Here is a 128,289-nt window from a genome sequence, read left to right as displayed (position 1 = left end):
GTAAGGCGGGTCACCTGTCTCAAAATCTGAAAACGATGTGAAACTTTTTGCTACGGTTTCCGTGTTGAATGACATGTTTCCTCAAAATGGTGTACAATGGACTCTGAGCTATGATTTCTCTTTTTAGTTTCTCTTGTTCGTTAGGAGGTGTTACACATAGTTAGCAGTGAAATGTATATTAACCTCTCAAAAAAGGACATACACAACAGGGTGTTCAATAAACCACTGTTTCTGTTTAAATAAACGTTTTGTCAGACTGAATGCGCAGAGTTTTGGATGGGTATGGAGTTATGGAGATGATATGCCATCCTGTCTTGTTGCAAATCTTTGAATTTGGCTTTACATGAGAAGATCGTCTGCATACAGTGGCTGCAACAGTGGCTACAACTCTCTGTACAATCTTTTAGCTTTCCAGGCGCAAGTAATGACTTAAAGAGAACCATTACATTGTTTCTTCAAATATATTTGTGAGACATGTCCCCATACAGCCAGCAGCAGCAATCGACCGTCCAACACGACACATCAAGAGGACAGAGACTGACAGCAGCTACAGGGATGTAAGAGACCGACTTGTGCTTGGCGAGGAAAGAGGGCTGTTGTCAGAGAAAACTGCAGGGAGTGAACACGCTGTCTGCTCACAGTCCGTATCAGTTTTGTAGCAGAAAGCTTTCAGTCTTTGAGACAGGTTATGTGCCTTACTTTCCAAAACCAGCCACTTGACGAATTAAGTTGGAGGCAACATCACTAGCCGGGTCACAGCACTGCAACTTTTCCCTGTGACATTTATAAACAGATTCATCTCTTCACCAAATCTTGGTCTGAACTTGGTTTTGACTGAGTGATAACAATCTTATCAGATAATTCTCAGCAAGAAAATGAAAACACATGATTCCCAAAATATTGAGCTGTTGCTTAGAAAGGGAGCCTTGCAACATTATTGCAACATGGAATTGATTTTCCCCTTATTTAAATTAAAATAATCCACCTCCACACTGTAAATCTCGCACACCTGCAACTTTCCTCAACTCTTCCTCTTCCTCGATCCATCAAGAGCTGAGCTGCCACAGTCAGCGCTCGCCTGAAAAGAAAAACAGCACAAAACAAACCTTTCACGAAGCTGTCACTGACACGTCTTAATACCCACTACAGCCTTGATTTAATGACATGTCATAAGTGCGGCCTGAGTCACTCCTCTTGGCGGAGACGAGGCTCTTACAATCACACTGGAGAGCTGATAGAAATCTGTCAAAAGGATGCGCCTCTTTCCTCACCACTCATACAGAGAGGCTCTTGTTTTGGAGCTGGAGCCGGATATGTGTCATGTGCACGTTTTAGCCATTGTGTGAAGGGCTTATTCTTCACATTTAAATAGGTTAAAGTTTACAACTGCCACTTGCTCAATTCACAGGTTAAAGTGAGATGGGTCTGTGTTGCCCTGGTACAAAGATGCATCAGCCAAATTATGTGACACCTGGATCCTCCAAATGTGCATGAGACGTCTGCATTCAGGCCTAAACTAATATCTTAAGAGCGCTTTTTGTTGGAGTGTATTTGCAAGCGAGAGTCTTAAAGCCTTCCAGGATTATGGCTTTAGACAGTGGCATTTCTGTGGGATTATGCAGCATGTACTGCTTGTACTCCTCTTGATGCCAATTCACGTAGAGCTCAAGCCAAGTTAATGAACCTGCTGACATTAGATAAGACAGGAGATGTGAGCAAAAGTGGCAATTTAACCTCGCACGTTTCAGGCTTTATTAGATCAAGATTGTTGGAAGAGTATCCTTTTGCAGAGCCCAGAGAACTTTATATTTTACTTTGCATCTTCAGACTAAAGCATTCTTCATAGCTGCAGGAACTTGGAAACTTAACGTCCGTTTTGTAAAGAGGAGAGTTGGCTTCAAAGGATGACTGAAAAATGAGTTTGGGAATTCTTCTCCCTCCTTTTCTGCAGGTAAGTGGGCTGGCATAGATTCATCCTCTTGCACATGGGCACACCAGCAGGGCCATTCCTGAACCTGAATTTTCTTGGTTGAGGGACGCTCTCCATCCAGCTGATCCAGCTCAACCATGGCAGGCAAGGAAGCAAAGTTTCCGTCCTCTCTTTCTTCGCAAACCAACTTCCTTCCACTAGCCAAAAGACCGAACAGGCTGCTATTAATTACAAAGAAATATTATCCTCTTGCGGGAGGTTCGCAGCAACACCAGTATCCAAAGCAAACAGATACGGTGTGCTTGGAAGCTTGGTGCCTTGTACAGCTGCCATGCCAAATCCAGGCACACAGATCCTCTTACAGCAGATCAGAGAGAGAGGGAGGAGGGGAGATTTGTTATCATGCATGCTGCAGCATCATAATTCCTGCTCCATCTTCACTTCTTGACTACAAAACTGATTTTAAAGCATGCAGAAGTGATTTTATTGTATCTGCAGCGAGAAAAGTTATCTGAGCTAACTTCTGCAGGATGAGAGGAATCTGATTGCATGAGTGCTTGATAAATACTTTCCAACACGCGGCGTGATAGCAGATGGTTGTGTGGGAGGTTGTGAGTTTTTAAACATGCATAACACCATATCAACTCTGCATAACAGCGCCGGAGGAAGAGGGAAGAATTCATTGCTCTCAAGATGTTACATCTTGTTGTAAGAAGCCTTTCCAAGGTCAAGAACTGCTGAGATGTGCCGATAAAACTTGATTTTTCCATCAGGTGGTCCTTGACTTAAAACACGATGCATTCATGGTACTTGAAGTATATTTTTACACCCTAAAGCTTTTCTGAACCATCAAAAGAAGTCACCCTCATTTAGCTGGAAAGGGATTTAGTTACTAAAACACTTCAAACTGTTAATTTACAGTCTAAATCTCCAAAGCTAGGGGCCCCCCAACAACGTCCCGCAGTGCTGCCCATAAAGACATCGTAAATAACCATTATTCCTTTGACATTACCTGCAAACTGTGAGGACAGGACATCCTGTGCAGTCAAAGGGGGAACACTCAATGTCAGGATGATGGATGAGGCTAGACGATGTTGTTTTGATGGAAAGATGTGGAGGGAGATCTGTGCTGTTTGAGTGACAGCAGAGGTGCTGCACACTGCTACAGGCTTGTGTGTGATGTGTTGGTCCCTGAAGGGTTTCAGGATTGTCCCTGAGTGGAGAAACTCTCATAGGTGAACAGCACTGGTGGATGTGTTGGGGTATGGGGTATGATGACGACTCCAGCTCAGTTTATGCATGTTTACGTATTCAGATAATTGTCTGCAGGAATGTTTTAAGCTACTTTGCTATTACACAGAACTTTTAAAATAGTTAGAATTGCATGTAACACATTTGGAAACACTTTATTTTACAGGCGTCATTATATTCTAATGATTTCCAAAAAAAGTACCTGGGAAGAAAGTTTCCTGGAAAGAGCTATATGTATGTAATCTGGAACTAATTACATGGAAAATCAGACAGTGTTCATTCGTGTCTAATTAATAACTTCAAATTAAAGGTCCAGGGTGTAGGATTTAGGGGCATTTATTGGCAGAAATGGAATATAACATTCATAACTATTTTTTCATTAGTTCATAAAAAAATAAATGTGTTTCTATCCTACAAATCCTACATACAAGACCTTTAAAGTCTTTGGCTCAGAGAAACAGAACATGAAAAAAACCCCATATAATTTAGGTAATGTTGAGGATGAACATTCAGAAAATAGAAAAATATTTACATGGCATATCAACGTTATGATTGTTTGCTATGTGAACCGGTTGCAAAAAGGTCAGACGGTTTGAGTTTCATGCAACTATCATATGTTAAATTCATGCAGATCAACTGTTGCATGAAGTTCTTCCACCAGTTGCTCCACCTTCTATTAAGAGGGTGTTTTTTTTCCCCTTTTCTTCCTCCAAGGACTGACTATCAAAGCCACAGAGACCACACTGACTATATCAGCAAATTATCATCAAATCTCCTCATATATTTGCAATGAAAAACCCAGACCACATACATAAAGACTATCTTAAAATGTGGCTATAAATTATCATTTTCTATGCAGATGATAAAATAATCTGATCCTGTCCCTGCAGGGATTTAAATGACTTTGTTACCATCCTGGCTAAAAGAAGGGCCTCCCAAAGTGTGTGCGTGTGTGTACGCATGGTCTGCAACACTGTCATCAAAGTCTCTATCATCAGTTTCTTTCTACAAGAGGCTCAGGGGAAGACAAAACAGCCGCAGCATGCTCCCATCGTCTGGAGGTAGTGGTGCCAAGGCCTGTGATTTTCTGCTTCCTTTCACCTCACACGATGTTCGCTAGAAATTAAGTGAATTTCTGACATTCTTCTGCAGTTTTTTTTAAATACTTTTGATGTATAAACAATAACAATTCAGTTAAAAATAGCTTAAGCCTACTGGCAACAATTATACTCGATGGAATTATCTCCACTGACATTTGGACTATGTGATGCTTCACTCTGACTTTTTTCACCCTTGTCTAATTGTGGTGACCTCCTGTTTATGCCAGCTTTTTTATGTGACCCATATCTGATTCCCGTATTTACACCGGAACTCTTTTGTTGATGTTAAATACAGCCTGCATATATTAGTGACATTGTAAACAACTACATAACTAGGGAGGACAGACTGGACAGCAGACAGAAACAAGGAATACAAGCTTCTGTTTTTTGAAACATCAGCAATTGTCCATTAATTGTAATATGATAAAGTGAGAGACCTCTCAGGTGTGAACTACTTTAAACTTGTTCTGCAGCAGAAGAAAAAACAAACTGCACTACAAAGCCCCTACAAAGTCCCTTCATTTGCCTTCTTTGCATTTTTACACCGAACCAAATGACGCCGGTATCATTCTGCTCTGATTATTCATTGCATTGCTGCTTTGCGGAATTAAAATAGAGGTGAAATAGAGGTGCTTTGCACTTGCTCTATTTCCACATGAGGTCTACCTCAGACAACAATACTAGGTTAATTTTTTTAGGCGTTTATGTTGATGCCTTTATCCAAAGTCAATTCACACTAGAACTTTGCCTCAGGACCAAAAGACAGATTTCAGACAGCTGCTGATGGACACATTGGCTGTTGTTGGGGTTGAACTGGTGACCTTTCTGTTCACGGACAGAGACCAAAGATGCTGCCAGCCCTGATCTCCAGACATCACTGCTAGGTGTTGTTTTTCCTCGTCAGGTAAGGTGAGAAAAGAGATTTCACCAACAACACACTGTCAGCGCCCTCCAGGCAAAGAGTGAGTTCAGCTCAGGTCCAGTGGCGTGTTGAACAAAAGAGGTTCTGGGATCCTCTTGTTGCACCTCGGGAGATATTCCCCAGTGACTCATGAGTTTCTTTTTCTCACCTTTATTTATCCAGATCAGTTTTGCTGAGCAGGCACACTCTCCTCTCTGCATCATAAAGTTTCACAGCATCACACCTGGGAGCCGCTCAGTAAAACCACAGTCTTGTGCTGTTGACCGCTGTGCAGCTCCTCTGGTGCAGTGGTGGGTTGAGTATTTTGCTCAAGGGTACTTCTGACAGTCAGTGTTGAGAGATGGGTGAATTATGTTTTTTTCACTCTCTCTATCCACAGTTTTCCAGGCAGACCGGGAATTTAAACCTAACAGACACGAGCCTATGTGTACGTGTATGTTTGTGTGTGTGTGTGTGTGTGTGTGTGTGGGTGGTTTTTCAGGCTACAGTAGGAGTTTTTATTATGTATCTTTGGGGGGTTGAAAGAGCTAAAGACTAAATGCCAGTGATTCATCAATTACTTTGCCAGCTGCTGAGATTGCTGATTCCGCCCACTCTGGCGGACCGACCACAGATGGGTAAAGAAAAACACGTCACTTAACTGTGCAACTGTCCCGGGACTGACACCACAGACATCCAATTCATAATACTTTAAATGCAACGGCTTTCATCAGTGACTCCATCACTGTTGTGTTCGGCAATATTTCAGTGAAAATGTTCGAGTCTTCAGTAGCTTTTATAGGTTGCATGATTGTGGTAAAGACCTTTAAATATCTTAAAAAGTTGAGGGATGGAATTAAAGGTGTCCAGCATTAAATTCAGGGGAGTCACAAAAGACAGAAAAAAAGTTTAAAATTGAAGCAGGGAAGACCTATGCTGACTTGAAGTCTCTAGTAGGGGGTCAAGGTCAAGAAATCCTGGATCCTATAATTTATATCACACAAGCATGCATATTTTCTGATGACAACATCAGGATTATTTTTGCAACATTAGGAGAGCACCCTCCAGAGCCACAGAAAACATTATATAACATTATCAGACATCACAGGCTAAGTAATATTCCTCATGATAAGTTAACTGAATGCATTGTTTATGACATTTTTGATCCCTTAATCCTGGCATGTCATGCAAGCCCAGAGACACAGTAATCTAATATTGGCCCGAATTTAGTGGGTAGTCTCGTCTCTCAACCAGCTCATGGCAGAAATAAAAAGGACCACGTTCACCTCATTTGACATCTCAAAATACAAACGTTGTGTAGTCTGATCCTGGCGTAAGGCAATAAATCTTTGATCATACAGCAGGTGATAAAGTAGTAACATAATCGCAGTGTTACACATGGTGATACCTCTTCAGTAGCACAGTGTGTTTTTCCATTGTAAAAATCGTATCTTATTGGTGTCAGGTAAGGTTTCTTAGCTCAAGGCGCAGGTGAGGTGAGAGCACAAGAGACAACATCTGCCGATACTGGAGCAAAGGTCACAACAACGTGTACAGTATAAATATAAGAAACAAATATTCAGTAAATTGGACACTCCATCGTTCCAATATGAAGAGATGAGCTGATACACTGCATCTCAGGCTGTGCCGTTTGATTTGTCTCTCCTAGATGCTGATAAAACTGCTCTGGTGTGAGAAAAATATTGATTTAAAAAATTCTCAATTCTGATCAGACAAGTTATGTTACCAGCCAATTTAATGGCTGTTATCAGCTGTTATCACTACTGTTACAATCATGGGCTGATTTCAAGACAATGGCCCCTGGGCACAGATATCCAAAACCACCTCTACTATGTTGGTTTTATTTCTTCTTTGTTTGTTTGTTTTGATAGTGTCTCTTTGTAGTTGTGCAACTTTTTGTGATTTTGCATCTATTTGTGTTAGTTTTGTGTCTTTTTTGGTCACTTTGTGCAAGTTTGTACGTCTTTTTGAGTCTTTATGTGTCTCTTTGTGGTTGTTTTGCCCCCTTTAGTAGTTAGTTTGTGTCTCTTTGAAGTAATGGTGTGTCTTTGCTTGTTTTGTGTCTCTTATTTGGTTCTTTTGCCCCTTTTAGTAAGATTTTTTGTCTAGTTGCATCTTTTAGTGACATTTTGTGTCTTTTGTGGTCAATTTAAATCTCTGTCAGGTCAGTATGTGTTAATTTGATAACATTTTGCAGATGAAGCCCAGTAGGCCTGTTCAGTAAACAGTGGTCTCCAGAGTGAGTCTTGTGTGTGTTTGGACACACGCAAGGTCGACCCAAATACAGAAGACAGCAGGCAACAGCAACTCAAAACATGACTCTTCATGTCAGGGAAACAGCAACTGAACATCACACAATCAAAGATCTAAGGAGAAGTGAACTGCAAAACAGGACTTAAATACAAACTAGACTGATGAGGGAATGAAGTGCAGGTGGAGAAAAAGGGCAGAGGAGCTCAGGTGAGGGGAATCAGGTGATGAGGCAGAGCAGCAGGCAGAGAGCTAACGAGGCTGATGCAGGGCAGGTGTGTGGATGGCAAATGAGGGAAAAGCAGCACAGAGCAGACCTACCTCAAATATATGCCCCATAAAGCTATTTAATGGGCTGATAACACTAAAAGTGGGTATTAAAAGTCACACAACCTAAGAAAATTACAAGAAAATCTTTAAGAACCTGAAATTCTTTCACTGTAAAGAAAGGAAACAGAACATGGTCCAACAAAAAAAGAAATAAAATATTATGAAAAAACAAACAGCACATACCATACTGGAGATATCCTTAATGCAAAACTCCTACTGTCCTGAAAGAATTCCTGCTATGCTGGACTCTGACAGATTTACAAGGTGCAGTTTATAGATCAAGGAATTTACAGCATATACAGTACGCAGGGCGTGTGAGTGTGCATACTTTGTCCGTCTCATTCTCCAAACAAACTGATTTTAAATGGGAAAAAGGGCAGAAGTAGGGTTAGGGTTAGGGTTAGTTTTGGAAAAATATGATGTTTTAAGACCAGAGAGGAGATAAAAAGTCGTGTTTGATACACACTTTTTGCAGTTTTCTGGCAGCTTCATCTCTGAATGAATGTGTCGAAGGGTGTAAGTTCCACCGTGGAGGAGATCGTCTCGATTTTTATTGCCATTGGCAGAACTCATAGACTAAATAATGGTTGTGTAATGGAATCGGTGCTGCCTTAAACACGGGAAATAAATGGTGGTGGTCATGTTCATTCATGCTGGTAATTATCACTGCCTTTTCAGGGAGAAAAAAAGGCAAAACCCACTCAAAGCAAAGAAATGAGAAACTTTGGAAAGACATTGACCCTGCTGCATCAATCCAAGATTTAAAACCACTCGTGTGTGTGTCTGTCTGGTGAACTCAGCATTTTGATACTGGGCAACCATTGAGGAGAAATCGCTCCTGCTCTGGGAGCACATGTTCGCCTCAGGAGGAAGTTTCCAGCCAGATGAATCTTCAAGTTAAAGGTTTCTTTTTTTCTCTCTCAGCTTTGGAAAGATTTCCAGAAATAAGATCTCACATGTGGAGACAAAAAGGCGCCTCGTATAGTACATGTCACATGAATAATAAGAAAAACTGCAATAAAAGCATGTGAAACAAATTATGCAGGTAACTCCATACATTGTGGCTCTTCGAGCTAGCCCAAGGAAAGGCCCTTCCTCGAGCTCCGAGGCTTCTCAGGGGCCACGTCGTAAAAAGAAACACTTACACCCCGACATGGCTCAAGTTTGGGAGTATTCACATTTATGACACACATTTATTTATTGTGTTTGCTCCCACATATAATGTGTTGATAACACTCACATGTCTGTACACTGAATGTGAAGCTGGAGCCAATTAGCTTAACCAGCGCAAAGACTGGAAATGGGGCGATCCTGGCTCTAAACCACCTTCCAGCTCCGCAAAAGCTCACTAATTCAAACAATATATCTTTTTTATCTGCATAAAAGCTAAAGTTTATGTATAGTATGTTATGTGTGTGGTGTTGGTGGTCTACCACCTCTCCTTTGTAGTTATTTTGTGTCCCGTTTTGCCCCTTTCCGTAGTTGTGTGTAATTTTGTGCTTGTTTTGCTCCTTCTTGTTATTGTTTTGTGTCTCTTTGAGTTAATTTTATTTTTTTTTTTGTTAATCTTTGTACTTTTTTTACATCTCTGTCATGGTTTTATGCCTCTTTATGCTTGCTTTGCCCCTTTTGTGGTCTTTTTGTTTCACTTTTTGATACTTTTTAATAGTTATATTGTGTCTCTTGCCTGTAATTTTGTGTCCCTTTGTGTTTGTTTGGCCCCTTTTTGTATTTATTTTGTGTCACTTTGTGCGTGTTTTGCTGCTTTTTGTGGTGATTTTGTGTTCCTTGTGTTGTTTTGTCCTTTTTTGTTTTTGTTTTGTGTCTCCTCAAGACAATGTTTTGGTTTATTTACATTCTTTTGTCTTTTTGTTTGTAGTTATTTTGTGTCTTTATGTTTGTTTTGCCCCTTTTTGTCATCATTTTGTTTCTCTTTTTGGTTGTTTTTCCTTTTTGTCCTATTTTATGTCTCCTTGCAGTTATTCTGCGCCTCTTTGTTGACTTCTGTAACTGCTCCTGGCCTGTGCCCTGTTGGCCCGTTCAGTAGGTCATCTATGGATGCCACACACTAACCTTCATTTGTCAAAACGTTGAACTTTTCCCCCAAAATTCAAATTACTTGGCCAATCACAAAATACAGTAATCCATGTTAAAACTCAAACATGTCTCTAAAACCACAAAGTAAGTGCAGCATATATTTTTGTGGCAGAGAAAAGAGGAAACATCCTTATTCTGATCCTGGCGGGATGAAACCTGCTTGTTTCCTCCCAAATCTCAGTCTGTGCTTGACTGAGATGCCTCATAGTCTCCACTCAGTCTCGTAAAACTTGACCCTTTAAAAGCCAAATTGGATGTGAATCCTCACACGACCTTGAAATATGTACGTCAGTGCTGCAGATATAGGCGCTGATAGTGCACTGATGCAAGATCGTTGTTCCGGAGAGAATTCACACGAGCGTGAAGCTAAAAGGGAGTCAGTGAGCTGTTGCAGGGACACGACAAGAGTCAAACGGAGCCTGCTCTGAAGCTTTGGCGGGAGAACAGCTGGCCCGTTTCAGAGCTGAGCGCTCTCAACGGCCTCTTTCTGACCAACATGTGGATGCGAAGAGAAGCCCAGCGTACCGTTTCCACCCGTAATTAGCCTCCACTGTTATCTTAAGGAAATCCTCAGGAGCCGTGAATGGTTCAAACTGCGGATATGACAGGGGTTAGGGATGTTTTCCGCAGCAAATGGGCTAAATCAAAGCTTTTCCTGAGAAGCTGGCAGAAACATCTGAACAAGATCACTGATGAGCTTTTAATAATTTCCTAAAAGATTCCTCGTCATCATCAGTCTGACAATATCATCATTTCATGAGTATTTCAAGGCAGCAAAAAGGCAGTTATGCATTTAGTGTCACTTGTAATAAGCACCTGCTGCTCTGCTTTGTGAGCAGCTTCAGGACATTAAACCTATCACTCTCATGTAGTCTGTTTTTTATAAGTCCTCTTTGGGAAGTAAAAAAAATACGACAGGGAGGAGGTGGAGTGCAAACCAAAACACGCAGGTTGATTTTTCCATTAGATAAGAGCAGAGTGGGAATTTTCCCTTATTTGAATATTTACAGTCCAGTGGCATCTGTGTGTGCAGGGGTCAGGTTTTTCCAAAACGACTGGATCTGTGTGTAGGAAGGTCATACCTGGGTGAAATGCCTCTCAGACTGTATACGTTTCCACTGTCCACGTTGGGTCACTAAAACACACAGAAGTACATGTTTTGGCCATCTGTTGCATGAAAGTGATTAAAAAAGTGCAGTATAAGTTACAGTTTAAACTTTGATATTACCTCTAATGGAAAGAAAATCTGATTTTACTTGTATATAAACTCAGAGTTGAATTGTTCATGAACTAAAAACTGGATTAAAAGGAGTTCATCTGCAGCTGGTAACACAATGCATTTTCTTTTAAAGTGAAACAACAATTGCTGGATGACTTGCTATAAGTTTTGTGCAGACATTAAAGGTCCCCAGCAGCCAAGTCGCCAGAATTAAATGTCGGCATTGTATATTTCTGCAAAACCCGGGTATGTTGCTTTTTGTTTTTGATGATAGCGGATAGTTTGACTGCTAGGCAAGACAGCCAAGCAGCAGATAGCAGCAGACTGTTGTGCGAGACAGAAAAAAAACAGGTATTTTTTAACTAGAGGTCAACATTTCAAGTTGTGTCTGCAGCGACAAAAGCAAGTTGTCTTATTTTTTAACAGAAGTTGTTTAGAGTGACAAAGAAAGACGGTATTTCTCCAATAAGAGTTTCACGATATTTCAAAGCAGGTTTGTCCCAACAAAGACAGATTTTTTTTGACGGAAGATATATCGTTTCTGGCAACAAAAACGAGTATTTTTATAATATGTACCTAAATAAAATCTGTCAATTGCTATTTAATGCCTTCACACTAAATCTTTTAGAATTGAAGACACGTTGGAGAAATGCTTGTGTTTTAGTTGAAGAGGAAAGTGCTAAAAATGCGTTGTCAGCTTTATTTGAGCCTTGGTAGATCACAGGCCGCAAGCTTTTCATACTTCTTTCTCTTGCCGCATGTTCTTTGGCGTTAAACTCCTTCAGCGCACAAAACTTTAGACTGGACGTCATTCCAGCACAGCGGCTTACCTCCCAGCCGTCTTTCTTCAAAGTCGATTTCAAAGCAGACCGGCATCTGGTCCTGATTTCTAATTCAATGAATTGGCCGTCAATCGAACCCCAAACCACCCGGTATCAGGGCAGACGCTAGCCGCCGCGCCGCTGATCAGATGTTTGAACTTTAGCTGTGTTATGATTGCCTTGACAGATTCTATGTTTTGAGTTTGCTTTGTTTTCTCTCTGTTTCATGTTATTGAAATGCAAAACTTATTCTGTGCACAGGGGATCTCTTGTAAAAGAAAACTTTGCTGTCAATGGGATTTCCTTGTTCAAATAAAGGTGTCAAATCAAATCAAATCACGGAGGCTGCGGACGATACCGGGAACATGCCTTCCATCTACAGCGTGCTACCTTTACATTTGTCCGTTTTGAGTGTGAATGTATACGCAGAAGTGTCTATGAACTAAGCCAGGACCCAGCCGAGAGACCCATGATGCACTTGGTGAGAGTGTACCTCCCTTACAGCTCGTAATGTGCTGCGGCGAGGCAGAGGGCGACAGTGCGTATGTAATTTGTCAGAGGGGAAGTGTGTCATGCATATTTGGGAGTTTGAACACTGTCTGCAGCCGTGAGAACCTCACAGAGTTTTGATTATATTTCTTTATTGCCTGTCTCCGTGTCTCATGCCTCTGACTCTTGTTGGTCTCAGGCGTGGTGGGACCCGGGGGCCTTAAACTTGGAATTGAGCACCAAACAAACAAACAGACCAGGCTACTGCTTGGAGAGCTGCCTTGTTGACTCTGGATTTCCCCAAGTGGCTCAGCGGCTCGGCCACAAACACACACCTGTTATCAATTTGTTTGCGCTTGAAGATAGTTTAGCTCTGGTGTGTTTTGTTTTCTGGTTGTGGTTGAAACTCCACAACCAAATCTGTCAGTTGTTAATTGAGGAATAAACTTCATAACAACTAACAATCAACCTAAAAAAAAGAAGCACCAAACATGGGTGTTTCATGGTGACCTCTCACTGTTTTTCCAGTAGGGATACAGCAACAAAAGTGTTGTGTTTGCTATGATATCTTTGGTTTGCAGAAACGTACAATGCCAGCATTTTTTTTACTGCACCTGCTTAATAACTAATCATTTTTAGAGACTCTGCACAAGTTTCCCTCACTGAATAGTAAATAAAACAAAAAAAGAGAAACAAAACCAGATTTATAGTTTCGAGAGGCTTAAAGGCAAAAAGACTTGACCTCAGACTGATAAATATTGAAAATTTTACCTTCAGATGAGAAAAATTCGCCTGAATGTCTTCCAGGCACATTGGAACATGTATCCACGTGAGGCTTTGTGTGCTCTGACCTCGTCACATTGCAGCTTAGCTCATCAATCAATACAATAGGTGTTAAAATGCAAACTATCAACAGGAATAAAGAGATAATCTAAAGGATTACACAGGGGAAGTACAAATTAAAAACAGGCAGCAGTCTGAAAGTAAAATGACGACAAAGGAAGTGAAGGTGAGGAGGGCAGCAGGTGAGCCAACGGTCACATGTGCCTTCAATGCAAAGTTCTTTCACATGAGAAGAAAGTTTGGATTTTGAACAAAGCTTTTTCTTATATAACTGCACCTCTGAACATGCAGGACACACAGCTGCACTTTAAATGAGCTTCCCCAAGGTGTTGCACATCAGACCTAACGAGCTGCACACCTGACAGAGGAGCTGGATGATGCAGGACTGAGGTTGATGTTTGGAAAACAAAGGAAGGAATGAAGGAAATATGTCCAAAAATAAGCTTTTGGCAGCAAACTCATGAACCAAAATTAGTTTTAAACCCCTTTATCAAGCCACAAAAACCAAATCAACACCCACATAGCTTTAATGTAACTGATTTGTATTGCTTTAATGTTTTTTTTCTCCTTAGGAACAGGTAAGCCATGACAATATAATGTAAATGATAAGCGCAAACAAAATCTGAGACCCTTTTGTACATTCATATTAGCACATTCATACAACAAGTCCCGTCTGTACATAGGGGTCACAGAAATCACTTCTTTTTCCACTGAAACAAGGTGACGCTTGACTCAAAGCCAACAGGCAAAATGTGAGTTTTAGATTTTTTAAAATTTAGAGATTTATTTTTTGTGTTTTGTTTCTTTTCCTCTCCAAATGACACTGTACCTCTTTGCTCTCAGTAAAGCGCCGCCATACATTCCTCCATCTGTTATCACTGACCGTGCGATAGTGTGATGATGCGACGATGAAAGTTTCTTGAAAAACATGTCAGGAAAAAAAAGAATAAATAAGAATAAATAAATCAGTGAGTTTCTCGAGAGGGCCCGGAGACGACACCTTTGGCAGTCTGACAAAGCTTCAGCTGTAGAGCTTTACAATGAGACAACTTCATCTACGTCCAACAATGACACCCATATGGAATTTTCTTTTGTGAATGTAAGTGCTTTGTTTACACACTTCCAAAGGAGCGTTTTTGGAGCATTGAGACACCAGAAAAAAACAAATTATTAATAAAGTCCATGCTTTTGTCTCACTTTATGGGCCCGTGTGTTACTCGCATGACCAATAATACACATTTCTGTGTCCCGTCCTTCTTAAATTTGCTGCTAAAGCTGAGCAAGGTGTGAAAAATGGCGTCGAACGTAAAAAGCGACATGCAGCCAGTCAGCATAAAGTGTTTGAATCTTTGGCAAAATTATAATTGTAACTGTCATGGGTGTATACAGCTGTTTTCGTATTGCATTTGAGGTTCGAAACTTTTATCCCTTTTCTAAAAACCTTAACATCTACTACATTTGCGCCATTTTTGAGCGTGTTCCTCGCTGCCGAAACGCGCCCCAAATGCATCTGTCCATGCAATTCTTCTACCTCATTCATGCCCTACCTCGTTCAGAGAGAACGCAAAAATGAAAAAAAAACATGACGAGCCAAAAAACATATACATGTACAAAGTAATGTACACCATATATTCAAACACATTTCAAAATCGTCAGACTTTGAAATCATTAGCCAAAATAAGTATATATTTTTTTCTCAACCCATTAGGTAATCTTCTTTATCTAGACTGTACAATATATGTATATATGAGTAATCATGAGGGACCAAAGCAACAAAAATAAATACTTTTTCGCTATGTCACCTTTCAAAGTAGTATATCTATGTACATTTATATCAATTTTCCTTAGCTTATTGTGAATGGTTGAGCGTGTGTTCAACAAGCAGGCATTTGCGCACAGTGTGTGTATTTTTTTTTTCCTTTTGCTCTAAAAGGTATCTAAATGTAGATTTTCGACGACACTGTGAGGAAAAACAAAGACTGTCCTTGGTACAGTGAAAGGTAACCCTGGCTCAAATCGACCAAAAAAATATCTCACCATCATGTGACTACTTCAACAATGGGTTTGTCTACTTTGTTTTCTGAGGAGGAGGAGTACAAAAAAATGTCTATTTCATGCAGTCTTTGACAAGTCATACAACCTCAGTGTCCGTTAAGTCGTTTTTAGCACACAGCATAGAATGTTTTCAGTGATGTTGAATGTAGCTATGAGGGAGGGTGCAATTTGGGACAACAACATGCATAAAGAACAGTGCATAGGTCCAGGTCATTGGGCCAGTCCCTGGTGATTTCCAGTGTGTTTCAGTGGCAGCGTCTATCAACAGATCCACTACTGCAAGCAGTTGGTGATGGGGAAAAGGGGGGTCCAAGCCTGAATGAGTGGCGCCACCTTGTGGACAAACAGTCTTCCTCTCTCCGTATGCCATGCTGATTTAAGGAATCCGATAAAGAGTTTTTACAGAGAGATCAGGCTTGGACCGGAGGTGATGCAAGTGTGACACAAAGTGCGGTGACCTTAGCGTGTCTTTTTCTTCCTTTTTTTTTTTTTTTTTTTTTTGAGTCTATGCGCAGTTTAAGATCAGTCGTTGTTTCACTGCAGAGCCCTTTCCAACACACAACAGACCCGGAAATGACCACTCTAAAGATTTCACAATGATTTTTGTGGAAGGTAGAAGAACCAAGCTTAAAGATCAAGCTAACATGCATAAGGTCTTCAGACACTGTTTTGCTAAAAGCCATCAAGGCCAACTTTTTTCCTGAAGACTTGTCTTTTTTTTTGTGTTTTTTTTCAACACTTCATCTTTTGAAAAGAGGAAATAATAATGGCTTAATAGCTACATCATTCTTGCACTTGTATTGCAACTACCTTTGGTAAATCAATCAACGAAAACGACAACATAAAACCCTGAAACTTACGAGTCCTTACGAGTTCCTCGACTGAACTTAGCATTGTTCCTTTAGTCTTTAGCATTTTTCTTCTTGTACAGGTTCCCCTGTTTGTAAATTTTCTCCCTTCGATGGCCTCCATGTTTGTCACGTTCACAGCTCCACCCCACACATCCGCTAACGCCACTCTGGATCCTCACCCAAATCCTTCAAATAGAGACTCTCTCCAAAAAAGACAAACCAGCAAGGCAGAGAGAAAAGAAAGAGAGAGAAACAGAAACAACAGAAAACAGAAAGAAAGGACATCATCGAGTCCTGGCGATAAAAGACACCAATGATGAAGGAAGATTTCAAAATGGCAGCTGCCATTTGGACGTTGAGGGGTTTCACCGCTTCATCATTTTGGAGGCGAAGCTGACGATGGCGGAGGCGGGCTGATCTGGGTCCAGTTCAGCGAACAGGTGGCTGACATTGTCTGTTGTGCTTCCTTGTTTCCTCGCAACGAATCCAAAAAGCCTGGTGGGATTGAGAAAGAAAAATATCCTGCGGTAAGTATTTTTTTGACACTCAAGGAACAAAATCACCTGAAAAAGTAACTAAGATGTGTTTGGATTTGTCTTTACTGTATGTAATAATGAAAATCTACGCTACAAGACCAGAATAACAATGTGGAATTCTTCGTGCTAAAATATTCATCCCTCCACAGTAACCTGTAACACATTCATTAGTATGGTGACTTAAGTAACTAAAATAACCCAAAAATATATGGTATACAGTAACTATGGTTATACATACTTCACGGAGCCACCTCCTTCTTTGCCCCATCTATGGAGAGAAAACACAAGATTTTTTATTTTATTTTAATAAAACAATCAAAAAGTATATATATATATATATATATATATATATATATATATATATGTGAGTGTGTGTGTATGTGTGCATTTTGTGTTATTGATATTGGGATAAGAGAAAGGGTCTTGAGGTTTCTTACTTTCTGTCCTGTGGATCAATGTCACAGTAGGTTACCGTGTTGATGGGATAGTGTCGCCTGAAGAAAAGTCTGCAGCAAAAGAAATGACCATGCGTGTTAATTTGTGTATGGTGGGTTATTAGTGCCATTTTCCATTGATTAAAGCCACCGTGTGCAGTATTTTGACATGACTGAAGTGTCTTTGCATTTATACAATGTCAACAAAGTGACTCTTTTTTACTATCTTTATTATCACGTTAATCACTGGGCCCACTTTTTTCATTTTTTGGGCTATATTTTTGCCGGTTTCAACCAATCATAAACTCATATTTTCTTTCAGAGTTTAAAGGTACTTCTCACCCTTAAAAATGATCATTTGTATATCAGTTACTCACCACGTTATGTTGAATTTGTGAAGGAAACTTTGTTTTTCGCACATGCTTTCATGGTGAATGAACAATCAAAAAACTGAAAAAATTCTTGATGAACTAAATTCATGGGGGTACATGTTTAACAACAGCAAAATTATATCAAAATATTCATTTACAATATATAACACAACTCGTACAGTATAGTCGAGGTCTCATTAATCCAGTCGTGTTCTTAATAATTCCCAAACAGACAGCACTTTCTGATGAGGAGTTTTCCCTCACTGAACACTCCAGCTCCTGGTCTTGTTTTGCTGTTGTTAAATGTGGAGCCTTATTATTTCAATTCATCAAGAATTTTCTTTGTTTTTGGATTCTTTGTTCATCATGGAGGCATGCCAGAAAAAAACATTTTCCTCAAGAATTCGATATAACATGAGGTGAGTAATTAATGTACAAATGGTCACGATGAGGTAAAGTATTCCTTGAAAATCAGATTAAATATGGGAGAACTTTGGGAGAAATAACATCGTCTCAAGGGAAAGTCGGGAGTGCTTGCTTTCGTGCGTGTTCACTCACTTCCTCTGACTGTCGGTGAGTGTGATGCCCTGTGTTGACACTTTGAAGTGAACGGTGGTGGCAGCAGGCAGAGGGTTGGTCGCCAGTGTCTGACTGATCGCCTTGGCAATGGCCTGAGGCCCTGTGAGAGACTCCATGTCCACAGAGTTGATGTAGAGAACATTGCACGCTAGAGGTAAACAACACAGAGGCACTGATAAATAGAAACAGACACAAGAGAAAAACAATGTGCATGCAGTTCAGTGTAAGTGGGGTTTCAGTGAGGAGTGTCTAAAACGCTTATATTGTGTAGTTAAGTTTCTCATGCACTGCAGATCACTTTCCTATGACTTTCAATTTATAATGCATGCATTTAAACTTTTTCCAAGCTTCCAATTGAAGGTTTATTTTAAGTTGTTCTCAGATGCAAATACACATGTATAACTCTATGAAAGCTTTGTTTCTGTGACAGAAGGCATCACCACATTCACATTTAGTCAAAGTGCATGATGGAGCAGATCAGTATTTACCATGGGCGTCCTCGGGAACCTTTTGAACTGTAAGGTAAGGGTGACAACGTGTGAGCAAATTAACTGTCTAATGTAATGTTTGATGTAGATAACATAAAAAAATGCTTAGACTTGATATTATTCTGTTTTTCAGATAACAGAAACAATGTTCAGTTTTTGTTTGGACAGTCAACTTTATATTTTGAGCTGTTGGAAGCTAATGGGACTTGATCTCATAAGTATTCTGGCTCCCGCCTTACAATTTTCTTCTGCTTATTCGCCTTTATAAAGTCTCCAGTGGAGGAACATTCACTGATGCTTTCTGTCGTGATGACAGATACTGAATTGTTACCAAAAACTGTGCCAAAAACTGCAGTTCCAATAATGGACACTTGAGGCTGACTACAAGAGTGACTCAATCCCAATAAACCCCAATTTAAAATGCTCAGTTATACAGAAGGAAAAAAACATGCTGACAGCTTTATACAAAAAAACAAACACTTTTTGTCTTTTTTAGCTCATTACAACATTCATGACAACTGTATGGAGGTAAATTTATATATAACTCACCCGAATTTTATCAAGGCTAAAAGTGCAATGATGCATAATTAAGTGCATATGCATAATTAAGGACAGGGATGCTTTGAGCGACAGGCGTGTGCTGTTGGTCGACAAGTCGCCACAACAGCGACAACGTTGGTAGGTAACGTAAATACGGCATGACCCCAGATTCAGACTATATGTGTAGTTATCGCTAATTCAGTGTGTTTTCAGTTCATGACTGAAACATTTTGGTCGCCTAAAAAAGTCTTGTTCCACATTTGGTTGGATGGAAAGATCCTCAAAGGAGTCGGATGTTCAGTTTTTCATTAGCATTATCAAAGTTAACCATAGACCTTAAATGCACAGTGCTGTCCATGCTAGCAGCAAGCTCCACCCTCTTGTCCAAATATTGCCACTTCTGTCTCAAAAAATCCAAGATGATGACAAGCCGAGATGCCAAACTCAGAGCTTCGGAACGGGAGTTTACAAAACAATTGATGACATCCAGCTGGCTGCATCCACTTTTGATGCAGCGTATGGCAAAAACCTGTCAAAACCATCTGAACAGCAGTTCAGTTTACCTGCTCCCTGCTTCAAAAGTTCAGCAACTGGATCGGTGGGTGTGGCGAGCTCCAACGCCTCTTCATTTGGGTCTGTGAGTGACAGGTAGAGAACAGGAAAGATCCGTTATGCCAGAAACCAACATTGCAACACAAATGACAATTAATAAACTTAATACCATTGACATTTATTGATAAATAAGAAAGTGAAGCTGACCTTTGGTGGGGATCATCAGCTTACAGGGCAGAGCCAGTGGAGTCATCGAGTGTTGGTACACCAGAGCAGAAAGACAACCTGCACACACACAGAAATCTCTCTGTTAAACTGGATCACTTTGATATCAATTTGATCGGCACGGCTGAGGTCACAAACAGAGCTCACCAAAGTAGGGTTCATTGGGACAACCCTTCAGACGGACGCCTTTGGGGCTCGTCTCAATCAGGAAGTGTCTCACCAGCTCATTAGTCATGTCGCCAACTAGAAAAACATTAGAATAATTTCATTTTGGTCAGAACAAGGAATTTTGTTTGAAATTTAAAAAAGAAAAAAGATAACGCTGGTAAAGTTAGTTTCTTTACCTTTTTTGTTCTGTTGGATGGTTGGTGGAGGACAGGCCACCTTCATGGCCAGACCGTAGGCGCCACGGAAGGAATGGCTGTCCCTTATGATGAACGCCCCAGGCTCCCTGTCCTTCAACAGATTAATGGCTGAAGGAAAGACAGAGGAGGCAAACAAACAGACGAAGGTCAAGCAGGACGATTAAGAGATTAAAGTTGATTCGGCAGAAAGGGAAACGACCAGAGACAAAGACAAAATTAGGGTCATGAGACTCATTGATCAGTGGACAAGAGGACAAAAAAGGGGACAAACACAAGGGTGAAGAAGATGTAAGTGGATAGCGGCCGTCATTGTTATTTTACTCGTAAATTAATAGCAGTGTGTTGTTTGAAATATCTCACCTTGCTCTCTGGTGATGTCTGGCTTGTACCAGAACTTGGACGTGTCCTGGACAAACTTGACATTCATCTTAATGTCTGGATAACCATCTGTTTGGACCAAAGAGACAAGAAAAATGATAACTGTAGAGGACACAAACATTCTGTGGTGTAATCTATCAAGTCGTGTTTCTGCGTCTCACCATATATGGACTTTGAGACGTCTGGGAGCGTGTGTGTGCCAGACAGGTTTGGCGTGCTGCCACCGCTAGCTGGCGTCAAGTTCTTGTTGTCCGTCCTCTCTGCGTCTCCGCTGGACATGTGCCTCTTCTCAGGCAGCTGCGGGGAGACTGGGAAGGCTGGTGTGAAGGGTGGCGGGGCGCTCCCTTGACGTGAAGCAGCCCCCTGCTCGTCAGGTGTGCCGTGGCCGCTTGCTGCAGTGCGGCGTCCCATCAGGGGGCTAGGGGGCACGCCAGTTGCAGGTGTTTTTCGACCAATCAGAGGGCTGGAGGGGATGCCAGGAGAGGGGTGTCTGGCTAGTGAGGGGCTGGCTTGACCCAGGCGTCTCTGGAGGGCGGGGCTCGGAGGCGTGTTGGTGGCCACTGTGCGGTGGAGGGTGTTGGGGCTGCCGGGGACGGTGTGGACGCCCATGATGTTGACCTGGGAGCCTTCAGGGGACGCAGGCCTGTGAGGGTAGGAGGGGTTATGCGGGGTGCCATCGGAAGAACCAGTCCTTCTTCTACACACAACAAAAGGAAAAAAAAGACACAATTATCATTTTCCCATCTGCATTTTGTATCTAGGGGCGACATCTTAACTGTTTTTTACTACAGCATCACAGTCAATCAGCGAGTGTCCCCTCTGATGCTACACTGTGATCTAAAATGACAAAGGCTCTGTCCTGCACTCAGTAGGCTTTTTTTTTGGCATTTCAGTACCGGAGGAACTTTTTCATCTTTTTAAAATCACATTTCTAAGAACTATCCTTTTTATTTTGTCCGCACCCAAAGAACTAGGAACAATTGCAGTTCTTTGAGCGCTGTTTTCAGGGACTTTTTCTTGCTCCTATTTTAGAGTACGTACTCTTTCAACACAAGAGGAACCTTTAGTGACATAATTGTATGTTGATTGTTCAAACACATGAGCCAGTGCAGCACCATCAATTACTATTTTTAGAAGTCTGTTCCCTGTGCAAAGAATGGACAAAACCAAACACAAGCAACAGCTCATAACAAAAAAACAAGAAATAAACATGGATGCTTTACACACATCTTCCCCCCAGCAGCACAGTATATGTACAGCACTGTTTCCCAAACCTCCTAGAGTACCACTTGTCCTGCATGTTCTCTGCCTGCTGCAACACAGCTGACTCAAATGATCAGCTCGTTATCAAGCAGCTTTAGGAGTTTGTAACAAACTGATCTTTTAATTCAGCTGTGCTAGAGCAGGGAGACATCTAAAACATGCAGGGCAAGTGATACTTGAGGAGAGCGGTTTGGGAAACACATATCTATACAATCAGCACAGTTTCAAGATTGATGTAACTAATTCAGCATCCAACCAAATGTCTCCCCTTCTGTTCCTGAGTCGTGACACTGAATAATGGTCAGAAAAGTGTTTTTGCAGAACATTATGATGTCACACTGAAACTGACCTTTGAGCTTTTGGGTATTAAATTTCATAATTTCATCTTGTTAGACATTTTTGTGTGAAATTTTGTCATAATTAGCATCAGAATACTTGAGATATGGTCAAAAACGTGTTTTGAAAGTTCACAGTGACATTGGCCACCAGAAATTCAGTTCAATCTTGAGTCCAAGTGAACTATTTCTATATGCACATTACTTTACATTAGTTCATTGTTTGATTGTGTGATTAGTTTTGAATATGTAACAAAAACATTTTTTTTTCATAATCTCCTTTTCTTGAAACATTTTTTCTAAATTGGTGCTCTTCTATTTGCAGTTGCACAACGAAAATACAAAACGCTACATTTCAGCAAGTGGACTTTTTTCCCCCACTCACCCATCAGCACTGTGAACGGGACTGCTTGAGGAGAGAGGAACGTTGAGCGGTTGTGCTCTGGAGTCCCCAAAATTGCGATTATCTGAGGATCACAAAACATCCGAACAAACACACAGTCAGTCTCAACTTAGTGCATGATTTAATTAATTTTGTCCAGGACCAAACGGGATGCAGTTATCAGGCGTAGAACCAGAACAAAAAAGTTGGAGTGACAGAAACAAGAAATTATTAAATTTTCATTCTTAAAACAAACATTCTATGTAAAGCTTGGATGCAGAACTGAAAAGGAGAACAGGAGAGAACATTTGCTTGCAGTGAAACACAAAATTGTCACAAAACAAAAAGAATGTGCTGATGTCAGGAGACTTGTACTGCGTGCAGAGACGCTAACAGTACACTGCCACAGAAATGCCCTTACCTTGCTCTCCATCATTAGATTCAGAGTCTGACAGCGAGAGCAGACAGAAAGCAAGAGAAGAAGAAGATGTGTCGAAGAGGAGGAGACAAGGAGGAGATATTTGAGCACAAAGCAAGAATTGGAGGCTTTGTGTTAGCAGTTAGCATTTAGTGAAAGCATTTCCAGGGGGGATAATATGTGTGAGCAGCAGAGGGCAGCACACACTGACAATTACAGTGTTAAAAGCCAGTTTCTGCTCACTCATCTACACAGCTACAGGATGACATAATGCAGTGATGCTGCACTTGCAGGATCTGAACAAAGTCAAAGCATTTGCACATTTAATATCCCACATTTTCATCCTCTTAGTTTTACAGTTGTTAATTGCCCCTGACAGGCTAAAATATTCTGTATGAGCTTGTTCCATGAGAGTATATGTATGTCGGGATTGCATCTTTAAAATGTTCTGGATAGTTCCTGGATCTCTCAATAGAAAATGTGAAGGACATTGACTCCAATTAAGATGAATAAATCATATCTGATGTGTGTAAACTGACCTGATCCACTCTGTTGATGAGGCTTCAGTCCCAGTGCTGACAGAGGAGTCTTGGTCAGACCTGGAGGAGAGCGAGCTGCAGGGGAAAAGCGAGAAAGAGGGATGTGAAGGAATGCTGCACAGAAAAAACATGATGACATGATGTTGAGACATACAAGACATGCAAGGATGTAAAACAAGTAATGTAAGGCATGAAAAATAACAAATAACCACTTTAGTACCAATACAACACTGCATAGAAATGTATTAGATGGTAGATGTTTCAGGTAAGAATAGTCTCTCATTTTAAGTGGTCAACCAGCACTAAGGTGTGTTTTTTTCAGGAATTGAGTGATTCTAATTTTTACAAGTGCAACAATAGGATATTAGAGTAAGCACATATGCTCTCACTCATAGCACAAAAAAAAATGTCTAAGAGAGAGTAAGATGAAAAGTCAGAGGGCCCAGTAAATACAGGCACCTCTATCCTCGCAAAAGCACAGAAGTAGAATTGTTTTCTTTCCTTCAGGTGCACAATTAAAATTTTGCATATTTCTAAAGGTCACATCAGGTACAAACATGTCCACAAAGACATAATATTTGAAGTACATACTATTTCGCACTCTCATAAGAACCACATTTGTTTGATGTGTCAGGTATCAATATCACCAAGAAATCCAAAGTCATCTTTTTTTTTCCCCTATTTGTGGTCCATTCAAAAGATGTAAAAGGAATCTTGCCATTGAAATAAAACTGAAATTTAACCCTGAACAAACAATGAAGTTGCAACTGTAAACAAGTCAATGAGCATCAATCCACAACACAAGTATGTAGTCATGAAAATGTTGCATGCTGCCACTCAAACAATGATCGAGTCAGTGTTAGACTGAGACAAAAACACTGGATAAAGGTTGAATATGGGGTCATTTTAAAGGAATACTTCAACCTCCAATGACAATTTGTGTATAAGTTACACATCTTGTGTTATGTTGAATTCATGAACATAACTTTGCTTTTCTTACCTGCTTCTAGTGAACAAAGAAACTCAAAAATCAGTGAATACGAATAAAACCTTTAAAACGCCATAGTCACAGCTCCTGTGTTCAGTGACGTAAAATTACTGTTCTTAATCAATGAAGTCTGAATTTTCTCTGTTTTTGGAGTCTTCATTTGACGTGGAGGCATAAATTTAAAGTAACATTGGGTGAGTAACTGATGTATAAATGATTATTTGGGGGATGAAGTATTGCTTTAATATTGCAATGCGTAGTGGAAGAGATACATGAAATTTATCCGAAGACTTCAGAGTTATTTCCAAAATGAGATGCCGGCAAATTATCTCTTTGTGTGATGTTTCTTTGTGTAATAATTTAAATACAGTGATGTATTTCTCTCAGTCACTGCTACAAAAGTAACGATGTACATTGATGTAATTAATATGTAATTATAAATTATTTTTATAGACTAGATCTAATGGACATTCATCAATTTGGAAACAAACTCTTTGTTTTCATTCATCCTCAACTTACAAAAGAATCCAGATCAACAGCATGACAGGGATATGGGATAAGAGCTCACTTAAGGTGTCATGATGAGGGGTGGGGAGGTGGGGGGGGCAAATATGAAGGTTTGTGCCACAGAGCAGATTCTTACTGCAACAGCTGTGTGTGTTCAGCACTGCTGGCTGGAGTGGAGGCAGGGCTGCTTTACAAAAGTGTCCTCACTGTCAACACAATCTGTCAAACAGACCTGCTGGACAGGGTGATCGCTGCTGTAACTGAGCTGAAATCCAATAGATACGTCTCGAGGAGTTTGGTCGAATGAGAAGTATATCTTATTGTCCTTTCACTTTTTTAAACATTTTTTAAGGGAAAAATCATGTATAGAAAATGTTGGTGCTACAAAAGTCCAACCTTTCTGATGATACAATGCAACATACAGTGGTCGCGCAGCACTGGTCAGAAGTGCTAAAACTTTGCACCTTTTTTGGAGTTTTGCTGGAAACAAAGAATCTGTTGATCTTAAGCCTTCAACAATGTACTGCAGTGAAAAATGAAAGAATGAAAATATAAAAAGTCTGCAGTATAAATGCTATAATTATTCACAGACATCTTATGTTGTACAACGATTGCATGTGCATTGCAATTACGTCATTTTCTATCACTCCTCATTACGTTTGCCCTCTCTAAATTTGCATCCCAAGGAATAATGACAGAATGACAAACTTTTTGCCCTTGTCATTCAAAGACATGATTTGCACACACCTGCTCTGTGCTGCTGTTTGCTCACAAGTCATGCAACACTTCTTGTTTTGCCTGAAGAAAATTCAAAAATTGTTTTTCTTGTTTTCTTCTTCGTGTTTTTAAAAGTGCAGCAGCATTTACATGAGGGCTTTATCTGCGTATGTGTGTTTTTTCTTTCCTTTTTTTGGGCTAATTCTAAGGTAATCTTTTTTGTTTGTTGCTAATTTTTGTGATATTTCTTGTTAAGTTGCTAATTTCCTCACTCCTATGTCTTTAAAAAATCAATCAAGCTGATTTGCTCGGGTTTCAAAGGGTTAGTACATGAAAGATTTGGAGTCCAAAACCCAAAGCTATAAACTTAAAGAAACACAGAAAAGCAGCAAATCTTGAGAGTTTGAATAATTTTCTGTCGGTTGACACATTTTTTTTAATCCACTAATCAATGTCAAAAGTCAAAAAAAGTCAGAGTGAGCAGCCCCTGAACACAGAATGGCTCAGTGAAGAAGAGTACCCGCCCTATGCAAAACACAATGGGTCACAAACTGCTGCATAATGCATCTTTAAAACCCACTTTACCCCCTCAGTGTGCTGCAGAAATCTCTCATCCTTTGACACAACAGTGATGGATCAAACCTTCACCCTCATCCTGCTCCTGCTGAACTCATCTGCAACTTTCGGCAAGTACGTCTTCATCGCAAAGAGAGAAATCTGGCATGAAGCTCAGAGGTACTGCCGGGAGTTTCACACAGACCTTGCTCCTGTCAGTAACTCACACGACACAGAGCGTCTGAAGCAGTTGGCTGTTGACCCAGAAGAGTACATCTGGATCGGACTGACAAGGAACTCCATGGACCCTGAGAAATGGACGTGGTCAGGAGGTGAAGCCGTGTCCACGTTTTTCTGGGCAAAGGATCAGCCCAATAACCGACCATGGGAAGACTATGGCATAATTAAGAACTTCACATGGCACGATGCAACACCATTGTATTTTCAACCCTTCTTCTGCTACAGTGTGGTCGTAGTGAGAGAGAGGAAGACGTGGGAGGAAGCTTTGCACTACTGCAGAGAGTACCACCGCGACCTGGCCAGCGTGGCGTCGGACACAGAGATGATGCTGATCCAGAAAGAGTTGAACAAAAATGAGACAACGGCACACATCTGGATTGGGTTGCACTTCTTCCCCAGAGAGTGGCTGTGGGTGGACGGGCAGCCAATGAGTTACGAGGCCTGGGGCCAAGAGGGCAAGCCTGCGTGTCCGAAAATCAAGCTGGAGTGTGCGGCCCTGAAGGTGATGGACGGAACGCAGACGAACAACAGGACAGACTCTACATTGGTTGCTAATGCCAAAGTGGAGACAGATGTGGTTCACACTAATAATACAGGAAGCTGTGGAGCGAGAAGTACAGCACCTGATGGACAAACTAATTCTGGAGAAAGTGATTCAGCTGCAGATGTAAAAGTGTGGGAGGCTCATGACTGCGAGGAGAGACTTCATTTTATTTGCTACTGAGAGTTTAACCCTCTGATACCTGAGCAAACTGGCTTGACTTCTTTCATGGGAAGAGGGTGACAAGCAGCTTAACCAAAAAATAGCACGAAATTATTAAAAAGGTACAAGAAAATTACCTACATCCATGAAAAAATAAGAAAGTGATGAATGTTATGTGTTATGAATATGGTTTTCTAGACCCCCCTCCCCAGTTTTTGATAATATTTAAAAATCTCCACAGCTAATTTCCAGATCAGTTCCTTGTTGGTTTTTTGAGACATTTCTTGCCAAGTTGCTCATCATTGCTCATCATATTTTTTCCTGTGTTATGAAAGAAATCAAACCCATTCTCTCAGAATTCAGAGGTATAGATGCTAGTGAAAGGCGTCTGAGTGCAGCACTAAATGTATTTGCAGTACTGTTAATAAATCTTGGTTTACTTATTGATTTTTTAGATACAACTACAAGTGAATTTTTGGCTGTCTATGCAAAGTAGTTTGCTCTAACAGATTTTGCATATGTAATAGCAGTTTGTTAATTTTATTATGCTGCATTTTATAATTTTCTTTCCATGTTGCAACAATGCACAGCTAAACTAAGATTAAATAAAAAATAAATTAAATAATAAGTTTAATTTGTTTATATCTTGTTATTCTTTCCTGTCTTTTCTTGTCCATTCTTCATAACTTGAAGGTCTCATATTGTAAAAAGTCTTTTTTTACGATAAAGCAGGTACAGGTGCCATATAAATATTGTGAAAGTATCAAAACGTCATGTCCACATAGAAATGCACAAAGTCCGTATTCAGAAACTGTGTCTAAACCAGTATGAACCTGAAAATGAGCCTAATATGCGACCCTTAGATCTTGTTCTCATTAGTTAAAAAAAGTTAAAAAAGTGAGTAAGTGGAAAGTGCCCTCTGTCTATTGGCAGGGGGAACCTACACATGTTGAAGTAAGGAGTCTGTGGCGACACGGGGAAGCTGGGGGTCTGAGGGGAATTCTCACCACCGCCACTTCCAAAGGTGGGACTGTTGGCAAACCGGTCCGTGTCGCTGTCCTCAAACGCCTCCCTGTAGCTGTGCATGGGACCCTGTGAGAGATGAAAAGGGGACAAGTTTACATAAAGACACCAGAAAAATGATGTAGACATAGAAACTGAAAAAAGGTTGATATATGAAACAGACACTTTAATGTTCAACTCAAAGTGTCCCCTAAACAGTAGCATGAGCTTCATATTTTTTTCCGCATTTTATGGAAACTGCACCTGTTCTTGATTTAATCTGGTTTACACCATTAAAACTGACCTCTCTGGGTCTTCCTCCTGGGTTGAGGGACAGATTTTGGGCAAAGTCTGGCGAATCCACCATGGGCGTGTTATCATGGCTGCTCTGGTACTGTCCCTCGCTGGTGGTCCGACGCCGACCTGTCTCCTGTGTCACTTCTGGGGTCATTCCTCTGGAGCGAACCCCTGAAACACCCCAAAATATTCACTGTCTGGAATTCTCAAGAGCTTTGACATGGCTTGTGCAACACCTTGGGATTTTTTTTTTTTTTTTGCAATTTTACACGATAAGCCTTCAAAAGTGGAAAAGCAACCCACACAGAAAATGTAGAAAAGAGTTATTCTAATTTCAGCTTCTTTATGACCATTTTCATGTCATTAAGCTGATTTTAAGGTTTATTCTCCACCTTTGAAAGGAAAGCCAGACAGAGAGAGGCAAAGAGAGACAGAGAGAGATATGTAAAAAGGTGAAGGGAATACAGAAGCAGTGGAAAATGAGAACCAAAACAGGAGTTGAATAAAAGTCATGAAGCAATTAATCATATGAGATCTTAAAAGACACTGAAAATGGTTTGGAAGCAAAGAAAGATTCTACAAATGTAGGAAAAAAAGGAATTAAGTTGAAAATAAAAGCGAGGGAAAGTGGACAAACCAGAGAAGGAAAAGGAGCGACGTCGATCAGATTGTTGCGGGGTCATACTTTCACTGATGCCCCGAATACGAGCGTTGTACTCTGTTCCCCGGGGGAGGGAGGTCAGGGTGGTGGATGGAGGGCAGGAGGTGGAGGAGGAAGGTGGAGGAGGAAGGTGAGGGAGGAGCAGTGGAGGAAGCAAATGGTGGGAAGGGTTGTCCATACAGCAGAAGGATGGATTGAACAGAAAAGGAAAAGAAATATCAGAACAGAAATGGATCTAATGAAAGCGAAAAGAAAATGTATTTGTCAAATGAGATGACAACTTGATTTTAACTGCAGGATTGATGATTATATCGTGTTTAAAAATGGTTAAAAATGGGATGAATTTACAACTTTCTTCCGCTGGGAGGTACCCGGGAGCATCCACATGGTTTCACGTCAAGGTAAATGTGGATGCAGACAATGCATGGAAGCTGGAGCCTCTGAACGCTCGGCTATTCTTACTCTCATACCATCTCAACTCTCACCAGCTCTGCTTTATTTCAGCTGCAGAGCTAATTTTATGACTGTAGGTCATTCCTCTGGTACGGCACCCCATGATGAATCTGTAACAGAAACTGCTGAAAGCTGCACTGCTCACATGCTGCACAGTGCTTAAGGCTGTCTCCAGCTGAAGCTGAAAATTTACTTTATAAACTCTAATGCAATTGAGTATCCATCTAGTGAGCTTTGTCAGTATGCTTCCTATGAATAATTTTAAAGTAATACTTATCCTCCCAAATGATCATTTGTATATAATTTACTCATACTGTGTTACACTGAATTTGTGAAGAATGCATTTTGTCTTGCATGCCTCCACGGTGACACAGAATTGAAAAATGGAGAAAATTCTTGATTCTTGAAAAGTGAAACGTATTTATGCTCTCTTCAAGGCCAGACTCCATTGACGAAAACTGTAATTTTACCTCATTACCTTAATATGGGAGCTTCTTGTTCACTGCTGCCTCGATCAGTCAGTTTGTTTGTGTTCTTGTGGGACTTCAGTGTTTCAAAAGGGTTAGTTCAGATTCATAAAAATCACACAATAACATCAACAAAATAACTGATCAAGGCAGCGGTAGACCAACAGCTCCTGTGTTCAGCGAGGTAAAATTACAGTTTCTGTCTGTGGAGTCTGGCTTTGAAGGGAACATGTATAATTTTCTCTTTTAGTTCAGTTCCTTGTCAGAAAGAGCTGTCTGTTTGGGAGGCAATCAACATACAACTTGGTAAATGAGACTTAATGTGCAGACCTCTATGACTTCAATTTATCAAGAATTTTCTAAGAACATATAAATTCTACACACCATGTGAAATATAATAGGTTGCAAACCCTTCAGTGAATTTAAATGGGTTTGTAAAAATGTGGCACAATAAACACAAAACCTCAAACATGACTGAAACCCTAAAAATTGACTCACTCCTTCCTTCTCTCAACCATTCACTCACTTCATACAATAACTCCAAGCCTTACCGGCGATGCGGTGAGCCACCAGGCCCTCCAAGTTTAACGTCTCCTCCTCTGCATCTTGTTCTCTGGGCAGGGATGACGAAGACGTGTCCTTTGGCTGGGGCGTGAGTGCAGGGAGAGGAGAGGAAGAGGCACTGTAGCCTGGATAGGGAGAACCCTGCAGGTCCGGGGAGTGGGAAACCACACCGCCTGGGTATGAGTTCACCGGCTTCACTGGGACCTGCTGGTTGAAATTCGGGGAGGGATCTGTTGGGTAGTTGTGGGCTGCTTGGCGTGTGTGGAGGTAGGGCTCCGGGGTGTGTGTTGGGGTGGTGTTTTGGTGTTGGTAGCCGGCGTTGGACCTTTGAGGAGAGTACACCGGGGACTCCATCACGGGGCTCTGGTTGGGCAAAGCTGAGACTCTGCCAGTCGATCGCTGATGAAAGTTGTTGTTGACAGACCCGGAGTTGTTGTAACCATGGATTGCGGAGTCTCCTTGGTATGACGGCCTTGCAAGGGTCTGTGAGAAGGGCACCTGGGATGAGTTGAGGCTGTTCTCCCCAGGAGGTGCACTGTGGGACTTGGACATGTGGGAGTTGATTGGATCCAGGTCGAGCATGAGCATGTTGAGCGCCTCAATGGACTGCTCAATGTCCCGCTGCGACGCTGAGGTGGGGAAGTGGGGCAAGCTATGGGTTGACTGAAGAGGAGGGCCAAACGGATCATCCGGGAGGCTGTGCTGGTGCCAGGTGTTGAGGCCTCTTTGAACAGCCTCCCGACTACTGGTGCTCCTCTCTGGCGCCCTTGGCATGAGTTTAGGGTTGGTCTCTGGGCTGCCGGCAGGCGGATTTCCAAAGGACTGTGAACGGTACATGCCTCCTCCGTTCTGGTAGTTGTTGTATCCCCCCTGTGGCGATGCAGAGTCCACATTCCTCTCTTGCATCGCCGTGGGCGTTCGTACCCCATGCACAGGCATCTCGCTCAACTTTTCCCCAAGAACAACTCTCTCAAGGTAGGGTCCGTCGTTCTGCCTGCTAGTGGGCGTCTGTGATTGGTAATAGAGGTCAGCTGGTGTTGCCTGGCCCTCTAGGGATGAGAGTGTGCCCAAGCTGTCCACACTGTTGCCCTCTTGGCTATTGGGCAGCTCGTCGTCGAGAATATCTGTCTCACGCTCATCAGTTGAAGGGGCACCAACTAGCCTGGTGTGGCCCCCGTTGACGTGCACCTGGGCTGGAACCAGGTGTCGTATACCTCCTCCTGGACTGGTAGATGTGGACAGGTAGGCTTGTCGTTGATGAGTCGGTGCTTCGAGACCGCTCAGAAGCTGGTCAAGTTCTCGTTTCTCTTGTGGGCTGAGTGGTGGGTGAGTTGCTGCTGCGTTGTTGTGGTTCACAGCGCTCTGCACGGACTGGCTGTGCTCATCGGTGCGATCAGTCTTGATGGATGCGGTAGAGTTGCCTGAGTCGCTGCTCACAGACAGGGTGTGGTCGACAGCAGGGAGAGAGGCGTGGCCTGTCACAGGAAGTGTCTGGTCAGTGGTTTGGAGAGGATGGCTGGGGTGTTGTAACGAATTCTCGGCATTGGTCAAGGGGTTTTCATGGACTGGGAGGCCATTGATGGTGACAACTCCCTCCAGGGAGTCTTTCTTGCGGACCCGAGCATATAGGCTTCCATCAAGTGGACCTTGGGTGTGACCAACATCTGAAAGAGACGGAAAGAGACATATACTAAAATCAGTAAAGTAATTAAGTGTTTTTATGCAGCTCCATACATTTGGCTCGGTCCAGAGCTTTGAATTCGCCCAGGCCCCCAGGAAGGGCGCCATGCTTTTACGCCAATTTTTATAGTGGCAAATCAGTGAAATTACGCCATCACATGATGCCGTGTGTGTGTAATTAGTTATAGGAAATCAAATCCCTCTCAACCACGGAAATTGGTTACAGTGGAGGCAAGGTCAGACAGAGACAGAAACGCAGTATAACCAGTTGACAATTCTGTCTGATACCAGGCGAACCATACAGAAAATCAAAACATAGATAATAAAAAAGGCACACATTTGTATTTTTTAAACTGCTCATGATTTATATGGGTACAAAACCAGCTTGCGGTGGTTTCAGCCATCTTGTCTCTTTAAACACTGGTTTCATTAAGTTCATCAATCATCTAGTCACATTTGCACGGGAAAGGATCACTCACACCACAAGCACAGTGACCCCCCTCTGCACCCGTCTTTTTTGACCCTGAGGTTCAGCATGGAGCCTGGCCTCCAGCAACACAGCCCCCTCCAGCTCTATTAATAGGCAATTTGCAGCGCTAAAGCCAGTGTCACGTTGCGTAAGTGCAGGCCCACATGGTCTGACGTGAACCTGGGCGGCTCCTGTCCAACGCACTGAAACAGCTGGTGTGTGTGAGCCAAACAGAAGAGCAGCAGTGCCAGTTTGCAAGCCAGAGCTGGACTGGGAGAGGATGAGCTGTCCTCAAGTTGGTTTCTGGCTGCTGAATCATGCTGGCAAAGTCACAGTGATCGCCTACATGTCACACAAAGTATCCACTGTATTATTTCACAGGAATATGTATGACATGAGTATATTTTTATGATCCATTTTATGGTGTATTTAGTTTCTTGCAAATGGGGCAAGATGATTTCATCTCAACTGAAAAACTGCATCACATTCTTTTGGCCTGGTTGTTCTTCAAATGGAAGAATGAGAAGTACCTTTACGTATGGCAACTTTCAAAACAAAGTTTTAAAGCCTGCACAATAGCTCAAACACCTAATTTTGAAGTCTAGGGGAAAAGTGCAAAACTTTTGGACTTTATTGCTCCTTCCTGGCAAATGCCAGGAGTCTGTTGTTTTGACATTTCTTCTCACACGTGCTATTTGACAGTCCTTTGTGGAAAACCATGCTATACAGAGCTATAACGGTGACAGCAAGTCTTGGCATTGAAAATAAAGTTTGGCATTGAAAAAATTCCACTAAAGATAAAAAAGAGGGAATTAAAAAATATTTTATTTAATTCTGATAGTTTTTGCATTCTGATGTTCTGATTGTTTTCTGCAATGACAGTCTTCTGTTTTTTTTTTTTAACAGAAGTTAACAGACGTTGTTAACAGAAAGTTAAAACAGAGAAAGATGAGACTGAAAAAGGACTGTCTCTATAAAAAAGAAGACACAAAAAAGAGTGATGTAAAGAAAAGGAAAAAAAGATTGTCATTGAAAAATGTACCACAATGCAACTAATATATACTAAAATAAAATAAAATAAATTTTAAAGTCTGATTTATTTTTTCTGTGATTTTTTGTGAGTGTGCAAATCTTTCCTTTTCTAATGCCAAAGTTTATTTTCAGTGCCAGAATTTACTGACACAGTTGTAGCTCCATAATAGTGCAACAATTGGGGAAAGAAACTATAACACAAGAAGAAAAAAATGTTGAAAGAAAATAAACTAATTTGTGGTGCAAAAACATATAAACACAGGAAGAGTACAATACTGTAATTCACACAAAATGTGTTATTCAACTATAGCCCAGGGCTGTATTTCAAACTTTAAAACACTATACCACAAAAAGCAACAATCACACGTGCAGCAGCTCATTCTGTGGTAACACTTATGCTTACAAGAAGAAAGTAATACAGTAACACTGGCTCCTGTATACATGAGCAATAAGCAAGTAATACATGACATATACACTGCCTTGGCTGGCTCATGTGTAGGATATTCCAAATTGAGCGACCCCCTGGGGACAGATGGAGAATCACTTGGACCGCAGCTATTTCAAAACCCATGTCAACAACAACTCACAGGCACAGTAGCAACAGAGGGCAGGCAAGGAAGTTGTAAACACAGTTTGTTCCTGTGTTTTTTTTATGATGACACTTATGGCAAGGTGTTGGGGTTAATTTGGGTGGAATTAGACTTAAAGCCTTGAGGACAACATTTTGAGACAAAAGTAAGATTTAAACTTTGAAAATATTTGTTATTTTTAAGATCAAACAGAAAAGCTTAATAATTCTTCCTTGCCAATGTCTATATAATTAAACAAAATCTGATTTTCACTTTTTCAAATTTTTAATGCTTTAAATTATATTTACAGCTCTACCTCACAGTATTAAATCCAGTGCCTTACCTGCACCCAAGAACAGATGATTCCTCCTTTTCAGCCAATTACATTGAGATCAAAAAGCCACATCCCATAGTCCTGTATAACTGCTTAATAGCCTCTCAGTGTCTGAACTTTCTGCCTCTGAGCGTCTTCCCTCACTCTCCCAGTCCTCTCTGATTCATGTCCTCTCATCACCCAACATGTGCTTTACTGAGGCGGGGCTGTACCACTGAAGCTGCCGAAAGGGGTGAGCTGGCACTTTGGGATGATCTGTGGCTGTTCCCGGCAGCGGGGGAGGGACCCCTCCACCACCGAAACAACCACCTCCACCACCTCCCAGCTGCCTTTGAAGTGACGTCATTTCAAATAAACTACAACTCCCACGCCAACTGTCTGCTGATGTCATCAGAGGGGATCCCCTCACTCATGGTCACCCCCCTTTGATTTCCCCTTAGATTCTGCAACGTTTTGGCCCAAGAAACTTTCCCTGCACAGTATAAAACCATAATAACTTAATTTTATTACTTTTTAAGGACTTAAATATATATAATCTACAGTATTTCAAGAATTTTCAGAAAATTGTGCTGTACTTTTTTCACTAGCTGTCTGACTTTCACTCCTCTCACCCTGACCTTTAAACAGAACAGGGAATGCCCTTGTTTTAGTCCATAAAAGAGGACCTTTCGCGCTCCATGGCAAAAACGACTCAACTTTGCCAGGGTGACACTTTTTCCAGCTGTTGGTTAACCCCATCCTGAGGTTAAGTCAGGGGAGCAGACAGTTATATGACATGACATGGCTTACAAAGGAAAGAAAGGAACTGACAAATTGAAAACTCACAGAGCAACAGTTTTTGGGTAAGAGGTCCAAGATGTTGCTGTGGTATTGCAATTATGATTGCATTACCGGGAAACATTTGGACAGATTTTTGATTTGGTGTCTCAATTTGGTGCCTGTTGTTGGGGATGTTGCCTAAAAAGTTTCCACTGAACCACCAACAGACTTAAAGGCACCAACTTTAGCTGATATTTCAAATCCAGATCAACTAAATCTCATAGCAATTGAACAAATTTCGACTATTTCTTAGATGTGAAGTTTCCAAAAATTAAAAACTCTAAAGTCTATAGAAGGAATCAGTTTCAAATAATTCTCTTTTCATTCAAACAAAGAAAAGTTATATTGCTACATTTTTCAAGTTTTGGTAAAAGCATGCCAACAGGATAAGTAGACAGAAATGTCACAGGAGTCACTGACTCACAGATCAAGCATGTATGTGTCCGGAGTGACTCTCACCTCCATGAACACTTCCTTTGCTATTTTCTCTCGCTCACCAACATGGTTAAGAAGACGTCTGCAAGTTTGCTGTAATCCTCTCGACTTAGTCAAAAACGGAAGTGCCAAACAAGGTTGGGCATGACAAGAACTTACTAAACAAGAGTTGCGAGGTCAAGACCTTCACATTTGCCCCACATACATGGCATGTGCGTAAGCTGGGAGAAACTTGCATACATCAACACAACTGTATGCACACATATTTTGTACTATGGCAGCAGAGGTGACGAGAGTTGAAAGACAATGTCCTTCAATTTGGATGACCAAGAGATGAGCAGCTTGTCTGCAAATATCTAACCTGCAAGGAGTCAGTGTTTCATCTGAGATAACTATGGGATTTACAGTTCATTCTTGACGTTGTTAACAGCAGTTGGCAAAAACAATCTCATTACAAAAGTCCACTCAGCAGCTGTTCTGAAGCCCTTGATTTCATCACATCATCATCCAGAGGTATGGAGGATCAAACTCTCAAGCCAACCTGGTCAAGTACTCCTTAAAGTGCTCCAAAAATTAAATTTCCATGACATATCCACCTGCTGAAGAGGACTTTGTGTTGCCTTTAACAGCTACAGACTGGGTCATAACTGGACTTTGCATCAAATTATGAACACTGTGATCCAGGTTAGAGTGTGGATACCCAACCCCGATGGTACTCGACAGGATTCAGTGGGTCAAGCCTGGTTTGGACAAATATTTACGAATGATGTTCGGGTTCAAACAAAACTTCAGCATTGCTGTAAGACTGATTGAACAGAGGACAGCACTGAAGCCTAACATGATGGATGCTATCACCTTCCTTCAGAATAACTCCAAATAAAACACAATGGTTGGCTGATGTTAACAGGTCAGTTAATGGTAAGCAGTTACAGTTCAAGAGGATTTTGTGGAGATAAAGACTTGACATACGGCAGAAGAGTCTATATAAAACTATGACTTTTGACGTAATTTACAAGGTGCCATTTGTGTTATCAGAATATGCACGCAAGTTTTAACCACAGTACAAAGTAAAGTATACTTTTTGTTTTGACATAAAAAAAAAGTGTGTCCGGGCTCCCTTAAATTATCAGCTAGGCTGAGTTTGAAAAGACAAGTTGAGATAATTTTTTACTGATACAACTTGTCTTCTCAAATTAAGTCAACTTAAGAGTTTAAGTCAGCCTGGTCACTGTCTTTTTTAAGTTAATACAAATTTCTTTTTATGGTGTAATAACAATAGCATAACAGGAACTCAGTGCTTTAGTAATATTTCTTTTACTCTAATCCAGGCATGAAAACATAATAAAAATATGTAGTGACCCTACATCACCTACTGTACACTCACATCAATATCAAGGAGCTTCAGATCTGAATCGCAGACCTCCAGCCTGCTATTAAATCGAGTGACTGGCACAGCACAAACAAGCAGCTCTCCATCTGAACAGAACAAATACCTTTCTTCTGGAGTCAATACATAGCTGCAGCAGACCCCAAATTAGATTGGTTGAGTCACTAAGGCTTGGCTGACAAATAGCTAACAACTTGTTTCCTACTGTGGTAAACCAGTGTTACATACCATTCTCTCTGCTTCAAAGGACAAAGCCACGTTTACCACCACTGTTTTACATCGTCAGTGAAATCCAAATCAGGTTCAAGAAATATTTGTGCATAAGGAAGGAAAAAAAAAACTTTTTTGATTCTAAAATCATTTGTTAAACTTAAAGCTGGAACAGAAAGGCTTACTAAATTTAGCATCTAAAATTATCCCTTCATCAATTAAGCACCAATGTTTCTTACTCTTTCTCTTTCTCTCTCTCTCACACACACACGCACACACACACCTGTCCATCCTCTGTATACTCTCTGTGTTCTCTTGTGTGACAGGTGCTCCTCTTGTGAAAGTGCCACAGGCCTCACTCATACAGCCCTGCACACACACATATACACAGGCACACAAATACAGCACCTGCCTCTTGCCTGTATTCTCTTAAGTGCTTGTCTGAGTGTCTCATTGCCACATTGCAGCCTTGGAGGCCATTAAAAAGCGATTTAAACATCTGTGGCCAACAGTTTATTATAAATAGACAATGTGCTACAACCACTGTTATTGCTGTATCAAATGCACCGGATTGGACGAGGATTATATACGTAGTTAGTATATTTGAGATTAAAAGGCCCAGGGTGATTAAAGCAGAACATTTGTCAACACACCTATAAAGAAACAAAAACGTGGCTGGTGGGCCAATTTGGTGCCGGACACTGCAGCTGAATGTGTTTCATGCACGCAAATTACTTCCTGGGTATTTGTTATATAAACCTGTGTTAGTTTAACACTGAATTTAGGAAGTTAGATGCATTTTAATGCATAACACATTTTGTTACGTATAGTGACTAATTATTTTGTGGCATTATCCAATCTACAAGTAGAGTGGTTCTGGAGCTGGCACCTATGCATCTTCGACCAACCAGTACATGTTTCATCAAATTCAGCTATATATCCTATATATATATATATATATATATATATATATATATATTATATATATATATATATATATATATATATATATATATATCTCCTCATGATCTTTGTTTGCACTAAAAAAAATCTGGTACACATTTAAAATAAATACCAATAATTATTATAAATACAGGGATTTGTTAAATGCTCATCATTAGAAAATGCAATTCCTGAAAGAATAATTTCCATGACCTACTTTTTTTGGGTGGATTCTTTCCCTAAGTTCTCTTTTCAACTGCTTTAGAAGTTTCCAGGGATGCTGGAAAATTTAAAGATGGGCTTGACTTTCTTATAGGGGGCATGATGACCTTATAAAAAGGACCAAACCCATTTTTTAAAAACACAGCCACACATAAATATAGCGACACACCTAACATTTACATGCATGATTTAACGGTTCCATAGTGGGTATCTCACCCACTTAGAAAAGACCATAGATTGATTAGATATGGTGTATAATTTCATGTGTTTATAAATGCACAAATGCGAGCACATGCATACAGACATCTACAGTTAAAGCTATTTAGAGTGGAAAGTGTACCTGTGGTGGAAAGGTCTTAGAAGAAGGTCTTTAAGTTAGTAGGAAACTGGGTATGCGTGTGTGAGAGCAGTAAAACTGGGAGGTTGAGAAAAGCGAAACACCCTTTTCGGAAAGACAACCAGTATGACAAAGATGAAAATAATCCGAGTGCATTAAAGACAAACACAAACAACACTAATCTTGAACTTCAATGAGCAGGATGAAGTTGAAAAACATATACCTCCAAGGCAACAGTTAGTTTCCAACCCTTTCCAAAAAAAACAAAAAACAAAAATGCTGCAGATTAATGAAGAAATTCATTATTAATTAAAGAGCATTTTGGGGAAAGCAGTAAAAAACCTCAGCTGATATTATTATTAAAATTAAATTTGCATTTTTCTGGCTAGACTCTTCTGGCTAGATACGTTTTTGATAGAAAAATGAAGTCAAAGTGGCACAAAATACTTGAGCCACTTTTTCATGTGCAATTATACACACTGACATGCAGAGGCAGGCATGTACATGCACAAACATCTACACACACTGTGTTGTCAGCGAGCCATTGGGTATCTCTCAGCATGATGTGACATTCACCTTCACAGCTTTCATATCACTGTGACGACGGACAGTCTGCATGCCAGCAGTGGGTGACTGAGCCTGACTGACAAGTGACTGACTTGTCTTAAAGACATGTGTGTCAGACATGGGGAGACACATCCCAGAGTTTTGTCTTTTTAAAATGTGGCTTCAAGAACATTTTTGTGGTAACTTCACACAGCAAATCCATTTCTTTTTGTAGATTTAATGTTTTTAAAGACTAAATTGTAACTTTTTTGAAGGGGGTGTTAACTTGAGGGCAATACTTAGAGCAGAAGAGAGACAGCGCTATACCCCCTATGAAGGGTTGATGTGACAGTCCATCACTGCAAAAGGTGTCATGGTTGGTGTATCAGTGACTGGCATAACGAAAACTGTCGCGGTTTTATATTTGCCATGTCTGCCACTCGATCCATCCATCACCCAGTGTCCAGCTGTCACAGTTTGAGGTAACGTGACGTGACTGTATCAGTGTCTGTCTCCACGATAGCTTTCAGGGTGATGTCATTCATCCGCCTGTCTGTCATCTGAGTGACTGTCATAAAGAAACTATCCGTCTGACTGTCTGTATATTTGACTGACAACCACCTGCACTCTGCATCTCATTCATGTCAACTCTTTCCTCTTTCCAAGAGAGGAGATATCACATCAAGCTGCAGATAGCTGAGTTGAGTTGGTTGTTTCAAACTGAACTGGCTAAATTATGTTAGAATTAGTGATAGCACTGTATGCATGGAGGATAAGAAGTAGCTAATGTAATGTGTTTTATTAGTGGTAACAAACTCAAATCAGTATGGATACAGAAATGGCAAAAGGACTGCACTTGTATAGCACTTTTTGAGTCTTTTTGACCACTCAAAGGGCTTGCACACTACATGTCACAATCAATCATTCACACACAAATTCACACACTGGTGGTGAGGCTACCATACATGGTGCCACCTGCAACTCAGTGACCATTCACACACACACACAATCCGATGACGCAGCATCCGGAGCAATTTGGGGTTCAGCATCTTGCCCCAGGATACTTCAACATGATGCCTGAAGGAGCTGGGGACCAAACCACTGACCTTCCTACCCCTGAGTCACAGCCACCCCTAATAAGGAAATATGCATTCATGTTTTCATTTACTGTATATTTTGAACACAATTTCAAATTCTGAGTAACTTATTAGCACTTTAAAAAGGTTAAAGGCACCTTGCAGAGTAGCACTGGTAACACTACGGAGCAGAATTTTTATGAGTGTGTCCTCATTTTGATTGTATCATGTACACACTCCAAGAATCGAGTGGCATGGTACACATGCCTGCCACAAGTTTCACATTATTCCACTGATCCATTATAATTTGTGATAACATGCAAAGAAATGTAATAATAAAGGCACAGAGGAAGAAGGTTACACGTTAGTAACCATGCATAAACAATTTTAAGTTTTTGAGAAATAGTGTGTTATGAGGATAAGAATAATAAGATAAGGGGCATAATTAGACTGCCAATGTGTCATATCATTGCCTCAGACATAAAAAGAGGACCAACAGGATCACATCACTGGCCTGCATGTCTGTCTCTGTACGTCTGGCTGTCTCCTGACTGGCGCGGCTGGTTTTCTGTGCATCTGTCCACCCATCTGTCTTTCACTTGTAAGGATCAGTAGCTGTCATAAAAGTGCATCTGCCCACTGTCTACCTAGATGTTGGTCAGTCACCTCTGTCTCTTTGAGCGCTTTGGGGATACATGTTTAACTCTCTGAAACAAAAAGCACTGTACTTCAGTGCAAAAGAGGTACAGTAACAATCTTAAACACTTAAATTTGTATACCTGCATTATTAGCAAAACTCGATTCCTTATGAATAAACTTCAAATATGTGATTTAAAATACAAAATCACAAGTTTCAGAAGCACCTGTATGTCAACCTGGGGCAAACATATTTTGTATTTTTCACAATGGATTTGGCAGAAACACTTTCAGAAAGTACAAATGAGGCTGAGTTCACAAGAATCAATAAAATAAAATGCAAATAGAAAAAGACAAAAGCAGAGCAGATCCTACGAAACAGAAAGATGGACAGAAAGAGAAAGCGAAAGCCATATGGAGACATCTCGACAGACAGTAGGAGAAAGGAGGCATTAAGAGATGAGGAGTGGCTCAGCGGGGCTTCCAGGGCTGGGATTTGAACCTGCTGCTATAGCTCACTGCGCTGTCAGCAAGAGGTCTAACTAGAAGCATTATGTGCTCATGCAAGACACACACAGGGTGCTTTTAAAATTCCAGACTGCTCCCAATTTCTGCAAAATTTGGTCGGTGTAAAGCTGAGGTTTATTACCAAGTGTAGACAGTATAATAAATGTTTAATATATGCACGCAGCAAAGTTAGAAATGTGTCTATATGACAAAGCAGGGCTGGATACTGAGAAGTCGCAATACAAGCACAAAAAAATGTAACTTTACAGATACTGGCTAACAAATGATCTCACTGTATCCCAGTCCAAGCTCTCCAGAGCTCACATGAAGTTACCAACCAACGTCCCTAATAGTTTTGGTATACCCAAATTGCAGCTCACTCATAAAATGTTCCACACACAAATTGCTCGCTCCATGACTCATTTTATACCATATAGGTGCCAAATACACAGGATGCAACCGTGTTGACATGGAAACGTAATAAACAGACAAACAGACTCTTGTTTCTGGGGACCAGTGAACAAAAAGCTGTATTCTTGTCATTTGGTCCCTCTAAAAGAGTGACAAGATGACGTCTAAAGAAGCAAAACCTGCATCATTTTGCCAAGAAACCATTTGCCAGCTGCAGAAATAACAAATTCTGCATTTTTTTCCACTTTTGCATGATTTGATAATATCTGAATTTACCATATACTAAAGGTACAATGGTCACTTTATCTCGACAGGTTTTCAGATTTTTAGGAAAGTTGTTAAGCGTAATCCCAAGGCCTTACAGTACTACTCACCAACTAATGCTGTTCATCTGCTGTCCGCCTCTTCTCAATTTTACTTCAGTCCTTAATCACTCCTTTTTCCTTTCTCCTTCATTCAGACTTCAGCAAAGTACAAAAACATAACTTAATTTGCATAAAACTTTTGCCAACTCTTTGCAAAAGTCTGGTCCTCTCTGCTTCTCTCTGCCTCCCTGTGCCTGTCTCTCTATCTCTGTCTCTCTGTCTGTCTCTATCCAGCTATTCCAGACATGTTTCAGGACTAAGCCCCAGCCAAATATGGGAAGAGGGCGGTAAACAAGGAAGACAGCCTGTGCTGTCACTGGGCCTGCTGCCCTACTGTACACCACACACACTGGAACACACGCACACACTTATTCTCCTGCAGCAAGACTATGTTTAGTGGTTATTTTCATTTTTCAGAACTCAGTGGATGATTATATTCCCAGAACACCTTTAAGTGGTCATTTGCTGTCATGCTGAGCACTTTTTATGACTTTTGTTCAAATTAGAAACATATGACACATCCATTTGATCCCCTAAAAATGCTGCACGAAGCACTTGCAAACATCAGCACACAGTACTAGTTTTAATGCAACAAAGTCAAATGTTGGTAGTACATTTCTGCAAACCGCAAATATGTTACATGTGTATGTATTATATGTAGCAAATATACTGAAGGTAAATGTTATGATATGTTATGTTAAGTTTCATTTTTCATTTCTATGTTGACAACACTGAGGTTAATGTGTGGTTAGGTTTTGGCACAAAACACCACTTTGTTAGAGTTAGAAAAATGTCATGTTTTGGCCTTAAATACCTGGTTTTGTCACCACAACCACAGCTGGAAATGCACTGACCTCACCTTGAGAAAAAAGTGGCACTAGAAATGTGCCAGCCTTGCCTCAAAAATACCCAGTTGTTGTTACAACAACTGCTGAAAATGTAACAACACCCCCCCAAAAAATACCTGGTTGCTGTCACAAGAACTACTGTTTGAAATGTCAAATCATCTCAAAAATACCCATATGTTGTCGCAACAACCATCACTAGAAATGTTCCAAAGTTGCCTCAAAAAATATCTGGTTGTTGTTGCGACAGCCGCTACTGTTAATGTCATGATGTCATCGTAACAATACCCAGTTCTTGTTGCAACAACCTTAGTCCAAACAACATTGCTTTAAAGATGTCCAGTTGTTGTCAACACAAACACTGCTGGAAATATCACGCTGTTTTATTAAAGACATGGCTGTTCTTTAACATTATTTGTTGCTTAGCAGCTGTCACAAATAAAACTTACAAATATAAGTTTGCAGAAAGGTACACTGTAAACATTTTCTTTTGGCTGCTGGGCTGCTTAACGTCTACAGACAAATTGGAGATATCTATCTCATACCAAGCTATGATTTTAGTGCCACTGTTGAGACTGTTGTTAAACTTAAGGTAAGACTAAAACTGCCACAAACTTCTTTCTTCTGCATCTCTCCAAATATTTTGTCTCTTGCTTCCATTTGACATAAGAGGGTTATTACCATGAAGCTTCACAAATTCTGCAAGTCATGTGAAAGCCCAAAGTTTTAAAAATGAACTATTTTTTGATGTTAAAATGATACAAGCCTTTTTTTAAAAAGGGGATTTTCTCATAGCTTTGCAGTTGCTGTGTGACTGCTCAGTGGCCTGAACAGTGGCCTTCTGACTGGTTTGACCTCTGGGTCGACAGCTGCCACCACACCACAGGGCTATTAGTGGAGCAAAGGCAAGCCGACAAACACAAGGTGCACTGCACACGCACACACTTAACATACCACATAAAAAAACTGCAAAAGTCACAAACAAAAGTATAAAAATTTACAGGCATACACAGATGCCCACGTGTGCTCATACAATGCAAAAATACTGCATGACGTAAACACAAACAGCTAGACTAATACCTTCACGCACTTCACACCGCAACTGCTTACACTCATCACAAATACCCAAAGGATGCCTCTCTTCACGTTCAGTGCATCAGTATGAAATGCACACAACCAAGCAGCCTAATCCTGCAAACCCTTTTAAGACACCCATCTTTCGTTGAGTCCTCTCAACTGGATTTCCAAGGTCGCTGGACGCTGTTAAAAATGGCGTCAGGATGAGTTAGCTGAGCCCCATACGTATTAGGACATCAACGCGTGAGGTTGAAACACTCGTTTAACACCCAGACAAATAAGCAAGTCTGGATTCTCCAAATGATACCTGATGAGTGATTAGTGTCCACTGTACTGCGGCAGGTAAAAATAGTCCATTCTGTCATGTCAGTGTTATTTGTATAGCAGCAGTGTTTGTGGTCACCTGCGTTTGCCAACTCAAATGTGTATTAACATTCTCTGTTAGTACTCCCAGTGGTAGTTAATTACTTTTTCCAACAACAAAATAAAACTGAAAAGTCCATTTTGTCATAATTCAAATGCTGTTCAAGAACTTTTAAAACAGCTCTTCTGCAATTTTGTTAAATCTCTTTTTGGCTTTGTGTCATTTCATTGTTGCATCTTCCAAAAAAAGCAGCTCTATTCCCTGTCCCTTCAGTCCTTGTAAAAACAGACACTGTGTTCCTGCTGCAGCCTCCTCTCAACATTCGGATTCTCGCGTCCAAGTGCAAGAGCGAAGGCTGCAATTAGAGAAATGAATAAACTGGCCGAGAGGTTTTTTCTTTCTTTTTTTTTTTTTGCTGAGAACGCTGCCACCCATTCAATTAGGATCAAACTTGCAATCCTGGCGATTCCCACTGACCTTCTTGCAACACAGCAATTACCGCAACCGTTCTCTGGGGATGTTCATAAAAATGAAATGGGTCTTTGTGAAGCCGTAAAAAAAAAATCCCATATATAAAAGTGGATGCGGCACTGCAGTGTCTGCCAAGTCCTGACTCAACTGAGTGTGAGTACATCCACCTCTTTGTGCACGTTGCTCAGATTAACAGCAATAATCATGAATCTCATCATCACCGAGACTCAAATGGCCACAATTAAAAACTCTAAGACAAGACACTTTATTATATAATCAATGTGTAATGTTTAGTTTAGGCGTGTCATGACAACTGCTTTTTTTGGACAATATAGTTTTCAAGAAGAAATTGCATTAAACAATATTTTGAGACCATTCTAGACCAATTATATATGACAATATAACCGCATGATGATGAAAGTGCTCCCTTAAAGAGCTAAACATTTTTAAAAATACTCTGACATTGTAATTAACACCTGTTAATATATATAGTAAGTACCTTTGAAGGAGTAGCCCAAAAAGCTTTGGTATTTATTGTATGTTATATTTGGATATTTAGAATTTCTTGCACTGATTTGTCTATGGATGACTGAGGTGGGTACATGACACGGTCACCAAATTTCAATTTCCTAAACTGCTGTTACAGAAGCCAAATGTAGGAGTGGATGACGGTGGGTTTAAGCACTTGTGGGACTTGGAGTTGGTGGTTGTCTCAGGTTACAACCCCCCTGGGAATTGGGCAGCCACGGGCAGGGCGACTGACGCCCCCCTATTTCTGCAGTGGCTATTTAAAGGACTAATTGACAGAGCACGGGGGTTGGGGGCAGTAGGGTTTCAGAGGAAGAGAAGTTGGTGAGAAGTTGAAATGACACAGACGGATCTTTTCTCCAGCACAGTGCATCAAAGCCAGAGATCTTGACCTGTGGCCATGACTCAAGAATTTGACTTATGCGCAGTGAATTTTAAGTTTGGCTCTGAAAATTTTAGGTTAACTAATGAAACAGAGATCAGTATCTCAATTAGGAAAAACATTAATTTGTTTATTTGCAAATTCAGTCTGAAATGTTAAGTCTGCCGTATTTTTTTCCTTTTTATCAGTGTTTCTGTTTTTACCTCCATAGGAGTTGAATCTTACGGACAAAATTAAACTCCCAAAGCGGCTATACTAGATGTGCCATCGTGTGAGTTAGTAACTGTGGATGAGTGGAGACAACTATTCATCAAACTGTGTGTGTGTGCTTGTGTGTGTGAGGACATACCGTGCTCTCCGTCCACAGTGTCCTCGCAGCGCTGGCTGAAGCTCTCGTACGAGTCCCAGCGGATCAGAGCTTCCTGAGTGTTGTAGTCCACAGAAACACTCGGTCCGTTCTCCAGGTGGCTCAGGCCTGAGGAACACATGGTATGATGGGTAACTGAGTCTGTCACATTAGAGAGTGTTATTCCAAGTGACAATATCTATTGTCATGACTGCAAAACATCAGGTGTGATAATGTAAGTTGTTGAGTTACAGTACAAAAATCTGTTTCTAATCGTCTCAACCATTTCCCTTGCTCAGTCAGGAAAAATGATTTACCTTTAATTTTTTCTGGTCCATACGAGAAAACAAACTCCACCTTCCCATACTCTGGGAACCTCTCATCTGTATCGAGACACACAGATTAAAAATGAATAGACATGACAGACATGAGTGCGCACAAACCCAACATGTGTGTGAACTTTGATGCGTTCAAACCTGCATGCAGCATTAAAGTGAAACATGCAACAAATTCCATAAGGAACACTGACATTCAAAAATTAGATATTAAGATTTATATTTCAGTTTAGAAAATCGAGGGCTCATAATTTTCACAAAGGGCAAATCCTTTGCATGTATTTGCATTTGAGTTCTGAAAACAGCTGAAAACTGTATACAAAATCAATAAAACTACTAGATGATGACTGTTTCTCTTGCAGGCCAACATTCTGCTGTTTCAATGGTTTTTCTAATTTTGTAAATACTTCAGGAACTCTGGTGGTGCTTTGTCATAAAAAACAGCTCTTTTCCTTTTTCTCTTCTTTTTATTATCATTGAATGCCGAGCCTTCACCACCAGAGGACCCTGTTTACTGTAAAAATATGAGGAACAGTGTCCTCCTGCAGCACTACTGCAGTAACAACTGAAGACAATTAGCCTTAAAGGAATACTTCACCCCCAAATGATCACTTGTATATCAGTTACTCAACCTGTGCTATGTGAAATTCATGGAGATAACTTTATTTTTCTTGCAAGCCTCTGGTTAATGGATATACCTAAAACATAGAAATTTGTTGATGAATTGTGGAAAGGGTCCACAGTCTCATTTATCCAGTCTAATACTCAGTACTTCTCAAACTGACAGCCCTTTCTGATGGGGAACTGAACGAAAAGTAAAATTTATCAATCAAAAATGGTAATTTTACCTCACTGAACACAGGATCTGTGTGTCTACGACTGTCTTTTTTGTTTCTTAAATGGAGTCTGGCTTTAAAGAGAAACGTTTCTCTTTCAATTCTGTTCAATGTCATGAAGGACCATCAGCTCGGGAAGAACTGAGCATATGCAAGGACAAATGAGACTTGGATTATGCTGCACCAGTATGAAAACTGATGTTATGATATAGTTTTGCTGTTGTAAAACATTGACCAGTTCTACCTCAGTTCATATAAAATTTCCTCAGTTTTGGAGTCTTTGTTCATTGTGAAGGCATGTGAGAAAAACAAATTTTCTTTCAAAAATTCATAGGAACAAAGGTATGAATGGCTGCTATATAAATGATCATTTGAGGGGCTAAGTATTCCTTCATTGTACTGTATTTTGATCGGCAACTTGTATTTTCTTTGTGATCACAAAAACACAAACATATTCAATAAAATCACACCGCCCAGAGGGCTGTTACCTTTGAAGGTCTCATCCAGCTCGTTCTTCCCGAACACCACTCCCAGGTCGTGGATGGCGCAGGTGTGGAACTGCACCCTGAACATCACATCCCTGGTGGAGTTTCTGAACCTCTTGTGGTAACACTTCAGCTACAGTGAGTAAGACAGCAAACATTAATACATTAATCAATGCATCAGCCACTATTGGTGTCAGTGTTAAAAAATCTTACCAAGATGTCTCCCTTCAGAAGCAGGCCGGGCTCAATAGTGATGCAGATACTGGTGTTGCTGTCTCCTTGCACATTGCTGTAATAATAACAATAATAAATCTTGTTAAAATCTAATAACTAGATTCAATATAGAGCCTGTTTGCCCTGGATTCAAACCCAAACCACACTAAACTGGAAAAAAAAAGTCCATACTATATTCCTGATGTATAGACTGGTTGCATTGCCTGGTAGATCTTCAGGAAAGGACGGCAGCCTATGGAGAGCAATAAACAACTGAAACATTTCCAAGAAAACCAGCAAAAACAGAGCATTTTCTGTTCATCTGGTACAGGTGGATGCTCACCTCCTTTGGACTCAAAGTTGGGAATGCCGTGCATGATGACATGATGCAGGAACAGAGGCTTGTTGTTGATTTTTATGTGTCCGGAAAGAAGGCCGTTGAAATATCGCACATACCTGCAAAAAAAGGAAAATATGAGTCTAAGTCATGGAATACTGATAAAAAAGGTGACTACTATATGGTCCTAAACAGCTGTCCCACCTCTAAGCATGTCAGGACCTTCAGGCTAGATTACACACCAAATCCAAACAGATAAAAATCCTATGTGGTTCACCTTTTCCTGCAGCCTGGCCAGAAGTGAATTCAAGTCGACTATAAAAAAACCTTTGTCCACTCCGGGAAATGTCAGAGAGAATCGGTGTGTACAGAGGCCAGTCGGGGGTCTGTTGAGTTAGTGTGGTCTGGTTGTTAATGATGATAATGATGATGGTACCAAATGCGACCTTGACCATGGGGTCGCCGCATGCAGACGCCTCCCCCCCTTTGCTCTGCTGTCAGTGGCCAGATGGTTTAGCCTCGCTGAGATTCAATTAGACGGAGCGGGGACACCACGAGAGCTGTGCTAAGAGGAGGCAGGTGCTTGTAGTTAAAGTATGTGTGTGTGTGTGTGTGTGTGTGTGTGTGTGTGTCTGTGTAATATGAGATATAATAATGTTCTGTCTTTTATCAAAGGATTTTAATCAATTTAAATGGACAAGTCACCCCAATATCAAAAACACATATTTTTCCTCTTAATTTCTTATGTCAGGTGTAGTATTGGTGAGGCGAATGTGTGCATATGCCATAGAATGTAGCATAGGTTTGCAGCAGGCGAACATGTCAACGTATTAACGTGACACCTAACTGAAACACATATCGCCTACGCCACCTGTGCGTGGCACCTGTGTGTCAGAGATTGTTCAGATCCCGGCGGTCTTGTCAGGCGCTAGAGAGGCATTTGAAGTACTGGTGTGCATGAATATTGATACGATCCAGCCCTCAGAGTCACAAGCATGAGCCTTTCATCCATGAATAGATGCACATTTTCTGCATGGTGATACAGTTGGTGGGTGTAGCTCCAGAGAGAGATTGTCGTAAAAAATGTATTCTTTAAACTGCATTTCAACCTTGTCTTTTTCGTCAACAATATTGCATGTTGAAATAGTCCTGGTTAGTGATGTCGTGGTCATTTAGATATTGTCTTGTCTTAGTCATAGAAAAAAAAAGTAGTTAACAAACATATTTAGTCACAGTTTTCACACCATGTTAAGGAAAATATTGCTTCTTTGCTCCTTTGCTTTCACCATTTCGTTATTTGCCATGTTTACAATTAAATGCCATCACTGAATAAAATATACGTTTATGCGTCTGTCATCAACTAAATGTTGCCACTGCATATATTCCTCTCAAAAAGATCCTCCTCTTACAGTCCCAACAATTAACACAAATTTAGTCAATCCCTTTGAATTCTGCATAACCTGATAATTGGTGGAGACTTTTGATGCAAAAAAAGAAACAAAAAAACTCCAACCTATGAACATCATTACTTTTTAAAAGAGCTGCCATGATATCAAGCATTTCAGGCTGTGGCAATCCCCAGAATAGCCAATAAAAACTTGGAGGAAATGTTTTAACCCTAAATAAATACTGTACTTCTGAGTGATCTCTCCGGACAAAAATTGCAGACGGAAGCAAAACACCAAAGTTACATCCATTCACTGTCAGAATTAAAACAGGAAAACATGTCCTGAATGCATTAAAAACTCCCTTTCCATCACGCATTCTCACACCCTTCCTTTTATTGACCTTTCACCTTTTTCCTTTAAATATCCAATTATCCAGACATGAATACAGGGACCGTCTGGAGTGTGATACTGTCTAGAAATCATGCCAAAAGTTGACACTATTTTTATTTTTATGTGGAATAAAACATGCTTAGGGACATGATATTGCATAATGAAAGGATTATTTGTTATTCCTCAAATTTCTATTCAGGTTTTCCTATGAGCAACTTTAAAATGCACATAAAAACAAGTTGGCGGAGTCAAACTTAGAGCGAGAGACATCATGTTTTGTGCAATAAATGAAATCAGAACAGCTGAATATGACCTAGTGGCACACAAGCGGCAGTCGTCCTCTCAGCAGTTTGTTTTCTGTAGCCTTCTAACATTTTACAGCCAACATAGTAATCACATAATGATACTAAAATGCTGCATGTAACACCTCTAATCCAAACTTTTACAAGCTTTTACAGCAGCAGTACATGCAGGTTGAGCTCATCTACTACTCTTGATGTTAATGTCACACATTCCAGACCATAATACTTGCAGACTCCAGGGGCAGAGATAATTATATCCGAAGCAGGAAATAGCAGTGGGGCAGAGGGCAAGCCTATAGACCTGTTAGAGAATGGCTCGCTGCCCGATTCACAAGCCCAAATGAAGTGGTGTTAAGTCCCCTGCTGTTTCCTGTGTTTCCTCGTTTATTCGCTGGAACCTGAGTCCGGCTAATCTTTTCCAAGAAGCACTCAGATCAGGATTCCTTCACCCCGCAGGTGAAGAGAGGAGACGATGAGGGGGTCAAGCCTTTAAGCAGTTAATTGTCTAATAATAAGAGCAGATTTATAAGTTGAAAGCCAATGTACTCCCCCAAGAGGGAGCTGCATTCAAAATAAGAAATTGCTTAAATACCTTTAAACCACCCTTGATTGGTCTGACCTACTCTGGTTTGGAATTTACTGTTTTGCTCTCTATTCATGAGAAGGCCATAATCTCCAAACACTCAATGCTAAAAGTGGAGATAAATTGCAGGAAAATATGCTCTGATATGCTAAGAGGACACAGCCACCAAGCCCCACAGCCTCCCCAGAGACACCATTGGAATCCCTCAGACAGACAAGATAGATGTCTTCTCTCCATGCCATGACGTTCACTCACAATTATCCCAATTAAAACCAAATTGGGGATAAGCACAAGAAAAGAGGGAAGAATTTCCTCTGTGAAAAGTTTCAAAAATTGAGTGGGAGAGATGGAGTCACGCCACAATACTGGTTGCCTTGTTATTAAGTTCATCTGGCTGTTCGTTAAACGCCAGTGAGTGTCCAATAATAGCTTAGCAACCGAAGTTAACAAACAGGCTTCTCTAGCTTTATTTTGGGGCATTTTGAGGAGTGGGTGGTTCTTTCTTTTACCTCTCTAAACAAGTGTGCACACATTTGTCTGTTAAATAAAGCTGGGCAAACAAGGTACAATTTGAGCTTGTTTCTGACCTGGTTTTTGAGCCGCAGAATGTCTTCGTTAGGCATTGTTTGCAAATTAATGTAATGATCACAGATTTACTCGCACAGGAGCAGTTAGAATCAAACAACATTTCTAAAAGTAGGCTCAGATCATTCAGTGTATGCCCAGCTTAAGCTGCAAACATTCGGAAACAGCGGACAAGGCTCTGTAGCAAAGGTCAGACTCATAAAGCTTCAAGCAGCAAACTGAAAGTGAAGTAACGACTGACCTTATCTGTGACGGCTGACCCACAGGAAGTGCTTTGTCCTCATAGAAGCGCCTCATGGCAAACCTGTCCAATGCCTGGTCAGCACTGCATGATACAAAAATAGATGGGAATAGTTATTATTTAGCATACTTGAGTGCTTTTTTTGTTTTCTTTTTTTGGAAGACATGCACATTTTTTTCAAAGTCTGAGATTTATAAAAACTCCCTCATCATTAACAAAGCAGCTCTGAATCCTCCCAGCTCCATCCCACCTATGAACATCTGGTTGCATTAAAGAATGATGACATTTTTTGGAGTGCTTCTTCTCAACGAAAAATAAGCCGGGGTGTTTTGCCATAATAATCACAGTGGTGTTTAATTTCAAGGCTGCTCGAGTCCCAGACCTCCAGGCCTAACCGTGATTGATTGGTGCTTCTGTCCTTACAAAACCTTATGAGGAGATCTGAACGACTTAACTATTTAAATCACACTTTTTATGTTGGCAACCAAAATTCTGCACCTCTCCTGACCAATCTTAACCAATAACAATGTAATACTGAATTAAAAGAAGTTGCTGGTTGTGTCTATCTATCATGACATTGATACCTTGCAGATATGTTGCTGTAGTGCATGTACGCTGCCACCACTACCCCTGTTCGACCTCGGTTCCCCTGCAACACAAAAACAAAGGCAACAAGACAGAGTTACTTGATTTCAAGTCTTAATTTAAAAAGCTTATTTGCAACAGGAATTATTTCAAACGGATAAACAAAATCTTTGTATTAATCATAACAGAGGAACAAACAAATCCTCAGATGTGGCATACTGGTTAGCAAGCTGCATGAATTATATTTGAAAACCCAAAAGCTGGAAACATAAACAACATGAAATAATGTTTGATCACTCTGCTTGTTTAAAGGGACCGGCCGGACTCTAAAAAGCGACGATTCTATTCCCAAGTAAAGCAGGGGAACTGGAAAAATGTTTTCCTTTCTGCTTTTTCTGCTTCATCTGGACAGCATGTGAAATGATTGTATAGTGGTGTATGTTTAAACAAGACCGAATGGATTGTATAACTATAAGAATTGAACAACTACAAGAATTTATGTTGATTTTAGAAGGTCAGCAGCCACATTTCATTGTGGACATGTTTTTCACATTTAAAGGAATAGTTTGACATGGCCACAGAGACTACAGGAAGTCACTGCTGCCAAAAAAGTCCAACACATAAGCCCTGTAAAACCATAAACTGACGTCTTTGCACCTTGCCTGTTGTAGAGATTAAACAAATGAAACAAAACATGAAAAGATGTAAGCTTTAGAGGCATAGGTTTGCAGATCTGTTATCTTTGGACAAAGCTAGACTTCATATTTTCCTAATGTTTCCAGGCTTTATGCTGAGCGAAGATAACTGGCTGCAAGCTCTATCTTCATATTGAATGGACAAATATAAGAGTGGTTTCAATCTTCTCATCTAACTCTCTATATATTTTCCAAAATGTTGAACTATTCCTTCAAGAATATTACTTTAAACTGTGCATGAGAAAGAGCATGTTGGCCAAAATGACTTGCTATTCTTATATATTTCGAATAGTTGTGTACCAGTCCCAAATATTGTTTACAGTAGTTTTTAAAAAAACAATATCGTCATATGGGAACACTGGGTTTATTGTATAATAATGGTATCAAACAGTGTATTTCACTGCCTAAACATTGTTTTAAAAATAAAATTAATTTAATTTAATTCATAAAAAGTGCAACACTTGTTCAATGTTTTGTAACTTTTAGGGTTAAGGGTCAACTGTTCATTTCAATGCCTGGACATGGCTGTGCAAAGCAAAATTGCAAACAATGCAACATATTTAAAAGCCTTCTGATTTATTCATTTTTAAAACTGTGTATGAGTTAAAGGCGTACTGCTCATCCCTGCTTTACCTTGTTGTGCAGAACCACTACGTTGCGCGGGTCTCCATTGAGCCATGTGTCGATGGCCTTGCACATGCTGCAGATCTTGTCCAGTGCTGGCGCATGGTGGTCTGGCCAGCCAAACTCCAGAACCTGAAGGACCAAAAGAAGGGTTTCATTTTTGTTTAATTCCTCTTAAACATGAGGTCACTTCATTATAGATTTACATGCTCAAATAACAAAAATGATCCAGCTGCTGAGGTGTTTGTACCTTAGGGTTTAACTTTGATAAGTCACTCCCCCACTCGCTCAGGTTGAGTATCTGTAATCAGAGAGAAAAAATATATTCAAGCACTGCTGGACATGTGATCCATTTTAAAAAGAACTAGAAAAAGGCCTTTGACCGCCAAATTCTATTCAGCTCATTGTGAGTCCAAGTGGATGTTTGTGCCAAATTCAGAGAAATTCTCTAAAGGAGACTTGCAATGTCAGCAAAAGTGAAAAATAATTCAGCCTGATGATAAAGATCTGCTCTAAATTTTAATAAATTCATCCTTGGCTCATGCAACATCGTTCTACCAAGTTTCATTGAAAACAGGCCAGTAGTTTTTCCATAGACCTGCTGACAAATAAATAAACCAAAACAAAAACTGAGCCTCCATGGTGAAGCTTTTTGTCCCTCAAAGAACAAAGAAATATGGATACTGAGTCACCTTTGTGCAGTAAAAAAGCACAATAGAGACCAAAAACAACAACAAAAACAAATTGTTTGATTAGATAAAGATGAAATGATATGTCATGTGTCCTGGATTATTTGAAGGGGTGTTGCTCACCAGATAGTGCTCGCCATGTTTGGACCGCAGCATAGTCGCCACCTCCTTGAGGTTGTTGGTGTAGCTGCGTTCCTCGGCGCCGGCGGGGAAGCAGACAGAGATGATCCTCTCTGTGATGTAGACCAGGTCCACCTCATAGCTCTCCTCCATGGCCTGAACCACACTCTGACTCCTGGAGTGGCAGAACAAGCGAGAGGTGTTTGTGATGGCTTTGACCTTTTTACCTTCTAAACACACCCAACCATTAAACTCAACATCAGAGTTAGGAGCACCAGGTTTGTTCAGTCATAGCTGCATTCCAACCTTCAGTGATTATCGTCTTTGCAAGGACTGCTGTGGATCTTTTTTGCTGTGAGAACGTTTCAAGAACTCTCCGATTTCTCCCGGGGACTAACGACAGAGTTCATCGCAAACATCCACTTGATCAAATGTAAACTCCTGCAGCTCACTCTTATATTTCTTGGAAAGGAAAAGATTTACAATCCTTCACTGACTGTTGACATGACCTCTACTATTATTATGCAATCGACTTCACTCGCCAAATAGCGATCAGGTTTATTGGCAAGTGAGCATACAGTAAAGCCTTGCATGAACAGCCAATGCCTGAAGAATAACAGACAACAGAGGTGGAAGGATCATTTACATTCCTAGGAAATAAGGTGCAATACTAACACAAACAATCCTTTTTTGAAGTGCATCATGAAATAGAGTTGAATTTGGGATCACAATGGATTTACTACTTCACAAAAGTTGAGGAATTTATATCTCTTTTTGTCCAAACAATCATTTCGTAATCCAAGGAGTCCCGTTGTTTTTCATGTCTGAGGAAAACTCAGAGATTATTAATCAAAAGAGGTTTTAAAACTAAACAAGTAAGGTGTTTAAATACTTTTTGGTTAAACTGATAATGCTGGAGGGAAAATAACTGATTAACTAATAACCTGTTTTTTTATTTATTCTATACATCTTCACCATTATTTCTTCTATTACTTTCAGATTAAATATGTACATCTGCATACAGTAAAACACAATATAACAATGCTGTGTCTTACCGCGACTGCTTTCGCCTTATCTCCACACTCTTGCAGGACCTCGTAGATCCCTGGAGATCGCACACACACATACAAAAACACACAATATACACATGAACAGAGGGAGGGACAGAGAGAGAAAAAATGATTAATAAGCAAACTGTCTGGTGAGGATGAGGATGTTTCATGAATTACAATCTGACATAACCTGTTAGGGAAAAGAAGCAGACAGAGAGAAGAAGAAAAGGAGAAACAACTTGGGAAAATGAAGAGAAGAAGAAGTGGGAGAAGGAGAGGCAGCAGAAGAAGTAGAGGACGGAGGAGGAGGAGGAGGAGAATAAACCAAAAAAAAACAAAAAAAAACAGGAACAAAGGTTGAGAAGGACCAAAAAAGTGACAAAACGGGTAAAAAGAGAAAGAAAAGAAGTGGAAGATGAGGGGATGACAGGTATGGTATGAGAGGAGAGAGGATGAAGGAAAGGAAAAGAAGCAGGAAAAGACAATATGGCCAAAGGATAACAAAGAGAAGAAGATGGATTAAAACAGAATCATTAAGAAGACCAAGGGAAAAAGGCAAAAAAGAAGAAAGGAAGAAGAAGAAGAAAAGACAAAGTTGACAACAAAAAAAAACACAATAAAGAAGTAGTGGACGAATGGGAGATGGGAAAGATGATAAAAGAGAAAGATGGCAGGAAAAAGGAAGAAGATTAAAGAAGAGACGAAGAAGAAGAAGGGATGGCAGGGATGACGAAGAAAGAGAATGGAGAGATGAAGAAACAGATGATAAAGAAAAAAAGGGAATAAGCAAAAAAAAGGAAAAAGTCAGAAGAGATGATGAGAAGGGAGGAGGTAGATAGAAGAATAAGAAAGAAAAAGTTCAGGAAAACAGTAGAAATAAACAGTAGAAGAAAATCTAAGAGGAGGAGACAAAGCTGGGGAAGCAGAAATAAAGGAAATAAAGAGGATGATAAAGAGAAGAACACAATAAAGAAGTAGAGGAGAAATTGAGGACGGAGAACATGAAGAAAAAGAAGGATGAGAGGTAAAAGAAAAGTAGAACAGGCGAGAAAGAAGAAAAAAAGATGAGAGAGAAGAGATTGAGCAGGAGAAGAAGGGATACAGGAAGAAAAGATGATGACGAAGAGGAGATAACCACAAGCAAGAAGTGCAGGAGAACCTTAAGATGGGAAAGACGAAGAAAAAGAAAGAGAAGCAGTAAAAGGAAGAAGCAGGAGAAGAGGCAACAGAAGGATAAGAACGAAAAGTTCAATATGAGTGGAAGAAAATAAAAAAGAAGAGACAGAATAGGAGAAAAAGAAATAAAGGAAAAAAGAGGACGGTGAAGAGGGGAAGAATAAAGAGTCGAGGAGTAAAGGAAGATGGAAATGATGAAGAACGAGATGGAGGTATAAGCAGGAGAAAAAGAAACAACAGAACAAGCAACAGAAGATAGGAAGTCAAAAAAAAGAAGGGTAAGGAGTTGAGAAAGAAGAAAAAAATCACAATACGTCAGTGTGCTCCAGGAGAAACCACCCTGACTCAGGTCTTGTCAGGATTTCAACACAAACTTTAATTATCCTGTCCTGTATCTGCTTTTATTTTTTACAGAGGAGAGAGTGGAAGTCAGGCTGTTTCACAGTGACAGGACTGCAGAGGAGAAACGTTACAAAACATGCCGTATTGTCGAGGAATCGCTGCATAATAGATGCCAGAGTTGGCTCTTCCTCATACTGTTTGTCGGCCCAGAGGAGAACTTGTCTGCATGAGTCAAGAAGATGAAGCCATCCAAAAAGATAGAATGACAGCTGCATTTATCTCTCTATACTTTTTTTCCCACAACGTCAGAAAGAGTTCCTTACTGGGCAAGTGGTTAAACAGAGACACTGGCAAGAGGGTCTCTAATCATGGCACAAGGTTAAACACACAGCCCAAAGCTCTCCATACTGCTGCCGAGCGGCCTCTCGCAGATGAAGCTAATCCCACCCCCAAGAGCCAAAACGGGAAGCATAATTCTCGGTGATTTGACAGGAACCAGATGCTAGGCGGACCGCGGAGGCTGGTGTTTGCAAAATGAAACAGCCTGTTCGCATGGGGCTTCGGGGGTGTTACGCCGCTACATTTCACATCACAGGAACAATCTGTTGTCTTGTAGCAACATGGGTGCACGAACGCCTCGTGAAAGTAAATGCAGCATGTAAAGTGGTTTTCACTATCTGTCCATTTCAATGCAGTTTGCACACAGTTAAAGGCAGGGTCTCATTGTCTAAAAAAATTTCATGAAAAGACCAAAACCAACAATAACGCATCCTTCATTATACTGTAGAGTTTGTTCCTTTAAAACTCCACTGATGTCCAAAAAACTATTGGGATATTCTTTAATTGCCACTGCCCAGGGTATTGTAGTTTATTTTGAATCGATCAGTCCTGAGTACACCCTTTCTCCACTCACTAGAACGTTAAATGTGTATTCATCCACAGCTGAAAAAATTGCCTGTAACAAAACTACTACTTCCTCACATTTAAGCATTGAGAATTAAGGTTGTTCAAAATAAGAAATATTTAGAACAATGCAATCCATATCTTTGAAAGAAATATAGGAACCACTGAGACACAAAATGACTACAAAGAGCTGCAAACAGCTGCAAAGTGACTCAAAGAGACTCACGGGGCAAAACAACCTCAAGGGAGCACAAAATAACTACAAAATAACAGAGACATTAAATAACTAAAGAGAGATACAAAAAACTACAGGATGCACAATGACCACAAAGAGGCCCCCAAAAAATTTGCATATCTTGCTCCTATGTAGAGGTGGTGGGGCCTTTTGCATGTCAGTGCCCAGGGGCCCATTGTCTAAAAATCCGTCCATGTTTTTGATGAAAAAACTGAAAAATCAATCTGCTGAAGGAGACCATGCTACTTGTGAAAGTCATTCATCAACTGAAAATCCAACATTTTAAGCAGGAGATAAGACTTTTCACACATACTCAAAATAATACAACCTAGATTAAAACATTAACCACTTTGCATCATTCTTGACTTCCTGTGTGGGAGTGGCCTACCTTGAGCTGGTGCCCAGTGCTCCACCGCCAGGATGAATGCAGGTGGGCAAAATGCCTTCGAATGGAGCTGCCCAGTGGCATGTCTATATGCACAGGAACCTCTTATCTAGTTTTACGATTTTGATTAGAAAACAAAAAACTGCCCAGATTGTCACATCTCAGTGCTGAACTGCCAAAAACAAAACAAGCCATGAAAGAAAAGATGCTCAACTGTTGTGCCAAACTTCATCAGCGATTATGTAATATGTTTCATGATGCAGCTTCTTTCCCTCTCGACTCGTCTTCCTCCTACTTTCTCCTGCTTTCTCTCTCCCTCACGCCCACTTTGTGTTCTCTGGAACTACTCCTCCCTCTGTCTCATTATCTCTCATTATTTCTGACTCCCTCCCGCTTCTCTTGTCTTGACTCCCTTTTTTCCCAGAGCCATGTGTTTGTGTACTGTATGAATATAGAATATATTTATGCTTGGCTGTTGCACATGTGTTTGACCTTAATTTCCCCAAAAAACTCAAGTGACTGAAGCGTAACCAATGCATACAATATGGAATGAAAACAATATTTTTATATCTTAATATTCCCCTGTTGGCTTATCCTGTAAAATCACTTGTCATTACAACTATTGTGAAACTGGATGAAACATATTTTTTCCCTTTGTATGATTTGTTCACAGTCATGCAAATTTACAACAGTATTTTTTATTCACAGCATCTCACACTCTCGCCACAAACTAAGTTAAAAAGAAGTCGCCACAGTGCACTTGGATGACCCTGACAGTCTCCACACTGACCCAATTGTGTTTATGACAGGGCGTTGAGACTCAAAACAATTGTGGATGTGTCCTTCATGGACTAACCACATAAAATCCTTGTGTATTGTCCATACAATATCCACACAGACATACACAAAACCTATTTGGTAATGATTCCTGGATTAAGCATCACGGCAGAAAGTAGAATAAGATATTAATGAACAATGGTTTCCTTTGAAATCCAGCCACAATGTACAAATTTCCCATTAAAACTGAAATAAATGTGATCTGGCCTAAACTGGAAAAAGTTGTGATAAGAAGTAACAACCCCAAAATATGAATGATTAATCAGGATTATGACCTCAGTTGATGGTGCAACTATTTTTTTTTAAGTGAAATGTCTGCTTATGGGAGCCATGACTCTACTATTTACTCCCAAACACCAATACGTCAATGTCAAATTGTTTGTGACAACTTTCTATATTTACAGTTAAAAAACAAGAGCATGGTCAAGACAATTAGTAGCCTCTGTCTTGGTATTTTTAGTGCTAGCATTTCTCAATTTAATTACTCCCATATTTCCCATAAACCCTGTTGTAAAAGAGGATGCTGCCACTTTTAAACTATCAACCCTTAATCCATTCCTTTGCTGTTTGAGCACTTTACTAAAGAGGATGAACAAAATGTTACTCCTCTTTATCAGGATTAATCTTAATCAGCCAGGAAAACAGCACCCACTTCCTGCTGATGGTTGATAATGAATCAAAGGTAATTTGGTATCGATGTTAAAGGAATGCACAATAATCTATATTAAGAGTATGAAATATTGATTCCTTTAAAGTTTCAACGGTGTCCCAGGTGTTTTGGTGGGGTTTACCAACCCAATTGCTACATGAGTTATTCTGTAGCAAATAAATTTAAACTTTAGGTTTCAACAACACTGTGGTTAATGTAGCAATATTTAGGCACAAAAAATACTTGGTTATTGTTAGGAAAAGATCATGTTTTGGCATAAAATACCTGTTTAGGGAACACATTCTTAGCTGAAAAAACAGTCTTACATAAAAGACAGTAGCACTATCCCTTCTAAGAGGTTGCTACAAAATATAGACAACTGGCAGCTAAAAAGCAGATGGTAAAACACAGATGAGTAGCGACAAAACACCCATGTTTGGAGCCTAAGTCAAGTTTCGCCGTCTCTTATATTACATCATGACAACAATTTCTTCTGGAGTCACAATTGCTTATGACAATAAATCTTGCAATGACAAAGTATGCATGGAAACTTCAGTTTACTGCCTTAAACTGAAAATATTATTCAGATATCATCCAGTCCCTGCCTGTCAGACCCTCATTTGCTCACTCTGCTGATCTTCTTCTTTCTCTCTGTGTGAACTCACAGACTGTAAATTAATCTCCACACAGTCTGGTGTACACAGACCAATCTGTGTTTATAATCTCACTCTGAATCACCGCTGCGACTTCTGCTGCTGATCTAAACACTTGGGCGACGTCTGACGCAAACACTGACTCATTATGGTGACTCACAAAAGAGAGAAGAGAAAAAACAGGGATGCAAGACATCAGCACTGCTTTTATCTTTTGAATAAATGTTGCTTCTGGTTTCATGAAAAGGAAAAGAAAGGCATGAGCCCCTTATAATCTCAGAACATTTTAAACAAGCTAACAAATTTCTGCCTTTGTGAGTGCTGGCTTTAAGGATCTGTTTTCTTTTTGCATCAGTGGTGGTTTTCTCCTCTCATTTTTTCTGGAATCTTGCCCTCTTGGAAACCCACCGCCCGTACCCACACCCTTCATGGTTTAGCAATGTCAAGCTAAACATGCATGCCTAGTCTCGGGCCAGGCCTTGGCAACCGTTTCTGGCACAGACGAGGCACAATTTGCAGTAAACTCGCAGCAACAGATGCCAGGGCAGCTTTTCTCATTTTGTAAGGTATGTACTAAATATTTCTTTACACTGACACACAGAGCACAGAGAGGGTTAAATCATTTACCTCAGGCCACCAGGCCGCTTCTGGGAGAATCATTTTAATGCTCAAATTGTTTTACTTACTTTTTGTGTCTTTGAATTACACCTTAACCTTAAAAGAACCATGGGACCACCAGTTATCTTGGCTGACATAACTGCATTGAAGAGGTTGTGGTGTGATAGTGCTGGTATCATGTAAAAGTAGACAAGCTAACCATCTTTTGGTATGAACCATGTTATGCAAACTTGTCGAAAAGGGGGCTAAATAACCCTCCAAAAATAGGCTAAATTTTGTCAAGGAGTCCCTTGAACTCTCACCTCAAGATATCTAAATAAACAGTTACCATTTTATTGTAGTAAAACCACTATTTTTTTATTAAATGTACCTCACTGCATAAAATAACCTATTGTGACATCTGAGATAATAACTGCCTCGTGAAACTTTACACCCAAAAACTAGAGACCCCAGAAATTACCAGGATGATTGGCTTTTATAGACATATTGCCAAGCACTGAGTTTCTAAGCAGTTTCAAGAAAAGTGCTTGCCATCCAATTACCAAAAAAAAAACAAAAAAAACCAAATGAAATTCTTACAAACATCTCAATATGTCAAAATTTTTACACCAAAAATCATGGATACCAAAAATCAAGCATGGATTTTTCAATGGTGTTACTGGTCTGTGTGTCTTTTTTTTTTTTTTTTTTTTGATATTTTGAACAATTTTCTTAATTTTTGAGCGGTCAAAATGATCACATTTTGAACCAAATCTGTTTTTAACAAATGGTATCAACCTAAAAATTGCTGAAATGTAGCTGCTACGTGCTATAGACTTTCAGTGTGAATAGGTGCCTCACCAAAAAAATACTTAATACACATTTATGACTAATCTTAGATTAAGATTAGATTAATTAGATTAGATTAATGTTCAAGTACCCAGCTTTCAGTATACCACTTTGATGTGCCATATACTGTTGACCTGCTATCTCCCCCCAAGAATTCCCTATGCCCCCTAAAAAAGATAAAAAATTATTCTATGGTGAGTCTTAAGTGGTTAACAAAAATATATTTATGCTATAAAATACTTGATTTACTGTATCTGCCAATCATGTTCATTTCTCTTTATGTCTTATTATTTGCAATCACCAGTTTCATGATCCCTTTGATCAACAGACATGTCCCTTTAATTTTAAGTCAAATTGAATCAAAAAGTCTAAATGAAAAGTCAAATCCACAGAGCAGCTCTGATTGGCTAGCTGTTAAGTATTGCATGGTGCTGCCACCTTCTGCCGCGTGCAGGAACAAGGTGGTGGGATTTGCATCTTGGGTTAACAGCTTTAATTACATGCAGTTATTATCCTTTAATTGATTATACTTAAACACTGAAAAGGTGTATAATTACTCCAGTAGAACATTCCAGAGTCACTGAACCAGAAAAATCAACCAAAAGTACACAAATGTATGTGTAAAAAGGTGTACACATACATTTTGGCCATTTAGGTTGTACATTATTATTGTTATTCCAGCATTTTGCTGCATAACAATGACAGCATTTGTGATAATGACCAGCTTTTAAAGCATGTCTGTTAATAAAGAAGAGAGGTGTTACTCACCGGTGTATCTACATGCTTTAATGGCAGCTGAGGAGTGGGAGGCTGGAGAGAGAAGCGAGACAGAGTCAGAGGGTTAGTCATTGTTTCTTTCATACTGAGGAAGAAACAACATGGTGACAGAAAGGATGACAAAGAGAGTGAAAGTGAGTGAGAGAGAAAGACTCATCTCAAAGATGTCTGGCTGTCAGTGGTACACCAGACACACAGTTATTCTATAACCTTGAAGAAAATATTGTTTCAGTCTCTTTGATTTTTACACACTTTGCCTGGCATACATACTGTATTTACTCAGGAGTGTGAGTGAAGGGAGTTGTTTTCTAGAATTGGCTCAGCTTGACGGGACTATCAGCACCATTATGGTTTCAAATATACTGAGGGTTTGTGGAAATACAAATTAAAATAAAAATGCTAATATTATGATACTGCTTTAAACAAAAGAAAAAGACAAGACAATAGACACTCGGAGGTCTAGTGTGTAGTATTTAACCCTTAAACACCTGCAGTGACATCAGTTTTCTTGTGCTGCATTATGATGCCTTTTATTAGTATTTAAACCTCAGAAACCTGAGAAAATTTTCTTTCAGAAACACAGGAAAAAAACATAACTAACCACTAACCCATGTGCTCTTATAACAGCACAAGCTAAATTATCATTATGTAAAAGACATATTTTTAAAATTGGTCTAAAAGTGGTAGGGAGAGGCAGAGATGGAGGAAAAGAGACAGCATGTGAGAAGTGGAGAGAAAGTATGCACGCACACACACACACACACACGCACGCACGCACACACACACACACGCACGCACAGAGCTTGACAGTGATCCATGTGTTAAGGAAAATCTCTTAACTGAGTTAAGTACAGCGTCTCAGCCTGATGTGAGCTCTATAAACAAAAGCGGGGACTGTTTAACAAGCCGCTGCAGTCATTTAAACCGGCCGGCGTCCAAAGTAAATAAGTGAAAAGTAGTTACCGTTTCTTGGAATGCTCCTAATTTGGGCATATCATCGGTGGTTAATCTTAAAAATCTAAAACAGGACCGACTGTTTCACTTTTTATTTGACTTTATTGACTAGAAGTCAAGTGAATGATCAGATGGTTTTCCCCGCTGGTCTTTTAATCACATCCCACCATTTGCTGAGCCTGCATTCTTTATTGACGTGAATGACAACTCCCATGTCAAGCTCATTAAAGTGAGAATGACTCAAGCTTCAGTGTTGCAGTGTGTAAATCAGGTTTGGTCTTGTAAAGAGCAGCCCCTAGAGGAAAGGAGAATAATCATTTTGACTGCATCTCAGTATCCGTCCTCTTCTACAAAAACCATGACAACAAATATGTAATAAAGGTGCCATGGGGGACAAAATGTTTATGAGTGGTCTGAATCATATTCCTGCCGGTAGTTTCTAACTTTTCTGTTGATCTACAGGTTGTGATAATGAAAATGAAAAGTAACACAACATTTGTAGACAAATGCAGTAATGAAGAATGCTATGTAAACATGGATGTAAATGATGCAGGATTTAAACTTTTAGAGATTCCCTTCAGACATGATGTGCATAAAACATATGACTTTGACTAATAATGCGTTTCTGATCTGCCTTTAATTTTCATTCATTCATTTTAATTTCTTACAAAAATACAGAAAATGTTATAAAATATTCATTCATAACCACAAGTGTAGTGCTATTTGTATAAATAACCGCAGCGCACCTATGATGCACGTGGCTCGTTTTCAAGGTTGTATCCACTGTTTCTATGGTGGCATGTTCACAAATATTCGTCAACTACAGCTATAAAATGAAATTATGTTTTGTTTCCTTTTCAAAGACTGTAGCTACCTGCAGCTTGAAAGTGGAATATTTTCTTGCATGTTATTCATAGCAAGAGTTGATGGTGTATTCAATATATTCAGCCTCAAGGGTATTCAATGTGCATTTTGTTAACAATAAATGTTTTGAAAATTTTGTTTGTTATCAGTACAACTGGAGGGCACCTTTAAGTCTTCAAAGAGACATTCTTCTAAGTGTTTTAAATTTGACATTTGAAGCACACAGTTTGTTAGCTAGTATGGTGTCAGTGTAACGTTATGCAAAGGCTGTGTGACAAGTGTCTTACTCAAGGGCATCGAACAGTGTGAGAATGAAGCCATAGTTTACTTTTTCATAATTGGTTTGATCTTAACTGAAAGTCAGTCATTCACATAGCCAGCATCACCACTATCAAATTCTGGTCACCTCTTCAGTGGACAGCAGGACACAGAGGGTGTCTTGTCTGAGTTGTACTGACAGGATTTTCCTTGGAGGAAAATGAGGAAGCTCTCCTGGTCATAGCCTTTGACCTTTGACCCCTGGCAACAACCTCACAGTGCTTCCACAATTCCAGGAAGGATTATTGCGTTATTGAGGGGGTTTCAGAGGTCAACAAGATCTTTAAAGATGGCCTCATGTGCACAAATTCACAGACGTTCAGCACAAACATACGTTAAACTCACCAGCTCATAGTTGGTAGTTGTTTGACATGATGTGGTGACCTGTGGGGACAGAAACAGAGAAATTATGCATTAAATCTGCTGCAGAAATATTTGACCTTTACTTGGATCACATTAAAAAAAGAGGAGAGAAACTGAAAAAAAAAGACAAAACGACCGAGGGGCATAAACTAGTTGCGTCTTCTCATCTCAAGTAGTTCAAAACTGTGTTTTAAAACTTTAAGAATTGTGTCTATTTTTGTAGAAACAGGGAGGGAGAGACATTTCTGAGTGTTTCCTCCTGAATGCTTGAGTATTCCCTAAATCGCCCTCAGCAGTACCGAAATAACCCCTGCCTCAGAAATGGCCTTTTTGGCTGTTTTTCTGTGTGGGAAACATGTAAAGGCCACTCCAGGCAAAATCACATTTGGCAGAGAGTTCAATCTGAGAGAGAACGTTTTCTGTGAAAGTCAGAAAACAACTGAATTACAGCGTCAGTTCACACATGGATTTAAACACTAAACTATGACTTTTTGTATTTCTTTGTTGCATGATGTTTTTGTTCTGTCTGAGAGAATTCAGGCAAAACACAACACAAAGTGCCCCATCAAGCATGGCTAAAGCAATTTCACTCATATTCAATAACAACTGAGGTCAAACATCATGCGAGAAATCCAATTTACATTCAGATTCACACGGTGGATACTTGAACAGTGGATACTGAAGGACACTAGGACCCTAGTGCCGTCCCGACCTGCTCTGTGACTCCACATGCACCTTGAACACATGTCAGGCCAAGCAACGCATATGCCGGGATCATTATACACAATATTTTTGCCTTTCCAGATGGTCACTGTGTCAGATTAGGTGATTATGGAGTTATAACTTCTTGCTGTGATTTGGCAGAGAGACATGGAAGATTACATGTTGGACACTGACCAATCACGGCTTGTCTGTCCAGCCATTTATCACCATTTGTGTGACGTTTGTAGGTGATTGAGAAAAAGGGAACAGAAACTCAATTTAATCTTGCACCTGCAGTATTTCATAAATTACAGCTTAATATTGGTATTTGTAGTGGATTTGGATATGTATTGTTTTGTTTCTTAATTGATCAGTCATTTTGTCTGTAAAATGTCAGAAATGAACATTATCTAAAACCCAAAGATTTTTAGTTTATTATCATAAAAGTAACTGACATGGAGAGTACATTTACTTAAGAACTGTACTTAAGTACTTTTTTGTCCCTTGTGTGTTAACTCTGTATGTGGTATTTATTTGTGATAGGTCTGTCTTACCTGGCTGTGCTGTGTATCCAACTGCTGCGGAAAAGAATTTCCTTTTTTTTAAATCTTAACTCCTACTTCACAACAACTTGGAAGCCAATATTGTACTTTTTCCCTATATTCACTATATTTATTTAATAGGTTTAGATACAAGTTCATTTGCAGAGTCTGATTATTAAAACAAAATATAAATAACAAATAAATGATGATATCTTGTTATAGGTTAATATACCTGGTATTATATAAGTGATTTAAATCAGCCCCACCTTTACCAGCTGCAACATTACTGATGTTAACCTATAATGACAACACGTTCTCACTGCCAACTCGTTAAATTCTGATACCTGGTCCGTGGCCCTGCACGTTAAACTTTGACGCTCGAAGTTCCCCTTCAGCATCAGTTGTGCAGGAGTGTGCCCCGGTGTGGCGTATCAATTTATGCTTGTTACATGCATTGTCTCTTTTCAAAATAAACTGGCATATTCACAGGAAATTTACATTTTTTGCCTCTTAAATGCATGCAGTCCCTTTAAAAACAAACCTCTTCTCAAGTACCTTTTGTCCTACACAGCTGATTCAAACGAGGAGTTCATAACGAGCTGATCATTTGAATCAGCTGTGTTGGAGCAGGGAGGCATGAAAACATGTAGGAGGAGAGGTCGGAGAAACACTGTACTAACATAATGTAACATCATGTTACAAACATCACGAGCATAGTGTGTTACACATACTAGTACTCCATGTTACAATTAAAATAACATTGACTTTTGATTTCACATGGGGCACGAACAATGTTCTGAGTTGAAGTAGAACAGGTAAAGCTTTTGCCTACCTAGAAAATGCAAATTCGCCTCCGGGGTCAAAGTTCAGAGTTTATTTGACCCATCCACCACCCATCCCAACCGTCCTTTGCTGACTTTCTCGCTCTTTATACTCCCTCGCATCAAAAATGCTGTCTCATATCGCTGCTAAAGGTTTCCTTGGTGCAATGGTATCTGATGCCAAGGGCTACTGACCAAGTGTCTGTATTTGGCAAGTGGCAGTGAGACAGGTTTGAAAGTTATGCATCGGTAATGCAGTACCGATGTATGCAGTGAGGTAATATCTATTTTTCTGAAATGAGCCATTTTGCATAGTGATTACTTTTACTTTTGATACTCCAAGCAAATTTTCATGCTTATGCACATTACTTGAGGACAATTTTTAATACCTGACTTTTTCTTATAACAAAGTATTCTTATAATGTTGTATTGCAACTTTTACTAAGTAAAAGCTAAGAATACTCCTTCTAATATTTCTTATATATGAAACAAAGAAAAGCAGGAAATCATGCCAAGTGAGAAGCTGAAGTCATCAAATTTTTCGTTCAACTTCATTATCCACTATGCACGTTACATACTGTATTTATTTTTTTTTACAAAAAAAGTATTTTCATTAAATTCATTAAAAATTTAAATTTAATTTCATTAAATGTTAACATGTGTAGCTGCTTGAATATTAATAAATAATCAAGGTGCTGTAGCGTTGGATTTTTTATATATTATCATCAAAAAGTGTTGATACTTTGGTATTACTATCATGAACAAATAACACCAACGACTAGTAGAATACTGTAGTAGCCTTGACCCTGTTCAGTTGTATTAATAGTGAAAGAAACAGGTTGTTTCATCCACATCCCTCTTTGTAATGCAGTCTCATGCTGAAATAATAACTGAAAGCATTGTGCTGTACAAAAACATGTTTTTCCAGTAAAACAACAGTACGTTTCCCAACAAATACAACTGGGTGGCACACCAGTACTATAAAATGCAGAGCTGAGGCCCAGTACCTGTTGCCAGACCTCCCAGCAACAGTATCACTTGTCCCTAATTATACTATCGCCTCAAAATTAGAGCGGTATTCATTTCCTGATGTTGCAATGCTACATGTAACATCTTTAAATAGCGGGACATTTTGGTACTCAAAACAGTTTGCTCATAGTATCTATGACAGGCGAGAGTGGCTCCTAAAAGTCTGCATCACCTAAGCACCACAAATCACTGATTACGATGCATAAACACGCTGAGTGACTTCCGCCTGATTGTATTGACTTTAATGCACACAGTTAAACGTACATGTGGGAGTGCATACAAGTGCACGGTAAAAAGAGTGCGTGCAACGTTGCAATGTGTCGTCAGTTGACGGATGTTTACGAGCGGCGAGATGAGAGGGCGCTATCAGAAGACAACAGACGCAGGCAGGAAGGAAGCCGCCATAATTAGTTTGCTCTGGGAAAACAAAAGACTCATTGACTTTGTAATGCTATCATCAAGCGTATCAGAATACAGCAGAGGGATAACATCGCAGCAGAACAGATCCCACCCAGTGCATGTTGATATGTGATGTGATGGCATCAGTCCACCAGTCACCGCTGATACGGTTATGTGCTGCTCTGAAAAAATTAAAGGAGCTGACCAAGGGTGTGCTAGGGTATTTTAACATGTTACAAAATGTGCTAATTTCTCTGTTGCATTACTGGCACCTGGTGCTTTGTTCTGCTCCTGATATGCAAACTGCCATATGAATTTCATCATAAAATCAGCCATTAGGTTTTCTAACAAATCCAAGGAGAAAAAAAAACATTTCACAGAACAAATCTGGTCAAAACCATCAGTGGTCAAGATGACGAGTGAATGTCATGTATTTAGTAAAACCCCCAAATCAGTTGTCCTTGTGTGCGCATGTGTATACATACGAACATAGCCATTTCTTTTGAGAAACATTAAAGTTGGAGGGCATCAATTCAAATTTCTGGGTTAATAAAGCCAATCAGTTACAAATGTCACTGCTGCAGGTGCTACAGGGAAGTGGATAAAAGTAGGGAATAAGAAAGAGAAAATGTAGTGTCCAATGACGAGGATGCAAGCAAAAGGTTGCATTGCATTGGTATTCTGTTATTTCAGTTGTTTAGTTGCCTGTTGTCCTCTCCCCATAATCTCTTTAAAGAAAACAAAATAACCTCACATTTAAAAAAGGTTTAACTGTTTTAGAGGTGCTGGTTGAACTGAACAGTCAGGGAAGCTAATACCCAGCTACTAAACTGGAGCTCTTCAGAGGCCAACAGATGATGAAGTTTATGTACCAGAGGCCAGGAGCGAGTCCGCTCATGCTCGCTCTTTACAGTGTCTACACTACCTGGGGGCCGAGCCTGACATTCATATATCAGTGTTGGCGGTCCCAGTGGCCCCGAGGCCTCGTAGCAAGAGCATCTGCCTTTATTTACAGCTGAAAGGAGGTGCCGTTCTGTGCGCTGTACTGTAGCATACGTCTGCAAATGTCCTGATGATGACTCCCTCCAGTATTGATCTAAAGGTCAGAGGGTTACAGTGATGACTTCGAGTTTCAGTTGCTACTGTATGTCTAAGAAAAACCAGACTATTCGCTCGCAGCCATATAAATTCTGAATTCTTTGGGAACATATTGGTGCATATGAAAATAATTTTTAAGGAATCAGACATGAGCACTGTTTGCAAACATTGTATCATATCACATATTCAGTGAGAATAGACAGCCGGAGCAGCAGACTTTGAGAAAACACAGACTTCATAAAAACACAATTCCTTCAAACACTGTGTCTCAGAGCAATTTAAAATTCTCACCACATCATCATGCAACAAAGCGAGAGAACAACAGCTACTGACTTCATCCATATATGGTGGCTGCAGCTGGAAGCCGGACTAATACAGGCTTCACGTGGTTTTTGCCAGCTCAGACGGATAAAAGTGTAGGAATCTCAGAGAGGCCCTGCCACGTGCTTGAGCATCACTCCAGACACCTGAGCTTCATCTGTCTTTGACCATCTTTTCTTCAGCATATGCACAGAAATTTCTTGCAACAGAAGTTTAGAAAAGACCTTTTCTTTGGCCTCTGAATGAGGCTCCCCTGAACACTTCCCAGCAAAGTGGCCAGCACACCACAAAGAAAACTCTCCAACATTGACAGAGTCAAAGGGAGTTTAGGCTTTTAAAACAGGGAGCTTATAATCTCATGGAGTCACGAGGGGCGTCTGGGAAGCCACTGAACTAGAACAAGGAGTCAAGCGAGCCATAGGGGGGGCCCCTCCGCAATTTCAGCCCATCCGAGAGGCCTCGTTAGGGGGCAAACAGAGGTGAGCCGAGGCGGGACATTGTTGAATTACCCGCAGCAAAGGTCAAATGTCTCAGGTGAGTCCCGACAGCTTCATGGCGCTTCCCTTCTCCATCTTGATCTCCCTCCCCTTCACAATGGATCAACGAGGGCTTTAATGATTTCAGCAAAAGAGCTGCTCAAGTACTCAAGTGGGTTTATATGGAAATGGAGAGCGAAGGATATCAAAGCAGGACTCTCGAGCCCGGTCCACTGAGTTGAATCGTTGTGTAATAAGTAAACGTGCTGCAGTTCAAGGAGGATACTGATTTCTCTTCACTCTCACACACTTCAAACAGGCTGGAACAAACATCCTCAGATAACCAAGAATGCATAAGACTGGCTTGCTCAGCAATCTATGCATTTATTCTTTTAGCTGGCACATAACAAGGTAAGAAATCAAATTTTTGCAGATGACATAAATGTCTTCTTTGATGTCTTGTATGGGATAACTTTTCTAAAGTTTAAAGATTTGTTAGACACAGAAGTAGAGGGTTTTTTGACCACATTTTTTGACTCTCTCAACTTTGTAAAGCTGCAGTCTTTCCACAGATTTATGCCCTGTTACCTCTCTGACTTTGCAATGCTCACTCTGATCTTCGCTGATTTGCTTCAGCCTAACTGATGGGAGAAAGCATGTTTGCCACTGTGCATAAATCATCTCATTGGCTCCAATAAATCAGCCTGCCATTGGTCCAACCACACTCAAAATTCCTCAAGCACTCCTCCTGCCCACACAAGAGCCACTGCCGCGCTGATGGCAGTTTGCCTGAGAAAGTAAATTCTTCACTTTCCAAACGGGGGCCAAATAAGGACTGAAGCTCAAACAGCCCCTTTGGAGGGATTTATACATCGGCTGGGTTTCTGTTTAACTTGGAAGGCTAATAAATCCGCCGAGCGCTGTGATGGTGGAGAGCGTGTTCATTTTTCCCGTTCTGACATTTTGACATAATGTCAAGTGTGTAGCGCGCCGTGTTCGACTGGGTGGCAGTGTGTCTCTGGCGGGAGTGCGCTGGCAGCGTTAGGTGATGTTGCCGGTGGTGAATAATGTCTGATGCAGAATTTAGAAAGAGAGTTAAATCAGGTTGTAGTAAAAAATGGCAAAATTAATGACTCATGCAGAAAGCTGCCAATAAAGAACACTGCGTGGGAAAGTTTTACCACTAAAATGCTATCTATCATTTATAAGAGAGTCATTGATCAAATGTCCTTTAAAAAAGAGGGCTGTAAACATGTTATTTCGTGAAAGGTCTGTGCTATTTGGCAGATATCTAAATTTGGAACCAAAAAACTGAAACCTGCACATCAGTCTGGGCTGGTCCATGAAGGTCCGATTGCTATTTCAGAGATTTTTGCAACCAAACAGGATGAAAAGGGGCTGCATAATTGTTTTTGTAAAGTGCCTGCCAGCTGTTTCCACTGGCGTCCATCATCACCCGGTAGCACAACACAAACATCTTCCCACATTATAAAAACCATCGAACAAATGACAAGACCGTGACTGGACCAAAGAACAACAACCTTTGAAGCTCTTTGGAAGCTTTCTCTGCGATGTGAAAGCGAAAAGTCTTCTAAAGCTTGTGGATAACACAAGAAAGGAATATATTTTTTCACATGGGGGGGAAATCACTACCACATGGTTAACGCGTCATAAATAAGCATGAAAATTGGCCGTCAGGCACAAGAGTTTGCTTCTACCCTAAATGGTTGAGACAAAATACACCACAACATACAGGAGGTTATTTATAATGAAATTCATCATAGTGGATTGCCTTCTTATTTCAACTATTTTGATTGTGAGCTCAGATTTGTGTCCAACAAACATTATTTCACCCCGAAACCGACATGCCTATGTCGACCTCAAAGGAACTTCATCAAGTGTACGGCGATAGAGGCCATGGATCATTGAGGAAGTAGCTATTTGGTCATGGTCAGGCCACAGAGAGCGGTGAGTGGGGCTCTGGCTTGGCTGCTTCGCCCCTCCGGTTACGACCAAATCGCTGCGAGCTACAGACGACAAAATACCCCATTAAACAAGGAAATGATGAATATCAGATGTGCAATTGTGGCTCGCTTTGGACACAGGTTGAAAACCTCCAAATTTGAAAGAACGCCTTGGAGTTTTATGTAAGAGGGGCATGACCGTGTATCATAAATGTTAGGTCATTTCAGTCATGGGAAAGGTCTGACATTTAGCACAGGTCTGAAAATAAAAATCACCTGAGTGGGTTCCCCTTTGTGGGAAACATATATTTGTTTGCAATTTTGTAAAAGCCAGGAGCTAGATGAACAAAACACAACAAATTTTCTCTTTAAGTGTAACGCTCAAGGCTTAATTTCTCTTTAGCTGAGGGATTTAATTCAGGGTGTTTGACAGATTTTTCTTTACAAAATATTTGTTAAGTTAAAGGGAAATTTTCTGCATTGAAAAAGATCTTACGGTGGCAAAATTCTACAATTTCATGGTTTGTTTGCTTGCACCTGTGATACCTAAGATCTTTTGTGCAATGGTTCAAACACTTAAGGGGATTCCTCAGCTTTAAGACTGAGATCAGGAGAAAACATGTAATACTTTAGTTAATATTTAAAGGAAACAGTAAGGATAAGAGTCAAGGGGATTCTGTGCAACAGATTTCATGTTAAGGAAGCCTTTAACTGGGCTTTGGGAAAATCTTAACTTGACCTGTTTGTCTTTCAAAAGCAAGCATGGGAAAAGGGCCTTAATCAACTAACAAGAAATTTGTAAAAATTTACAAGAAAATTATTGAAAATAAGCACCACTTGACATTTTTTCCTATTTAAAAAAAATAATCTAAAAATCCCTGCCCAGCTAATTTCAGATCATTTTTTGCCAAGTTGTTCATCATGTTTTTTGCTATGTTTCTGAAAGAAATCAAACCAGGTGTCAGAGGTTAACATTCTCGTGAAAGGCATCCGAATGCAGCACAAGAAAACTGATGATAAAGGGTTGAATGAACATTTTAAGGAAACCATAAGGAGAAGTCTTAAGGGTCTTTTGTGCACCCAGTTGAACTTTAAGGAAACCTTACCCTGGACTTAAAGGAAAATCTTAACTGAAGATGCTGTGTGCAAGCGGCCAGAGGATTCTAACATGTTTGCATCATTACTGGATGGTTCGGATGGGTCTGTTCGCCCATCACTTCCTGTTTAATTAGGGGTGGCAACAAGATGCTTTCTCTCATTGCACCACTAATAGCACAGTGACGCGGGAACGAAGAACGCCAAGCCAAAATCAATGGTATACACACAGAAAAGTGCCATAAAATATAGGCTTCGTAGAGCACAAGATGCTCGAAAGGATTTGCGAACGCTCTTTTGCTGCAATTACTTCTATGAAAGCCTCAATTTATGTCTGCACTTATTTGAAAACAGTTTGTGTTACCTTGTATTGAAATTTCCTTTTAATCTAAACTTGCTTTTTATTTTTCTTTGCCCGCCTCTCACTTATTGACAGAAATAAGTTAGGCCAAGTACTAATTCAGCCTTGGCCTCTTGTGTGGTTGCATGTTAAATGCCATCCTCTCTGGTCACTACTGCTTTTATAACACTTCGAGGCGCATACTTTAGAGCTGACGCAGCCTAAGGATCTTGCAGTTTTTCACAGTTTACCAGCTTTCTGTTTGCCTCTCAGAATATCTTTAAATTCAATCTGATGCGTGACATAAGAAAACAAACATATCTGCACAAACACGCAAGAGGAATTTTTTTTGGGGTTTCCATTCAAGATGATTTTCTGCGATATATGGTATGTTTTTTCTCAACATTTTTCTCAAGGCTGCCAAGCTTTCACTCCTCTGATGTGTCAAAAGATGAACCACCCTGAGGGGGAGCTAGGTATGTTATTAAGGGATGGGAGAGACAGATGGGAGAGACAAATAGCTCAAGAGGGATAGATCTACAGGGAAAGCAGCCCTTCTACAAGCATCACTCTTTGAGAGAACATCTTCATGTTATGAGACACGAGGGAGACATGAGTTAGGGCTCTTTCAGCGGCTTAAGAGGGTTTCTGGACAGAAAGTGGTCGAGCATTTTCCCCTGAGACTTATGACCAATTTGAAAAGTGTGATGCCAGGGCAAGAGCATCAGGGTCAAGGTTACGTAATTCCCTGAGATGCAAAAAGTTCTCAAGAAAAATGTGCCATATTAAAAAAAAGTTTTTGGCAGCGTAATAAAACTGCATTCCTTTCCGTTGTTTTGACTCTCAAGTGGGTGACAGGACATAGAAGCCTCGTGACCTCCTGACCGCTCATGTTTAACTGCCATCCTTGTGTTAGCTCAAGGTCAAAGGTGAGTGATTGCCATCATCAGTCTGCATCCTCTCTCAAAGGTGTCAGAGAAAACGTGTGAGAAAAAGCCAAAAGAAGACAGAGACAGCACAAAGGAAAATGAGAAAAAGACATTTCCTGCAAACCTGACCAAGTGCTCTACTTTATCTTTTGTAATGACAAAGCAGATGCGGGTTACGCTGAGAGAGAAAACACGTGTTTGCCTGCTGTGTTGACCAGTTGCTCCGGGTCTCTCCCTGACTGTGCCGCCACAAATCACTTCTCGTCGGGTCATGAAAGGCTTCCCGAGCCTCAAACAGCAACTCAAATGAACTCTTGTCTGTCCTGTTCCCATGGGAGCAACTTTCCCATGAGCAGCCTACATCCAAACATGCAATCTGGAAAGACATCCAAAAATCCCTCTCTGCTGTTGCAAACAACTCATGCACCAGCAGCCTTTTAATGCACTAAAACACTCAATATTCAGCTTCCAGAAGCCACAAAAGAATGCAAAGAATTACAGATTCAGAAAACTTACTCAACATGCAAACCACACAAAGTACAGATGGAAAACTCTGCAACAAAAACCCATCATGCATCTGAAAATCGACTCTCCCAGATGTCTTACCTGCACACCGGTGCCACTTTTTCTCACGCTCTCTGCCTTGTTTCTACCTCTGCATTCTGACCCCCCTCCAGGAGAGAAAGAGGGTAAAAGAGGGAGTACCAAATACAGATTCTTCCCTCCTCCTTCTCCTCCTCCTCCGCCCCTCTCGCTCAAAACAACAGCAGTAATCCCAAACGCGTGCCAGAGAGCTACTGAACTCGATTCTGTGTATATGTGTGTGCGCACATGTGGATGTCTGTGCAGCCTCTGGACTGGACCAGGATACACTCTTTATACTGCTGGCTTTGGTTCCTGCCGTCAACTGCCAAGAAATTTTGAAACACGCTATATAAGGCCAAGAAAGTGGCTTGGGGCTCCTTATGATTCCGGTACCCAAAACGAGAGAGCAAAAGCCGTCCGGGGGCAGACAGTAACTATATCCCTCTGCTAACCCTCTCTCTCTCTCCTCCCTCCTTTTCCTCACAGTCTTCTCTGTAGTTGTTGACACATGCTTGAGTGAGAGAGAGAATGGGAAGAAGAGGGAAAGAATATTTTTTTTCTGTTTGTGTTTCTGTAAAAAAAATCTCTCAATTTAATGAGATCTGTTTTACTTTTAGTTTGTTCTGTTTTATTTTAGTGTGTGTTTATATTTTATATTTTATGTCACCATGTATGTAGTCATATATACATGTAATATATTGATAATATTTGCATGTTTATTTTAGGAATACTGAGAATATTAAGCAAAAAAATTTCCTTCCAGATGTACAAAGTTCTGTCTTATCTTAAACGTATTCTGAGCATACTGGATATATTTAGAAAACACTTTAAAATAGGAATAATGTATGATTTTTCAGAAGCCTAATTCATTTTTCACTGAAGAAAAAATATTTTTTATAGAATTCTGAATGCAAAAGAGAAATGCTCAAGAACAGTAGTTTTTCCGAAATAAAGAGAAAATAATGTATTTAATTCCCATTTTCTGAATTAATACGATTTTATTTTAGTTCAGAAAAACAAGACTTTTTTCCTCATGAAAGCTTTTCTCCAAATTCTGAGATAACAATCACTGTACAGTACTGCACTGTACTGCAGTAGCACAAAATCCTTTGAGCATTGTCAAATTGTATAAGTGAAATGAAAACGCTACATCTCATAGTTGGAATAAAGTTGCGAAGCTATACCTTTTACCTGCAGCTACTGTCTATAAGGACGCACATGCATGCACATTTACTCCAGATCAAACACCTGAGCTTGACAGACAAGCTACCCCAAAAACTGTCTTCTCTAAACCACTTGGGAGGAAAATATTTGCCAGTGTCCCGTCGGGTTTTAAGCACTCGGGGTGAACTTAGCTCTTGACCTCTAGACGAGGACTGAGGTAAATTGGGCCATCAGTCATCTGCTAGCACCCAGTTATTAGGCCGCCCTTACAGTTTGCCAGCTCTATCTCCCGACTACTGCACTGCATCTATACTGCTGAAGGGCGTCGCTATGGAGACGTGCTGTGATGGCTCTTTGATGTGACGTGTTTGCGCCGGGGAAACAGACTTGCCTCTGTGAAGAGCTGCAGAGGAATGAGGAGGCTTGGCTCTCGTGAAGATGTGTGTGTGTGTGTGCACGTGTGTGTCTCATCATTTTCTCCCTTTCTCTCCTGTTCTACCTTTTTCACTTTCATGCTTGGATAGTTCCTCTCTTTTCTGTGCCAACATTCTTGAACGCTTCTCATCCCTCCTTCTATGCACGTCTTACTGTGTTTTTGGTCGTGCTCCATGCACTTTCTCACTTTGGAAGATAGAGCAGATAAAAAAGGCAGAACCTTAGAAGGAACAAAAGCTGCAAAACACAGCCGAAAAGGAAGCACAGAGGCCTGTTTAGAGGCAAAAGTTACTTTTTTCAGCCTCTGGTTTCATCTCTAACTTCCAATTTTTCTCTTTTGATAAATCAGTCAAAAGTTCTGAGGTCCAAAAACACTGAGTTACAACCCTAATTCCCCAAAAGTTTGAAGGCTTTTGTTGTTGTTTTTTTTTTTACTATATTTAATTTAATACAGTACAAAGTCAAGATATTTAATATGTGTATCATGAATATTTTATATTTAAATTTTATTTTATATTTAATTAATGTCGTCAGTTCCCAAATGCTCAGTAAGTGTAAGTGAAAAACTGATATGGTAAATATGCACCTGTCCCATTTTTTTGGCGGGACAGGTGTCAAATTCAGAGTTTAAACATTTTGTCTTTGGATTTTTATTCAATTGAATATAGGTTGTAAAAAAACGTTTTACACAGCTTTACACAGTTTTACACAGCAACTTTTTTGGAATGAAATTGCACATAAATAGTCCTCAGTTTTACAGTAGGTGGCAAAATAAGGTTGCACCCAATATTAAAGAGCTTCTGGGTTGCATTTTATGGAGCATGTCATTTGCCAGAGCTCTAATTAGAGGCCTCTCGCAGTTTTCACACATGCACACATGTTAGGATGCAGATTGAAAAGTTAGGATGCCAGGATTAAAAAGCCCAATCTCAAGTCACTTGACCTCTCCAATTCTGCACTAGAGGAAGGCCGGCTTAGTTAAAGTCAGGCTTAGCCGAGATTGGAATGCGCATTAATCGAGACAAAGACAAATAAATGAGCTTTGAAGTCACTTTGTCGCAGTAAAAGTCAGCTGCTAACAGACCCTGAGAGTTTTCTCCTCTCATTATAAAGTCTGACAGAGCCTCCTTCCTTCTCCTAAAATGTTCAGCTGTTTCTTGCACATCAGTGCTCGTGTTATGTAAGCTGCGAGTGAGCTCAGCTTGACAGAAAGGGATTTTGGGCTACTAGAGATGAAACGGGACCGTGTGAGTCTCCTCGCGGCAATAATATCCCCTGGATTTCCTCTCGCATGACAAAGGAACTATTGAATCTGCTAAAAATAGAAATTCAGCGTATGACTGGGTTGTCAAATCTGCTTCAAAACCTTCATATTTTGAAGATAAGGATGTAATTTCTTCACTCCAGGCTTTGAACATGTTCAGAGGAAACCTGTTAATAGAGGTAGCTTTTTCCATATATATAATTAAAACTGTTATCCCATCACTTTTAAAACATCACTTTTTTAGAATCGTTTTATGAATTTTCTTTTTACTCATCCTATCCTTTTTTTTTTTTTAAAAAAAGTTACAAAGTTTTGACATGTTTTTATTTTTATTGTGAAGCAATTTGTAACTGTTTTAAAAGCTGCTATATAAATTAAGTTATTATTATTATTATTATTATTGTAATTATTTCTGACTGATTAAAGCTACTTAACATTTTTAAATATTTAAGGAATTGTGTTTATTAATTCATTATATTTTATTTAATATGACTGTATTACGATATGGATATAAGCATTGCTATACACGTAGGTGTGTATAGTTTTTTGTTTAAATTATTATTATAATATATAATTATTATTAATATTACACTAAGCCATAACTACTTGTTTGTCTAATTTTTTTCCTTGAGATTTGTTATGTGGGATGGGGGGGAGGGTAGGGTTTGTGAATATATTTATTCAAAATGAACAAAAAAGCCAATGTAAAAACAACATTTAACACTTACAGATTTTCTTTTCATTTTCAAGATAAATAATGATGCACAATAACCAACTGTCTTTGCCCCGGACTGATTGACACACCAAAAATTTCTATGAACCGTGCATAAGAGACATAAGAGAATTATTCACAAAGAAGAAACTTTCCTTACATGAAACACTGGGAAGTATAAAGGCATTAACAGGAATATGCTTTGGTTTTTAATGTGTCTTACACCCTCTGTTATTTTATTCTTGGCCTGCGACAGTGACTCACATCCTCGTCCTCCTGTTTCACCCCTGGTGTTGCTCCAAGATCTGTGACCATCTCCAACTACAGGAAATGGAAAAGCCTGATTAAGAGAACACTTTGTTCAGCTCCAGCTGACTGCAGCGATAAGTAAACAAGTCGTGAGATTCTTAAATTTACATGATAAAAAAAAACGTTGAGAACTCAGTGCTGTAGCCGGCTGGTTGCAGACAGAAATGGTCTCTAAACCTGGGGCAAAATGTCAGCAATTCCCTGCCTGGCTCAGGATTTGACCTTTGCTTTATGTCTTGCATGACATCTTTAAAATCCAGACCTACTTTTCCTACCAAAAAACAACCTCATAGATCATTTGTACAAACAGTGAGGTGAAGTTCACATAAGGAAGAGGACGGGGTGGATGGATCAGTCAAACAAACATGAGAAACCAAAACATCTTACATATCTAAAATCCAAAAGTTAACTTTCATGACGAATACTGCGAACACTTCTGTCCAGCCACGTTCTCAGCTGAGACTGTCCAGCTGCGTATCATGCAGATGCCAAAGGAGGCTTATGGCATCATGATCTTACGCCAAAAGCACTGCAACAGCGGCGATATTTTACAACTTCGGAATGAGAACGGGCTGAACAGGCTGAGAAAGATGGCGATGGCGACTGCGAGGGTATGATGTCACAGGAGAATGAAAAAAAAAATGCCTCTGTTGCTCCTGTTTGAGGGTAATACCACTTTTAACTTCATCTTGAGATGACATCTTCGAACTACACAAACACTTTATTTGCCATATTATTTCATAAAACACATCACCTCTTTTGAGGCCACGAATGCGTCTATATCTGCAGCATCAACAAGTGTCATCAGGTCCTCAGGAAAAAAAGGGCGCTTATTTCCGATCGGTTCATTATTCTCTGGGCCATAAATATTTAAGCCCAGTAAGACTTATCTGAGTAGGCTGATTGCATATTTAAAACCACAAAAGTGTAGACTAGACAATGACATCCAGTACATGCTACAGTAGCTCAGCTTTTAAGATGTTTTTTATAAAAATACTGTCATAAACCATATACACCGGTAAAATTTCAGGATTGTATAAAGGTATGAAAAAATGTATCCCGCCTCAGCCTTGTGGAAATGAACAACTAATGTGGTCACATGGGTTGAAAGACCTGCTCCTTTTCTAGTATTCTGGGGGTTTTGTTCTGGGTTAGTTCTACAGTTTGCTGGTTTGCAGTGCACGACCTTACTAGGCTCAATTCCTTTTCTGAGTACATTTTCAATGCTTTAATCTTGAATCTTGAACGTTAAAGGCTCGACAAAAGAAAAATACCTGAACTGCTGTTAAATTTCTGTGCAACTTGCATCCATCTTCTGTTACAGCAGCACTCCAACGTTTTCCAAACAAATTTGTCTTGCGGCTGAGGTAGAGTTGCAGCAGCAACACATATGGCATGTCAAAGACCACAATGTACTTTCTTAAAAAAACACATAAACAGCATTTTACACAATGCAGCCAAGGAAAGACAAAAACACCCTCTGCCCAGCATTGTTGTTTACACGAGGAACATTCAAACTTCTTGCGCTCTCGCTCGTCTTGTCCAACCTTTTCCCATCATTCCTCTCTGGCCCTGCCTTCCCCTGCCAAACCTCGCCTGTGTCTTCCAACCCGCCAGCCCCATCGAACAGCACAAACCACTGCAGCGGCATTCCAGGAGGCTCCTCCAAGACATGGCAGGGATAAATCATAAGGAATAATGAGGGCTTGTTTCCATGGAGGGTGAGAGGGAACAGAGAGCTCACAGACGCTGCACAACACAAGAAAACACACATACTTGCACACACGCAAACTGATGCTATGCTATCAGATGACTGTTTGCATATTTTTGTTGCAGTGGTGCCAAAATCGAACCCTGAATCCAGGCAATGGAGCGTGTTGTTCGCCATCTGACCCTGAATGAGTTAACCCATAAAACAGTGGGAAACTTCTGTGAAATATCAGCAAATTCCCACAATTATGACACATATGCACACTCCCATGCATATATATATTGACCACAACAACTAGTTTCTTTTTTTAAGGAATTTAAATTCAACTACAAAGTCATGATCATCTAATTTATTGCACCAAAATTTCCCAACATGACTTCAAACACCCCTGAGAACCCACAGCTTGAGTCAGGTATGAGAGAGCATCGGCCTCCAACCCACAACTTGGGTGTCCAGCCAGCTTTCGTGCAGCCACAGCATCCCTGTCCCGACAAGCCTCCACCTCACCATAGACAACCATAACAGCTACATTAAGGTCAAAAAGTCTGCCTTTTATACACCGTGGGATGAGAACACATCCGTCGCCGAGCTACAACGTCCTTAGGGCTCCAAAAACACATGATCACACAGAGATGGTTGCGGTCGGACGGAAAGGAAAACAGAAAATGACGTGTAGCCAGAGATGATTAGCCGTTCTTCATCAAGGCGCATTAGTGGACATCTGTCTTTTGGATGTTCTGCAAAGACATTTTCATAAGCTTTAAAAGTTAATGATCAAACCGCATGCGGTCACAGATTTTCAGAGAAAGGGAAATATCACTAATCGTTCCACTGACAACAAGATTACAGGGATGCTAGCGAAATCTTTTATGGACTTTAAAGGTGCAATAAGTCAGAATATTTTAGTGAAATGAACATCACGCTGAATATCTGCTCCAGATACTGACTTTCCACATTCTCCCTATGGAGCAACAAGTTGCAAGACATTTATGTCCTCAAAGTAACTGAGCAAATGAAAAAGTAGCTGTAGTATTACAATATTTATCAGGGCAATGTTTCCCATACTACATATTTCTTGATGTCAACCACCTTGGCACTTTTTCATGCTGTAATTGCAATTTCTCTGCAAACCAACAGATGCTGGTAAATTCCATACCACGTTCACACTGCAAATGTTAGTGCTCAGTTACAATTTTTTTGTTTGGATGGTCATATTATTTCCTAAATGCAGCCAATATCAGATTCCAGTTTGAACTGGACATAACAAGAAAGATGTCATATGCAGCATGTAAAGTAAACATGGAGGTGCCTGAAGTCAGCATTCATGGTTTCACTTATAATTTGATGTTGATGTAATTATGACTTTTTGTGAAGCAATGGCTGCTACTACAGTATGGAGGTGAATGTGGATGGATAGTCGGAGCATGGATTGATGAAATTATCATGTGAATTCATAGGCAGAGATTTTGGCGGGGACGCAGGGGACATGTCCCTCTTAATATTTATAATGTTTGCTTTGGCGAAAACATGAAAGTAGCAGAGGACTTTTACTTTGCTGAAAATAAAATTGCCTCCATGAACTGAAACAGAAAAGCACAAATGGGTGCAAAAAGTCCTCAGAATGCAAGAAATTAAGTTTTTGAACCCCAAAGTTTGGGCGGAGGACCCCCAACCTTCATTTCATATGTTTGTGTGCCCCAATGTTATTGCTTCACAAGTCTAACAACCACAGATGGAAATTAGCACCAGCCAACAGCCAAATGCTGGTAAAATATGCAAGTTGCTGCTAAATGTGCTCCATCTCCAGCTATATATGTATCTAACAATCTATTAAGTGGTTGGTAGAGTCTGGAGTCCACCAGTCACAGAGGCACATGATGGACAAAAATGCTACTTTCTAATCTTGCGAACAACCCACTGTCTCTCCACTGACTACTTCCATAGTAGCTGTCTTTGATGTTTGCATCCACCAAGTGCCTTCTGCCAGTGCAGAATTGTGACAAATGTAGAAATCTAGAGTGACGAAAAAGTAAAAAAAAAAAATTCTGATATGGCATCCTGAGCAGTCCACCAGGCATCCTTCTCTGTGTGTGTTAAAATTGGAGATTTTCTGTTTTTTGTTTTAGTAGCCGGGCCGCCAACATGTGCATGTACGTCCATGTGACTGCCTCTATTTATGTCATGTTGGCAAGCTAATTGCTGCTGCTCTGCATTCACTCTGAGTGTCGAGCATTATATAGCTCCTTTAAACCTGCAAAAGTCCCACAAACAATCCATAACCATGCAACTGTAAATATTAAAATAGATTTAAAACCTTACTTTTTTCCATCCTAAGTTGCTATAAAATTACTTAATTTTAAGAATGTCAAGTCAAAAATAGAAACAAATTAAATTAATTAAGTGATAATGGTGCAGACCCATTGTATAAATAAATTACACATATATTGTCTCATATCATATGTTAAAAACATTTACCTTCATCACACACCCATTAAAATCAGAATAGGCCCCATTAAAATGTCATAAAAATACAGAGACGCTGCATAAAACATAATAACACCACCATGACAGCGTTTAAACAACTGTCTTTTAGTGTCCTGGTAACCATACAGCATAAAGAGGGAAGTTGCGGCAGCTTGAAATAATAAACACATAAAATGAAATCAATGCAGCTCGGCAGTTATCTTCACGTCTGGTGAACTGCAAACCGCTGGCGACAACCTCATTGTGCTTCATGAGAAATTTACGGTTCAAGGTCAGCTGGGAGTCAGACGAAGAAAGCATCGCCGTCCGCTTAAATCCACACTCGTGTTTGCACAAAGACTTTACTTTTCCGTACTTTTACAGCCTGAAACAATGCCGCTGCCACACTGTGCCCTGTTTATTTTGATTCGAGGGTGATTTCACTGGATGAAGCCAATATAAATGTTTGATCCCAAGTAAACCAATTTAGGGATTAGCACATTAGCAAATAACGATGATGGAAGTTGTGCCAAAGCTCTAATTTTTAACCAAATTAACCAAAAACATGTCCTTTCTAAACAGTATCAGTTTTTCTCCTCTCTCACTCTCTCTCTCACACAAACACACACACACCTCTTTCTCCTTCAAAACATTTCCTGTCCAATGTCTGTCACCACCAAAATGAATGACTCATGACTCTGGCTATCCTGATTATTCCCCCAATTGCCACCACAAATGGCTTTGCCTGGTTTTAGAGGTATTTGGGAGATTTTTCTTCAGATGTTTTGGGAACACACAGCTTTTGTTCCTATAGTAATATTTGGGTTGAGCGATGGTTTTGGGGATGTTTTTGGGGGGAAAGGGGGAGGAGGTAAAAATCAGGGCAGCCTGGAGCGGAGAGGGAAAGAGAAGAAAGACATTTCAACATTTCTCCCCGCCAGTCACAACTAAAACCACTAAGAATAGCCTTGTTTTGCTCTTCCCCTCCGCCCTTTCCCTCCCTGCTCTCCGTCATTCATTCCTTCCTTTTCATTTACTCTCCCCATGCATTCTTCCTCTTTCCACTGCAGATTGGGATCAAATGTGGTGAGTATGACTGCGGAGAGGTAGAGCTGCGGAATATGTGATTCGCTGCGAGGAAGCAGAGACGATGCACCACATGGTTTTACTTCCTCTCCACTTTTCAGGATTTTCCTTTCAAACATCCTGCAGCTCAGATATAAACAATGTTTCTCATGACTTTTTGTGGAAGTGAACATATAAATGTGAGTTATAAAATGTATTAAGAGATGCAAATGCAATGGGGAAACTTACTGGAGAAAAAAAAAAACCTGTGTTAAAAACAACACATTGTAACAGGTACTAGTGAGAGGATGACGTATGATTCAAGACAAATGATTTTAAGTAAAAAACATGACTCTTAAGGACTCTCAGGTGCTAAAACACTGCACTAGGATTCGCAATACTACACTCTAAAAAAATGTATTTGGCTCAACAAAAAATATTAACAGTTTGGATCAGCTTTTTTTTTTAGTCATGACAAGCTCTGATGAATTCACATGCTCTGAGCGCACTACATTGAGTTAGGGGGATTAGCTTATCCTCTACATTTAAAGGCATTTTTAAGTCGCGCTTACTTAATAATTGACAGCAAAGCACATATTTTTCAGGAAGAAAATGTCCTTTGTGTCCTAGTTGTTTTGCCCGGAGGCCCCTAACACAGTATTAACTACCTGAATGTTAAGTATTCAGGGGTTGGGACTTGAAATCCTGAACTGCAGGTGGAGAAAAGTTAAATTATTAAGCCAATTTCATTACAACTACAACTTTTAACACAGAAATTTGAGTTTAAATTTCACACAAATTTAAGTTGAGTTTATTGTCAACATTATTATGTCAACACAACTCATTGAAAGTATGTTTGCAACTTAAAAGGTTTATCTAAATCAATAAATTATAATTAGTATCCTGCAACCATGCATTTAATTAGATGGTGGTGATATGTCCCCTGAATTACTTTTCAGAGTGTATGAGACAGGATTTTACAATGAAAATCACAAAGACAGTCATTTTACAAGTCCACCAAAGTTGTCTGGAGGTCGCAAAGGAAGCCACTTCTTGAATTTAAGTTTCAATTGAGGTGAACAGGAGATTGTACGGATATTTGTAGGATGGAAATATGACTATTACCGACCATCTGACCAAACTTTATGGTATTCACGTTGCATTCTGGGAATGTGTGCTTGCAAGTATTGAATTGTTTAATGCAGTGCCTTGATGATGGTGTCACATTAATTCGCAGGTACTTGGGTATTTTTTCAAAAAACGGTTCCCATCCACAAAAGCACTGTCATAAAAATAGCTCCGTCCAAATGCAAACATAATAACACAATAGCGCTCTCATGAACATGCCAAAGGCACAAGCCGGGAAATAACTGTAATCCTACAACAATGAAAGAAGAAGAAGACATTGACCAATCGGAAGCCTGAAGAAAAGCTATTATTAAAAGGCTACTTGGAGCTGTGACCTCCATAGTGCATTCTGAGGCCTCTGTTTATCAATACAGTGAATGAGTAACTGAACATTAATGTGTAAAACATGTAAAAAGTTCTGTAAGCAAGGTTAGAGCCAGCACAATTTTGGCCAGGTCTGCTATTTTTCAAAATGTCACATTTGTGATTCCCCACAAAGGAGATAACAATGCACTCTCTGATGTTACAGGCAAAAAAACCCCCAAGAAATTATGTTTCCCTGTCTACACATCAACACTGAAAACAGAGTTTCTGAACATTTGCATCCTGAAAGGAGTTTTACAAAAGATCACTTGTCAGTGACCTAAAAGTCAGTTAGCATGTGAACGAAAGGCCAAAGAAATATATGTGGAACAGGCTTATGTTGTGGCAAAAGTTGCATGCTTTTGCTGAAAAATTATTGTTTCCTTTTTTTGTTATCATTATTATTTTTATTATTATTATTATTATTTAAACTAAATGAATGAGTATGTTGGATTTTTTCACCAAGTGTTGATGTTGGTCTAAACAGGGCATTCGTTTAAAACTGCCAGTAAACAGTCTTAACTTAACATCTGTGATGACATATAAATGTTTCTACAAAAATACAGTTACAAACTATAATAGAGCTGCTTTAAATTTGCACCACTTATATTGCTTTCTCTTTTGATATCTAATTTCAAAAGCAGTGAAAGATAAAAGTCAAATTGCGCCAATGACTAAGATCAGGTTTTATTTGTGCAATATGTTAAAATGTGTAAGAATCAGAATGTACATCAACAATACATATGTGTTTGTATAGTATAGGTTTTCATTTAAAGGTGAATTGCTTGCTTAAGAGTGTGGATTGGTATTGATAGTTGTAAATAAGCAATGATCAAGTAATAACTTACTAATAACAGGGAGTAAGAGATGTTTACTGTCTTACCTTCACTTCACATTTTTTATGGCAGGACAGTCGGCACGCTGAAAGAAAAGAGACACAGTTAGATTTGTTATATTTAAATAGACAAGTGCAGACCTGACAAAAAGAGATAAAAAATGTCACTAAGAGTAAACATCAGTTTTGGAAAAGAACACACAGTCAGTTTTATTGAAAGGAAGCCCTTGATGTTTCTCTCTCAACAGATCAGAGAATAAAGCTCAACGCAGCAGGTATGATTCTCTTCAGTGCTGCAAAATAGCACTTGTTGAAAATGTCATGCATTCAACCTTTTACTCAAAAAATGACTGTGTTTGCTGCTTCAGAGGAAACTGCAACAAGGTCAGCTCGCATCCTTACGCTAACATGCTGTGGTGCTGCCCCCAAGTGGCCACATAAAGCAAACATCCAAACATCCATTTATTTGTTTGTATTTAACTTTATGATTCAGATGCTTGACCTTGACTTAAAACCTTTAGACTGAAGGGTTAAAAAAGCAATATATTATGAAACAGGTAAAATAAGCCAAAATATGAATGAATGCTTCCTAAAAGAGGTTTAAATATATAACAGATGAGTTACATCATCATGAGAAACAGACACAGAGTGAGTCGACCTCCAGGCATGACACGACTGTTTTGATGTCTGGGCAGGTACGAACTTTGACCCTGACACCTGCAGCCTCGCTGTAGGTGGTCCCCAGGTGGTGTGAGTGTTTCTGAAGTGTGAGCAAAAGTGACAATGGTGTGTGTGCTGTGTGTATGAATGTTCTGGGTGGTCTCACAGAGAAGCAGACTGTTAAAAAAACACACTTCGGCTAATGACGGTAAACCTGTGTAATGGTGATAAATGGATTACTTGGTCAGTTTGTGTGTGAAGCACTGATTGATAATTATTTGGAGATGGTAAGTGAATATTTGTTCATCCAATTAGAGAGGACGCTGTCTACTTATTACTGACTTTTATGTGATTGCCTTATATCCTTGCATTAATTCCAAGTTTCCAGAAAAAAGAGACTGATTTGAGCACAGTGCTGGTCTTTGGCTCCTCTTTTTTAGTGCTAATAACTGCTGATGTTTCATTATAAGATGCCTTAAATTTTCCGTGCAGGCACCAGAGGCAATCATCATCATGTGGTTTTTAAACACCGTTAATGAGTCTCACTTATCTGCAGGAGGTACACGTCGATCCTCACAGTGCCTCATCTCAGAAAATAGAAAAGGAACACATGCAAAGACCAAGTAAATAAACTATAGACACACATAAATATATCTGACTCTTTTTTTTTTATCATTGTAGCTGACTGTGGAGCAGAGGGAAGCAAAAAAAACTGTGCAAACTTTGGCAGGTTCGGTTGACACACACTAAAGTGATAAAATGAAGAAAAGGTTTAGAGGACTGGTTTCACATTTAGAGAAACTAGCAGAAATTTAGATGAGAATATTGATAGTCAACACGAAAGCCAGAATGAATGTTGGCATTGCACATTTCTGCAAAGCACGGATATGTCACATTTGAAACTTTGCATTTCTTTATGTTTCAGTGCTGTGGTTTATGTGGGGTTATATTAATGCACAAAAAAAAAAACACTTGGTTACGGTTAATCTATCTCTGATAGATTTGGTGCAAGAATTTTAGCTGGAAATTATGTCAATGTCTTGCTAAAAAAAACAAACATCTACCTTTGGTGCTACACTGGAAATGCAGTCCATATCTTGCAGTTTTAGTGACACTGCCACTGAAAATACTGCAGAATCATCACAGTTTTTATGCCTAATTCACCACTGGAAATGCTGCCAATATCTCGTTAAAAAACATTTAGTTGTGGTGGCAGAAATGTCTCACAATTTTTGTTCCACAATTGGCGCTGGAAATGCAGACAATGTCTCCCTAAATAACACCCAACTGTGAAGGAACCATCAATGCCGGAAATGCAACCATATCCCCTAGGAGTCATGCCATTTGCCATTCCCTCCACCTCCTAAAATAGTGAGCTCATGTACATGTAATCAAAACTATGTCACCTTTGAAATAGTCATGTCATATGAAAATGTATGAAATCTACAAAGTAATACAACCGAGGTTTTCAGAAATGTACACTGCAAACATTTTCTTCCAGACACCACGTTTATATCTGTCCGTTAAATATACAGTCAGGTAGCTTCAGTATAGAGACTGATAACAGGGGTTAACATCAAGTATTACTCTACCCAAATGTAACAAAATCTGCCCACCAACACCATAAAAGCTCACTTATTAACACCTAATATCTCCTTTGTTTAAACCATACAAAAATAGTAGCTTAAAAATAACCATTATGTGCTTGACTGGAAGAATTAACTTCATATAGTTCCCTAAGGTTGCTCTGCAATTGGTCCCAACCAATGTATTTCCCAAAATGATGGAATACTCCTTTAGGGGTTCAGGACACAAACATGTGCAGAGAACAATAAAATCTCGGTGAGAGCTTGTACATCTTCAGCACATGCAAACATCTGGAAGAGTGCACAGCACATCGTCTTTTTGTCACGTCTTATCTCTTGACTACAAGCCCTCCAGCAATGTGACCTTTTTACTGGGGTGCCTAGCAACACTCCTGTTAACTGCAAAGAGCAGGATGGATGCTCAGATTAACATGTGTCCAGGTGTTTAGCTTACACACATACAGTATAGGACAAAGGCTCAAATTAAATGGCACAAAAAGGATTTTTTTTTTGCTGATTAAACCAAGTTTGCGCTCATAAAGCCGCTGTTGGGCAGTTTTGGGCTTTTAGATGGATGACTTTAAGCTTTACCATTTGGCAAAGAAAGCTTATTGCAGTCTACTGTATTTTAACATAGAGGATGAATGAACAAAAGAGGGATGAGAGGAAAAGTAATTCTCCTGTGCTCCCCTTTGCACTCTCTTTCCTTTGTTTTCCATGTCTATCTCCCAATCCCCCTATACCCCAATTTCTCTCTCTTTATCCTGCCTCTCTCTACCCCCCCAACCCTCACCCCTCTTTCCCTTTTTTCCCTCTTATCTAGGCTGATGCAGCAGCAGCAGCCATGCTAATTTTAACAGCAAATCCTCAGCCAAAGCCCTATACAGGCCCGCTCTGCTACCGCCAGGCTTCTGAGTGTCAACTCGGCTTCTGCTAAAGACGCAGTGTTTGTAGTTCAAAAAGGAGAAAGGGAGAGAAAGTGTTTGAGAGAGATGGAGGGAGAGAGACAAGAAAGACAGAGAGAGAGAGAATGTGAGGCTGCCCGGGAGTCCTCTCACAATAATTTCCCCTGGACTTTTCTTGGAGTGACAATAAAACCTTTAGTTCTTCTAAAATTAGAATCAAAAACATGTGACTGGATTGTGGAGGAAGACGGGGAGGCAGGGGCTTAAAGAGTGGGAGGAAGACGGGAGAGAAACCAAAGCTGAAACAGCAGACACATGCATACACACACTCTTGGAAATAAAGGTGCTATATCGGAGAACCCTTTTTGGTTTCTGGTATAAAAGTTCTAGAAAGGTACTTTGAACCATCTGAGAAAGGTTTCACCCAAAACCCTGATCCATCAAATGAGGACTGATTCTTGAGCTGGTTCCCTTCAGGACTCTTGGAACTTTGGCACTGTTGAGCAAACTAGCCAAAATTTCCACCAGTTTTGAGCAGAACCGCCGCAATCAATAATGTGTCTTCAACGGAGGGCATTGCACGATTAACAATGCAAGAAAACAGTAGCAGCAAAGTGCTGAAATAACCTGACTACCAGCAATTTTTTTTCTGTTAAGACAGATGTTTGTTTTTATCAAAAAAAAAAAAAAAAAACAAGCATGAACCAGCTATATATGAAACCACAGTATGCTCTTTTTTCTGATAATTTCTAATATGACCTCTCTATTGCTGCCTTCTCCATTATCTCTTTACAATCTGTGGCATATGACATGCCCACTGATGTTGTCACAATTTCCACCTCAGGTTAAGAAAAACCTGCTATTTTTTGGTTCCAGCTTGCATGCCAACAAAATTTTCAGGTTTCGTACCAACTTATTTTTGGTTGAAAATGGTTTCACGATTTGGCCGGTTTAAAATTAGGTGCAGAAACTGGAACGGAACCTGTTTCATGTTGGTGGAAATGGTGTATCTTAGTGGTTATACAGAGAGCCCAACTTTGGTGTAATGGTTTCACCCAGAACCCTCTCTGGGGATTTTATCCAGAACTTAGTTTAAAGGTGTTAAGAATAACCCACCCAGGAATGTCCTCCAAAAAAATCTTTTATATTCCAAGAGTTTCATCTAGAACCCACCTAGGTGGCTCTAAAAATACAACATTTTCTCATCCCAACTCCTCACATGGTGATGCTCTGTCATGACTCTCCGTATCTACTTATGGCGTTTCAAGCATCCTTCTGCATCAGCTGATTACGTTCTTGGATGCTGTTATGGTGATGTCAACAAATGCACATGGTGGGATAAAAAAGAAAAAGAAGAAATTCAGCAGACCATGTGGTATCATTTGGTATGATAAGGACCTCTGCCCTTCAGCAACAACCCTTATTTCCAAGAGTGTACATCTACATCTACACATTGGATACACAGTTAAGTCTGAACAATAAAAGGACAAGAAAGACAGGGGAGATGGATGCAGAGCCAAGGCAGACAGACACAGATGTAGAATACTGCAACAACAGCTGCCAGACACATTTTCTGTTACTGTGAACTGAATGTCTTTGGACTTTATGCTGCTGGTTGGACAAAACAAGCAATGTGAAGACCCCACCTTGTCTTCTTAGAAATGTGATGCATGTTTCTACTTTTTTCTAACCTTTTATGGAGTATATTTGATTTTCAGTGTGAGTCGGATGCTTTGTTCAAGGGCCAATCTAGAGTAGTTGCAGCAGAAAAGGGAAGTCTAATCTACTTTTTTATCTCCATAATGGTTCAGAATAGCTATGATTGTTGGTTTTTCCCTGCCTTTTGCCCCAGTGAATGCTGGGATAGTCCTGAACCATCCTGACAAGCAATCAGGAGAACATAGTGAACATATTCTGATCTCCTGTTTGCTGATTCAGAACCTCTGAGACTCACCTTTGCAGATGAGGCCCTCCTTGGTGATGGCCTGCTTGCATATATCACAGCTCTTGGCCTTCTTGAATGGCTTCAGCTTAAAGGTGTGTGTGTGGACGCCCTCCAGCTCGTCGGGCTGTGGGAAGAAGAGGAAGGAAGAGAGATCAGGAGGGAGTCGGTTGAATTGACGCCAGCAGGTCCACGGCCAATAGAAACACATTTGGTATTCAGCAATGATATATTCGTCTATAGCAGCGCGTCGGGGGTTTGATCTGAGTCTTTGATAGTTTCAGTTGACCGGTTCACTTGTGTCTTTGTTAGACTGAATGATTTTCATTTTTTTTCTGTTCGGCTTAGATGATTTCTGTCCTCATATATGAGAATACATTTCTCTTCCCCGAAAACCTAACCTAATTTTTTATAGGGAAAGTAATAATAATTAATAATGTGCATCATTTGTATAGCACTTTTTAAACAAAGTGCTTTACAGAACATTGGAACATTTTGTATTGATATAAAATAATCTTTAAAACTAGCAGAAAACTTTTTGATCCCTAAAAAGAGGTGTAACTTCACAGTTTGTCAAGTACTTTCTTTGGGGTAAAATACTGATAATTTAATAAAGTTATAAAGCAAAACGCAAAAACATCAGTGGTTATTACTTCCAAAATGTATTTTTTTGGATGATTGGTTAAAAAATATAAGACTTTAATCACAGTCTTTTTGCTACTTTCTTACAGTTTATTGACTAAATGATGAATTTATAAATTAAAAAAGAAAAACAAACAGTTTTCAGTTTCCTAAACAGACAATCATTAATTGCAGTTACACTTAAACCCATCCAAATTTAACAAAAATTCATAACTTCTCTGTGACTTTTCAAGGACCTTTAATACATATTGTTTTATTTTTTGCCTGACCTTTTTCAAATGTATGAGATTCAAACTCAAACATAATTTCAGTTAGCTGGCATACAAGAAGAGACAGAACGTGGGGAGAAAATTAAGAAACGTAGGAGATGGCGGCCAAAACTTTATAGCACATCTACACATATGAAAGCTAGATGACGTGACATCCACAGCCTCAAAAAAATAAATTTGTCATTTTGTTAAATAACATGAGGGTTGGGCATCTGGTGACTTAGTGGATTAAGCAGGCACCCCATGTATAATGGCACTCCTGTGCCGCAGCGGTCGCGGGTTCGAGTCCAGCTCGCAGCCCTTTGCTGCATGTCATCCCCTTTCACACTGCTGATCTGTCCTATCTAATAAAGGCAAAAATGCCAAAAAAATAAATAAATAAAATAACTTGAGGGTTATCCCTGGAAAATAACTGCAACCTTTTATTCCATGACTTTTCCAAAACGTTTTACATTTTTTACTAATTCCATGACTTTTCAAGTCCTGAAAAATGAGATTTCATGACTTTTCCAGGTTTTCCATGTCTGTGGGAACCCTGTCAGTATGTGACATTATCATATCATCAAGTTCGACCTTAAATTATGTTTTTGTTTATCTAATCAAAGACCAAAAAGACAAACTTTCATAACTGACATTATTTTGTGCCACAATGTTGCATCTACACACACGCTGACACACACACACTGACACAGTCCGCCCACCAGCAGAGGATGTTTCACTTTGAAGTTTTCTAATTAAATGACTAATTAATGATGAAGAAGAGAGAGAGAGAAAAAAAAGCCTCACAGCAGCCAACAACCTCAAAACTCTAGGAATGCTGTACGCTTGAGTGTGTGAATACATTTGTGTATGTGTGTGTTCGTACTGTACTGTATGCTTGTGTGTGTGTGTGTGTGTGTGTGTGTGTGTGTGTGTGTGTGTGTGTTTGGGGTGCTGGAACATTTCTCTGAGCAGCCTGAGGACACAGCAGCTCCAGAAACTGCACCAAAACCTGATGAGAGCAGTGTGGAATAAATAGTGCACATGATTTTTGTACCCTAAAAGCAAAGATGACGAAGGTGGGGTTGATGTATGCAAGTCGCTCGCTAGCAGGATAACAAGAAGGAACCCCAAAGACCTTTGCAAAATTAATTCCATGACTTATCTAATTCATTTTTGACATGTAGTGACATTTCTAACACTTTCAAAGAATCCCTGTGTTCAAATATAATTTTCCTTTCCAAGCAGTTGCACGTTACTCACTGTTGATTTGATTAATTTAACCAGAAGCGTACAAAATGCAGCCAAGAAGACTGTAACTGGGTCACTAGAATTCCCTTTGAAGGTGCCTTAACTCTAAAGCAGCTCAACCTGATACTGACTGCTTGGGAACATCATCAAATTACTTTACAAAAGTAGGGTGTTTTTGGTCGTCTTTTCTGTTATTTATGAAACGGCTGAAGGTCTGCATAACATTACGCATGTAGTTAAATCACGTTTTATTCTATTTTACAAGGCTATTTTGGTACGTTTGATACTATTTCCCTGATCTGAAAGTCAAATTTATATACATATATATATATATATATATATATATATATATATATATATATATATATATATATATATATATATATATATATATATATATATGTATGTATATATATTATATATATACTATATATATATTATAAATTATACATATATATAAAGGTTAAGCTATTCCAAAATCAGTTGCTCACCCTCCAACACCTTCCTAAATCTCCCTATACCACTCTCCTGGGCTCTCTTTTCCCACCATCCCTCTGTCTGAACAACCCCCTTGGTGAGTCATAATGATGATGTCATTTCCTTTGTGTATTTGCGCAGCTGGGCCAGTCTGGGTTGGGCTCCACTGCACTGTAAACCTTAGCGCTCTCTATTAAAAACAGTATTTTAAAGTTGTCTTGTTCCAACTATCACCTTGAAAAAGATGAATGAATGAGTCCCTTCAGGAGTCATTAGCACAAATGGAACCAATCCTTTGAATCATCTGAGAGGGACTCCAGTTTCGCATAAATGGGAAGAATTCTTGTAAATGCTGCATCGCTTCACAACTTAAATAATCTCATTAAGATCCGCTTTTACAAGCTGAAGTAAAATAAATACATTTCCAATGTCAGTGAGCCAATTTTTTTCCAGCTACGTCAATATTTTGCAGTGAAAGTTGGATCAACTCAGCCTTGGGCTGCATGATGTGTTGGTGAGATTTTGTGCGTATCCAACCCAATATCCAGAATAAACGTTGGCATTGTACGTTTCTGCAAACTACGGATATGTAACATTTGTATGTTATTATGTTGCAGATATGTTAAGAATTTACCTTTTTTCAACAATGGTTGACGTGTTAATATCTTTAAGCACAAAAAAACAGGTCTTTTGGGTTTTGGCATTTTTTATGAGCAATTGTGCTACTAAAGCCACTTCAGCTGTGACTGTGTAATCAAATCTGTGTGCATTTCAGCAAGACATCGTTGGCATTCCCAGCCATGATTGTGGCACCAAAACAAGGTGTTTCTGAGGTAGACGTCTGAAGCATTTTCAGCTGTGATTGTGCCATCAAAAACAGGTGTTTATTCGCGAGACATTGGCAGCACATGGACATGATTGTGCCACCAAACTGGATGTTTTTTAGCAACACATTTCTAGCCATGGTTGTGTCACAAAAAACAGGTATTTTTTTGTGAAACATCAGCAGTATTCCCAGTTATGATTGTGCAACCAAAACCGGGTATTTTAAGCCAAATCATAATCTTTTCCTTAACCATAACCAATTGGTTTTGGTGACACAATCACAGTTGGAAATACCTCAATGTCTTGCTAAAAAATTACCAATCTAACAAAGGTATCATGCCATCCGCCTTCCTCTCTACTTCCAGATGACAAAGCCAGCTTAAATCCTGATAATCAGATTACTTTAGAAATATTAATATGATACATATAAAACATACAAATGTAACTTATCTGTGGTTTGCAGAAATGTGCAATAGTAAGATTTTTTTCAAGTGACCGGGCTGACACATCAGCTGATTTACAAGCTTGCAAGACCCATAACTCCCTTCTCTTCTGCGTAGATTGGAAGGAAAGTGTATCTTCTATGAACTTCAATTCCAGCTACACTACAACCACTCACTCCTCTACTACCACAACTAATTCTAATCACTACTACCACCACTGTTACAACCAGAACTACTCCAACTACAAAGGACTCCAGGTGTGATGAGACTCACTGATGAAAGCAACTTGTGTAATCCCTTGCTTCATGTCTTTGAGCTCATTTTCTGCTTTCTTTCCGGAGCTCCCTGGCCGTTTTTTTCTCTCTCTGTATGCCGCAGTCAATTTGGCTCAAAGCTTTTACAAAAGTGTGTTTCTCAGCGTTTTCGCTCTTGTATCTCCCTAAATCTTAATGGCTTTTGTCACACTGTGACACGCTCGCTGTAAGCCCCACAGAGGAATCACGGCTGACCTTGGCTGCACAGAGCCAGACACAGCATGTTACAACAGGTAGCGTCAAACAAACAGTATGCTACACGCGTGCTGCTGATAATTCCTGTAAAAAACTTAATTAACCACCAGTGTGCCATTCAGCTCATTTTTTTCGTTCATGAGTCGGCTGAGACATTGAACAACAGCTCAGGTTTAAACACAGACAGACCGCAGACATTTCACCCACACACAGTTTCATTAGAGTGACGGGATGTAATCTGAGCTGACCGATATCCATCATGATTATCAGAGCGCTGCTGAGACGGACAAATTAAAGAGGACACTGTAAGACAGCGAAGAAGCAAAACAAGAGGGAGTGTATGATAACAAATATAACATATAAATATGATTTTTCTGTTAAATTTCCATTGAAACAGCTAGGCCCAAATATGAAATATCCACAATTTCCCCATATTGTATTAGACCAGCAACATGACAATACTCATCTATGCATGTAATTTGTATTCATGAATATTTCATTTTTTCTTTGAAATGTTTGAAACATTTGCCAATGGAGTGCAAAATCATTATTTGTTTTATTACTTGTATCAGTCTGGCAATAACATTAAGGAGTGCTTAAAGTTACGTTTAATGAAGTTTTCTACTGATATTCTCTTTAAAACAACTCAGAAAAATCCCTGAATGCTATATTGCAATCCTTTACAATATATTTATTGCAACAACAATAAAAAAGCAATATATTGTGCAGCTGTATTAAGATAGACTTCTTTTGCAGTGTGGGCATGCCTGAGTTTATAAATAACGCTTGAAGCACCTTGGTGCCACTCTACAGCCCTGATGTTAAAGATGACCTGGCAGAAAGCCGCCAGCTAAACCAATCAGACTCAGCCAGCTGTGTCACAGGCAGGAGCCATGGTTACCTGGCTGCCACGGCAACTGGGGTCAACGTGTCCTGTCAAACAATGATGGATGAGGTGGGATTAAGAAAAAGGGCAGAAAAACATACAACCACAAGTTTGCCCACATGCACACCCTGGCATGGAGGCCCACGGTGAGTTTCGCCACAACAGAAGGACAAATGGTTCTTGGATGGCTGCCATGTAGCATCTGGGACTCAACTTTTTTTCAGAGAAAGAGGTAAAAGGGCCTCAGCAGCTTAAATGCCGAGAAATCTACAAAAAGACAAACTCAGTTTTTGCCATCCACTGTGGAAACGACTCTCAGAGTTTTATGAGCTCACACAAACTCTGGGTCTCATTTTTTTCTTTCTTTCAGGGAGTAAAGACATTAGTAAAACTCACAATTAGGCATGTAATCAGAAAGCCAATTCACTAATGAATGCCATCAGCTTCTTAACCATCCATGACAGATTTTATTATCCGGTACGAAGCAAGTTTCCTCTTGATATTCATATCAAGAAAAAGTTCTGCCAAGTAAAGAACCTCCAGGATAAAGTTATCTATAACTTTTTTCACAATATTGCGAATGTTGGTAACAGGCCTACCTTTATAAAAATCATATACAAAATAGCAAAGTTCATGGAAGCACTTATATTTTTTGTATGCTCTGAAAACATACTGAGAAAAATCTACTGCTGATGTGATTGTTTTTTAAAAAAAATAGGAGCGTGTAAACAAAATGTTCAACAAAGCAAGCTGTACGCAACGTATTTCAATAAAATACGTTGAGCCAGAGCCCACTTGAGTGCAAATGCCAAAGTAATAACCATTTATCACCAAGGGTGTCACCAAAACTAAGAAAACTGAACAACTAATGTGCTGAAACCTTCATAAATGTTCAGCCCAGAGGACTTTTTAAAGGAGCAGTGTGCAGGATTTAGTGACTTCTAGTGGTGAAATTGCAGATTGCAACCAGCTTCACCCATGTGCCAAGCTCCCAGTTAGAATTTCTTTAGCGTTACATTTTGGGCTATCGTACAAACATGGTGGTGCAACATGGTGTACTTCATGGAAAAGGATCCACTCCCTATGCAGATATAAACTGCTCATTCTGCTGTAACGAAAACACAATCATTATTATTTTCAGGCAATTATACACTAAAGAAAATATGCACTTTTCATAATGACAATATATTACCCTAAATCCTACACAGTAGGCCTCTAATATCTCCTTTCAATCTGCCAAAATCATTCATTCATCACGTGGAGTGACTTTTGAGGGTGTATATCTTTCATGGAAGCTGTGCATTTTACTTTTTTTAAAAAAACAGCAGTCATCCAAAAGAAAAGCCAACACGGAAAAAAACAGAAAAAAAAAAAAAACACAAGCCATGTCCTCTGTGTCGTGTTAGGAGGAGACTCCCAAGAGAAACCAGAGAGGAGAAAAAACAGAGAGAGGGGAAAGGAAATGGATGTAGATGGAGAGAAAAGGGGGATAAAGGGATAGAGCCGGCAGTCTAAGAGCAAAGGATGGAGGTAGAGGAGAGTAGGTGTTTCAGTGAGTGTGTATGCATGTGTGTGTGTGTCAGGCTTATAGACAGCAGGCCCAGTAAATCAAGGCCCTGTGCTCCTCTCCCCCAGTTGCACTTAGCTAATGAAAAGCATCACTACGCTACCTCGACCGCGACCCCACTTAGAGCCACGATGTGGGAGCGGGAGGGAGGTGAAAGGAAGGGAGGGGCAGCGGCTTTCTCAAAGGCACTGCTCTTTATTTCTGCACAGGGATGACACATGGACACAAATTAGCCCTGGCACATAAAACCAATCACAAAACATGCATGTATTCAGTCATGCAAGTACACCTAAAGATTAATACATGAACTCAAGAACATGTGTAGAAGAGAGAAAAGATTAGGATAGACAACATGTACGGGAAATATTTTTGTTGCCATTGTGCACACCACTTGCTAAGCTGATGCTGAATTCATGAAAAAAAAAAGTTTTTCTTGCGAGCCTATGGTGAACAGAGAATCCAGAAACGTGATGTGACCACATTTAACAACAGCAAAACTATGTCAGAACATCTGTTCACAAACTCTCACACAATTTGTGAAGTATTGTCCAAGTATCATGTATCTAGTTGTATTATCAGTACTTTCCAAACAGTACTTTTAAATATATAGGAACTGAACAAAGTCAAACTCATCAACGCTCTCTGCAAGACCAAATTCTATCCCAAAGACAAAGACAAAGTTGGCGGCTAGCTGGTGAAAACAGTGTAACATTTTGGAGATATTCTTTTATTTATTTGGAGATACTGATGGGGACCAAAAACTGAGATACAGGTAGTGTGAATATTCAGGTGGATGCAAGCAATTGCCTCGTAACTTATCTACAGGATGCGCAGGTCACTGTTTGCAAACAAGGTCGTTGTGTCAGGTGATGATTTGTCAATGTTGTGTTAACAGCTTGTTCACGCTGCCCCCAAGTGACCAAAAAAATCTTTTTAACATCCATTACATACAAGAGTGTGTGGCAGTTTGATATTTCCAGTACACAGTTGAAATAATGGAGGTCCATTAAAGCCACACAAAAACACATTTTCAGCATCCCCACTCTGTAAAGAGAGAAAAGTCTCTATATACGGGTAAATGTTTGCAGTCTTGACTTCCTGTTTATACCAGGTGCATTTTGAGCTGCTGCATCTGCAACTAAGACTCGGTCAGTAAAAACCACACTCTCACACACACAGAAACATCAACACAAACTTCACCACGTCCAGCCTCATCCCCACATGTATGGCCAACACGCATCCTGCACAACTGCACATGTGGTTCTATTTATAGCTCAGTTCAAGGAAAGACTCTCTGCCTGAATTGGAAGAACGGTTTAAACACACAAAGAGGGGCATGTTGGAATAAAGATGTACAGTATCATTTTGCAAAATGATGTAATTTGACACAAACCCTGTAGTGCAATAATTGCTCAGTCAGAGTGTCCCCTAACGTGCAATAACCGTCTACAAGGAACAACAGTGAAATAAATACAGCCCTTTAGAGAGTAAAGCCACAAATTGAAGACATTTTTGACTCTCATTTTGCTGTTTTTTCTGTATATTTTGCAAGGGGATTACACTTCTCTGGGTCACAAGAAAATGTGATCAGGTTAAGATCAGAGTTCTGTATTTCCCCCTAAAAAGACTTTTCGGGGATGAAATTGACAGCTTGAGACCTAGAGGCTACAGTAAATATGCCCTCTTTCCTCTAAAGGCTGTCCAAACTAAGATATATACGATGTGAGAAAGAAAGTGAGTGAGTGAGGGGAATTGTTTTCTAAATGAGTGACTACCTGGTTGATGGATGAGGTGAACAGAGATAGTGAATGACTCACCCAGACGAAAAAATAAAAAAGACAAAGCGCGCCAAAACCAGCCAAAATGTCAGATGACGTGACTCAATGAAGTCAAGCATGAGGAACAGGCCCCACAGAAAGAAAAAGGCCGAGGGGGAAATATGAAGTCCTACACCCCCTCGAGATGAAAAAGCTGAGCCACACCTGCTTTCAATTTCCACCAAATTGAAATTCTGTCAGGAACAATGGGCGCCTTTGTGAGACGCAGAGCGAGAGCAAACGAGAATGAGAAACACAACAAGGAGGAAAATGAGAACCAGGATGATATTTGTCATATCTCTATGCATGCGAGTGTGTCAGCATTTACTTTTTTCCAATTCTAGAAAGCACTTTTGATAAACACGCAGAAACTATAGTCTTCTTCCTGCTGTGAAGAAACCTAGATGGTACGATCAGAATACTACAGGGTGTCACACTATACGTAATTTAATGCAGATACTCACACAAAGAAGAGACAGGTCGCAGCTGGACACTAAAAAGGTAGTTGGAGAGTAAAGGCCTAATCCTAATGTTTTAGGCTATTTTATTTAAAATGTGTGTCTAAAGAACACTACAGCAGTTCAGTGTTGCACTTCCATAAAGTTGGGCTACTCTCAAGAAGCAGATTATTAAAAAGATTTACAGTATAATTTTGCATAAGAAGCTCAAGAAGCAGATTATTAAAAGCTGGCTGAGTTATCCTGAAATTTAATTCATAGTAAGAGTCAAACTGGATCCTGCATTTCCTGCATCTTAATCTCTCTATGGGATGTCAGTTCAGTTTACCTTTATTTGATTAATTGTTATTCAGTTAACCTATATTTGGTTAACCACAGAGAATATTTTTGACTGGTTACATGCGTCCGTCTGTAGATTAATTCTGCTGTTTTTCAGTTTACTGCACTGCGCAACAGCTGTGTCTGATGGGAGCTAGTCAATGGCGCCTCTTATTCTGTGATTACCCAGTTTTATATGAAAATGTGTCTGTATTTGTTATTCAAAGATCAATTCACTTATTTACTGTTGCACTTGCATAAAGTAAGGTAAGTCTTAAAAGACAGATTTGAAAAGACACGTCAAAACTGAAGCAGCAGATGCTGAGCTATTCGAAATTGTAGTTCATAGTGTGAGTCAAACTGGACATCTGGACAAAAGGCAGCAGAAAATAAAAACCATACATCTACATCATAAAACATTCAAATTCCACCAAATCTAAACGTTCAGTGCTTTGAAATGCAGCGCTAAAGCTCACTGAATCGATGGAGCAAAAAGGAAAATCCTCTTTCTGATTTTCTTGGTCTTTCTGATAAATGTCTGTAGTCTCGTCATTCAAGCCAAGACTACATCGATATGACATCATCAATGTTAATTTCTCATACCATTATACAATCACCACCTGAGCAATAATCCAAGTGAGTAGTAAACTGATGTTTATGTGGAGAGTCAGTGGAGTGGCCCTTATATGACACGATTCATCAGACTTCTTCCACATTTTAATGAAACTTTGCGAGACTCTGCGTCACCTCGCTGTAAACTCTGCTCTCATTGGCAGCGCCTGTTCTTGAACTCCCTCTGAATCTGTGATCTCGACACACAGATGGCATATCAAAAGGCTCGAATTAGCATGGCGGCTAAGATCAGTCCAAAATACAGTTTAGAGGAAAACCCACTGCCAAATCATATTTCTCTCACCAGCTTTGCTCAGCACAAAAATCAGGGGTTCCTAAAATTCTTTGAGGGCCCTTCAATTAAAAACTTAAAGCCACGCAGGTTGATTGAGGTGTTGTCTCACGCTCCTACGTCTGGGAACATTTTTACAGTAGATGGGAAAATAACAGACGGGAGAGTGAAATCTCTTATCAGGATAGTCATTATTCTGGTTATAACCCCCGAGAGGCCTTCTTCACTGTGATTATGGGCACATCAGTGATTGGCAGCACAGAAGGACCCATAAAGAACACCAAGCAGGCTATTACTGTACAATCCATAATGTGGAAAGCTTTCTTTAAAGGGACAGTTCACTCCAAAATAAAAAATACACATTTTTCCTCACCTGTCATGCTATTGATCAGTCTACATTATTTTAGTGTGAATTGACAAGTGTTGGAGATATTGGCCTAAGAGACGTCCGCGTTCTCGACAATATAATGGAACTACAAAGAAAATAGTTCCTACATGAAACTGCTCAGAACGAGGTCTGTGGATTATCTTGAGTAACCGGATCATGATTACTGCTAAGAGACATTGCTGTTGAGTTTTTCAGATGTATTTTTTGGCGCTTTGAGCACCAAGCCGTCTATCGGCCTTTTTCATTGTCATTTTTGGTCGCGTTGATTCAAACCATGTCGCATTTCACTTTGTCAGTTCTAACATGCTCAGCCCCTCGAGAGATGGACCTTCTATGAAGTAGCCCCTTAAGCGTCCAGTCGCCTCTAAGCAGGTAGCAGTGATGTCTTTACAACCCTCAAAGACCCCCCTTCTTCCCCTGAAACAGGCGTGTGTGTTGTGAGACTCAACTCACATCTGTCTATGCAGAAGACCAGAGAAAAATGCATTTTTAAAGTCTCTTAGCTCTTAGTACTAGTACCTGTTTGTACGTAAGATATCTGCATTATTTGACTGTTTCATGTTCACTTTATGTCGTACAGGAGCTTGTGAAGTTGCTGCTGATGACAACACAACATTTCCTTATTTTGCTGCTTCACAATAAAAGCTTTTACATAACAAAAAGACAGGGGGATTGTGAGTATATATTGGTGAAGATTGTCAGTCATCCAGGTCACAGTAGTTCAGAATTGAAGAAGTTGCTCAGAAGTGAGGTGAAACGTCTACAAGAAACTCAAGCAAGTCCAGTTCGCCTTGATATAGCACCTAGAATTTATAGGAAATTTATTTTTTTGTTATCACAGATAAGCCTAAATTTGTAAGCGGCCTTTCTTCACTAAAAACAAGTCTTCTACGATGGCAGTAGAAACAGCCATGGACTTTAACATGCTGCACCTTAATGTCATCACTCAAGACAAGCCTTCATCAGTTAAAGACGCCACACAATGGAGACGCAAATCCCTGCAGAGCTGGGCTACCAGGCCAAACCAAACCAAACCAAACCAAACCAAACCAAACCAAACCAAACCAAACTAAACCAAGCCAAGCCAAGCCAAGCCAAGCCAGCCCATGACTGTCAAAAAGGAGTCCTAGATCCATTTTATTTTCCACATCTTTCCGGCTGATTTCTCTAACACTCTGCAACTCACATGAAAACCATCTAGACTGATCCATAATTCTACAGGTAAGAGGAAAAATATGCGTCTTTGAATTTTTGTGTGACGTGTATAAAAATAAAGCCTGTCAGTATATGTCTTTTTTTTTGTAATTGACACATTTGGTAGTCATTTCCTAGAGAACCCAGGGAATTCCCTTTAGCAAATGCATCACATCAGTCAGAATTTTTTTTTTTTTACAATTTTCAGGCACTGATACAACACATTTCTCCCCTGTCTACATCCATACTTCATGGGAGTATGGATCACTGTACAAGAACATAGATATGAGCTCAGGATGTTTTATTTATGGCGCTGAATACAGCCAATCCCAGTGGACTGACACTGTGGGCTGGCTGCCAGATTGTCGTAGATCCCTCCTCGAAGCCGAGGAACCGTGCATCTATGACCACGTCTCTGCTTATCTGTGCGTGATGTAATATGGATGCATCAAATAAACCCACATACATTTGTATGTGTGTACGTGAGGGCGCAGCTGCTATACTGTTTGTGCGATATGATCGATACCAGGTGCAGACAGAGAGACACGAAGATCAATGAGCTGTGATCATGAAGTCTAGGCCGCTTATGATCATTAGCCAGCTGCTAATGAACTTAGAATGCTGCGTTTGCTAATGAGCTCTGCTCTCATTGAGTCCATCTCAGGGAAAAACACAAACAGGACAAGAACACAACATTGAAAAGCTGACTGTAAGCATTTCTGAGTCCCCTGGTGTAACATGTTGACAGACGACATAACTTTATGTGTGCAGGTGTGTGTGGACTCACTGTTGTGTGCTTTTTCCCTATCATTCCTTCAGGTTGCAGCATCTTGCTTGTACCACTGATTTCACACCATGCAATGTAACAAAGAAACAGGAACACCCTAGTATATCATGTAACATGACTGAAGCTGAAACTACAAGTTGATTAATTGATCAGTGGATTGATTTGAGGTGAACTGCCCGTTTAAATGTGAATATTTCGGAGCAAATTGGCCTACTTTCTTTTCTTTCTTTTTTTTTAGATGGCAATGGGCAATTTAACAAGTAATAGCATGAAAAATAACAAGAAATTACTAGAAAATTACCTGAAAATTAACACAAAAAAATATATATATATATATAATTATAACAACTATAAACATAGGCAGCGTGTAAGACCCTGGTGAGGACAATGAGTATGCAGATGAGCTTCCATGAGACCATTTTTGACTGTTACTGTAACTGTGCAAATCAGTTATTGCATCAGCTGTCCGGATGGCTAGTCTGGCCAATTGGATGTAGCGCCAAATTAATACAAATAACACTGGCGATGGCTTATGGTGGTGAAATTAAGATTCAGTTCATGAGCAACAGCTCTAGTGGACGTTCCTTCACATTTTAGAGTGAACTTGTATTTTGACCATCCCAAAGTACACCTGTGTAGTCATGATGATGTATTTTTAAAACCTTAAGAAAAATCTAACTATTCAGTGCATGAAAAAAAGTGTTGCGTTTAAATTTTTGTTCAGTATATAATGTCAAGCTAAAACATTTTTTTATATATAGTTGAATCATCTACAGATCTACAGCATCCCAGCCAGCATCTAGTAAACCCTGCTGGCAGAGGTCCAGACTTGGGTATGAGATGTGGGGGCCAAGTAGTGCACAGCGCCCAGGGGAAGTGTGCTGAAGCTGGGTCGCGGGCTAGCTGGCAGTGGCCTGGGGGCCTAGAGGGAGGCGCCTGGTCACATCGCATATAAATCACCTGGTCACAGATACACAGAGCATTGTTTAGCCAGAGTGAAGGCTACTGTCTCTGAGGACTGTCTGACTCACAAAGATACAGTACCACACGCCGTGCATGTATATATACACACATGCACGAATGTTAGAAAATGAGAGCATGGAGGAGGCTCCAGTGAGAGTTGGGAGGGATCTGTGGCTGCGGACAGTCAGCCTGAGTGGCAGATGAACAGCATGAGGTCCCTTCGGAGGCTGTTGACCAAAAGTAGGTCTGAGTGCAGTTTCATGTCATTTGGAGGTGGGCATCATCATCAAAACCACAAATATCATCAGCATTATTATTACATGCTGGAAAGGAGGAACTTGTTCTCTTCGAACTACACAAACATTAAAAAAAAAAAGGAACATACAATAGAGTCTGAAGAGCACTTACTGCAGAAGGCCAAGACCTCAAAAATGACACTGGCTGATGAAGCCACATGAGAGCACTTGACCTTTTCTGTTGGTCAGTGCTTCAAATTCAGGTCCATAATTGGGATATATTAGAAAGAAATGTATGTTTTCTATTTTTATTGCTTTTATTTCAAAATAATTTTGCCTCAATGCTTGTAAAAGAAAAAAAATGTAACATTACAAGACATAATAAAATGACTTGGTGCTTCAGCAAATAATTCTACAAAAAAATGAAAGCAAAAACAAAAAACACTCAACTAATTGATTATAAAATTCCCTCAAGTCCAGAAAGGTGAAAATTTTATATCTTGTGTGCTAAAGTTATTATCTTGCGGGAATAAGTAATCTTGCGCACAAAATAATCAACTTGTTCCCACAAAATCAATCGCTCATTCCCACATGATAAATTAGTTGTCCCCACAAGATAAATAAGTTATTATTGTTTCCACAAGATAAATATCTAATGCGCAGATGATAAATTACTTGTTGCCACAAGATAATAACTTGTGCGCACAAGATAAATAAGTTGTTCCCACAAGATAAAATAGCTTGTTCCCAGATGATAATAACTTGTGCACACTTAATAAAAAAAGTTGTTCCCAAAAGATAAATGAGTTCTTCCCACAAGATTAATAAGTTGTTCCCACAAGATAATTAACTTGTGCAAAAGATTTTTTTAAAAATAATAATAAAATTAATAAATCACTTTTTTGGAACTTCAGGGGTCCAAATTCAATTTCCAGAATAAATTCTATAGATTAAAGAAAGATTGCATTGTAAAAGTTTTAGAATCAAAGTATTCAAATAACCTTGTATTTGCATGTTATTTCCTCTTGCATATGTATTCCTTGTCCTTGTCACAAAAAACGGATAAAGATGATGCTGTTGCCGTGATGCTGTAGGGAATTAACCGCCTGGCCAGAACATAGAGCCACCGAGACAGATTCATTACTCAAGAATCTCCTCACTCAACACAAGCTAATCACCAGGCAGGGCAAGCAGATAGGCTCTTATTAGCAAAGGGAAATGACATTCCTAATACACACCGGGCCACACACATGAAGACACAGTCATACAGAGGTGACACACACAGAGGCGTGGCAGGCAGTAACGGTCCAATCAAAGCTTGATTGATTTTCAGAGCTCTCGGGGGATTCTGTCCAGTCAATAAGAGACTCTGTTAGACGACTGAAGACATGATGGATCTGCCATACATCTTGACTTACGGTGTTTCAGCTGCCTTGTTCTCAACTACAGCAGAGAATAAACAAGAAGATGTTTCTGAGCAGCCTAAAAATCACTGTAGACTCATTAAAGTATTCTTCATACTGATGGTTACTGTTATGTAATGTGAGCAGTCCCAGGGTAACATAAAGTACAAGAAAGCTGAGAAAGCACAACCACCAATGAACAAAAAGCACTTATTTTGTAGATATATGCCTTGTCCACTATCGCGTGTAGAATTTTTTTCTGCTTTTATCAAAATTGATGCATCAGAGGTGGAAATATCCTGACTTTCCAATCCTGAATTATTTAAAAAATTGTAAAAGAATGAATGCAAAATAAGAGCTACTTAATATTTCTTATAAGTGTTAAAAAAAATACTAATAATTTAAAAAACAGGTATTGGAGTGGAATGCACATATAATATTAATATTCAGTAATATGGAGTAATGTTGAACTAAACCCAAACAAGAGGGTAGCCAAAGTAAGAAAAACAAAAAACAAAAATGAAACCTGTTATTATGATTCCAAACTGACTGCCAGATGATTTATTGCACTAATGGTCACAAGACCATCTATATTTAAGTTAAAGGGATAGTGCAAATTTGATGATTGATTATTTTTCTGAAAGGAGTCTAGTTGCAATATCACGGCTTCAGTTTCCCATTGGAAAAGGCTGTCTAATGTTAGAGTAGAGTGGTGAAAATATTCTAAATATTGCACATACTTAAACCGATACAGACTTTATAAGATGGCTAAAAAAAATCTGTTGCTGCCTCCATCCACAGCAGGTTATTGCTTCGCTTCAGAGGCAGTACTCATGTCTGCTTCTCCAAACTTTAGGTGTGCTGACCATCATCTACTGTATGTAATACAATGCATATGGATAAGTACTTCATATAGCCCCACATCAAAAAATCCAACCATCCTTGTAAAAATATTTGTCAAACCCTGTATCACACTCAAATATATATGTCATGTAAGGATACCAAATGACAGAATGAGCCTTTAACTAGCTGAGTAGCCTTTTCAAAATAATGTAATGCTAAAAAAAAGTCAAAGCAACACAAAGATGCATGATTAGACAGTTGAAAATGCATACACAAGTCAGTCACTTCACTTCTTCATGCTTGCTTCTCTGTTTTACAGTAAAGAAAGGCAGGAAATATGAAGTTGGCATTAGACAACATCTGAGCACTGTAGTCAAACTTAGCGGGGTGCCCTGAGTAAACACTAGCAGGAAATTCTTCAGCGAATATGTTAAAAAATCATATCGCCGGTTGCTGTGTCAAATAACAGTTGTTGTTATTCATGGCAGAGCTGCTTAGCATATTGTAGAGCAGTAATGAGCTCACAGAAGTATTTGGCCCACGCTGTAGGAACTCGCCTGCATTTGTGGCTGTTTCTGTCAGCATGTCAAATCAAATATTCTCTCTCTGTGTGTGGGGCGATAAATTATTAATAACATGTATTTGAGGAGCTTTCTTAGAGCCCGCTTCTCGCACGTCACTCAGGCCTCTCCTCCTCTCCTTCCTCTCTCTGCTGATGTCACACCTCACACTCTTATTCTTCCTCATCTCTCTTTTGTTTTCGATTTGAAGGGCGATAATGTCAAATTAGATTGCGTCTGGACAACTCAGCGTCTCACTTTGCATATGAACTGCCCGGAAGCATTTTCTTCCACCCTGGCTCTTTCCCCCCTTCCATCTAAATGGCCCTCTCTTCCACTGCAAGCTACAGAAAAGTAGGGCAGATGCCTCATTTAATACTTGGGTGTGATCATTACACACTGTGTATACATTGTACAACAAAAAAAGCTATAAATCCACCTACTTCTCCAATAAAAATGGTGTTGCACTGCAGCTCGGAGCACTTTAAGGTAGGTGTGTGGGCATGCATCAACTTGGAATCATGTGATTTTAGACATATGATCATGCAGAGAAACATACATTTAGTGTTTAGGCCCACAATTTCTTTTTTCTGATACCTGTGAAATGTTTTTATAAGATGCTCTCAAGCCACATAATCATAAATTGTGGGCTTTTGTATGTTAACATATTGCTGCATCACAACATTACCTGTCCCGAGGTATGCTGCCATGCTTGGACTTTTTCTGTCTTTTTTTTTTAAAACCAAGATGCTGCGTGGAAAGCCCCCGGTTCCTGACACACTCAGTCAGTCCCAGATAGCAGGAGAAGCAAGCAGCAGCAGATTAAATTATACAGGAGAAACCAGAAATAGCTCTAGTGCCGAGGCCGCGTGGACTCGACGCAAGAACACGCCGATGCGAGTCGCCGCAGAGCAGTCAAGTAGATTAGTCCTGCGAGGATCATGGAATCAACTACTGTAGATCTGCTAGCCATGCTGTCACGTATGACAGAGCTGAACTTGACCTCCAGAGACCGAATGGTGAAGGATGTTGGAGAAGAATCTCCAAGTTTGGTTGGACAGATGTTAGACCTGAGTAAACATGGCACATTTTGAACCAGACTTCCTTCAAAAAATGAAACATTATCTAAATTCCTGCTTAATATCCAATACATAGCAGAGTCAGAAGCAAGTGCTTTTTATGCTACACACACAAACATAACTGTCACTTGACAACATCGTGGGAGGTCATTCAGAGCAGTTTAAAATGTGAGTTTTTTGGTTTAAATATGACTCTGCCTCACCCTATTTCTCATTTAATTTGAGAAAAAACTGCTTCCTAACTAGTAACCTTTCTAAAAAAGCTACATCTGTTTCCAGGATGACCTTTTGCTGATTGCTGGGACCTGCCTACATCCCAATTTCTTACCCAAAACATGCAGGAGAGGCAAACCCAAGTCCTGGCCCTCCCTGCCAGAGCCGAGGGCAGAGACAGAGAGACGGAGGGCATCCTGAAGGAAAAGGGCTCCCCGGAGCTTACGGCAAAAATCCACGTGTTTCCCAGAAATTCCCGACCGTTCCACCGAGACTTTGGCGACACAGATCCATGCCAGACATGCGAGGTGCACACAGGGTGGGGAAGGGAATGCTGCTCTCGTTTTCTCTTTCTGATGGCCTCAGTCAGTCTCCTGCATCTGAGTTCCCTCCCTCCCTTGCTTGCTTGCTTGCTTCCACTCCTGGTCCTTCTCTCTCTCTTGTTCGCTCGCTCACTTCTGCCCTCCTCTCTGTCCCTCTTGAAGTGTGGTAACTTTATTCCACGGAGGAGAGGGGGAGGTGAGTCCTGGCCTTTATTTTTCTCCCTCCCAAAACTCCCCTCTCCTCAAATGATCCTTGTTAGCCCCTCCTTTCCCACACTAACACTCTATTCATTGACCACCGTCCACCCCCTTGGCTTCCGTGCATTGCATACCTCACCTCTCTTTCCCTCCACCTCGCCTCTGCAAGCATGCTCGCTCATGTCTGTGCTAATGTCACTTCAATTTTTCATCGACAACCCCTTCCTGTTTCCAGATCTCCACTCTTCCTTCAAAATATCTGCAGCACTCGACAGCCGCTGTGACGCAGCCGTATAGCTGTACACATGGCAAACAATAAAAAACTGACAGGTACTTGCTGCGGACATTGGTGTGAATAGTGAAAAATATAGCTTAGCTCATCTCTGTGGCGTACAGATATTGCAGATGCACATGCAGTCTAATGCACACACTCAAAGGAAGGCCATGTGCACATATGCACACAATCGTGACCATATGGCAACACGTGCACCACTCGTCTTGCAGTAAAAGCAGTGACACACTTTATGTTATCCAGGAAAACTGACATACTGAGAAAACTAACATATCCCCTTCTTCTTCTTCTTCTTCTGAAAACCCATAAAAAACACTAAATGAGGTACTCCAGCAAGTCAGTACTACACTTCCATAAAGTTAGAAAATTGCGAGAGAGACATAAACAACAGGGAAGGTCAAAACTGTCAGAGACATCTACACTTTTAGTCAGTATTATGAGTAAAGCTCCAAAAACATTGGATCCGACACTTCCCATTATGCAGCTCAATAGCTTTTTTCAAAAGCTACTCTTTGTCAGGTAACTGCTTACTCAATCTGCTCACCAGAATAAATGTTGTACATTTCTGCAAATCATGAATATGTTATACTTGTACATTTCATTATGGTACATATGTTGAAACTTTTCAACATTTTCAATATTAAATATTCAATATTAAATTGTAACAACACTGTGGTAAACATATGGTTAGGTTTAAAGACAGAAACCACTTTATTAATGTCAGGAAAAAATCAGGTATGAATTCTGGTCATAAAATATCTGCCAAACTCACGTGAAAACTTGCTTTTGTTACTACAAACATACCTGGAAATGTTTCAACATTTTGTTAAAAAATAATCCAACTTTTGTCATTTTAAACAAGGGTGGAAATGTCCCAAACTCTACTTCAAAAATGATTTTGTTGTTTCAAACACAGCTGGAGATTTCCTAGTTAAAAAAATACCTGCAACTGTTACTTCAAACACAACTGAAAATATCCCAAACAGTCATGGAAAAATGCCAGATTTGTTTCTATAAACACAGCCGGAAATGTCAAAGATACCCGTTATTAAAAAAATCACTTCTGTTGCTACAAACACAGCTGAAAATGATCCAAACTCTGGTTAAAAAATACCCTTTTTTGTCAATAAAAACATGACTTTGAAGTATGAAATGTACAAATGCAACTTTGCAGAGCCATATAAGCCAATATTTCATTCTGGCGACTGGGCTGGCCCATGTCTTTCAAACTGGCACAGTTCATAACTCTTACTATATCATAAAGCTTTGTCATATAATGACTTTTTTGGAAAAAAAATCTCTCAAAAAATTAATGACAACTCTTTTTTAAATGTCCATGCATATATTCATACATGTATGTTTTTCATCCTCCCACGTCCTCTGTGTAAGTATGCAAAACATTCTACAAGCATGTATGCTAACATGCACAATCACATGCGTGAGGCTTCGCTTCGTGCATGTGTACATCCATATAAAGAACAGCACTGAATCAACATTATATCAGTGGTGCGGGCACATTACATCACTCCACAGTCAGATCCATAAAGGGCTAAGAGCCAATTCATTTTGAGAAAACACCCTCTATTGATCCCTGCTGCACTCCATCACTTCCACTGTAACAGTTACCTCAATCCATAGGCTAACCTGACACATAATCTCTGTGTGTGTTTCTGTGTGTGTCTCCCCCTGTGCACACTCAATTAACATAATGTCAGCAAAAAACACAGTGTGGACACATTGGGGGAATACTGCTGGTTGTGTTAACGCAGTCATATTAACTCCTGAACCTGTTTTTGAATGAATTTGGTGCATGTGTTTGATACATTACAGACACTTTCTCCCTGCAGCCAACTGGTCTAAACTGGGTTGCTAGCAGCCTCTAGTGGCCTCCAACCAATTCTCAGATAGTCTCTGCAGATGGGTAGCTTTTGTAAATGCACATACACAGCTCATGCATGCATCTCATGTTGTTTTTTTCTGTGTGGATGCAGCAAGAGAAGCCATTTAAGCGATACTTTACTACCTGCAAAAAGCATTGATTTTGGGACTGCTATTGGGAGTGGTGTATTTTCTCAGTACAACATTTTTGCACAGTGAGGTCAGGTTCGTATTCCCTTATTCCCAATGCAACATGCCGGAACTCACTGAAAACACACAGGCGGGCAGGCAGGCACAAGCACACACACACTTACACATATACTTTATTTCCCACAGAATTGCACTCGTGGAAAAGGGAATTCAGACCATCATGGGACAGTAAAACTTGCCAATAAATCCCAGACTAATGATGTTAGCAGCCATACCTATACAAAGGTTGCACATACATGTACATACACTGACAAATGTGCAGAAAGAGTGATATTTGATCACCAGCTCCACCAACACAAACACACCCCAGATGTTCAAATGTTTTGGTTGTACTAGATATACTGCTAAAACAAAAACTGCGATGGAAGAGAAGAGAGAGAGAGAAAAAAAAAGATTCCACATTGACTCTGCAGTCTCCTCTTCTGTCGCTGGAGAATCCATCACATTAAAGCTTTAATGCTAAAATAACAAAGCATCCATCATGCTGAACGCCGGGCCCGGAATACAGCGAGCCATTGAGGGCAGGGAGCCTGCAATTCTCTCTGGGTGCGGTACCTGCACGCCGCCCGCCGCAGTCGGCCGACATTACTCAGTTTGGAAGGTAAGTTGGGAGCGTGTGATAAATACAACAAGCAATGAATGAGGTTTTCATGCATATGCTGGAGAGGCAATCTAGAGGGAGAGAATAAGGAGCCATTCAGCGGACAGGTTTCCCATCACCCTCTTCTCTTTTGGCTGTCTGCAGTACTGCCTGATGTGAATTTACTGCCCTGAGGGACATTAGTTAAATGAAAAGGGAGGCAAGTAAACACAAAATACATGAGGACAGGAAAGCAGAGAAAAGGGAGAGGAAACACAGGGTTAGGAGAAAAGACAGGGGGAAAGAAAGCAAGAAAACAGATGAAATAAAGGAAATAAACAAACAGATACAGAAGAGAACATGGAGATAAATCACATAAAAGAGAACAGATAAGAAAAAGTGATGAAAAGTTGAGAAGAAGGGAGATACAATGACACAAGAAGTAAATTAAAAAGAAAGGAGGAGAGAGAAATGGGAAGCAGAGGAAAGGGCAGGAGATACACGCTGAAAGGGGAGACAAAAGGAGAGGAGACAAGACTTAAAAAAGTAAAGAAAAAGGAGAGAGAAGAACAAAGGATGTAAAGTAAAACAAGATTAAATTTAGTGAAATACAAAAGAACGAAACAGAAAGAATAAGGAAGGAGAGCAGAGGGCAGAAGATAAAAAGAAGTGGAGAGAAGAGGACAAGAAAGGAGACAAGTGGAGAGAAAATTAAGGAGACAGAAGAGATAAGGCAAGGTAAGGTGATAAGATCACTGTAAAATTTGACAAGTTTATTTTACTTTAAAAAATCTAGGAAATCCAAATGCCTTGAGAAATGTAAGTAAATATAACTATTAATCTTAATTTATGCTAACTTTATATCTAATTGTTACGTTTACTGAAAATGTAGTTACATTTACTACATTTTGTGAAGTTGCTGCAACTTAAAACTGACAATGTTGCAAACTAGTCAGTCATATTTATATTTTCATAAACATGTTAACAAAACAGAACCTGCAGATCTCCTAACTTAATCACTGGCAAAAGGAACAGAAAGAAAAAGGGAGGAGACAAGGAGTATACAGGAGAGAAGAAAGGAGACACAACGAGAGGAAACAAGCCTTAAAAAGAAACAGATGAGGAGAAAAGGAGAGAAAATAGGACAATAAAAGAAATGGAACAGAACATAAAAAAGGAGAGAAAGGGAGATGAGAAGAAACAAGGAGAAACAAGAAAAGGAGAGAGGAATCAATGACATAAAAGAAATGGGACAGGATATATAGAAGGAAATAAAAGGAGATGAGAGAAGATGGGGACAGGAAAAGGAAAAGAACAGAGCAAAAAGAAAAAAAGAAAAGAAGAGATGTGAGGAGAGGAGATTCAATGAAATAAAGGAAAGAAACAGAAAGGAGAGGAAATTACAGGAAAGAGGAGAGAGGAAATTCAGGAGAGGAGAGGAGGAGAGGGTTACTCTCCCATAGTACCACAGTAGTGTCACCATAGTAACACACATGGAGAAAACCTTTACACATCAGCCCTCCACCTCCTTCTCTGTTTCCCCATCTCCTTCTTACAAAACCCACCGCACATTTACAGTCAAACACACACACACACACACACACACATGTCGACAATACTCCGAGCCCATCTCCTGTTGTAACCCAGCCCTATCATGTAAAGGGGGGGACCATGTGAGCCACGTTGCCATGGAAACTGAACACCTCACAGTGGTCCTCGGAGGGAAGACACAGAGCCTTACCTCTCCACTTTCACCTCCCAGTCAGTCACATGAGCAGCTTGAGTGCTGCAGCTGGAGCGACAGACTGAATGGTTGTCATGTACACTGCAAGAAGTCCTGTTGTGAGGCAAAAATCCTCATTTATTTATTCATCCCACTAAAGAGCTCGCTTCCAACTTACATCCAGGTAATTTTTTAAAACACCTGCTACAGTTGTTGAAGGGCAGCCACTGAAAAATATATTGGTGATCAGCCAACTGTTGCAATAACAGAATAAACAAGTGGTGACATCTTCTGTGACACAAAAGCAAAAACATCCAATTTGATTATTGAAGGAAAAATTCCCAAAGCTCTGATGATGGTCTTACGTGTGTTACAACATGTAGCATATATTGATGAACACGTAGTTCAAAGTTATATTCTGTGCATCATGTTTTCTTTGACTGTGAATATATACTTTTTATAACTAAAATGTATTTTTGTAGTTAAAAATAAACACAGGAAAAGTTAAATATTTGTGCAAAAACATAAGTGCAAAAACTCTATGAGGTAATAGCTGTCTATTAAGTCATATTATTTTTCTTGGAACAAGTGAGACAAATCTGCCACTGCAGTAAGAATATATCAACCTTTTCCCATAGAGACCAACTTTTATCAATAATTTTCTATAATAAAATAATAAAGAAACGTGTTTACTAAGACAAAAGGCTGTCCTCATGCCCTGTCCGTACATATACCTACAAAAACTAATGCACAATAATTTGTATATAATCCATGTAATCATGAGCCAGAAATATAATATGTCAATCTACGATCATGTGACCGAGGCACTGATGGAAGTAAAGAAGGAAATCGTCCATGTAAGGAGGCAGGTTTGGGTGGTCAAGCTGTTATCATAAACTGTTTGTGTGTTTTCCCACAAAACTTTATGCTACTAAATTTGTACATATCCCATAATCATGAGCCAGTGATTCTCACATATTTTGGAAGGCTGCAATCACGTGATCAATGTGCTGACAGGGTTAAACACACTGAGCAGTTTGTGAGGAGGAGATGTAGCAGTGGATGGGTTGCAAAACACAGGAACCATGTGAAACCAAGTGAACTTTGACTTATTTCAAGATTTGTCTTCATCGTATCTCTTTCCTTAAACCTAATCTACATAACTTTACTTTCCTAGAACAACAGACGCCCAACCATATTTGTTTCCGAAGTAACTTTACTTACCTAAACCTAATCTACATAACTTTACATAAGTATATAAGATCATTCAAGGGGAGCTTATTCATTAAGTATCATACAAACCATCATATGAGGATATGATAGAATATATCAGCATTTTCCCATAGAAACCACCTTTTTTCAAGAACTTTCCAGAATTGAGTGTCTGTATTCTGAAATAAGAAAGATGCAGCACAGGAATCAAGAAAAAAACAAACTCCATTCAAATATAAAGACCTCACCAGATCTGTGACCACTGAGATACAGGAGTTTATATAGCATTAAAATTCTTTAAAAAAGTCATTGTTTCTGCAATTACTGTTGTCCTTGTTTGTCTATGTTTGTTTCATTGTAAGTCCCCATAACTGTATCAGTGTTATATCATTTGTTTTATTCCTCAAAAGCCTTACCAGGGACATAATCTGCAAATTAGCCTTGGCTTTAAGTCATATATACACTGCATTTGTTGCATTTTAGCTCTCAAATAGATTAATCAATACATATATTTTGGAATATACCTGAAACATTTTAAATTTAACTGAAAAGAAGTTGAAAGATCCTTATAAAATTAGGCCCTCTGGACTCAAATATAGACAAAACTGAGATCTTTATCATTATGGCTACATTGATATTCTTATCAAGGTGTAATGAACAAGGAATAGGTATCATTTCAATATTGGGGAAACATATATAAAACGGGGGGTTTGGGTTGTCTTTCGTGACATTTTGAGTGTCAAACACTTAATTTCATGCATTCTGGTGAATTTTTTTGACCCAATTTGTGCCTTTTCTTCATCAATTTACTGGCAAGTTTTATTTAGGGGGATGTGTCCCCTGCATCCTCCCTAAATGCTATGGGAAAAGTAGCTAAAGGTGTAGAATATCTCTAAGAATACCATATCCATACCTTAAAAAGGGTACATCCCTGGTGACAAGTCCCATTTTACAGTGTAGGTACAAGCTACCTCTCTCTATAATGACATGGCTGGGGTCAATTTTTAAACCTTTTTTGGCATCTATTTATTGGTAGTTTTTCTAAAAGAGTGAGAAAAATTCAAACAAAAGCAAATCAAGATTGAAGAAAAAATACCAACACTGAGAGGCCAGGCTGAGCAAAAGCTGTGACTGAATGAACATAATGGGTTGGGGATTCATTGCATAGGGTCGAGGAGATACATAATGATTGTGTGCATGTGTGCGTGTGTGTGTGTCTGCACAGGCACTAACAAGCTCCACACACATTCACACACACATACCAGAGAGTGCGACAAGGGGAGTGTGGTGGGATTGAGCGCGGGTGTAGAGATAAGGAGCTGCGGCAATGGGGCGGGGGGGTTTGCTGCTGGTGTTGGTGCTGGTGGGAGGGTGTTGGGGCTTGGAGAGACGGGCGGCTGCAGCAATGCAAGCTACGGCGTCACCACAAGCAAAATCCCATCATCACCACACTTTGAAACGCCACCGCTGCCCAAACCGCTCTCTGTACGCAATCGAGGGAGAGTTACAGCACTGCAACACTCAAGTTTCAAACCTTTTGATTGATATCTACGCAAAATCAGGCAATTAAAGATATGAGGGTGCATGACAATCCAAAAAGGTGTCTTCACTTTAAGGGGACAGATTATTCTTTAAAACTACTAAGGGTGCAGTGCATAAGTCTGATTTGGCCAGTGTTTCCAGCCTTAGGACAACTGCCATAAAAAAGGTCTTATTGCTCATGGCGTTGGGAAAAAAAAGGCAAGGAGGAAAAAAAAAATCACCTCCAAAAATGATCCCACCCATCACCATTCATCAGAGCATCACCTCAGGCACTGTTCCTGGTGTTCTTGCATGTGTGTAAGTGCATGTGTCAGAGGAAATAGTGCCATTTAGTTGTTACACATGATCGATTATCTGCTAGAGAGGTGCACTAAAAAGACTGCGCTCCAGGTTTTGCTAATAACATTGGCTTCAGGGACAAAGAAACAGAATGTGCGTTCAGCTGATACCATTCAATGAACTCCGTTTGGCCTTTCCTGCTCATGCACATGTGCCATACCAGCGTTGGAACATGGCGCAGGGATGAAAGACTCGTCAAAAAACGAGCAAATACAGCATGACGTGCAATGGCAGGAGATGAATGGGGTAAAATCGAGAGCGCTTTCACGGGAATACGCAAACCTCCAATAATGGTGCATTAGAATTCTGCAGCTCCGAAAGCAAGGTGACCCTATGTATGGGGAGCATTTGTTCCAGGTGGCTGCTGCAAGTGCGTGGCACTATCCAAAATCTGATCCCATTGGTTCCCAACCATCTTTATGTAGAGCAGCTGCCTGGAGACCACTTGGAGATGTAACACTGACCTTGAATCAGCACTTGGAGAAACCAGTCTTCCAAGTCCATGACTAGTCGCCAAGCTCCTTTTCAGCTACGTCATTTGGTAGTTTAGGTAAAACCAGCTGCATGGGATGGATGAGTGGTATGACTGAGGCCCATCCCGATGAATATTCATGCAGGATGAGAATTCCAGATATTTTTTGTGCAGATTAGAGTCACCCGCTTGGGTTGAAGTGAAAGACGTGCAGAACTCGTCCTCTAAGTCCACTGAATCCCTCTCCCATTCCTAGCAAACCCCCCTCCACCCGCCCCCTCTGCTAAGTCTTACCTTGTCTCGCTTGGCCCCCCGCAGAGGAAAGAAGCAGGCGAAGAGGAACTTGCCCCAGCTGATGACGGCAGCCAGGCACCAGTTGAGGCGAGCCATGCCTGCGTCTGTCCCGTCTCGTCTGCCAGCCTCTTATCTCCCACCCTCAGTGCCGGGATAGGATCCTGCAACCCCCTGTCAAGCGAAAAAAAGACCTCGCAGACACCTCTTGTCCTACTCCGTGGAGCTGAATTGAAAACCTTCCTTCAAGTCAGACGACGACTGGGGATTTATTTTCCTTTCAGATTTTTTTTTTGGCAATTCTGGCTACCTGTCTGGGTATGTGTCTGCAATTCCAATTTGAGGGGGAACAAGGGGGAAGCTTCTGGCATCCCACAAATGGACTAGACCTTTGGATGGTCTAGAGGGACCCAAAACATCACAAGCCTAAAACTGTCTTCCCTTCTCTCCATCCATCTGTCTTCCTCTCTTTCTCTTGCCTCTTCTGTCTCCACAGCCCGGTCTAGATGAGTCAGTCCTCAAAGTGTGATGAGCACCGTCGGCTGCATAATGCGAAGAGCCCGTTGCTGATCGACGACACTGTTACACAAACTGGCATGCCCACACTCCCTGTCTCTCACACACACATTCGCGCACATGTACGTTGCAAAAAAAAAGAAAGAAAGGAAAAAGAAAAACGCTGTCCTGGCACATACATCCACAGGCAGAAGAGCCCCCCTCTTGTCACACGGCTCCCCTCCAGGCTCAGGATCCCCGGTGCTTCGCGCTCACACACTCCGCTTACACACACTCGTCTCTCTCTCTCTCTCTTTCTCTCTCTCTGTGCAGCTCTCTCACACATACACACATGCACTGATGCTGCAGCACTTACTCAGCCAGCGCGGGAGGAGGGGAGCAAAAGAGTGAGGGGGGGGGTAGAAAAGGAGAAATGACTGGGAACATAACGGTTGGAAGAGAGAGAGAGAGAGAAAAGATGGAAAACAGAAGCTGAGAATGACAGATTGTCGTTCTGTGTTTTGGAGTTGTGTCGCCGAGGAGAAGACGGCGACGTGAGAGAAAGTGCGCATCAAGTCAACGGGAGAAGGTGGAGGAGCAACAGAATGGGCCGAAAGAGTGAATGGAAGATGGATGGATCAGTAGGAAGGAGGAGAGGCAGGAATGTGTTTGAAATGATTGAGCAGAGAATACACACACAGCAGCAATGTACGCACACAAAACGGACACGCAGCAGCCGTCACGGTGCAAGGCGGATACAAGGCAGGCACAGGGTGAGATGATTGTAGTGTGTGTGAAGAATTGGGTCGAAGGGAGAGAAGGAGGGAGGAGAGAAAGAAAGGCAAGGGGATGACAGAAAGAGGAGAGGAGCGGGGTGTTGAATCATTGTGTCTTGGGTGATTATTTCCCCCTTTCTCTCTCTCTCTCTCTCTCTCTCTCTCTCGTACACACACACACACACACAACTGCAGGTGGTGCACAGGCTCGTTCACTGTGCTGCAGTCTCTCTACGCTTCAGTGGGAGCACATTTTCACTGCAGAACGCTTTTCTCTGCTACACCCCCCAACCCCTCATCCCCTACCCCTCCCACCCCGCACACCACCGCCACACCAACGCAATCACAACACATCAAAGCAATGAGCGAGGGAGATAAAGTGTAGAGAGGATGCTGTGCTGTCAACCAAAGCTAGCTTAGCCCGGGGGGGGCATTGGGAGGAACATAACACAAATTGTTTGGCCTTATGGAAATGCGCCGGCAATAAAAAATACATACAAATCTTCCTATTGACAGAGAAGTGCTCCCATCATGGCTACTCTTCATATTATGATGCACTGAAATCTGCATTCAGTGCACATGTTGGCATATAAACACAGTACATCCTCTGCACATATATGTTCCTGTATAAGATGGAATCTGGCACCAGTGACCTGCTGCTCGGTAAATATCTCTTAAAATACCAAGTATTATATGCATTTGCATATATTCAGAATATGACCATAATTTTATCCATGTTGTACATTGCTTATGCTCACCAACTACCGACTGACTGAATGACAGAATGAATGACTGACTGACTGACTGAATGAATGAATGAATGACTGACTGACTGACTGACTGAATGAATGAATGAAATCCGATGTCATTCGGATTTACACTGTGTGCCATAAAATATATGATTAACTGCTGACATTTAGATATACAAGCTCTGATGTACTGTTCATATGTATACATACAAAAAATAATGCACCCCAATTCATGCATAACACACATCCATGAGCCAGTATTGTGTGTACAACCCTCGTTATCAGCAAGGCTGCAACTGCATGACCAATGCACTACTGAAAGTAAAGAAGGAAGTAATATTAAGACTGAAAGTCCGGCAAAGTAGGTGGGTTGGGGGGGTGGACAGGTCAAGCAATTCAGGACTTTCCACCAAGAGACCAGCGTTTGTGTCCTGTGTGAAACCAATTGAACTTCAAGTTATGGTAAGGTTGTCCTGCCCAACCATGTTTCTTTTCCTCAACCTCACCTATGCAGCTTTACGATGTCCAATCTTCTTTTTCTAAACCATAGCTTTACATTACGCACTTAACATGATGGCACAATTCTTGAGCCACTAATTTGTAAGATATCATGCCAGCCACTGTATGTATATTTTTGTAAGATATCATAGGAACCATTGTATAATGATATGTAGAGTTAACAAATGTATTGAGATGCCCCTGAGCACAGAAGCCTCTCTCTTGTTTCTAATGAAACTGAAGCATTAAGTAAAATGAAAACAGAAAAATGCAATAGATATATAAGTAACTTTCAGTGATGAGTGAAAAATGCAGACTTCAGTGTATTATATTAGACATTTTAGACTTGATCTGAGTTCAATCAACTTCTTCCACTCCAGGAAGATTGTGAACCTTTCAAACATCTTAAGTAAAATAAATATATATTCTACCTACTTAAGATTTTCCACAAAATCTTGACTGTGTTCCATTGCTCTCTTCAGCAAATACGTTTCAATCAGGTGCAACCATGTGACCTAAGAAGTGGTCTTCGATCACGCATGAACCAGAGTATTAAAGACACAAGTAGTCAACATCCACCACAACTGTTCAACACCTGTAGATCTCTGCTGGTCCACCACTAAAGGCAGAAAGGCTGACACCGTCCAGCTGCGTTCCATTTGGACGCAGACGAGTTTGAGTGAAAGCAGGCTGGGCCTTCAGGATTAGCTCACCAAGTCAAGTGATGTGACTTCACAAAATTTGCCTCAAGGGCCTTTACAATCTGTAAAGCAGCAACACCCTCTGTCCTTAAACCCTAGATTTGTACAAGCAAGCTCTCTCTCTCTCTCTCTCTCTCTCTCTGAAAACAAAACTTTAACAGGGAAAAATGGAAGACACCTCACGAAGAGCAACATAGGGAGGAATCCCTCTATGAGAATGGACGTTCAAGCAATAGATCTCAGGCAGACAGAACAGACCAACGTGAAATCACAGTATGGTCAATTAGGATGACAACATCAATGTTAAACTTGCATTCAAAATATTTTGAGTAAAAGCAATTTCTACATTTGCCATAATCCTTTTTTTCAATATCCTCAGAAATAGGGTTTAAACGTGTTGCTTTCAATGAAAGGTCAGAATATATGCATAATCATCAACAATCCATATTGCTGTGTTCTGGTCTACTGACTACCGTTAGAGGAAAAACAGAAATATCTTTCTTTAATATAATGGTCGACATATGATGTCAGTATGATGCTGATGCAAAGTGGCAGCTCTGTAGAAGAATCCCTGTCTGACGAACCAACACCAAAACCTGACATATATCCTTGACGTTTTCTGGCTGCTATAGAAAAACATCTAACATCACACATCTATGCTTGGCAACCTCTGCAGGGGACAAGAAAAATGTGCCACCAAAAAGCAAATATGCCCAGAAAATGCAAAGTAGAGAGTGTATTTCTCCTTTATGTCAACATTATTGATGTCCTGCTTCTTTTACACTGGACTGGTTACCTGCTTTACTTTGCAGGGGACACAACATATTTTATATAGCATATGAAACCATTTAGATATGAAGCAGATAGCATTTGTACAAAGTTGGTGATAACATAAAAAATCTGGGAGGGTATTTTGTTGACAGTCCATTTTCATCAGTAATATTTTTCTTTCTGCAGCGACGATGAATGAGGAATATGTTTTTGTACTGCACAGTTTTCTACAGCAGTGTGTGCTGTACATCTCAGTGTGAGACTGGGCTCGTGTCCCACTCTCTTGGCAATGCGCTGACCTTTCTCATTAGGCATAAGCAACTTGCATAATCACTGCTGACTTCTATTGACTGGCCTGTCACACTGCCTATCCGTTTGACTGGAAACCCTGTGAAAAAGTGCAGGCTGCCAAAAAAACTTCTCCCTCAATGACTTTCCCCTGTCATCTGCTGCAGGATCAGAATCTATCATTTTTCACCGAGTGCACAAAAAACAGGGGCTTTACAATGTTCGCTATTTATCCTCTATTGCACCACAGGCTCTGGAGCAACATTATCAATATTTATCAAATGTTTGCTCTTTCCCCCTCTATCCAAATATATGCACTGTTTGAAATATTCACCAGCACATTCAGAGATTAAACCCTGTCCCTTAATGTTGTAATTTTGTTTCAATGAGTACTTCTAATGACCCTTCCTCCAGGTCTAAATCCTCACCTGCACACTCACATCTTCAGTGTTTTCATTATCCCCAGAGCAAGGTTGTGTAAATTTTTCATCACATGCAAACAAAATCTGAGCAAATCTAATTTGAGCATAACAAAGATTGCTATGAATGTTTTAAACCTCTTGTTGATTCAAAGGAAGGATCAGCAAATTAGCTCAGAGTTTGATGAGAAAACACACAATTGCTGAGGGATTTCTGTTTGACCTGACTATCTGATATAATACACACATTTGTATATGTGTAAATTCTGTTTTTAGTGTTTGTTTGCCTATTTTGTGTCACTGGAGATTGGTTCTGTGAAATAATTTCCATTTCGGGAGTAATAATTGTTCACAATTACTACAGTGCTTTTAGCACGTCAGCATGCCTGAGTGGGAAAAAGGGAATTAACTGAAATAGGCTGTTGCGATAATTGCAGTATTGCAACACCATGCTGTGGCAAGCAACCGCCACATCAGCCATGGTCATGTTTTTTCGTCTATTTCATGCCCTAAACCCTAAACCCTAACCCCACCAACGGCAACCTCCAGGTCTGGACAAAGAAGCCCATGCCTGAGTGCCAAGAACTGCCGCTCCTTGAACGGCCAATTGAGGCTGGCTACAGAAATGAGCCAGTACCCCTAGACCACCATGCTTCCCAGTAAGATCCACCTCTTACTCCTCCACAGTGCAAGCCTTTCATATAAATTTGGCTACTTCTGGCTGCAAAAAAAACCCCAAGATGGCTACGGCCAAAAACTTGAGGCTTCAAATCGAGAGTCCACAAACGAAAATGGGACGTCATGATAGTTACCTCCATTATTCTTACAGTCTACGGTATTTACACAATGCTTCAAATGCCAGCAGCTTGACAAGATGCTGAGCATCTCCTCTGCACCCAGTACTGCATATTTTCAGTTTTTCTGGTAGCTGGGAAAAAAAAAAAAATCAATTTTCAACTGCAGCTACTTGTCTCTGTCACCTTTTACCCAGCTGTCCAATCACATTGGAGAGAGGCAGGACGATTACTATAAGACCAACTGTTACATTGCTGAAAAACCACAACAGTGGATGAGAAATTAATAATGAACACAAATGGACTGGTGGGTTTGACCTGTCTCTATATGTAGAATAAGGGCCACAGCAAGTACCTACCTTGTGCATTTGTGCTTCCATGGATATTGTGAATAACTGAAATCAGATGCAATCAATGTGTACTAATTCACAATATACCAAATGATAGTCTAAAAATACAACTTTTTAACAAAACACTAAAATCAACATAAATGAAGTAATTTACAAAAACAAAAAAATGGCAGTAATACTTCATATCGCGGTGTTGAGCTACCCTTAATAGCCTCAGGGAAAATTCCTTCACTGCCCTATTCACTAATTCTGTCCTCAATGGATTTAAATTAATATTTTGTTATTTTGAGATATAAAGTAATTCACTTTCTTGCCAAGAGTGAAATGAGAAGATTAATACCACTCGGACATTTCATAACATTGGCAGCTGGCAACCCAAAAAAAACATAATTTTACTGTTTAACAGTGGTCATGAACCAGACTATTTCTTTGTAGAGACCAGTAACTTCCTGTAGTTTGGCTCTAAGATACATGACAGAGCCAGGCTAGGAGTTTACTTTGGTTTCCAGTCTTTATGCTAAGTTAACTGTGATAGCCTCATACTTTGCGACAAATATGAGCATGTCAGTCCTCCAATCTAAGTCTAGGCAAGAAATTGAATAAAAAATTTCAAACTTTTCCTTTAAAATGCCCTTGAGATGATGCAGGATGCATAGATGGCTTGGGCTTGGACATTAGCATCCAGTCTCAGCAAAACAAATACATTACATTTCATGCATGTAGTTGATTATTTGGGCTGATTTACTGTAGAAACAGAAGGACACGAGACAGACTAAAAATTTGACCTTCCAGGTGTGAAAAAGTCTGTTCCCACCATAATCAAAATAATTAGTAAAAGCAGCTCACCGCCTCAGTGTGCAGGCTTTCAGTGATGTCATACGAGCCTCCGATGGTGACCGTCTGGCCACGGTTGTGATTGACAGCTGGACAGCCTGGTGCACAAGCTGCAGGAGAAACAAGAAACAGAAGGAGGTGCAGAGTTTAGTTTTCTGCACCAGCATCCCATTCACATTCTGAGCACACAGTGTGCACTGTACTGAGCAGACAGCAGATTAGGTCCCATCACACACCTCATCATTCACTAACACGCAGACTCATCTGCCTTCCACTTCTCTCCCACACTCCCTTATATTCTTTTCTCTTTCACTTTCTCCTCTATTTTTTTTATTTCTCTCATTTTTGCAGTTTCTTGTTCTCTTAAGTCTACCTCTTTCTATCTTTGCCCAAACCTATCCAGGACAGACTTCAGTTAAATTCAGCTAAATTCAGTTAGGAAAACATTTCAGACACATAACAATCCAAAACCAATTTCACATTAATAATTTCAAGACTAAATGATTGTAAGGTTGAATTTTCTGCAGGAAATCTCTGAAACACACATGGTACATCAGCTCACAGAATGCAGCCTCTCATGCCCTTGCACTGCAGTCATGCCAGCCCTGACTCCTGGGTGCAGGGTGCCATACATAATACATAATAATACATAATAATGACGACACCTCGTTGTTTCAGAGACGTCTCTCTTCATCACATCTAATCCAAGAGAAAGCACTGCAGAGACAGAGGTGACCCCTATGGCCTGTGATCAATGATTCAGTCTATTAAGTGAAGGTGCTTTGATTAGTGATTCTCAATGACACGGGATCACTGTACTTTCATGATCTTTGAATGATTCTATGTTTTAACCAACTGTCTGAAGTTATATTTCATCTTATTTATGATCTTTATTATTTCTTTAAATGAATGGCGTTCAGGAAATAGAGAAAAGGTAAGGTAAAGACACTGGTCTGGAGTCCGTCTCTGCTTGGGAAAACCTCCAGGTGACAGGTTCATCTTTAGCGTGAGCAAATTATGTGCAGGGACAGGGAAGCACTTGGATGCGCTTAGAGTGGAGGTCTATGAGCGGTGACACTTCCGGGGCCTGCTGCCAAGGGAAACTCAGTTATCCAGCAATGTCTGCTCCCCTCCCCCCAGTACACACACACACACACACACACACACACACACACACACACACACACACACACACACACACACACACACACACACACACACACACACACCCACACACACACACGGCGACTTCCAACCTTTCCTCCGACCCCAAGGGAGAAGGACAGACAGGAGGGACGGGGTGATGATGAAGCTATTGACAAAGTGCATATACACTCTCTAAAAACAGCACAATCAATTTGTACATGCTTTTGTTTTTATTTGCAAAATTTCAACAGATGCAGTTAAAGGAAAATTCCAAATTCCTACAATGTGGACATTGTTTTTGAGAGTTAGAGTAATTGCTAAGATCTGGGAACAAGGCTGCATGTTAAAAAGGAGTCAATCATGTTTTAAACAGATGGCAAGATGAGCCAGGTTATCTATTTCATTTTAGCTTATTAAGGCCCAAAATGATGTTCATTGTAAGGCAGCCCCTTCTAGTTGCTATAATAGATATTTTGGGAGCACAG

At 40.1% G+C, this 128,289-nt stretch overlaps 2 protein-coding genes across 15 annotated transcripts; one reads left to right on the top strand and one right to left on the bottom strand.

Moving 5' to 3' along the window:
- Positions 1–13,777: 13,777 nt before the first annotated feature.
- tns1a (tensin 1a) lies at positions 13,778–126,689 on the bottom strand. Of its 14 annotated transcripts, none has more exons than XM_088074663.1 (35): positions 126,671–126,689; positions 92,925–93,039; positions 87,868–87,905; positions 66,052–66,090; positions 63,562–63,603; positions 56,171–56,220; positions 55,119–55,290; positions 54,557–54,607; positions 54,316–54,438; positions 52,987–53,051; positions 52,403–52,486; positions 48,920–49,032; positions 48,769–48,829; positions 48,577–48,652; positions 48,367–48,496; positions 47,025–47,090; positions 46,711–46,836; positions 30,705–32,381; positions 29,210–29,290; positions 28,580–28,743; positions 28,218–28,365; positions 23,564–23,638; positions 23,028–23,054; positions 22,610–22,691; positions 20,788–21,323; positions 20,609–20,695; positions 20,228–20,356; positions 20,031–20,126; positions 19,866–19,943; positions 19,670–19,741; positions 18,567–18,593; positions 18,058–18,226; positions 17,132–17,200; positions 16,933–16,962; positions 13,778–16,653 (listed from the first exon to the last, which is right to left on the bottom strand). In XM_088074663.1, exons 7-35 carry the CDS (start codon positions 55,266–55,268, stop codon positions 16,524–16,526), a joined length of 4,722 nt encoding a protein of 1,573 aa, XP_087930789.1. In that variant the 5' UTR covers positions 55,269–55,290; positions 56,171–56,220; positions 63,562–63,603; positions 66,052–66,090; positions 87,868–87,905; positions 92,925–93,039; positions 126,671–126,689; the 3' UTR covers positions 13,778–16,523. The 14 variants fall into 14 exon arrangements, with proteins under 14 accessions (XP_087930789.1, XP_042368939.1, XP_042368943.1 ...); XM_042513005.2 differs by lacking the exon at positions 126,671–126,689 and adding an exon at positions 119,987–120,798; XM_042513009.2 differs by lacking the exon at positions 126,671–126,689 and adding an exon at positions 119,987–120,798 and having other exon boundaries at positions 28,281–28,365.
- On the top strand, positions 23,648–27,542 carry LOC148185484 (macrophage mannose receptor 1-like). The gene has a single exon (XM_088074665.1). It carries the CDS (start codon positions 26,407–26,409, stop codon positions 27,292–27,294), a length of 888 nt encoding a protein of 295 aa, XP_087930791.1. The 5' UTR covers positions 23,648–26,406; the 3' UTR covers positions 27,295–27,542.
- Positions 126,690–128,289: the final 1,600 nt, after the last annotated feature.

Source organism: Plectropomus leopardus, chromosome 24 (genome assembly GCF_026936395.1).
Source record: "Plectropomus leopardus strain MGB_pleo_1.0 chromosome 24, ASM2693639v1, whole genome shotgun sequence".
Taxonomy (NCBI): domain Eukaryota; kingdom Metazoa; phylum Chordata; class Actinopteri; order Perciformes; family Serranidae; genus Plectropomus; species Plectropomus leopardus.
Note: the sequence above shows the minus strand (reverse complement) of the source record. Positions and strands in the feature narration are given on the sequence as shown.

Coding starts and splice junctions, on each gene's coding strand:
- LOC148185484 (XM_088074665.1), top strand. CDS start 26,407: ATGGATCAAACCTTCACCCTCATCCTGCTCCTGCTGAACTCATCTGCA.
- tns1a (XM_042513005.2), bottom strand. CDS start 120,082: ATGGCTCGCCTCAACTGGTGCCTGGCTGCCGTCATCAGCTGGGGCAAG. Junction 63,604..66,051: donor CAACTACCAACTATGAGCTG/GTGAGTTTAACG, acceptor TTCTCTCTCCAG/CCTCCCACTCCTCAGCTGCC. Junction 16,654..16,932: donor GAAGGAGGTGGCTCCGTGAA/GTATGTATAACC, acceptor CAATCCCACCAG/GCTTTTTGGATTCGTTGCGA.